Source organism: Sapajus apella, unplaced genomic scaffold (genome assembly GCF_009761245.1).
Source record: "Sapajus apella isolate SASKATOON/1434 unplaced genomic scaffold, GSC_monkey_1.0 scaffold98, whole genome shotgun sequence".
Classification (NCBI taxonomy): Eukaryota; Metazoa; Chordata; class Mammalia; order Primates; family Cebidae; genus Sapajus; species Sapajus apella.
The window spans coordinates 4,443,159-4,587,337 of record NW_022437038.1 but is presented as its reverse complement, the minus strand read 5'-3'; positions in this window follow the sequence as shown (position 1 = coordinate 4,587,337).

Sequence of the window (144,179 nt, the reverse complement as noted above, 5' to 3'; positions counted from 1 at the left end):
CACATCTCCTGGTTGCTTCACACCATGACTCAGTGTTTAGGCAGCACTGAATCAGCATTCGAGAAGATGCTGTTACTGAAAGCTTTGTCCTTGAGCTAAAATGTACAATTAAAGCCCTGACTACTTTGTACTCACTAATTATCTAGTGCGACTTTTTCAATGATATGGACATCAATTAGCTGCAGTGTCTTAAACTAATTTTAAATTAGGTAATTACATTGTATACCCTGCAATTTCTGCTGGGAAACACGTTCTTTACTTCCTGTCTCTAACTGATGGCCGGCTGTTAAATAGCTTCCAAGTTTTCTCTAGAGATGGTAACACATCAGAAATGCATCCTTTATAGGATTTTTTCAGAATGCTCAAGATGAAAGGAACCATGCAAATGGTACTGTTATTGTTTATTATTATTATCAGTGACAACTTTTTTCACAGCAGCATTGCGTTGGTAATTTGGAGTCAAATGACACAATTATAAGATAAACCTCAGGAAACTTTGTTAGATGAATTTTTGCCTTAAAAACTACTTGCATTACTTTAATGCTTCCCAAGTTCTTACTAAATGCATATGTGTTAGCAGAAAAGAATTTTAAGCTTATCCCGATTTGAGATTTTGTCCAAGTATGAGTGAGGCCAAGGAGAAGAGGAAAAAGTAAACTGAAGTCTATTTTGAAAAACATTAGAAATAATCTTCAAAGTCTTGAGTACTCTAAAGGATAAAATGTACACTAGTGATGAACATAAAAGGTAATGTGGGAATTTCTTTTGTGAGATATCCATGTCTCCTCAATCATGAAAATAAATCCTTTCAGCAGATGTCAGCTATTAGACATTCTGAGTAGATTTCTCCTCCCCAAAAGTTCAAGTGCAAAAAGCCACATTTAATTAGATGCCAAAATTTTAAACCATAAATAGGCACAATCGATTTATTATAACTCAGTTTTTACTGGTCACATATACATTCCAAAAATTTAGGAATATATATAGTATTATGTGTTTGCATATAGAAAATCTGAGTCTATAAATATGAAACATCTGAGTTACTTTGTGTATAGAAATTGTGCTGGTCATATCAGATATTTTGGTAGTTGTCGAGGTTGAAACAACTTCTAGTAAACAAGTTGCACATTAATGGAATCCATGTTATCTCTTTTTAAGTCGCATTATCACAGTAAGTACATAAGATACTCAGAGAGGGGAGGCATTCAAAATTCAGTAAGTCTAATCATCTATCCTCTGAATCTACTGGTCTCAGACAGCACTGTGGGTAGACAGTTCCCCTCTGTGACTCATTCTTTTAAGACTAACACTATAGTCACAAAAGTCCCTAGTTCTCTTAATAATCCTTTGTAGATTTAAAACCCATTTTAAAAAGTATGTCTTGCATGAGATTAGCATGTTTATGCTCTTTTAGTAAAGAGACCATGCCTTATTCATGTTTGTAGCCACTACTCTTTGTAGAGTAGTGCACTACAAGAGCTCTATTAAAAACTGCTGAAAGAAAAACGTAATGTTTTTTTTTTCTTTTTTTAGTCTTTACCATTTCTTGAAATATAACAACTTATATGATTAACTTTATAATAGCATTTCCTTTAATTCTTCCTAAAACTTGTGTCTTTATTATTTCAGAAGCTACCTCTTGTCACTCTGGAATTTTATGCATGCATCTGTGGTCATTCAAGTTATTTATTTGCTTAACAACTATTTATCTACCCCCTCCTGCATATAAGGTCTGTGGAGATACAAACATGAAAAAGCCAGGACCCTAAAAGAGCTTCCTTTCTACTGGAGAAAAATAAAACAGTGAAAAGTCACAAGTTCCCTAATAAACACAGAAAAAGAGAGAAACATGATGTGTGGGAGATGAATTAAGTAGAAAACTCTCCAGCTTATAATTAATTGCAAAATGAAACTTTCTTTTGTTTAGGAGGAATCCCTTTAAAATCTTGTCCTAATGCCATGGATTGGTTTGTCATCTTTTAATCCCTTTGTTAAACTATTTCTGATTCACAAAGCTATTTACTTTTTTAGGTAAACTTGACCTGCTCAGAGAGACTGCCTTATTCAATGGTTACTGTGTGATGTGACGCCAAGTACTGATATGTTAAGTGTTCTTAGGAAAAACTTGTCTCCCCCAAGGTACTGCATAAAAACTTTGTACCACTCACATCACTTATAAAATTACTTTGTAATTCCAAAATTATTCTAAAAAATACCTTATGTATAGACACAGTTACCAGTCAAAACTAAAGATAAATTCCTAATCAAACTTGTTTCTTAAGGACTATCTTTCAGATCACCTTAATTTGGTTTTAAAATAAGTTGTGGAGGGACAGGTCAAGTCATTGGCTAACGTGCTATTTCTGAGCTAATGAGAAATGTCTCTCGTGTTTCCATTTATTCCAAATTATTATGGTAAGAAAAGGGCAAGCACCAGCAATCATTAGTCAATCCAATAAAAGAAATCAAACCTCACTACAACTGAATGACAAGATACTGTTGTCCATTTCTTTCCTGAAATCCATTAACCTCTATTTTATATGAAACCTCTCATAGAATTTATTTTTATCTAAATACACATTTCTTTCATTATCATTTACTTGCACCGCACACTGTATTAAATGTACTCTGCACACATGAAGAAGTTAGGTGGCCCAGAAGTTAAATAGCTATCTGTCGTGTGATAACATAACATCTTTTTGAAAAAGAAAGAGATCATTGATAACATAATATGAGATTCAGGGAGACAGTTTTCTGGAATAATGGATAAAGATTTAGAGTCTCATTCATGAAAGAGAAAAGTGTCTTACTTTAAAGATGATTGAAAGGAAAATACCAGGCCTCAAGTGATATAAACATTTAACTCACTATTCTTTCCCTCCTATCCTCATTTCATGAATATTAAACAAATTAGTCTTTTGTTACTGTAAGAACAAAAACTTGATTGATAGATGAGGAAATATGATCTTTACAGGAGTCCATTAGTTCTTTCCATAATAACACAGCCAAAAATATATTTCTCAGTTTAAATTTTAGGGACGTAATCTCAATACACCAGAGTTAATGCCTGCTGCATAACTATTCAGAAACTATTCTTACTTATGCTTTACCATGCTAAATTGGACATTTTATGGAATAATATATCTTTGAAATACCACAGCAGTCATTCAGTATCTGCTAGTAAGCTATACTAGCATTTTGAGAACAGCACATTTGAAAGTAGTCTCACAGGGACTCCAGAGGGATCTATTTTCTTTTATCTAAAATAGAAATAGAAGTAATGACAACAACTACCACCACAGCAACATGAAAAAGAAATCTCTTTCATACATTAATTCAATTTTGTGTGATTCTAAAACAATGGGTTGAAAAATAAGAACTTCAGCTAATTGCTCATTCTACATGATCACAAATAAGTCAGAAATTTTCCAAGTATTTATTTGACTTACCCCTTTGGAGAAGTGACTATATTGCATTGGCACAATTTGGACAGAGTCTGAACCATAATATGAAACAACAGGGGTCATATAAACTTCTTAGGAGTAAAGCGAAGATGTATTTTGATAACAAAGCACTAACAAGTATTTTATCAACACTATATGGCATTTATGAAACCAAATGATTTATATTTGCAATTCATATGGAGATGAATGTAGTGGAGTTTAGCTTTTGTTCTAATCTCTGGAAAGTTTTATTTTTGTAAGCATGATAGTGTATGCACTTCTCTAGCATGAAGGAATGTATTTGCCCTTAGAAAGACAAACTTCATAGGATTCCAGAATAGATATATTTTATTGCAAATGAGTGTATACAGAAGGGTAAAAAATTACATTTTCAGCTGATTTGGGGGAAAGTTAGGTCAATATCATTTTTCCAACCATATAAAATTTAGTGATATATGCTTTGCATATACTCATGCTGTAATTTAATAGTTTTGGCACTTTTCCCGCATCCATAAGTATGACTCTCAAGGTGAGTTATCACAGTTTGCTGAAAAGAATTGGTCAAAATAGTTCCTAAAATATGTTAGAAACAAATTTATGAAAGAAAAGTAGAAATATTTTTACTGCTTTTGATAAGCACCGTTATTTCATTGGGGGGCTAACTAAAAATTCTTCAGCTTTTTTCCCCTGGAACCTCTCTTACCCATCCAAATACAGTACACACACACATATAAACTTGAACAATGTCAGCCATGAAACTACATCAGGAGAACCATTGCTGGTCTAGAGAGATTATTATGATAATACTAGAGAGTATATAGCCAGTGACCTCTGTCATACCCCCTTGAAGCAGTGTATTGTTCTCATACTAAAAAAAAAAAAGTGGGCTTATGTGGGCTTGGCCATGTGATAAAAGTGCCACAGAGCCACAGAAAACAATAGATTTTAAAATTATGAGTCCCAAAGGAAAAACACCACAAGTCAGTTGACTAGACGACTGGCTTTATTTTTATATGACAGAAGTGACTTATCAGGACCCATTTCATTGCAAGTAACAAGAATCAAATTCAAACTAGGTTAAATCTAAATCAAGAATATGCTTAGTTCATTTAGTTTAGAAGGATATGAGGAAAGCTAAAAATGGATAGAACAACAAAAACCAGGATTTCAGGGACCAAAAACAGAGGAGAGAGAGAGAGAGCAAGAGCAAGAGAGAGAGAGAGAAAGGGAGAGAGTGGTCACATACATATGGTGTATTTTGATTAGCTATGAAGTTTTCATTTTGAAACACCTAACACTGTTCAGTTCAAAAGCAGTGACACTGCATTACAGACCTACTTGAATGTAAATTGCTGATTGGTGATTCTTAGGGTACATTCACGCTGTATCTGTGGGGGAAAGCAAACAAGAACTGGAGACAGAATAGACACTTCTCCATAAGTCAGAGAAACAATGATAGGATTTAGAAAATATTAAGTTGATTAAAGAACATAAAATAATATCTAACAGTAAGCATACTTATGCTACACTTTTCATGATTTACCTTATTTAACCTTCACAATATCCGAATCAATAGAAAGTTGCATTTTACAACTGAGAAAATGAGGGTGTCAAGCAAATTTTGCAAAGCCACATAGTTTATGACTTTCAACCCATCAATCCCACGATCGGGTATATACCCAAAGGGAAAGAAATCATTATATGAAAAAGACACCTGTGGTTGTATGTTTATTACAGTGGTATTCGCAACAGCAAAGATATAGAACCAACTTAAATGTCCATCAATAGAGGATTAAAGAAAATGTTGCATATATATATATACTAAGGAATTTTACTCAGCCATGAAAAAGAATGAAATCATATATTTTGCAGCAACATGAATGGAACGGGAGGCCATTATCCTCAGTGAATTAACTTAGAAACACAAAGCCTAAGGCTGCATGTTCTCCCTTGTAAGTGAGAGCTAAACAATGGGTACACATGGCTATACAGAGTGGAATAGACATTGGAAACTACAAAACATTGGAAGGTGTGAGGAGGATAATTGTTGAAAAATTACCCATTGGGCACAATGTTCACTATTCAAGGGATGGGTTCACTTAAGGCCCAGACTTCACCACTATGCAATATATGCATGTTAGAAACCTGCACTTGAACCACCTAAATATAGAAAAATACATACATAAAGTAAAAAAGTAGCTATTAAATACATTGCTCACTCTGAAAATAAAAATAATAATAATGTAGAGTTGTCTTAGTCAATTATCTGTTACATGACAGAATATCCCAGACTGGGCAAATTATAAACAATAGAAGTTTCCTTGGCTTATGGTTTTCTGGAGGCTGGAACTTCTACCGAAATGGCAATAGCTTTTCATTAGGCTTTTAAATTGCATCATAACATAACTGAAAAACAGAGGGGCATGTAAGGGCATGTCAAAGAGACTGCAAGAGGGAGCTGAGCTTGCTTTCGTAACAACCCGCTCTTGTGAGAATTAACTCACTGCCTTCGTGATGGTATTAATGTATTCATGAGGGCTTCACTCTCATGGCTCGATCATCTCCTAAATACTCATACTCCTAATAGTGTTACATTGGCTATCCAGTTTCCAACACATGAATATTGGGGGCATCCATTCATACCATAGCAAGAGTAATAATGCTATACTGGCTTTTAGCATATAATAATGTTTAATAATGACCTGCAATGTACCATAAAAGTCATACACTTAGACCCTGAAAATACAAATAAGAGAACACCAAAGGCTTTCTGGAAGACAATGATTTCATTATACTGCAAGCTGCATAACTTTACCACAGGTGAAAGATTACTTTCAATTCTGTGAAAGGAAAAGGACAATACAAACAAACATTATCAATATTACCCTTCCCTAGAAGTTCTCTTTTTAAAAAGAAAAGGCAGGCAAGTTGAAGCTTAACTGTAAGAATTTCCTCAAACCATTATTTGGCCTTGAACTTTTATATCTTACACCATGATCTCTTTCTGTAACAAAGTATACACATAAGGGGAAAAAGAGATTCATTATCCTCTTAGCCACACAAACCTGACAAAAGTCCCTGAAAGAATCCTACATAAAACAAGAAAATGGTTATATAAATGAATTATGTAAATAAATATCTACTCTTGTTTCCTGTTCCACAAAGCCTTGCATTGTTGACTGAGGTTCCAGATAAAGAAAAGCAGATTAAAAATCACTTTCCACATGATCATATCTATTGTTCCTAATATAAAACAAATAAGAAAATTACCAACTCATTTAATGAAAATGATCTAGTTTTATTTGTTAGAGAATAAGAACTTATTATTTTTACTCATGGGATATGGCACCTTCTGGCGTTGGCAATTGCCAGATTATGTCAGCACCTGCCAATAGTGGTTAGTGAATTGCGGAAATATCAACAACTTTATGAACATCTGTGATTGCTATCACTTGTCCTAAGACATTACTCCAAACTTCCTCAAATCTATGGCAAAACATTGTAAAATGCATTTAGTGACCTGATTGTTGTCATTCTGAGTTTCTAAATCTGTCTGTTCTGATATCCATAGAGATTCTTTCTTAGTTCCTGGGGACAGATTTTTTTTAAATAAACTTTGTTATAACATTTGTAGATTTACAGAATTATGGGAAAGTTAGTTCAGAGAGTTACTGTATCTCCCACACGCAGATTTTCCTGTAACTAACATCTTATATTAGAATGGTACATTTCTTACAATTAGTGAATCAATTGAATATGTTTATTAACTGAAACCCAACTTTATTCAGATTCCCTTAGTTTTCATCTAATGTCCTTTTTCTGCTCAAGGATCCCATCCAAGATATCACATTATATTTAGTTATCATGTCACCTTAAACTCCCCTTGGCTGCAATAGTGTCTCAGATTGTCCCTGTTTTGGGGACTCTGACAGTTTTGAGGAATAGTTGGAAATTCTGGAGACTATTCATCAATTGCGATTTATCTACTTTTTTTTTTATTAGAATGGGGTCATGCGTTTTTGGTAGGAAAACTACAATGACCATTATATCACATCAGAGATACATACTATCAATGTGAATTATCACTGTTTTTTATAGTTTTATTTTTTTATTGATGCAAAATAGATATACACATTTTGGGGGTATGTGTAATAATTTAACACATCCATATAATCTGTAAGATCATATAACTCGTATATGCCACACCTTAAATATTTGTATTTTCTTCACGCTACAAATGTTCAAATTATCTTTTCTCTAATTATTTTGAAATACACAATAGATAATTCTAAACTATAGTCACCCTACTAAAATATTAAACACTAAGTCTTATATCTTCTATCAAACTGTATTTTTGTACCCACTATAAACCTCTGTTCATCATCCCTGAGACCTTCCCAGGCTCTGGTAACTACCAATCTCCCCCCTATTTTCATGAGATCTACTTTTGTAGCTCTCACATAGAGTGAGAACACGCAATATTTGTCTTTCTGTGCTTGGCTTATTTCACTTAATATAATGACCTCCAGTTTCATTCCAGTAGCTGCAAATGTCAGGATTTCATTTTTTCAAGAGCTGAATACTCCATTGTGCATATATAACAAGTGTTTTGTATCCATTCATCCATCAATTGACATTTATGTTGATTCCATATTTTGTATATAGTGAACAGCACTGCAATAAACATGGGAGTGTAGATATATATCTCTTTAATATATTAATTTTCCCTTTTTTTGGATATATGTTCAGTAATAGAATTGCTGGATCATATGGTAATTCTACTTTTAGTTTTTGAGGAACCTGCATACAGTTTTCCGTAGCATCCGAACTAACTTAACATCCCCAACTGTGTATGAAGGCTTCCCTTTCTCTACATCCTTGCCAGCATTTGTTATCTCAAATTTTTAAATAAGAGTTATTGTATGATTGCATCTCTCTGCCTATTAGTGATGTCAACCATTTTTTAGCATACCTGTTGGCCATTTGAATGCCTTTTTTTTTTGGAAAAATATCTACTTACATCTTTTACCCAAACTTTAACCAGATTTTTTGTTTTGTTTTGTTTTGCTACTGAGTTGGTTGTGCTCCTTATATATTCTGGCTATTAATCACTTGTCTGATGGTGATATGGTTTTGATGTCCCCTCTGTTAGACATAAGAAGAAGATCCTCTTCAAAGGGTTTAGTTTATTTGGTTCCCTTATTCTTTGTTCCCCACTTTCAAGGCTAGACTTCCTTATCCTTTGTGCCTTCCTGCCCTAGTTTCAGTAAACAACTTTCCTGCCAGGTCCACATCTACTACTCATTCTGTAAATTACCCCTCCCACTGCAACAGTGGTGATCTTACAAATGATATGACTGTGTTAAATTATTACATGTACCCCAAAAATGTGTATATCTATTATGCATCAATAAAAAACAAAACTATAAAAAACAGTGATAATTTGCACTGATAGTATGTACACCCCTGTGCTCTGCAAGTCTTCTTTGTTCAGTGTGCTCTCATGGCAACCAGCCCTACACGCAGCACCCTTCTGAAGAAATTTGCCTTGCTGAGAAACCCTTTACTTGATTTCTCGATTTTTTTTGCAACTCTGAGCTTTTATTTGCAATACCCTCCAATACTGATAAGTGTAACAAAAATATTCTTTATTCCTGTGATATTTAATTTTTTAGAATTTCCTTTCTATTTTTTTGTTAGAATTTCCATGTCTCTGCTTACATTACCTATCTGTTCCTACACATTGTCTATTTTTTTATTAGAAGTCCTTAACTTATTGATCATAGCCATTTTAAATTTTATCTGGTATTTCCAACATCTGTGTCATAACTGGATCTTGTTCTAATGATTTCTTTATCTATTCAGACTGTGTTTTTTTCTCATATTTTGATGTTCCTAATAATTTTTTGTTCAAAGTCAGACAGATTATGTTACATAATAGAAGCTAAAATAATTAGGTATCTAGTGTGAGGATATATGTTAATATGGCTAGAAATCAACCTTTCTTAAACATTTGTTGTAGGCTATAGGTTGCAGAGGCTTCAAATTCCTCTAGCATCCTTACTTTTGTCTTCCCTCTTGATATAGTTTGGATTTGTCCCTACCTAAATCTCAAATTAAATTACATCTCACAGAATTCCCACGTGTTGTGGGAGAAACCCAGGGGGAGGTAATTGAATCATGGGGGCCAGTCTTTCCCATGCTAGTCTCATGATAGTGAATAGTTCTTATGAGATCAAATGGATTTATCAGGGGTTTCCACTTTGCTTCATCCTCATTTTCTCTTGCCACCACCATGTAAGAAGTGCCTTTCACCTTCTGTCATGATACTGAGGCCTCTCCAGCCACGTGGAACTGTAAGTCCAATTAAACCTCTTTTTCTCCCAGCCTCAGGCATGTCTTTATCAGTAGCATGAAAATGGACTAATACAGTAAATTGGTACCAGTAGAATGGGGTATTGCTGAAAAGATACCTAAAAATGTGGAAGTGACTTCGGAGCTGGGAACCAGGCAGAGACTGGAACAGTTTGAAGGGCTCAGAAGAAGACAGAAAAATGTGGGAAAGTTTGGAACTACATAAAGACTTGGTGAATCGCTTTGCCTAAAATGCTGATAGCAATATGGACAATAAAATCCAGGCTGAGGGGGTCTCAGATGGAGATGAGGAAGTTGTTGGATACTGGAGGCAAGATGACGTAGCATTTTGCCTCTGCCCTAGACATTTGCGGAACTTTGAACTTGAGAGAGATGATTTAGGATATCTGGCAGAAAAAATTTCTAAGCAGCAAAGCATTCAAGAGGTGATTTAGATGTTGTTAAAGGCATTCAGTTTAAGGGAAGCAGAGCATTAAGGTTTGGAAAATTTGCAGCCTATGTGATAGAAAATAAAAACCCATTTTCTGGAGAGAAATTCAAGCCAACTACAGAAATTTGCATAAGTAGCAAGGATCCTAATGTTAAGTCCCAAGATCATGAGAAAAAATGTCTTAAGGCCATGTCAGGGACCTTTACAGCAGCCCCTGCCATCACAGGCCCAGAGGCCCAGGAGGAAAAAGTGGTTTTGTAGGCCAAGTCCATGGTTCCTATGCTGTGTGAAACTTACAGACTTGGTGCCCTGTGTTCTAGCTGCTCCAGTCAAGGCTAAAGGGGGGCAATGTGTAGCTTGGGCTGTGGCTTCAGAGGGTGAAAGCCCCAAGCCTTGGCAGATTCCACATGGTGTTGAGCCTGCAGATACACAGAAGTCATAGAAACCTTTGCCTAGGTTTCAGAAGACATATGGAAATGCCTTAATGCACAGGCAAAAGTTTGCTACAGGGGCAGGACCCTCATGGAGAACCTCTGCTAGGGAAGTGCAGAAGGCAAATGTGCATTGGAAGCCCCCACACAGAGTCCCTACTGGGCACTGCCTAGCAGAGTTGTGAGAAGAGGGCCATTGTCCTCCAGATCCCAGAATGGTAGATCCATGAACAGCTTGCACTTTACACCTGGAAAAGCCACAGACACTAAATGCCAGCCCAGGAAAAGAGCTGTAATGGAGGCTGTACCCCACAAAGCCACAGGTGTGAAGCTGCCCAGGACCATGGGAACTCACCTTTTGCATCAGTGTGACCTGTATGTGAGATCTGGAGTCAAAGGACAATATTTTGGAGCCTTAAAATTTGACTGTCCTGCTGGATTTTGAACTTGCATGGGCCCTGTAACCCTATTGTTTTGGCCAATTTTTCCCATTTGGAATAGCTGTATTTATCCAATACCTGTACCCCCATTGTATCTAAGAAGTAACTATCTTGATTTTGATTTTACAGGCTCATAAGTGGAAGGGACTTGCTTTGTCTAATATGAGACTTTGGAATGTGGACTTCTGGGTTAATGCTGAAATGAGTTAAGACTTCTGGGGACTGTTGGGAAGGCATAATTGGTTTTGAAATGTGAGCACATGAGATTTGGAGGGGCCAGGGTGAAATGATATGGTTTGGCTGTGTCCCCACCCAAATCTCAACTTGAATTTTCTCTCCCAGGATTCACACATGTTGTAGAAGGGATCCAAGGGAGGTAATTGAATCACAGGGGCCAGTCTTTCCTGCGCTATTCTCCTGATAGTGAATAAGTCTCATGGGATCTAATGGGTTTATCAGGTGGTTCTGCTTTTGCTTCTTTTTCATTTTCTCTTGCCACTGCCATATAAGAAGTGCCTTTTGCCTACTGCCATGATTCTGAGGCCTTCCCAGCATGTGGAACTGTAAGTTCATTTAAACCTCTTTTTCTTTCCAGTCTCAAGCATGTCTTTATCAGCAGCATGAAAATGGACTAATACATCTCTCGGTATTAAATTTTTTTAATTACTCCTCCTCAGAAAGAGTCTGTGTCTTGCAGCCCTTTCAGATATAATCCACTAATATATTGGAGACCTGTTGCAGAGATGAGTAGGGGTGGGAGAGAAAAAGAATTCTATTTTCTTTTAATTAAATTTAAGTCTTTTAGTGGTCCTCTGTCTCAGGCTGTGACCTTCACGGTTGTTTCTTCTACAGCTTTTTTTTTTTTGATTTCTCAGTAGGTAAGACAGGAAGAACTGAGGAGACTCTGATAAGAAGTATACCTTTCTTTATGGCTCTTAGATAACATTCTGATCAAACCATTTCCCCTGGAGGGTAATCCTCTGTTATGAAAGAGGTCTGGGTGTATCTCAAAGGAAAAACTTTTTCCCTGCCAATGCCAGAGCCAAAAGGTGTTATTTCTCACTTATTTACCATGAGAACCTGGTGGGGTTCCTAGAAGTCAAACTCAAAAATGTGCAAGAAATTTATCACTCTCATACTAATGCACAATCATCTTCTAGCAATTCATAAAAATTACCATTTAGGTGATTCTACCAGTTTATGGCTCCAGTGGCTTTTGTTCTAGGTAAACAGATCTTGGCTCTAACTTTCAAAATTCACCTGTCTCTCCATATTTGGGGGTTGTGATTTGCCCTGTGACCTCAGTTCTGTGATATGAGCAAGAAAATTTTTGTCTAGCTTTCCCTTAGTGTAAAGATATGTTAAATCAACTTTAGCTTAAAGCTGCTTCCTTACTTATTTTAAGTTCAGCCTAAAGTTTTTGCTGTGCATCATGAACTATAACAAGAAAAGGCATAAACATACTGTACCATACATTTTGCCATTCACTGAGCTTTAGTCAATCAAGTGAAGTCAACTGTTCAAACTGTGTTCAAATAAGGCAAACACTAACCTGTAATCAATCCAAGTATTTCTGTATCTCACTTCCATCTTCTGGATGCCACTATCCTTTTTCTGTCCGTAAATCTTCCAACATGTGGTGGTGCTGGAGTCACAGAGCTCCAGGAGGTGGTCTGATTAACGAATCACTCATTGCTCAATTAAACTATTTTAAATTTAATTTGGCTGAAGTTTTTCTTTTATCAGATGGTGTCAGAAGTGGGATCCAAAGTAGAGCTTCTAGTGACCCCCAGGAGTGCTGAATGACAAACTCAGGAACCCACCCAGACCCACTGTGTCCATTGATCTCTTGAAGCAGCTGAGGATCATGGAAAGATCTCTCTTAGATTTTGAAGCTCCACAGATTTGTGTTTTGAGCTCTCCAAGTTTCTTTGAGCAAATTTCTGATCCAAATTGGGTTTGAACGTTACCACAGAAACTGGATTGGATTCAGGATTGGACTGTATCTGGTAATAAACTGTCTTTGATCAAGTAAGAGGCCTCTTATATCTGACTGGGTCCAAAACAAATGGATATTAAATGACAATATTGCAGGGGGTGTAAATTTTTGCTATTAAAAATTTGCAGGGATTTTTGTGTTCTACCACTATGTTTAATTGTTTTTGTGTGTTCGGTAGGAAAAAAATCATTGAGGGGACCTGAGAACAAAGCCAATATTTGGGCTAAAAATGGAATTCTTAATTTCTGAAGAACTAAATGTCTTCCAGCTTATACAAGCCTAAATGTTGGATCCTGTAGGCAGCAAAATCTTAAAGAAATGGTGAAATTTTACTCAAGATAACTTATAGTGAAATATTCCAAATGAACAACACTGGACTGATGTGCATTTAAAAATGAGGGTTCCCAAATTAGTCTCATCTAGAGATGTCTATTGATAAGCAAAGCTTCTAAAAATTTTAACATTTTTGTTTAAAGACTTTATGAAAGGCAGATAAAAAAGTTTAAGTAGCTAATTGATTAAAATAAATCTGCTAAGCTTTGGCTTAGTTGTGAATATGATCCAAAGGTAATAGACTGCAGCACCAATTGGCCAACTTTGAGTAAGTAGTGGTGTACATTTTACCTGTGTAAAGGACAGAATTGGATTAGAGGCCCTCCCCTTGGTAAAGTCCCTCTTTCTTAAAAATGGATATTTCACTACAGGATATTAGCTGCCATTCTGTTTGGATTAATCTGCCTTGAACTCCTTGCTGATGGCTATGGGTAACAGGATTATGCAGGTACTCGATCACTCGACATGGGATACCTTTTTCTCCCTACAGTGGATACTTGAAAGCTGATGGGACTACTAGAAAAGATGAATTGCTGTGACTGACAAGCGGCTGCCTGAACTATTGATTCAGTGTTGCTGCAATGGGTGGGTCTTTCTCTGGCTTCCCTGAGCTCCTTGCCTTCCCCACCCTGTTGCAGGTAATGCATTTCTCCCTTCCCTTTCTTCTCTTTCTGTGCAAATCAGTTGTAGGAATTATAAAAATTACTATCTCTTCCGAAGATTTAATTAATGAGAAAAAGGATTCATGAAGCTAATACTAAGCTGTAGCAAATCTGGTGGAATTTGTCCTGTGAATTTCTCTTTCTGCATTGTTCTGTCATAAAAAAGTACCATAAGATAGAATGCAGGCCTAGGTCCCCATAAGCTTGCTTGTTCAAGATGACCCAGCAAGCTGATCAGTAATAAACAAAATGGAATGAGGTTTTCATCTTGTCTTTTTTTATGTCCCTGGGAGTTTGACCTTGTAACTATGTGGCAGTACTTTCTCTTGGTCTCTGCCATCAAGGAAACAGGAATTTGGGGGCTCATGTCATGGTTAACTTTAAAAATTATCTTGAGCTGATAAAAGCCTTTACAAGCTCAAAATTGGCTGTTCTAGATTCCTTCTGGGAAGAGCAATGGAAACTGCTTAGTACTGTGACTTAGCTGCCAAAGGTTAGCTACGGCTAAGGCTTTGTCTTTTCACAGTTGCAACCCAGGTTCAATCTTGGCTTAGAGGGTGAGTATTTTCTAGTTGATATCTGTGTGACCTTTACCATTTATTGATTCTATTTTCCTCCATGTACAATTTCTGGCTTTCCTTCTTGAATTTTCCTTTAGCTTAGAACCTGGGAGGTAACCTTTGGTAAAGTTCAAAAGCCAGAAATATTCGCTGTTTGGCTTGGCTAAACTCAGACAATAAATAAAAGATTTAAAAGGATTTTTATTTAAAAGTGCTATGGCTAAAAGTCAGCTTAATTAAAAGTGGATATTCAAGTTCTAACATCCTGGGACTCCTTGGGAAAATCACAGGAGGTGCCATACGTGCTATTTTTGGAAAAAACTCTGTTTTCCTCATAGAACCCCAGGAATGAAAAGTGGATAGATCTCTCTCAAAATCTAAGGCTCTGTTCTGCTTTGCATTGGGTTATCTGACATTTTTTACTTTTGGGGGTATATCAGAAATTACTTCACATTATGAGAGAACTTCGGCATGTAATAACTAGGTAGGAAATATACCTTTGGAGATAGCTAATGGCTTTATGGGGGAATAATGTCAGTCATGGGGAATACTCAGCTCTTTGCATGTTTGGATCATAGACGCATGCTCTTGGTCACCTAGAAAGTATGGGAATTCCACCACCCCCACTGAGAGATAAGACTCCCATGAGGGATGGGCTAACCACCAAATGGACTGATCCCACTGGGGTGCTTTGCAATGAAATACATGGTGAAAGCATTGCACTGTCTTCTTCCATAGAATTTCTCTTTTTGGGGGGATTCAGGATGTGAGATAAAAATGGGACCCTTAATTTTGGGGATCTCTTTTTGCCTTCCAGTTGTGCCTGTTTATTAGGCCCTAGAAACTGCATGCTTTTCTTCCCCTGTTCCTTGAAGAGCTCCACACTAAAGCCAGTTATACAATTAAAAAACTTTTCAAAACTGGCAAATAAAAAAAGTTTACAACTACTGGATCTTCTGTTTGTCTGTCTATGTATTTATATATGTTGTGTGTGTGATGTTTATATAAAATAGCTCTGATTAATAGGTTTAAAAATAAGTACTTATATCAAATATTTTGTCAGAAAAAATAAAAAATGTAATGCCTTTTAGTTTATTTGACTGTAGTAAGCCTTTCAGTTTATGTGACTGTAGTAAGTAAAAAATAAAAAATGTAATGTCTTTTAGTTTATGTGACTTTAAAACTTTTCTGGAAACAAAAATTTTTAAAGATTAGTAAAATGAAGACATTTGGTCTAATTTAGGCAGGTCAAATATTAGGTTTCCTAAATTATGTAATGGTATTATCTGCTTCTTTGACTGAAAATTTTTCTACTTACCTGCTTTGGAGCCATTAGATTCTAGGTAAGGCCTGGGGACACATGGAGTTAGCCAAGCCCCCTAACTATGCTAGAAATAGTCAAACTATATCTACACTTTTGTCTGGCTCCACACCTAGTACATAATTCTAATCACTTACTTAACTGGTTTTTCACCAAAAATAAAAACTGCTAAAAGTTAACATGTAACATGTAAGTGAAACTATTGAAAAAATAGTTTTATATGCAAGGTGTGTGAAGAAAGTGAAATGTGCTTTTAGTAAAAGATTATAAGAAAGCATGGGAATGTAAATTTTTGCCTAGTTTGGAGGATTAAACCATTGTTTAAAATTAGATAGGATGAAGCTGAAGGTTTGAGAAAGTTGTAGAAGATTTGTGAAAAATTAATCTTGTAAAAAATTCTGTGTGTTAACATATTAGCTGAATTTAAAGGGGTATTATTTATTTGTTTGTTGTCTGTAAATGGAACATTGAAATAAAAGCACAACAAGGTTTTCTTAGAGCATTGATTTGTTCTTAAACAAAAATTTGCAAAGGGTTATTAAAGGTTTATGAGAATCTCACCTTATGGTCAATCTGATTAAGATTAGATAGATTTGTCTATCAGGTTTTATTAAAAATTGAGGTTGATATTAATAGTATACTAGTGCAAGAGTGAAATATGGCTTTCTGCCTTAAACGAGATTTTCATGTAATACTAAAGGATAATGAAAGATTTTTGTTTGTCTTTTGAATAAACTACAGGAAAAAGAAAGGGAAGACAAGAAGAATGTTTGGAAAGTGAAATCATCCCTTCATCAATGAGTAAAGATATTTGCCCTTTCAAAATTTTCGAGTCATCATTTTGGCTAAATGAATGACTTATGGTGACCTGCAATTCTATTTTATGATAGCAAGTGTTTTAAAACTTTAACATATTTGACAGCCTTCCCAAAATGAAATTTCAGCTTTTCTGACCTCTAACTTTGGGGGCTACAGAGGGCCCCCGAAGCATCAAAAACAGAATAAACATCATGATTTGACATGTTTAATTACATGGAAGCATTGTCAAAATAAGAAATAATTGTTAATGTTAACCTTCTTCAGGTTATATTTTAGTGAATGATATTAATATATGTTCCAAAATTGTGTGAGATTTCTAAAATTCTAATGTCTGTGTATATGCTATCAATCATAATTATGATTATTATGTTAAGTTACTGTAGAATACAGAAATAATCAAATTTCCTTGTCAGTTTTGTCTTTAACTATGATTATTCATAGCCATTTCCACAGTTAATGCTTAATATTGATGCAGTTTCTGAAAACTTCACAAGCATGAAAAATTCTAGAAGATAATGTCTTTTAAGGATTCCTGAAGGGATGAAAGGGACTCTGGAAAGTACTCTTGAATACCGGTTTCTGGTAATGTTAAAATCATATCATTTGGATTGAGTAAGAATTCCTGGAACTTTAATGGAGAGACTGATGGGTTTATAAAACTGTTAACCCAAGCAGAACAAAAATTAATTGAACGCCAAGAAAATACTTGGCCATATTTTCATGCTAAATCACCCAATAGTGGAATTGTTGAGATATACAATTTGAACGAACTCCACTGTCTAAGTTAAATGATCAATGATAACCCATCAGTTATCAGTGCAAGGTACCTAAGTTGGAGAAACAACTGGTATTTAAGAGGACATAAGTCCAATGCTAAGCACGGGCTCATGGAGAACCAGGATGGCTGCCTTGTCCTTCCTGAGTCATTAATGCTTTTGTCATTAAAAGTTCTACATTTTGTGACTCATCATCAAAATATAAATGATCCAAATTAAATATATATACATTGGTGTGGTGATTTCTAAATTACTAATATAGTTGGCTACCTGATGGCCATTTAAACATTTATAGAGGTATTTCATTCAATTATCATTTTCAGTGCATGTTTTCTGGTTGTATAACTATTTTCCCATGCAAGAGGGATGTATATGGTAAACCCTAGACCAACCACAAAAATGTAGTAAAAATATTATTAAAGTAATTAAAATAAGGCATTAGAAAATATTCACTTAATGCAAAAGAAAGAAGCAAAATAGGAATAAAGAAACAAAAAAGATATGAGACATCCATAAAGCAAAAGTAAAATGGCAAACATAGATATAACTATATCAATGATAACAATTAATGTTAATGTATTCAATAATTCAAACAAATGCAAAGATTATTAGACTGGATTTTTAAAACAAAAGTCAGCTTTATGTTGTCAATAGAAGACAAACTTCAGAGTCAAAGATACAACTAGATTTAAAGTAAAAAAAGATAGAAAAAGATATATCATTTAAGCTAATCTGTCAGGAATTTATAATTGTAAACATATATGCACCTAATAGAATACCAAAATACATGAAGCAAAATGTTATAGAAATAAATGAATAGACAGTTCAAAAATAATACTTTCCATAATAGATTGGACAACTAGACAGAAGATCAAAAATAGGAAAATAGAAGGATTAAATGACACTATAAAACCAGCTAGACTTAACCACACATGTCTAGATTACTCCACCCAAAAACAACAGTATATACAGTCTTATCAAGTTCACACAGAACATTCTAAAGGATAGACCATATGCTAGGCTATAAAACAAACTTCAATAATATTAAAAGGAATAATATCAAGTATGTTCTTTGACTCTAATGGAATAAAATTAGAAATTCATAACAGAAAAAAATCATAAAATTCACAAATTAAACAATACATTCCTAAAAAATCAATGGGTCAAAGAAGAAATCAGAGGGAAAATCAGAAACTACTTTAAGATGAATAAAAATGAAGACAAAGCATAAACAATTGTAGGATGCACCTAAAGTGAGAAACATGTACTTAGTTTCTATATTAAGAAAGGAGAAAGATTTCAAATTAACAACCTAGCTTTCTATCTTGGGGCACTGGACAAACAAAAACAAACTGAACCTAAAGCTAACGGAAGGAAGGAAATAATAAAGATAAGCGCAGAAAGTAATGAAATAGAAAATGGTAAAACATTCTATTGGGGTGTGTTTATAAGAGTGTTTCCAGAGGAGATTTACCTGTGAATCTAAGTGGACTAAGTGGGGAAGACCTACCCTCAATGCGGGTGGGCACCGTCCAACTGAGGTGCAGCCCAGATGGAACAAAAATAGAGCAAAGGCAAATTGGCCTCTGTCTCTCAGAGCTGGGATACACTCTTCTTCTGCCCTTATACTTCAGAACTCCAAGCTCTCCCGCCTTTAGACACCAGGAAAGTGCACTGTCAACCCCTCAATCCCCACCTCTACCTGCCCCAGGGTCTCAGGCTTTGAACTTTGGCTAAGCCACAGTAGCAGTATCTGAAAGTCTCCAGTTTGTGGACATCCTGTCGTGGGACTACTCATCCTTCATAATCTCATGAGCCAACCCTTCTACTAAATTACTTTTCATCTATCTATCTATCTATCATCTATCTATCTATCTGATTGGTTCTATCTCTCTGAAGAACCTTGACTAATTCATCATACCATTAATATTTTTAAACATAAAACTTAAAGATTTTTGTTTTTGTCTTCAATTTTATAGCTACCAGTGATTATTTGTTCTTAATTCCATATATTTAATTTCAAAATACATGTCCAGTGCTTGTTTACCACAATGTTCACATTCTTGAGATTTTTCTTTCCCTCTCATCTGTAACATCTAACACATCTTAAAGTACCTTTTCAGAATGGGCGCAGGAGTAAGATCTTTTCTAATCTCCTGCACATGTGGAAATACTTTTATTGTATTAATAGTATTCAGGTATATATTAATTTTCTGTGGCTATTGTAACAAATTACCATAAACTTCATGGTTTAAAATAACAAAAATTTATTTCCCATCACTCTGCAGCCTGGGAAACCAAGATCAAGGCACTGACAGATTCAGTGTCTAGTGAGGAACTATTTTCTAGTTAATATTTGGCTCCTTAATGATGTTTTCCCTATGGCAGAAGGAGTGAGCTAGCTTTCTGGGTTCTCTTTTATAAGGTCACTAATATCTTGGAATTAGATGCCATATGATTTCAACATACGAATTTGGGAGAAACACAAACATTCAATCCATAGCAAGCCTGTTGTACACACTGCTTCCCTTTGGAATACAGAGCCCCTTTTGCTTCTCCTAGACTAGTGCTATTCATTATTCACATCTAAGCTTCAATAATATTTCCCTTATGAAATTTTTCTTGGTCTCATACTATTGAATAATATACCTTACCTATATGCACTTAGAACACCTTGAGCTTACATGATCACAGCATGTATAATGATCTTTATAATGATCTACTTTATAATGATCTTCCTTTTACACCAATGAGCAACTTGAAGGAACGAATTACAACTTGTTCATATTATATTATCAAAGCGTAGCATGGTACCCAACATTAGTAGGCAATCAATAAAAATTTGGTGAATTGTAACATCAGAATATGTCAGTTATATACTTTCTTTGAACCACCAAGGATTTGTTTGTTGCCTCTATCTGGGTTCACATACTATCTTGTACTTAACTTTATCATAAAACATCACAATGTATAGTGATTTGACAGTAACAGTAATTAGGACTTATTAGGCATTTACTACGTGTTAGACATGTGCTAAGCAATTTATTTCTATTATAACTTTTATTTTAGTACTCACAATTGTTAGAGTAGACAGTAAGACATGAGTGGGAAAGGAAGGAAGCACTAGAAAATCTCACACCGCAGAGCCCTCACAAAACATGTATGCCAAATATGAGCACAGAGGAGGGAAAATACCTATGAAAGAGGAATGTCCTGAAACATCCTTTAAGATGCCCAGTAATTGGGCATCTTAGAAAACACCCAGTAATTGCTCACTCTGCAGTTAACCTGTCAGAATGTAGCTAGCTTCATGCTGATGACGGGAAAAAGGACAAAGGGAAAACTCTTAAGAGATACACAGGCACAGTAAGTACAGATTTAACTACTATATGACCTTGCAGGGATGGTGATCATGAGTAATTCTGCCATTAGGTAGGATCTGTATTGATCACCAGGCCTGCACATGTGTACCAACTGAGAGTATGGGAGAATTTCACAAGGCAAGGAAAAGGCCAAGAGTTAAGAAAGAAGCAGGAAACTATACAAAGACAAAGGCAGAGACTTAAGACAGAGGCCGTAACTTAAAGAAAAAGTCCAACATAATAAAAGCCACAACTCAGAACTCTCGGGGCTGCTCCCAGACAGGTCAGCCTGTTCCTCACTTTGAGTGTACTCTTATTTCTTTAATAAAACTTGTTTACTTTACTAATTGGTTTCTTGCTTAAATTATTTCTCCCAAGTAAGATAAGAACTGAGGATCTCCACACTTCCCAGTAACATATTGTGGTGCTGTGACTTAGCCTAACCTACAAACGATTCTTCAAGTTAAGTGCCATGGTCATCTCAGACTACCTGGTCAACTACCTCTGCTTCTTGCTGAGCTTTTTTACTAAAGTTCTGAGAAAAATCTCCCACTTCTACTGCTGTTCTTGCCAATTTAAGATGAGGCCTTCCTTTGCTCACGCGCTTTCTTACAAAACTCCAGTACAATTCCCTTTAGCCGCTGTGGCTTTGCTACCTCTAGCTGATTTCTCAGTTCACCCTGCGGTGACAAGAGGAGGTAAGAGGATTTCAAGGTCCACACCGCATAGATCTAAATCTCTGTGAGCCTCCCTGACAGAAGGCTGGTGAAGGTGGCAGGGATTAAGACTAGGCCATACAATAACTGAGGATCTTTATATATCTTAACTAAAAAGGTGATCCTCTGCCCGCTTTTACCACTTCTACTCAATATTGCGCTGGAAGTCCTAGCCAGAGCAATTAGACAAGAGAAAGATATAAAGGGCATCCAAATTGGTAAAGAGGAGGTCGAACTGTCGCTGTTTACCAATGATATAATTGTATGCCTAGGAAACCCTAAAGACTCATCCAAAAAGCTCCTAGATCTGCTGAATGCATTCAGAGAGTCTCAGGATACAAAATCAATGTACACAAATCAGTAGCACTGCTACACACCAACAATGGCTAGGCTGAGAAGCAGATCAAGAACTCAGTCCCTCTTATAACAGCTCTTAAAAAATAAAATACTTAGGAATATACCTAACAAAGGAGTTGAAAAATCTCTACATGGAAAACTACAAAACACTACTGTGGAATTAAATTATCCACAACACAAATAAATGGAAACATATCCTATGCTCATGGATAAGTAGAATCAATATTTTGAAAATAACCATACTTCCAAAAACAATCCAAAAATTCATTGCAATTTCCATCAAAATGCAATCATAATTCTTGATAGAATTAGAAAAGGAAATTGTAAAATTCATATGGAACCAAAGGAGAGCCCACATAGCCAAAGCAAAAAGAATAAATCTGGAGACATCACATTACCTGACTTCAAGCTATACTACAAGGCCATGGATACCAAAACAGCATGGTACTGGTATAAAAATAGGCATCTGAACAAATGGAAAAGAATAGAGAACCCAGAAACAAAGCCAAATACTTACAGCCAACTGATCTTCAGCAAAGGAATCAAACATGTAAAATGGGGAAAGGGCACCCTGTTCAACAAATGGTGCTGGGATAATCGGCAAGCCCCATGTAGAAGAATTTAGCTGGATCCTCATCTCTCACCTTATACAAAAGTCAACACAAGATTGATCAAAGACATAAATCTAAGGCCTGAAGCCATTAAAATTCTAGAAGATAACATTGGCAAAATTCCTCTAAATATTGGCTTAGGCAAAGAGTTCATGACCAAGAACACAAAAGTAAATGCAACAAAAACAAAGATACACATGGGACCTAATTAAACTAAAAAGCTTCTTCACAGCAAAAGAAATAATCAGCAGAGTAAATAGACAACCCACAAAGTGAGAAATAATATTTGCAAGCTACACACCTGACAAAGAACTAATATCCAAACTTTACAAGGAATGTAAACAAATCAGCAAGAAATAAAATAATCTCATGAAAAAGTGGGCCAAAGACATGAATAAACAATTTACAAAAAATATACAAAAGGCCAAGAAACATGAAAAAATTCTCAACACATCACTAATTATTGGGGAAATATATAATGTATATATACATATGCACTATGGAATACTACTCAACCATATAAGGGAACAAAATAATGGCATTTGCAGTAACCTGGATGGAGCTGGAGACCATTATTCTAAGTGAAATAACTCAGGAATGGGAAACCAAACATAATATGTTCTCATTTATAAGTGGGAGCTAAGCTATGAGGATGCAAAGGCTTAAGAATTATATAACGGACTTTGGAGTTTTGGGGGCAAGAATGGGAGGTGAGTGAGGAATAAAATAGTACACATTGGGTACAGTGTACACTGCTTGGTTGATGGATTCATCAAAATTCCAGAAATTATCACTAACAAGTTTTTCCGTGCAACCAAACACCACCTGTTCCCCAAAAACTATTGAAATGAAAATAAATAATAGTATAAAATGGTTATCTCCCAATAATTTCACTGTTACACTTTCCTATCATTGGATTTTACCCTCTTCTCTCCCCTGAGTGGGTGCTAGTAACCCCAGAAAGGAGGAATGCACCCATGGACAGTTAATTCCAAAAATTATTTAGCTTACACCCTGCTGTCTTTGTTCTCCACAAGGTTTCTTTGAATTCCTTCTTTGTGCTTAGTCTCATGGCAGGATCTACTCCTCTGGTACCTGCTGCAGCCACTTAAAGGCATCCCTCATTTATTACCAGGCCTTTCTAGCCTGGCCACCCTTAATGAACACATTATTCTTTAGCTTCTCAAGTGGGCAGTCTGGCTCCTCCAGGTAGCCATCTGTGGTCCCCACCTTCTCTTCCCTCTGTCTCTCTTTACAACTGGAATTCCCTATGAGTCAATGGGATGTTCTTCCTCTGTCTCTTAAGACCATTATTGTCAAACTCTGAAACCATTAAGCATTTTTTGCTTTTTATTAAACAAAACAACAGAAAATGTCCCTAGGCACCCCTTGCCATTTATGTAATTATATCAAAGACTGGAGTCAAGACTCCAGTCCACTTACCCTGGGACCTAGGAATTACCATGCCTTCTCAAGCATCTTTTCTGCATAAACCCTAAGGAACCTCCTCAAAACAGTGTTTCAAGTATTTCATGACTCTTCTAACCATCTACACCTTTTATCTAAATGCCATTATAGACTAAAATAACCCTAGGCTTCTTCTCTTCAAGCTTTGGCAGAGGTACAATTATTGGGATTCTTAAAGGGCCAGGATCATTGAGACTATAAAAGGCAACAAAATTATTCCTATACCAGATACTACTCCACCCCCATGCCTGAAATAGAGGCAAGGAAGATGTCACCAGTAAAATATTAACCAAAAGGGGACTGGGGAAGTCTTTCTGATTAAAAGAGCGAAAGCAGAGACAAAAACAACAGAGCACACAGTAAGAATCAACCAAATCCAGAGCTCCCTAAGTGCAAGGTGAGGGGCATCTCGCCTTCCTTGGTCTGGTGAGGGATGCCTCACCATAATCATTGCAGGAATGGACAGGAAGACACTCTTTCATCCTACAGTTCTCCTTTGTCTTCTCTTTAAAATAGATAACCAGATTTCTATATCCCAGGATTCATCCCTTCTCAGCTATATCCTTAAAAACTGAAGTAAATTCAACCCTTAAACTCTAAAGTGAAAAAACTAATTTTCCTTTACAAAACCAGAGGAAATCTGGCCAGAGAACAAAAGTACAAATTTTAATATCGTCCTTCAGCTGGACCTTTTCTGATGCCATCAGGGCAAATAGTCAGAGGTTCCCTATTTACAAGCCTTCATTAGAGTCTCTGGAAGACTCTAACCTTTGTAAAGCTTGTAAGGCAGACCCCACTGTCCTAACTATGCTTAGCTACCATAAACTAGGGGCAAAATGAAAAACCTATAGCTTTTCTCAAAAGGCTACAGGAAGCCCTTGTTAAGCATACCAACTTAAACTCAGAATCCTCAGAGGGACAACTGTCCTAAAGGACCATTTCTTCACCCAAGTCACCCCAGACAATAGGAGAAAATTGTAAAATTCAGCCTTAAGACCTAGTGCCTCTATGCCAGAAATCCTCAAATTAGCTTCATTGGTGTTTTATAACAGATAAGGATGAGGAAAACAGGGTCAAGAAGAGAGGAAAAACAAAGAGACAGGAGGCAGGCTCAACTACTGGCTACTTTACAAGTCTTCCAGACCCCACCAGGCTGCCCTGAAAATACCCTCCCAGGTAAATGCCATCAGTGCAGAAGACTGGACCACTGAAGAAGGAGCTGCTCAACTGGGAGAAAGCCCCACATGACCTGCCCCCTTTGCCATAAGCTCAGCCACTGGAGGAAGGACTGCCCTAGGAGCCAAAAGACTCCCTGGTTGTATCCCCCATCTAATGATGGCCTTGAGCTGAAGGGGCCCTCCACTACAGCCAGCTCCCAGATCAGACATAATCATTGAAGGAATAGAGCCAAGGGCAACTCTGGAAGTGACAGGTAGGACTATACATACATATATATATATATATATATATATATATATATATACTTACATATATGTATACATATATATACATATATGTATGTGTATATATATATATATTTAAATACAAGAGCCACCAAGTTTGTGCTAACCTTCTTTGGGCAACTTTCCTCCAACTCTAGTTAGGTGATGGGGGAAAATAGTACCCCCCAATACAGATTCATACCCACTTTATATTGCATATGGGATCAATTACTATTCTCCCACCAGACCCTTGCAATGTCTAAATACCCCACACCCCTTTTGGGAAAGAATGTACTTTCTAAGGTGGGTGCCTGCTTAGTATTTACCCAACCTCTGGATTCATCTTTCCCCCTAATGCCCTTATTTCTCCCAGGGAAAGCTGCCTAAACCTATAACCAGTGACTTCAATCTAGCCAGTCCTAACTTAGGTTTTAGAGACACCCCACACATCCATAAAGCCCCAGCAAGAAATCTAACCAAGCTATTCTTGAGGAAGGGCAACTTTTAAAATACATACATAACCTACTCTTTTGCCCCACCCACCACAGAGCTTGTACAACAACATGCAATATAAACCTTAAGCTTTCTAGCAAAAGAGGGTACAAAATTTCCAAAGCTAATACAGAGAATTTCACACCCAGAACTAACTGAATATATATACAAAGAGTACTGCTGGCTTGTGACCCCTTCAACAACCAACAACTCGTATGCCAGCCAGGGTCACAAGTCCTAATTAAAACGTGGAGAGACTGGTCGCTTGGATCTCAACTAACCCCCTTATGGAAGGGCCCTTTTACTGTCTTACTTTTCACCCCAACAGTTATCAAAGTTCCTGACATGTCTAGTTGCATACATCATTCCCGAATAAAACCCTGGGAAGTCTCCAAAGAACAGGAAACAGAACCAACACCCAGTTATTTTTGTGAGCCATTGAAGGACCTAAAGTTTCACTTCAAACAAAAAGATAAGAAAATGGTTTCTCCATCCTCATCTCAGAGTTTTCAGGACCCAAAACATCAAACAGATAATGTTACCTAGGTCCTAAACGAATATGACTTTTGATAATTATTCAACTTGCCTGCTTTAGAGCCATTAAATTCTTGGCAAGCCCTGGGGACATGTGGAGTTAGCTATGCCCTCAGCCATTCTATAAAAAGTCAGACTTACCTATTCCTCTCTAACAATTGAAGGGGAACCTTCTCATTAATTTATCTTTCCCCTGATGTGGCCCTCCTGGACCAACACCAGTCAGTACCTATCCCCCCTGACCTCCAAGTTCACATCTCAAAGGGTGGTCATAGCTTTCCTTCCCTCACTTACAGCTCTGGGATTAAGAACTGGAGTAACTAAAGTGGGAACTGGAATTGCAGGAATTTTAATCTTTCAGCAAATGCACACCACCTTATCCCATGAGCTAGGGCAGGCACTTGAAGAGGCAACCAAAGCCATTTGTTGTGCAATGGCTTGACCAGCAACTTAACTCCCTAGCAGGGATGGGCCTCCAAAACCAACACACCTTAGACATCAGCACCTCAGCCCAGGGAGGAACCTGTGCTATGCTCAAAGAAGAATGTTAACCAGTCAGAAATCATACAAGACAGCATTCAACAGCTACAAGAAAAAGCTAAACATCTACAGGCAGCTTCAGGCCCATTCTCAGGGGCATGGAACATCCTCAGTTGATTCTGACCTCCTCTGGGTCCACTCTCCTTAGTGCTCCTTCTTCTCCTCTTAGGCCTTTGATTCATCAATTTGTTAACTAAATTTATTTCTTCCTGCATTCAGGCTACCAGTCATCAAATAAGATTACAGCAAGGATATCAATGTATTATACTTGGAGGCCCCAACGCCTATGTACACACCTCACCCTTGAATGCAAGAGGTTCCAGGAAAACATGGAGGAGCTCCTGACAGAGAGCACCCAGAGAGCAGGAGAAGGAGACCCTGATGAGTTCTTAATTCCATATCCACAGGAAGTAGTTGCAGAAGACCCATGATACTTCTAGACCCCCAAATTTTTTAGGGTCTCAAACTTTTAAGGGAGGAATTTTGGAGTAGGCAGATAGGCATAAGCAAGAAAGGGAGCCCCAGAAGGAGAACCCTATAGAAAATCTCATGCCCTAGAGACTACCTAAAATGTACATGCTAAATATAAACAGATAGGAAAGGAAATACTTATGCAGAAAGAAACACCCAGAAATGCCCCTTACAATGCTCAGTAGTTGCTCACTCTGCACTTAGACTGACAGAACGTAGCTAGCCACATGTGATGAGAAGGGAAAAAGGACAAAGGGGAAATTCCTAAGAGATACAGAGGCACAATGAGTACAGATTTAACAGCTATATGACCCTCCAGGGGTGGTGGTCATGAGGAACACTACCATTAGGTAGGGTTCGTATTGATCACTGGGCCCACATATACATATCAACAGTAAGCGAGAATCTCACAAACCTGAGCAGGAACTACTACATGGAGACAAAGGCAGAGACTTAAGACAGGGAAGTGGGAAAATATACAAAGACAAAGACAGAGACTTAAGAAAGAGGAGGGAACTTAAAGAAACAGTCCAACATAATAAAAACCATAACGCAATGCAGAACTCTTGGGTCTGCTCCCAGCCAGGTCAGCCCAGTCCTCTCTTGGAGTATATTCTTATTTCCTTAACAGAACTTTTGCTTATTTTATTAATTGGTCTCTTGGCTGAATTCTTTCTCCTAAGTAAAACAAGAAACAAGGACCCTCATGCTTCCTGGTAAGATAATAATCCTGTAAGTTAGTATATTATTTTCCCCATTTTAAGATTATGAAATGGGCACAAAGAGGTTAAGCATATTGTTCAAAGTAACAGAGTTAGCAAACAGAGAAGCTTTTAACACAGACAGTTTGACTCCATATGTCATTCTATTAAACCAGTATGCTATACTTCTGTCGTGTTTGCTTCTCTCTCTAACACCAAATTAAAAGAAAATTCTCAGAGAAAGATATTGTATCTTCTTCCTATTGCCAAGCATGTTATTGTAGGTACTATAAGCTCTTGGTCCCTTGAAGGTTTGTTAAAGTCAATGACATGAGGCAGATTGATTAATAGGAGAAAAGGCATACAGAAGTATGTAATGCATTCACACAGTAGCTTCAGACTAAAGACTCAACTTCCCAATGACATACAGAAACTTACCTAGTATCACAAGGCCACAGTAAAGAATGCAGATTCAGAGCATGGCCAGGAACAACTTACATTGGTAAATCAGGTTTAATGGCAACATAGGTTGAAAGAAATAAAGGAAGAAGCTTGGCTAGCAAAGGTGACCTTAATATGTAGGTGAAGCCTCTCTCAAAGAGAATAGATGGTAAATATTTCTTTCCAGACATTTAAAGGTGTTGGGCTCAATCTCTTCTGGATTTTGGAAAACGTCTTCTAAAAAGGAGAGGGAAATGGCTGCATTAATGGAGATTCTCTACAGATGCAAATTTTCCCCACTCACAACAGCTTTGCAAGACCACTTCTGTCAGGGTGACCAAGCAGAAGCCATTTCAAGATATGTCAGATATATTTTGGAGTAAAATATTTCAATTTCATTCATTGTATAATGCATCATAACTGCTTAATAAATATTTTCTCTATGAATAAATGAATAACATGAAGTTCAAATTAATGCTCCGTGAATTCAAATATTTTATGTCAAAAAATGACAATATAACCTATAACATATATTTTCTTCACAGAATTTTGAAAAATATCTATGTATTGATATTCACCATTAAAAATATGCCTCAGATATGCAGCATAGGCGCCTAAGAGATATTAAAATGTTTATTTCCATATATTATATAAAGAATATTTAATAATTCTACATATATTTTGATAGAATTCATTAGCAATGAGCCAAAACCTTTCAAAATAATTTGAATTCTGAAAAATTGATTCAGTTAGACTATCTATTTTTTGGAATTGGATTTTTCTAATCTTGGATATATTTGTATGCTCATCATAAATTTTCAAACATGCTCCTGCCAGCTCATCATGTTAAGGGTCTAACACTCAGGTGAATAAGACCTTCACCTTCAAAAATAAAATGTTCTTCTAAGGTCGGTGCTATTTGATTCTTTAACCTACTTCACAGAACATTATTAACTCAACAGTAGCCTACTTCTTGTGTCTTTCCGGTTATCACCCCTCACCAAAGATAACCATTACCCAACTTTTAATGCCATAAAATACTTCTGTTAGATGTTTGTCAAATTTTATAGAAACGTAATCTTGCAGTACTTATTCCTTGTGTTCAGCATCTTTTGGTAAATATGATTTCTGCAATTCATCCTTAGTTTTTCAGGTAGTAATGATTTTTTCCATTTTGTATTACTATGCAATAAAACCTTATATGAACACACTATCCATTTTGCTGTTGATAAATATGTGGATTGTTTTTAGTTTGGGGCCATTCTGTGCAAAGTGACTAAACACATACTTCTATGTGTATTCTGGTGAACATATGCACTCATTTTTTTCTTGGCAATGTACCTAGGAATAGAAATTGTTGGATTATATGATCAACATATACTCAGCTTTAACCAATATTACAAACTTTTTTCCAAAATGTTTGTACCTATTTAAAGTTTCATCAACAGTGTATGAAAGTTGCAATTGTTCCATATTCTTTTCAGCACATAGCGGTTTTAGTTATTTAGAAGTATTCATTGTAGTGAATGTGTACTAGTAACTCACTGTGGTTTTCATTTGCATTGTCCTGTTGATCTTTTATATGTGTATTGTCCACTTGAATATCCTTTTTTTTTTGGTTGGGGAGGAAGAAGCTATTTAAGTCTTTTGCCTATTCTATTTCTCTTGAGTCCCCTTCTACTTTACTTATTGCTCTGGATGCATGTCCTTTGTTGTACAAAAAACTTATAATTTCTTTTCTCACTCTATTGCTTTCCTTTCACTCTTTTATGTCTTCTGATGAAAAGGTATTTTTAATTTTAATGTGGTCTAATTTATGCTTTATTTTCTTCATGGACATTACTCTTTGTATACTGGTTTAGGAAATGTTATCTGACTCCAAGCTTTCAAAGGTTTCTTTCTTAAAAATTAGTCTTACCTTGTATGTTTATGTCACAATACATTTTGAATTGATATATTTATATAGTGAGAGGGAGAGCTCAAGGTTTCATTTAGATATCCAGTTAATCCTGCACTCTTTATTAAAAGATGTTTTCTTTCTGCCACTGAATTTAGTGGAGATTTGATCATGTGACTCTATTTCTGAACTCTCTGTTATGTTCCATTGTTCTATTAGTCTACTTATGCACAATTTATAGTATCATAATTACTGTAGCTTTAAAATAAATATCTGAATATTTGTTGGTATAAGCCTGGTAATATAAATCCTCTAGCTTTGTTCTTGTTCTTTAAGATTGTCTTGGCTATTCTTGTCTACTCTATTCTAACTCCTTACAAATTTCAAAATGAGCTAGTCAAATTACATGCAAACATACATACACATAAACTGGCTGATTTTTTGAGGGGGTTGCATAATCCTACAGATAAATTTGAGGAAAACTGACATATTTATAATATTGAGTTTTCCAAGTCATTAGCCTGGTTTGTCCTTTTATTTTACATTCTTTAGGTTTTCCTTAATTACTCAGAGGTGCTTTTGAGTTTTCTGTTTAATTTATGTTGTTTTGAATGTGGTCTTATTTTTTAGACTTTTTAAAAAGATTTTATCTTTCACATTAGTTTTAATCAGTTTTACTGTAACGTGTCTATGCGTGGCTTATTTTCACATTATTCTGCCTGAGGTGCATCACAATTCGGTTTAATGTATTTTGTTCACTTGGGAAAATTTAAAGCTAGTCTTTTGCTGTCTATTTTCTTGGAGATATTCATAATAATAATTTTAAAGTCAAAGTCTGAGAGCTAAACAGCTGGATTCCAAGTGGGTGTTTTTCTGTTGTCCAGATTCTTCTACTGATGTTTATTTTTGTTATGCTGGTTAATTTTTTATTGAGTGTTAAGTATTTTCTATGAAAAATTATGGAAGCTCTCAATTCCATTATCTTTCTCGAGAGAAGATTAACTGTATCTCTTATCCAGGCTGCAAAGATGCAAGTCACCTGTTTCTAGTCCTGGAGTGAAATGATCTAAGACTTGTTTGCAGTCTCTATAAATTCGACTCCTATTTTGCCTCCAGTCTTAGACTTTAAAACTTCATGGTTTAAATAAGAGCCTGTAGAGTCTCCCAGCTATGCTACTTCATAAGGGATTCTGAACTCCAAATTTTTGCTCCCTGGTTATGAAACTGCAAAAAAAAACACTTCACTTTGCTCTTCAGCTGTTTTCGGCTCAGTTTCTGACCATCTTGCTCTATGCAGCTTAGTGAGAAAAGGCCTTGAGGAAAAAAATGGCATCAAGTATTTAACTGAAGTATTTGTGCTTTCCTTCTCTTTAGAATCTTATCCCCTCATGTTATGATTCCTTGGAATACCAGAAGTGCAATATCTGTCCTGCCATTCTATGAGATTAACTAAAGCTATCCTGGCTTCTCTGCCTCTTTCTTGGGACTAACAGTCAGCAAATGGACCAAGGGGAAAAACAGTAGATAAAAACTTGGGTTTAGTTCAATTACCTTTCCTTCTCTTTTGGATCTGGACCTTCAAATTCTATTTGTCTTTGAAACTATCCTGAGACCTTCAAAATAGATCTTGAATTTTAACCAGATTTTCTCTTTGTTATTATCAGGAGCATTGGTTTGCTGCAAGCTACTATATCAAAGTCGATAACATGTATTTCTCTTTAAATTAATTCTAGTATGTGAGAATATCATGGGTTAAAAATTTCACAAAGCAATCTTAGAATACTTGCAGTATTTATAATGTACTGTCGCAAAGAAAAGCTCAATAAAATGCAAAAGCAAAAAACAGATTATTTTACTTTTTTCAACTTCAGGGAATCAACTAGAAAATAATCAAAATACTAGACTAAAACACAGGAGATGATTTAAATATTTTTTAAAAAAAACTGTTCTAATTAACGTGCTTTAAGAATAAATCTAAACTGATATACAGAAAACTTAGATATAAAGAAAGTATGGAATCATTGACTTTCAAAGTCTTAGTCTTAAAGTGGTTGCAAGAGGAATATGTATAAACTTAATTGCTTTTATTGAAAACAAGTCACATAAAAATATATTAATTGCAAATTTATCTTGAGACAAGAAAACAATAAAATAATGTGAAATAAATATAAAAATACAAAAATTATGACAGAAAAAATAGAATACTTAATAAATGCATAAAACAGTTTCTTAGAAATAAGAATACAACGAACAGATATTTGGAAATTCTCACCAAGAAACAAATACAAAAAAATTATATGTCATACCTATACATATAAAAGAGAAACTATTCTCAAGACATAAATGAGTTTTGCAAATAAATTTGTATATCATGGTGAAATAAGCCATCTTCTAGGAAATTAAAATTGAAAAAAATTGTCTCAGTAGAGGAGATAATATTAAGAACTTAATGACCAAAGAAAAAGCTTAAAAGTGAGTGAAATCTATATTCCCCCAAGGCCACAGATGAAATTTTGGAAATTGAAATTTACTATACTTGAGGGAAAAAGATAAGAGGATAAACTGGAAGCAGGAGAGGTTAAGCAACATAACCAATGTCACACAGCTGGAACCTAATGGAGCCTTTAAAAGAAAAACTTCTCTAGTGCATAAAAGCTGGAATAACGTTGATATTAAATCAAAAATATTTAAAAAATTAAAGAGTATATACTGATTTCACATATGACCATAGATGCCAAAATAACTAAAATATTAGCAAAATAGTTTCAGAAAAGTCGTCAAGAATATATTATGAACAAGCTAAGAAAAATACTAATATTGCAATGGTGGTTTAATTGCAGGAAAAATATAATTGATAGGTTAAAGAAAAATTTATATGACCATCTAAACTAATGCTAACAAAACAATAAAATGGAAAACAAAAACAATTTCTAACAGAAAAAAGAAAATAATTAAAACGTATATGTAGCCTAGAAAAAAAGGATATGTTTTCATTGTAATAGATAGCTATCAAAAATAGGAATCAACATTTTATTTTCTTGTGTAACACTGAAGACAATCCATGTAAAGGCAGAAACAACACAAGGATGCCTGATAACACAAGTATTATTCAACGTGGATGTAGAATTCCTAACAAATAAGCACAAATACACCAATACAGCACAAATAAGAAAAAGATGTAAATACAGGAAGAAAAGAACAATTATTAACTATGGCTTATTTGATTTTCTACTTACAATAAGTAATAGAATAAAAATTTAAATCTTTAGAACAAATAAGAAAATTTACAAAGTGTCTGTATAAAAAGATTAATGCATAAGAACCATTATTGTTTTTATATAACAACTTTAGCCAATTAAAAAAGGGAAAAATGATGTCACCCCCATAACAACTTTTTAAAAAGTAAAAATAAACATAAGATCTGAGACCTATAAGAAAATAGTACAAACTTTACTGAGAGGCATAAGAAGTCTGAATAAATGGATAGAAGTACCATCTTCTAGAAAAAAAAAAAAAAACAGTATCTTTGAGTCAATTCTCCCCGAGGTACTCTATAGATTTAATGCAAAAATTTAATCAACATCTTAATGAGATTTAGGTGATTCTAAAGTTTATCTAGATGATCAAATGCATACTAACTGTGAATTTTGTAATAATAATTAAAAAAAACTATTACAGAGGCATTCTTCTGCCAGTTTTCAAATCCACTCTAAAATTTTAGTGATTAAAATAATGTAATACCAGTTCACGTCAAGACGTATAGTCCTAAAGAAAAGAATTTAGACTCCAGACAGGCCCATCTGTATATAGGCATGTGTCTCTGTGTTTGTATTCTTATAGAAAATAAGGCAGCATTTAAAATAACTGTTGAAAACAGACAATTCGATAAATTATGTTGACAAAATTGGAAATTTATTTATAAAACAGTAAATGTGCATCGCACCCCTATTTCACATCATACATAAAAGTAAAATCTAGATGAACTGGTGATTAAAAAATTAAAAATAAAATAAAACTCAGGAGGAATAACTTCAAGAGCTCTATTGTACATTATCGTGACCATAGTTAATAACAACATAATGTTTACTTGAAGATTGCTGAGAGTAGAATTTAAGAGTTCTCACCACAACAAAAAAAGATAAGGCTGAGTGCCGTGGCTCATGCCTGAAATCCCAGCCCTTGAGAGGCTGAGGCGGAGGGATCACTGGAGGCCGGAAGTTTGAGACCAACCCTGACAACAAGAGAGAACCTATAATCCCAGCTACTCAGGAGACTGAGGTGTGAGGATCACTTGAGCTAGGGAGGTCAAGTCTGCAGTGAGCTGTGACTGTACCACTGCACTCCAGCCTATGTGACAGCAAGACACTGTCTCAAGAAAATAAAAGAAAATGATAAGAATGAGATGTGATGCATATGTTAAATAGTGTGATTTAGCCATTCCACAATGCATACATTTTTCAAAACATCATGTTGCACATATATATTTATACAATATTTACTTGGCAATTAAAAAATAAAAATAATGTTGGGATAGGAAAGACCTTACTAAGAAAGAAACAAAATCCAGAAACCCAATAATGAAAGACTAACAGAAATAATTATGTAAGAAGGTAAAATATCTGTATTACAAAAGACAACATGACAGAAATGCAAAATAACAGACAGAAGAAAGACCACCCTAGGGGTTTGAGAGAGATCATTTAGAGAAGTAAAGTATTAGAATTCAAAATATATAAAGAATTCCACATTCATATTTTAAAAATCAAATATCCAATTAGAAATGTGACCAAAGTATATAATATTACTGACAATGCACAGAGTAGAAATGGGAAAATTCAATAACTACTTGAAAAAATTTATTCAACCTCACCAGTTGTCAAAATGCAAATTAAGAAAAAAATAAAATACCATTTCTCTTTCAACAAATTGGGAAAAAACAACAAAAAAAGAGTGATATCAATAATATCTAATTAGTAAGAGTTTTAAAGAATCAACATTCTCATATACCCTTGACAGTGCAAAATAGTACTGCCCATTATTTATAGGGCAATTTGACAGTGTGTATCAAAATTGTAAATACATGCTCCTGGAAGAATAAAAATCCATTATTTTCTCCCTAGACAAATAGTATGAAGAAGGATGGGTATTGTTAATAAACTGAAGCATGCAGGACTTTTTGAAAGTTTACTTTTAAAATAATAGGAGAGTTCTTTAAAATGTTGGAAACAAAGCAGAGTTTGGAAAGTATGGCTGAAGAAATCAAAATATCTCTAAACAAAAAACAGGAAGAATTAAATTTTTCTTGCTTCTGAGAAACAGGATTGCGGAATGAGAAATCAGCTACAGAAAAGATGGGGAAGGGGAAGAAAACCCTTGCTTCTTGGCACAGTGATGAAAGGACTTTTAAAAGTGGCAAGAGAGTGGGGCGATTTCTCAAGGATCTAGAAATAGAAATTCCATTTGACCTAGCAATCCCACTATTGGGTATATACCCAAAGAACTATAAATCGTACTACTATAAAGACACATGCACACGTTTGTTCATTGCAGCCCTGTGTACAATAGCAAAGACATGGAACCAACCCAAATGTCCATCAATGATAGACTGGACAAGAAAATGTGGTACATATACAGCATGGAATACTGCATAGCCATAAAAAAAAAAAAAAAAGAGTTCGTGTCCTTTGTAGGGACTTGGATGAATCTGGAAACCATCATTCTCAGCAAACTGACCCAAGAACAGAAAGCCAAGCACTGTATGTTCTCACTCATAGGTGGGTGTTGAACAACAAGAACACGTGGACTCAGGGAGAGGAGCATCACACGCAGGGGACAGTTGTGGGGGGTAGGGGAGAGATAGTGTGGGGTGGGGAGGGAGGGAAGTGTGGGGAGGGATAACATGGGGAGAAATGCCAGATATAGTATGCACCTAAAGTAAAATAAATAAATTTTTTTAAAAAGTGGGAATTATTATAGTAAGTTTTGGGTATTTTGTGTTTCTTAAATGCCAAACCTATTGTAACTCCTCAAATCTTGAATAAAGTTATCTTTATCTCTCTCTCTCTCTCTCTCTCTCTCTCTCTCACACACACACACACACACACACACATATACAATCATGTACATACCGTTCTTGAAAGGACATACCTCTCTTATTTGTTAATTATATATGACAGGGAAAGACCAAACATTGGCTATAGCCAACATTAGACATAAAGGTCTACCAATCCTCAACAGTTCTATAAATAACAAACCAAAAATCCAATAAGCAGAATTTGAAAGAGGAAGTGTCTTATTTGAGTGGTTTTTTAAATATAAAACTGACAGAGAAAAGCAGAGTTCTACATTTGGTAAAATGTGGTACAGGGTAGGGACCCCATCTGATGGATGGCAAGATTATTTACAAACTAACTCACAGGAAACAAGAGCTGAGAAGCAGTGATGTCCAGGAGAGACTGAGATTCCTACAAATTTCCAAGGATTAGAGGTGGAATAAATCTTATCTACTTATCTAGATATAAAAAGCAAGATGAACCCAGTTGATATTTGTTCATACTCTTCAAAAACTGTGTTCCAAGTCCCAGGGTCTATCCTAAAGGAAATGTTAGCATAAACATCCAAAGATTCATGAACAAAGATGCTTGTTGCAGCATTATTTGTGTTCAAAAATTTGGACATTAACTATATGCACATCAATAAGCATGGTTAAAGGATAAGAAAAATATGCACCAAGTATGAAAGGTAGTCATGATTTATGACTAAATGATTCAAGTTCATTGCAGAAAAATATATTGTATATATAACCTAATTTTTGTAGAAAAGCATGTCCTAATGTATTTTTGAGTGTATTTGTGTAGATGCATTTTAAGTAAATGTGAGTACATATATATTTATGTGTGTGTACACTGTGTGTATATGTCCTTTTACACAAATACGAAAAAAAAAAAGCATACCTAATCACAGTATAATGGTGATTGAGAAAAGCAATGTTTTTGGTTCTTCCTCTACTTTTCACATTACTTGAAGTTTTGCAATTATGTATTACTTTCTTATTGTCTTTCTACTCCACTAGAATGCACTCTCCTAAAGCCAGGGAGTTTGAATATCTTACTTTTAGTATCTTGAAGAATGACACAAAGTAAATTACTTAGTAAATATTTACTGACTGCATGAATTGTCAGAGAGGTAGAGATTGGCCAAGGGACTAGTTTCTCAGATACCAGGGAAAGTGAGGTCTTTCAAGAAGGGGAGAGTGGTCAAATGCTACTGAGAACTTAAGAAAGATGTGTTGCATGTGTCCATTAGAAAGAAATTGGAAAGCATCATTAGAAGTAGTTCATGAATAGAAATGAGGGGCATAATTGAAAGTTGTGAAAAAATTTGTACGACATATTATTATCTTGAAGCATGCTTTTTTTTGAGCATGTTTTTCCATAGAGAGAAACGCTTAATTCCTCCTAGAGAAGCTACATAGCATGGTGGTTAAAAGTGTGGACTATAGAGCAAACTGACTGGGTCCAAATTCTTCTCTGTACCGAGTGAATAACCTTCAACTATCTGTGCCTCAGTTTTAACTATATAAAATAAGGATAATAATAGTATTTCAAGATTTGTTTGAGTATAAAATGCTTTATTATATGTTTAGCACATAACGCAGTGCTTGTTATATTGTGAAAGTTCAATACTTGTTAGCTATTATTAAAAAAGAAGAAAGGGAGGATGCAAGGAAGGAAATAAGGAAGAGAAAAGAACATTGATGAGCTATTAAACAATTTTCAGTGACTTAATATATGTGTAATTGGAGTCCCAGAAAGAAAGATGGGAGTAGAAAGAGGGAACACATACATTACTAATATTAGGAATAAAAGTGGTGACGTTCCCACTGACTCTAAAGATACTAAAAGAACAACTTGGCCTGGTGCAGTGTGACTCACACCTGTAATCTCAGCACTTTGGGAAGCTGAGGCAGGAAGACTGCTTGAGCCCAGGAGTTCAAGCCCAGCCTGGGCAACATAGGGAGACCCCATCTCTACAAAAAATTTAAAAATTAACTGGGCGTGTTATTGCACACCTTTGTTTCCAGCTACTCAGGAGGCTAGGTAAGAGGATCACTTGAGCCAAAGAGTTTAAGGCTACACTGAGCCATGTTGCACCACTGCACTCCAGCCTGAGTGACATAACAAGGCCATGTCTCAAAAATAATTAACTAAATAAACATAACAACTCTATGCCAATAAATTTGACAACTTTGATGAAATGAAAACATAATTGAAAGACATGAATTAACAAAGCTCACTCAAAAATAGATGCCCTGAATAGCACTATATCTATTAAAGAAATAGAGTTTGTTTTTAAAAGCTTTCAGAGTTAGTGAAACTAATTCTAAACCCCTCTAACCACTAATTATGAAAGCTAGGAGTCATTTTAGACCTGTTCTTCTTTCACATTACTAATATTTAATCCCCAAGTCATTTATCTTGATTTCAACTATGAAATAAATCTTGAAATAGTCTTCTCCTTTCCACCACCCATTACCACTGCTTTATTCCAGGCACTAAAAATCTTTTGCTTGAAGTATTACAACAGACTGGTAGTTGCTTTCCAGAATAAAATCTATAGCCTGCACTTTCCAAGAGGAAATACTGTACAAATTCCAGTTCCTCCATATTAACCACATGATAAAATCTAACTTCTTATCGTTTTATGTATGATTGTTGGTGATCTGCCTTACCTCTGTCCCTCCTCATTTCTCATTCTACGTTATAGCAACATGAAACCAGATATAATTCCTCAAACACCGTGCTCTGTCATATCTCTATACAGTTGCATATGCTTTTCTCTTGCTTGTTTTTTTTTTTCATTTCAATACCTTTTGTGGTATAAGTGGTTTTTTGTCGCATGAATGAATTTTATGATGATGAATTGAGATTTTAGTGTACCCATCACCCAAGCAGTGTACATTGTACCTAATGTGTAGATTTTATCCCTAGCTCCCCTCCAAACCTCCCCCTTCTGTGTCTTTAAAGTCCATTATATCACTCTGCATATCTTTGCATACTCATAGCTTAGCTCCCAGTTGTAAGTGAGAACATAGAGTTTTTGGTTTTCCATTCCTGTATTGCCTCACTTAAAATAATGGCCTCCAGCTCCATCTGAGTTGTTCTCTTGCTTTCCTTTTGGGACTCTCTGGTGCAAACTAGCCATTCTCAAGAACTCTGTTTCACCAAAAGTTGACAGGTTTCTTAAAGTTTAGTTGTAACATAAAATCTGTAACTATATGAATGAATTGTTTGTACTCTGTTACATTAACACCATTGATATATCTTACACTTTCAATGAATCTTTTACTCTTACATAATTTTTATCATCAGATATTATTTCAAAATATTCATTTACTAAGTTATACATACCTTACAAATATTGACACATTTCATTATATTATACCAAAATTCACCTTTATTATTATCACCACTGACATCATCAGAAAACTCTTTAAGTATTAGGAAGCTGTCAATCTCATGGTGCTATAACAAGTTTTCCAAAATTCTACTATTAGCTTGAAATATTCAACATTATTTTTGACAACAAATATTTTCCTTGAGGTAACAGGTTCACTTCATTCATTTTTGAGAAAATACCTGCCAAATATCCAAGTCTGAATAGCAATAGTTTATCTATTAGTCATCCTTTCAAGTAAAAATGATGTTCCATGAAAAAGTGGTCCATTGATCTCATACCTTAACTGACTGCACAAGTGCTTTTCCTTGAGACAGCCTTAATACTTCCCTAAGTACAAGTGCTTTATGTGCACTTCCATTTCATCAAAGAGACTATTGAGAAAACACGTACACAAGTGCCAAGCTTCAATACAATTTAAAAATTTCTGTTTTATAGAGAGCATTCTTAAGTGAAACTGGCTTTATTTTTTAACCCCAAGGGCATTGCATTGAAGAATATAATCACTAATGGTACCACTTTGTTTCTTGTCAAAGTCTCTGTAGTTTTCCCCATCATTGCTTTTGCAACATCAATGTGAAGTCCAACACAGTGAAAAAGGTCACTATTTTAGGGTTATTACAAAAAGAGTGTTAACTTGATGAAGTCCCTGAAGGAAACTTGTATACCACATGATACGGTTTGGCTGTGTCTCCATCCAAATCTCATCTTGTAGTTCCCATGATCTTCACATGTTGTGGAAGGGACAAGATGGAGATAATCAAATCATGGGGGCAGTTTCCCCCATCCTGTTCTTGTGATAGTAAGTTACTTCTCACCAGACCTGATAGTTTTACAAGGGGCTCTTCTCTACCTTCACTCTGCACTTCTTGCTCCTGCCAGATGAAGGACATGACTGCTTTCCCTTCTGCCATGATTTTAACTTTCCTAAGACTTCCCAAGCCATGCTGAACTGTAAGTCAAATAAACCTCTTTCCTTTATAAATTACCCAGTCTCAGGTATGTCTTTATTAGCAGTATGAGAATGGACTAATATACCACACTTTGTGAATCTCTGAGACAGAAAACAATAATGGTAAAATATGTGGCATGCCAGTTCTACAACAATTAACATTTGGGGAACTTTCCAAAGAGCTAAGATTTATTGAGTGCTTACATTCTAGGAATTATACTAACCACTAAGGATATATTAGTCTACAAAACAGAAATCTCCAAAAAATATGTAGCTAATATTTATCCTTATCCTGATAGAGCTTACATACTAATGGGAATGAGTTAGTTGAGAAAAAAAAAGGGTTGTATGAATTTGAACTGTACAGTAACTTAAGACAAATGGTTGGAGAAATTTTCCCCACCATGACTCTTATTTGGGATTCAAACAAACAATAAATTCACTAAATCTTTTAATTCATTGGAAGTCAGTAATACTTGTTTTACATAATTAGCCACAAGTGAACAGCTGTGAATATTTTCAAACTGTTTTGTGTTCATGTCTATATCCATTGTAGCCTTTCAGGTATAGATTTCAGGATGCAATATTGTTTCCATTTTAGTTTCTTCCTTTTTACTTTTCATTATTTTCTTGAAACTGGGAGAATTGCTTCTAACTGAAGATTAACTGGAGGCAGAGGGATTACAGATACAAGTGAGCCATCAGCCTCACCAGAGTCCAAAATGGTAAAGGTTCTGTAGAACTTGCTGATAACCTGAGGCCATGAATATCTCTCATTGTCACCTGGGGCTGTTTGTCAGTGTCACTCTCTTCTCTCCACAGCTAAAGTCTTTTTCAGATTCAGTTATAGTCATGAACACAGGCTCTACTAACTTCTCTATCCTCTGCTGTCAAAATCTAAGAAAATGACATCTACAAATAAAAACTTGCATGTGATTTTAGCTGAGGGTTTGGAAAGATTCATTAGCAAGAAAAAGCTTCAAATAGAACACAGTACCACTGAGTTGATAACACTCTCTCTTTTGAATTACATTAAACCCTTTGAAGTAATTCAATTAAACTCTATGGGACTCTGCTTTCTCATCTAACAAAGTAGGGCCATAAATACTTCCAACAAATATCACAGTTTTAAATTAGAAAAATATGCTGGAGAGTATGTTACACATATGGAATTTTTTAACGTTTCAAAATAATAATCACTAGAAAAAAGAAGCATTGTAAAGTTGAGTGTTTCTAGAAATAGCCATCACTCTTAGAAGTATATGTTGATCTTTAAATAACAATAAAGATGTCTTTCCATTTAAAGTCCTCTTTTATTATCTATTCTCCCAATGAGAGAAAGAATAAATTTTACTCATGGTTAGAGAATTTTAAAAAGTATTTTTAATCTTTCCCTAAGTGAAAGAAGCACTTCTATTTTCACCTTTATCCTTTCTTCCATAATCATTCATAATCAGGAAGTAAGAAATGCTCTAGAAATACAGAACTTTCTTCCGGAACACAGAAAAATCATGTTCTTTTGTGGTTCTATATTTTTGTATGCTTTGTATTCCCTGACTATAATTCATTTTTACCTCTTTTTTTCTGAATGATTTCTACTGATATGTAAAAACTAGCCAAAAGGCTATTTTTTTCTATGATGTCTTTTCTAACACCCAAACATAGAGCTAGTAGAACCTTCTTTCTTTTTTCATTATATTGTGTGCTAATTTTTTTTTACAAATAACTACTAGATAGATATACCATCAGTTATTCCATTTTCTGTAATCTCACTCTAGGATGTGAGGTCATTAAAGGTATTGATCATGTTTTCCTTCTACTCCCTGTACCCAGGGAAGTTCCAGCCACATAACTTAAATAAAAGTGAATGAGGCCAGGTGCAGTAGCTCACGCCTGTAATCCCAGAACTTGGGAGGCCGAGGCAAGTGAATCATTTGAAGTCAGGCATTCAAGATCAGCTTGGCCAACATGGTGAGACCTCTGTCTCTACTAAAAATACAAAAATTAGCCAGGCATGGTGGTGCATGCCTGTAATCCCAGCTACTCAGGAGGCTGAGGCAGGAGAATTGCTTGAACCCAGGAGGTGGAGGTTTCAGTGAGCCAAGATCGCACCACTGCACTCCAACCTGGGTGACAGAGCAAGAATCCATCTCCAAAAAAAAAAAAAGAATGAAACTACCATTCTATCCAACCTTGCTTTGGTTTATAGATATGTGGCAAATGGGGACAGCCCTATGTTATTTCTATTCTGACTTGTCACTGTCTATGTGATCTCTATGTGACTTTCATGTAGATCCATTTCATTCCTAACTCTCTGCTTGTTTGGGCACTCCAGGTAATATCTTAAATGTGCCTCAGACATTCCTATCTATAGCATTATTTAAATACAGTATAATTTTGTATTTAAAACAATATAAATATCAAGTCACTCATGTAAAATGAAAGCTGACCTTCTTTGAACTGACAAAATCCACATAAAAAGCTGAGCATGGAGAAAGAAGTTGTTTGTGTTTATTTTCTTGTTGCTGTTGTTGTTTTAAATATTCTCCAAGAAGGTTTCAAGTATACGCATTTCCTCCCAACTTTTAATGATATATATTTGAATTCCTTACATCCTTTCTCTATTTCTTGACAATAGAAAAAATATCTTGAGTTATTTAAAATTCATAGCACATTATTCCTACTATTTTAGTGAAAGAAAAAGGAAAACACAAAACAAATACAAAATCTTTAATAATGGCTTGCTGACTACAGAATTATTTCCAATATTCCTGGATTCTTGTCCTCAGCAAGGTCCCTAACACTCTAAGGCAGAAGTGAGCTAACATTTTTCTTTAAAGGGGCAGATAGTAAACAGTGTAGGCTTTGTAGGCCAAAAGGTGATATTGAGGATATTACGAATATATTCATAGAAAAAAGGAAAAATATACTTCCCTATAATTTTTATTGAAATAATTAAAAATAAAATAATAATCAAGAACTTCTTTTGTCATACAAGCCTACTAATAAAAAGAATGAAATTCTTTTCTGGGAGTAGAGGCAACAACTCACTTAATTGGGATTCAAAGTTCCCTATTATTAAAAGTAATTGCAAATTTTATATGTTAATGCTAATCTGTAATGAGACTTTACATATTTCATCTTTGAAAGTGTCTTTTCACACAGATAGATGATACATGTGATATTCAAAATGCTGATAACTGCATTACTGTGATTTATAGTAGCTGTGAGAAATGGTAAGCGTGTCATATACAATCTGTCACAACTACTGAACTCTGCCGTTGTAGCACAAAATCATCCATTGAAAATGAATGAATGAGTATGGCTATGTTCCAATAAAACTTTATTTATGGTGCTCAAATTTGAATTTCACAGAATTTTCACATGTCACAAAATATACTTCTTTTGATTTTTTCAACAATTTAAAACAATGTATGAGCTATTCTTAGTCCATGGATTAAACATAAACTTGTGGAAGGCTGGATTTGGTCCACAGACTGTGGCTTGCTGTCCCTACCTCTATGGTATGCCCCTGTATTACAGCCATGATTACAGTTGACTTGGGGGGGTTGGTGGCAGAGTGTTCAGGGGTGAGAAAAGGTAAAAGGGATAAAAAGGGGATCTAGCCTGGCCCTTTTTACTGGACCCTCTCTTAACTGCCCTATTTTTATACTTCTGTTCCCAAATTCCCATTCTCCTTCTCTTATTCTGTAATCCCCAGACTGGCTATATTTACCATTCTGCAGTATAATGAACATGCTATTGCTGTCTAATAGGCAAATTACCATCTGTGGTCCTGTATTTCTACAGGAAATTCGATGAGAAGAACGGAATTGTTTTGAGGAAGGGGAGATAATAGTCACTTACTTGTGGTTCAAAGTTAGTATTCCCTAGCATTAAAGTTGATCACAATTTTTTTTGTTAATGCTGACTTATGATAAAATTTTATGTATTTCTAAGCTAAAAAAGAAAAAGTTAAAAGGTGGTTAACCTGTGAGACAATTAAATAAATTTTAGAGATGTACATATACTGCTAAATATTTTAGGTCTAATTATTATGAAGCACAATATAAGAAGTCATACTAAAGCAGAAAGAGAATATACTTGGTAGTCACATAATGCTGGTTGTAAATATCATTTCTGTCTCTTACTAATTAAATAACCTCAGGTAAGTTATTTAATCTCTTTATAAGCCTTATGTATTTATATTTGAATCCTCAAAAAGTAGGCATAATTATCTTGAGTTTATAGATGAGCAAAGTGGGTAACATACAGTCCCATAACTGATACTCAAAAAGAACAATTTTAATATTTATAAATAATGTGCATCATTAAATGTGATACATTAAATTTTTACTGATTATTGTTTGATAATAACAGCAGGTTAATTATGCATAACATTATTCTCCTAGAATTCCCTTTCATCCAACTCCTACGTATCCTGCACTGTCTTTCAGTAATTTATTCAGACTGCCATCTTCTCTATAAAGACTTTCAGATACCCTCAGACAAAACCAATGTCTCTCTCTTCTGAAATATCAACAGTTTGTGCTTTTTAAAGTATGTATTTTCCATTTTCAATTATACCTACAATTATTCACATTATTCACATGCTTGGAATCATAGAACTTTGGAACTGGAAGGAACATAGGATGCTATCTCACCCATTGTCCTTATGTTACATGAGTGTTACATGGGGAAAGAGCTTCTCAAGGTTGAAATGAATTATCAAGAGTCACATAGAACTTTTAAGACAACTCATGATTTTTAACTCTGAATTTAATAATTTTTCACTACATAATTTATATTCCATTTGCTAATTTTCTTCTATCTCCCTTGTCTTCACTCTGATCAGTCAACCAGCCTTACTTGTTGTCTTCATCTATTTAGTGTTGCTATAAAGGAATCACAAAGTTTGAGTAATTCATAAAGAAAAGAGATTTATTTAGCTCAGAGTTCTGCTGGCTGAAAGGTTCAAGATTGGGCATCTGGTGAGGGCCTCAGGATATGAGTACTCATGGCAGAAAGCAACAGGAGACAGCAGCTACAGAGATGACATGATAAGAGAGGAAGCAGAAGAAAGAGGAGGTGGTTCCAGGATCTTTTTAACAACTAGCTCTCCTGGAAACTAATAAAGTGAGAACCCACTCACCACCACCCCTGTGAGAGGGTGTGATGGTTAATATTAAATGTCAACTTCATTGCATTGAAGGATGAAAAGTATTGATCCTGGTTGTGTCTGTGAGAGTGTTGCCAAAGGAGATTAACATTTGAGTCAGTGCACTGGGAGAAACAGACTCACCCTCAATGTGGGTTGGCATCATCCAATCAACTGCCACTGTGGCTAGAATAAAGCAGGCAGAAGAAGGTGGGAGAAGCTGACTTGCTGAGTCTTGTAGGCTTCATCTTTCTCCCTTGCCAGGATGCTTCCTGTCCTCCAATATCAGACTCCAAGTTCTTCAACTTTTGGACTCTTAGATTTACCCCAGTGGTTAGCCAGGGGCTCTCACGCCTTTGGCCATGGACTGAAGGCTGAAAAGTTGGCTTCCCTATCTTTGAGGTTTTGGCACTCGGAATGGCTTTCTTGCCCCTCAGATTGCAGATTACCTACTGTGGGACTTGATATTTTGATCATATGAGTCAATTATCCTAATAAACTTCCCTTCATACATACATATATCCTATTAGTCCTGTCCCTTTAGAGAACCCTGACTAATCCTGACCCACAACCAACATCATACTGAATTGGGAGAAGCTTGAAACCTTCCCCTTGAAAGCCAGAATAAGACAAGGATGTCATCTCTTAACATTCCTCTTCAACATAGCACTGGAAGTCCTGGCCAGGGCAATAAAACAAGAATAAAAAAATAAAGGGCATCTAAATGGAAAGACAGGAAGTCAAAATTCCTCTTTGCAAACATGATCCTATATCTAGAAAACCTCATAGTCTTAGCCTAAAAGCTTCAAAAGCTGATAAGCAACTTCAGCAAAGTCTCAGGATACAAAATCAGTGGCAAAAATCATTAGCATTCCTATACACAAACAACAGTCAAGCTGAGAGCCAAATCTCAAATAAGATTATATCCCATTCACAGTTGCCACAAAAAGAATAAAATACCTAGGAATACAGCTAAGTAGGGAGGTGAAAAATGGCTACAAGAAGATCTACAAACCATGGCTCTAAGAAATCAGAGATGACAAAAATAAATGGAAAAGCATTCCATGCTCATGGATAGAAAGAATCAATATCATAAAAATGGCTATACTACTGAAAGCAATTTATAGAGTCAATGCTATTCGTATTAAACTACCATTGAGATTCTTCACAGAACTAGAGAAAAATATTTTAAAATTCACACAGAACTAAAAAAGTCCAAATAGCCAAGGCAATCCTGAGGAAAAAGAACAAAGCTGAAGACATCTCACTACACAACTTCAAAGCTATACTACAGGGCTACAGTAACCAAAACAGCATGGTTACAGGTATGTATACAGACACATAAACCAATGGAACAGAACAGACAACCCAAAAATAAGACTGCACAGCTGTAACTATCTAATCTTTGACAAACCAGACAAAAACATGCAATGGGGAAAGGGTTCCCTATTCGATACATGGTGATGGGACCACTGGCTAGCCATATGCAGAAGATTGAAACTGAACCCATTCCTTATACCACATACATAAATTAACTTAAGATGGATTAACGACTTAAATGTAAAACACAAAAATATAAAAACCCTGGAAGACAACCTAGGCAATTACCATTCAGGACATATGAATGGGCAAAGATTTCATGTTGAAGACATGAAAAGCAATTGCAACAAATGCAAAAATTGACAAGTAGGATCTAATTAAACTACACAGTTTCTGCACAGCAAAAGAAACTTTTATCAGAGTGAACAGACAACCTAGAAAATGGGAGACATTTTTTTCAAACTAAGCATGTGACAAAGGTCTGATATCCAGCATCTATAAGAAACTCAAAAAAAAAAAATGACTCCATTAAAAAGTGGTCAAAGGACATCAATAGATATTTTTTAAAATATTTTTAAAAGAAGACATACATGTGGCCAATAATCATATAAATAAAAGCTCAAGCTCAACATCACTGATCATAAAAGAAATGCAAATCAAAACCACAATGAGATACCGTCTCACACCAGTCATAATGGCTATTATTAAAAAGTCAAAAAGTAGCAGATGCTAGCAAAGTATTGAATAAAAGGGAGCACTTATACACTGTTGATGGCAGTGTAAATTAGTTCAACCATTGTGGAAGACAGTGCACAATTCCTCAGAAACCTAAGACAGAAATATCATTTAATCCGGCAATTTCACTACTGGGTATGTACACAAAGGAATACACATCATTGTCTTATGAAGACACACACAGGTATGTTAATTGCAGTACTACTCACAATAATAAATACACAGAATCAACCTGAATGCCCATCAATGGTAGACTAAATAAAGCAAATGTGGTATATATATACCATAGAATACTATACAGTCATAAAAAATAATAAGATCATGTGCTTTGCAGGGACACAGATGGAGCTGGAGGCCATTATCCTTAGCAAACTAATGCAGAAACAGAAAATTAAATACCACATGTTCTCACTTATAATTGTGAACTAAATGATGAGAACACATGGACACATAAAAGGGAACAGCATATAGTTGGGCCTTTCAGAGGGTGGATGTTTGAAGGAGGGAGACGATCAGGAAAAATAAACTAATTGGTACTATGCCTAACACCTGAGTGATAAAATAATCAGTTCAACGAACTGCCATGACAGAAGTTTACCTATACAACAAATCTGCACATGTACCCTTCAACTTAAAATAGAAGTGAAAAAAGAAAAAGAAAAAAGAAACTCAACCTTAATCTTCTGTGATTCAAATATATTGCATTCTTCACACAGATATCCTAACATTGTTTAATTTGCTGTCTAAATTTGTGTGTATCTGTCTGTCTGTCTGTCTCTCCCTTACTGTGTGTGTGTACAGAGAGAACAAAATCAAAAAAAATATCTAATATGTATACTGGAAGAAAACACATATTTACGTCTGTGATAGCAGGGAGTAAAGCAAGTCAAGAAAAAGTGAATTAATATAGCACCTACAATTTATTATGGAACGTTAACAAAAGTAGAACCTGGGGAAAGGTCCTGAGAACTGATTACACTGAACAGTAAAGAAATAAACAGATGCACATATTACCAGTCCTATGTATAAACAAGAGGAATAAACTTAGCTTTGAGATTCAAGAAATAGGAGTTTGCTGTAATATTTTATTCTTTCCCCAATAGGAATACAAAGTTATCTATAATTAGAATTACAGGTATTTGGATTTCTTATTAAATATACATGTATATGATTTAATAAATGGTAGCTCAAATAAAAATCTAAGAGGCAATATGTGAATTTCACTTTTTTATGTCAAAGTGTTCAGCTAGTCTTATGCATCTATCTGTAAGGGCGTAAGAGGGGACAGATTTACACTGTTGCCTTAAACATCTAAAACTCAAGAAAAATATTTAAACAGTTGTTCTCAGACATTGCACAAGAAACAGTGCAGAACAGTTATTGATGTAAAAAAATTTTTAAACATGGTAGATTTTATGACTGTCCCAACTAAATATCTGGAGAAAGTTTCTAAGCTGTAGTGCAGGATGGGAGTACTCAAACAGAACTTAAAGTTCTCTATGAAGTGAGCCGAAGTTTAGCATTCACAGAAAATAGGGCAGGTAGAAATCATGAATTAGAGTATAATAGAGGAGAGAAGTCCCCAGAAAGAGAATTTCATAAATATCTACAGATGTTTTCTCTTAAGTTTTTGGCCATATATTGATCTACAGTATGTGCAAAGAGTCACCCAAAATGATTCTATTAGTCCATTCTTATACTGCTGTAAAGATACTACCTGAGACTGGGTAATTTATAAAAGAAAGAGGTTTAATTGACTCACAGTTCCACATGGCTGGGGAGGCCTCAGGAAACTTACAACCATGGTGGAAGGCAAAGTTGAAGCAAGGACATTCTTCACATTGTGGCAGGAGAGAGAACTGCAAGCAGAGGAAAATGCCAGATGATTACAAAACCATCAGATCTCGTGAGGACTCACTCGCTATCCCCAGAACAGCATAGGAAAAACTGCCCCCACGATCCAATCACCTCCCTTCCTCCTAACATGGGGATTACAGGTCCCTCCCTTGGCACATGGGGATTGTAATTTGAGATGAGATTTGGGTGGGGACACAGAGCCAAACCAAATTAAGGATCAACCAAAAAAAAACCCTGGAGCTTATATAAGGCAGGGAATAATTCACATTCCATTAAGTCAAAGTGGCAAGACTATATAAAACCTAGCGAATTGGCTGGGCATGGTGGCTCATGTCTATAATTCCACTTTTTGAGGCTGAAGTGAGAGGGTCACTTGAAGCCAGGACTTTGAGATCAGCCTAAGTAACATAGAAAGCTCCCATCTCTATTTTAGAAAAAAGTAAAACCTAGAGAATATAATGGAGTACTCAGAAGGGTTCCTATCTCAGGAGTGGGGCTGAAGTAGCTCTAAGCTGAAGGCTATTATGGACTCACTTAATAAAACATAAAAGGAAGACATGAAAGGATAAAAGTGTTTCCAAACCACTTACCTGTATCCTAGAATAAAGTTTAAAAATGTAAAGAAACATTAAAATGTTGAGCACCAATGTTGTAAAACTAACGTACAATGTCAAGGATCCAATCAAAAATTAGTAGGTATGCAAAGAAATAGGAATATATTACCCTTAAAAACAATCAATAAAAGAAAAACCTCAAAAATGACACAGATATTTAGCAGAAAAGGACATTAAAATATAACTCACGTGATAGGTGCACCAAAACTCAGAAATCACTGCTAAAGAACTTATTCATGTAATGAAATACCACCTGTTCCACAAAAACCTACTGAAATAAAAACTTTATATATATATATATATATATATATATATATAGAGAGAGAGAGAGAGAGAGAGAGAGAAATAAAAATTAAAATGTTGATATATCATAGAAGTAGAAAATAGAATTGTGGTCATTAGAGGCTGGGAAGAGAGGGGAAGGAAGATGGGGAGAGTTTGGTTAACAGATAAGTTAACAGTTTGGTTTACAGCTGGATAGGCGAAATGAGTTCTGGTGTTCCACAGCACTGTATGGCGAATGTGGTTGTCTATAATTTACTTGTATTTTCAAAAAGTTACAGAGGATTTTCAATGTTCACAGCACAAAGAAATAATAAATGTTTAAAGTGATAGATAGGCTAATCACAAAAAAACAAAACAAAACAGAAAACTCCTGCAATTCAACAATAAGGAGATACGCAATCCAATTAAAAAGATATGAACAGACACTTCACCATAGAAAATATTCATATGACAAATACACATATTAGTAAATGTTCAACATCTTTTGTCATTAAGGAAATCAAAATCACAAGGTGATACTACTACACAACCACTAGAATGTAAAAAATTTAGATGTCTAGCCATACCAAGTGTTGGTGGGGATATGTAGCAACTGGGCCTCCCATATATTGATGATGATAATTTACAATGCTACAACCACATTATAAAACAAAATGTATTAGTTTTCTAGGAATGCCATAACAAATGGTCACAAATTTGGTAGTTTAAAAAGGAAATGCACATACAGAAACATTCTCTCACAATTCTGGAGACCAGAAGTCTGAAATCAAGATGTCAGCAACCACAGCTCTTGATTTAATGGCTGCAGGGGAAAACCTTTACTTATCTCCTCTAGATTCTGGTGGCTACCAGCATTATTGGCTTGTAGCAGCATAACCCAAACTTTTGCCTCTGTGTTCACATGGTCCTCTCCTCTGTGTCTGTCTTCTCCTCTTCTGTCTCTTACAAAAATACTTGTCATTGGATTTAGGGATTGTCTGTGTAATCTAAGATGATCCTGAAGGGGAGAAAATATGTTTTGTTTTGTTTTGTTTTGTTTTGTTTTGTTTTGTTTTTGCAACCCTAATAAGCTCATAGTTGGACAGATTTCCTATTAACAAATGGCACATGAATAGAAAAGCATGCAATTTTAGATACACACACAGTGCACATCATGCAGAAGAAATCTCAATTCAAAAGCATCTTTGGAAAGTAACTCCTAGTGGTGGGTGAGGGGTCTTGCTTAAACAGTATTTTAACAAAGGACAATATATCTTGGCATAGTGACAAGACAAAGCTTCAGGCTTACAAAGGTGAGAGAACTATAGGAAGGTAGTAGAGTTTGCTCCCAGATTCCTCTGGCCGAGCTGGCACTATTTCTGAGCTGATACAAGCCCAGTGACTTCTCTAGTAAAGATAGAATTTATATCCTGCCTTTGCATCCTCATAGCTTAGCTCCCACATATGAGTGAGAACATAGGATGTTTAGTTTTCCATTCCTGAGTTACTTCATTTAGAAAAATAGTACCCAACTCCATCCAGGTTGCTGTGAATGCTATTATTTCATTCCTTTTAATGACTGAGTAATATTCCATGGTATATATCTAGGCAGGAAGGAGGGGCAGAACCCCCCCCTTCATCTTTTTCATAGGAGTTTTTATAGCCTGCCATATGTAAAAAGCAGCAACTCAGACTGCCCTTTCTATAACTGCTTCTCCCCAGTTGCCTTTAATTTAAAAATATTTATTTGATGGGGCATTTTCATAGGGACTTTTTTTTTTTTTTTTTTTTTTGCAAAATACAGTCACATTCACAGATTCCAGAGGTTAGGATGTGAACACATTTTTTGGGGAGCTACCAAGCAACTCACTACACATAGATTGGCAGTTTCTCTAAAAAGTTAAATGTATACTTGTCCAGTAATCCAGCCATTCTACTCCTAGGTCTTCTAAAGAGAAAACACATATCTGCATAAACACTTATATATGAGTATTCATAGCAGCCTCATTCAGAGTAGCAAAACAAACAAGAAAAAGAAATAACCCAACTGTCCATCAATATGTGAATGGATAAACAAGTTGTGGTACATTCATGTAGTTGAATATTACTCAGCAGCTAAAGCAACAACTTTAATTATGTTAAGTAACAGAAGTCAGAGAAGAAAGAGTACATAAAACATATAAAGTCATTCATTTGAAATTCCAGAGAATTTCTACTACTCTATCATGACAAAAGGCAGATCAGTTAAGGGGAGCAAGGAGAGAAAGATTACAAAGAGGCATGAGGCAAGAGGCATTTTTTTCTCCCTATCACTCTTGGGTGTGATATATTTGTACATCATCTTGATTGTAATAATGATTTCATGGATGGTATACATAAGTCAAAACTTATCAAATGTATAATTTTAATACTTGAAGTTTATTTTATATACCTCAATAAGTCTATAAACATGAAAAAATGTTTAATTAAAAGTTTCAACTATAACTTTTGACTATTGTAGTCAAGCTATTCTCTCAGGCTATGAATGAAGGGGATGGTGTGTGTTGATTTGGTCTTTCCATTAAGGAATATCTCTTCTTCTTTTCATCTCTCAGAGTCAGTCAGACATATGTTTCTCAGTAATTAGAGCCTTGGCCTCACTCAATTCTCTGAAATTCTATTCTTCTCGAGTTGGATTCCCTTTCAATACTGAATATACGGACTATTTAATTGATGTCTACTTTCTTCAAGGCCGCCCCTCTAAATAAGTTAAATGGGAAGCTACCAGGTTGGTGAGATTTGAGGGCAACGCCTTTAGCTCCTGCTCACAAATATCTTTGCTTTTAAACTTTGTCTTTTCTTCCTTCTTGCTTTGAAATTCATAGTATTCTAAATACTCACAGTTAGGCAACACAAGCTAGAGCATATGCTTCAAAAGATCACTGTTAAAATGCATCTGATGTGCCTAATTCCCTTAGGGGGATCCATTAGCATACGATAGTTAATTAAATTAGCCAACTTCCATCTTGGAAAGCTTACGGAATTTCCTTTTGAGTGAATGAAGTATAGTATTAAAAAGTTTCAGGGAGAGCTGGCACAGGAATGACAAATAAAGGTGGACATAGTGGTGGGTAGGGGAAGGCCTTCGGAGTGTAGATGGATCACTCAAATGCTGGGTCTCTAGTTCATTTGGAAAGGGAGAGGTTAGTGCTGAATGGAAATTGTGCTGTATTCATAAATTTGCTTACAGCCAATCTTGATAATGTTTTTTCATTTCATTTAAGAGAGAGCTGAAGAAAGAAATAGCAGAAAGTAGACCTATCTCAGAGTGCCAGCAGCAGTGAGAGTTGCTTGACATCATCTAATACCAAATGTTTTTTTCTGTGTATCTCCAGAACCTACCACTAATCACCAGCTCTTCTGCTACCATTCTTTTCTAAGATACCATCGTCTCTCCCTTGGGTTGTTACAATACCTTCCCAACTATTCTTACTAATTTCACCACTGTCTACCATTAGCAGATTGTCAGTGTGGGTAGAAAAACTGAAAAATAATCTTAAAACAATCACTCTCAGGTTTTTTTCTGCCTATGCTTCAGAGTAATTGTTTTAAAATACAGGTCTAACTATGTCACTGCTCCCTCAATCCATTCAATGACTTCTCATTTCAATCACAATTAAGATCATTACTATAGTCTATAACAAGAGATGGCAAACTATGGTCATGGGACAAATCTGAGCCGTACTTTGTTTTAGCATGGCCCACAAGCTCAAATGTTTTTTTTTTTTAGTTTTGAAAAGGTTGGAAACAAAAACAAAAGAATAATATCTTGTGACATGTAAAAATTATATAAAAATCAAATTTCAGGGCTAGATATGGTGGCTCATGCCTATAATCTCAGCACTTTGGGAGGCCAAGGAGGTTGGATCCTTGGAACTCAGTAGTTCAAGACCAGACTGAGCGACATGACAAAACCCCATTTATACAAAAAATACAAAAGTTAGCTGGTCCTGGTGGCATGCAGTTGTAGTCACAGCTACTTAGGAGGCTGAGGCTGGAGGATCACCTGAGTCCGGGAAGCCGTGTTGCAGTAAGCCAGGACTGCACCACTGCATTCCAGTCTGGGTGACAGAGTGAGATCCTGTCTCAAAAAATTTTTTAAAAATTAAATCAAATTCCAATGTCCATAAATAAAGTTTTATTGCCACCCTCATTTATTTGTGCATTTCCTATGGCTGCTTTTGTACTATAGTTGCAGTTTTCAGTGATTGTAACAGAAATCACATGTAGTGCTTTCATTGTTTTATACTCCTACTTAGTACATTACAAATCACAGTGATGCAGTGGTAACTTGCGTGTATTTCTGATGTCACATGCTCTACCACGCATACATTTTGTATTTATTTTTATTACCACTGAACATCCATTATGCTGAAGTAAAATATTTTTTAAAAAATTTTGAATATCATTCTTTTAAGCCACAATTAAGAATGGATTATTTTGTTGTGTTAGATGACAAAGTGTCATTTTTATTTGTCAATGACAATAGAGATGTGCTAAAAGAACACAGTTATATTGATATAACTGATTAAGTTTTTATCCAATTATTCCCAACTCAGAGCAAAGCAACGATGATAAAAAAAATTAAAGGGAAATATTTTTTCACAGTTTTTGTCACAAAAATAAAAAATGAAAATGAGACTCCTACCAAAGTAAGTTTCTGAGTGCTCATGTGGTATTCAAAGCAAGGAAAGCCATTTACTTATAGTAAATAAACTATACTTGATTACAGCCTTTCAATAAAAAGAGTTGCTTTAAAAATTTTGGACATTGGTTACTATCAATAATCAATGAAAAAAGAAAGCAAAAAAATTTAATGTGTTTTTTCCCTGGGCTTTGATGCACCAAAAAATGTTACTAACATTTCTCAGTGATTTATTTTAGAAAGAAATACCGAGTTTAAAGTGGCTGAAAGACTAACCCATATAAATAGTGTGCATGGAACAGGCAAGAAGTTGAGAAAGTAATCATTTAGTATGACCTGAAGTGGAATCCACTAAGATGTGATATAATTGATGGTGGTAAAAACATGCATTGAGCAGACAAAGAATTAGCTGAACAAATTTTTAAAGCTCATGAAATTACAAAGTGTTTAAAGATTCATTGTATTATTCAACAGAAGGTACATTGTGAAAAACATTTAAATCTATCATGTATTATTGAATCAGTGTCAGTGGTAAATTCCAATCACTTTTATGTACTGAACCATTGTCAGAATTAAAAGCTGAATACCCTGACTAGTTCTACTAGACAGCAAGTGGTTAGATGATTTGGCAGTCATATACTTATGAGTTTTTTGAGCTCTGGGTTAACAGTGAAATTTGTCCAAATGAGAAAACCACTATTTCAACCACTAGTTTATAACACTGAAAAGCTTTGGGAGTTAGCTTTTGCTACACACTTGATACTGTTTCTTAATGTATTCAACCTATAATTACAAGGCAAAGAACCACTTATATTTGAAAGTTATACTATGTAGGCTGGGTGAGGTGGCTTACGCCTGTAATCCCAGAACTTTGGGAGGCTGAGGCAGGTGGATCACCTGAGACCAGGAGTTTCAGACCAGCCTGGCCAGCATGGTGAAATCCTGTCTCTATTAATAATACATAAATTAGCCAGGCATGGTAGCAGGTGTCTGTAATCCCAACTACTCGAGAAGTTGTGGCAGGAGAATTACTTGAATCTGGAAATCAGAGGTTGCAGTGTGCTGAGATCATACCACTGTACTCCAGCCTGAGCTACAGAGTGAAACTGTTTCCAAAAAAAAAAAAAAGTTACACTGTGGTAACCTTTTTGATGACAACTAACAACTGAGTTTTATCAATAAAAAATGGTGGAAATTTATCTGTTTTCTCTTTTGTTATGTGAGTACCTATATAATATCCTAAATTTTGTCATTTGGGGCACAAAGCCTAAATTATTTGCTGCCTGTCCTCTTTACAGAAAAAGTTTTCCAATGTCTTGTCTATAAGGTTTTAAATAGTCTGATATCTCTCTACCTCCATGAGCTCATCTCTAGTTACTCTCTCTCTCACTTAATTTACTCTAACAGATCTGGCTTCCTTGTTTTTGTTCTTTTGGCCTAGAACACTCATTCTCCAGCTATGAACATAGGTGCTCTCTTAACTTCTCTCTGGTTTTGCTCAACGTTCACCTCAATGACACCTTTCCAGGCCAATCCATGTAAAATTGCAACAACATCACCACCTTCTACCCAGCACCTCCCTGTTCTTTGTTCTTTATAGCATTTAGCACGTGACATACTATATTGTCTATTTTCTTGTTAGTTTATTCTCTGTTTATATTCACTAGAAAATAAACTCCACAAGATAGGAATATTTTATTCCTGTTTTATTCACATAGTAAACTGTCAATAAATATTTGTTTAACATATGCAATTTCCTAGATTCTTATGTTTTAAAAAATAAATGCAATCACTCATAAATATGCATGTCTTGCATTCATTATCTACAGTATTTTCAACCCACCCTCTTTGCTCAAAATCACTATTTTTTTTCTTTTCTATTAACCATACAGTTACTGTTCACATATGGAAGGCACATGGCACACACTAGCATTAGAGATAATAATGCTGTATTTTTCTATTTTGTAATAACATGTTAATAATAATAGTTAACATTTCAGGTTTTAGGATATACCACACACTGCAGTGAATACTTGTAGTGAACATCTGTTTTTTTGTTGCTTACTACTATACTTTTTTCTTCTAGCAAAAAAACAAGAGAGAGAGAGAGAGAGAGAAAGAAAAAAACAAAAAGACTTTTTCTTTCTTTTTTTCTTTTGGGAGCTAGCTCTCTCATATTCATACTATTTTTGTGATCTTCAACTTCTGTTGCACCTTCTTTTCATTTCATTTCCTGGCTACAAACAGGAGGCTCTGTTTTTTATAATAGCAAGTTTCCCAGGTATTTCTAAGATTAGAGTTTAGAATCATTGTGCCACACAATTATCACAGATGCAACAATTACGAGGCCCTCTCTATTCTTCCAAAATCATGTGTACCTGATCCAGCCTGGCCAATTACAGTATTCAACACCCTGGGAAACAATGTTGGTCTATAGTCTAAGTGATCAGAGTATTTTATAGGGATAGATACGGATTCACAGAGGGATAAGCCATGGTTTTTTTTGTTCTGAAAATATGGGCGACTTCCTAAAGCTGTCACAGGCCACACATTTCACAATATGGCATGAATCTGACTAGAATATAAAAAACAAAAGAAAAGAGAGAGAGGGATCCTAATAACATTATTTAAAATATTAGATTCAATCGATCCTGCAGTAATTTTGACCTTTGCTTCCCATTTGAGTCACTTGAATCAATATAATACCTTTTTTTTGCTTACTTTTGTTTAAGAGTCTGTGATTTGCAAAGAAGAATTCTCAACATCATGGCAAAACCATTTATACACGTTATCTTATTTGAACTCCACATGAGCTCTGTCAAATATATGAAATCATGTTCTTTACTTTTTAGATGAGGAAACTGAACTTCAGAGTAATTAGATAACATGTGTAAGGTTATATCATGAGTACACAGCATAGGTGGCATTCAAACCCATATTCTGCACTATACTTAATACATTTAAATTATTTTATCACATCTACTTTTAGCTGACTTCAGGTCATCATTCTGCCCAGTTTTGACAAGAGAGTTGATGTTCAATTTTTACACCCAGATTGTCCTTTTTGTGTGAAAAAAAAAAAAAAATCCTGGAGCCTCAGTAATGTCCACAGGTGTCACATAAGGACATTCCTAACTGTCAAACACTGTTTTTTGTTGTTGTTGCTCTTGTTAGTTTGTTTGTTTGTTTTACCTCAAACCAGCCTTTTTGAAAAACATTGCATTCCGTAGAAGGAAAGTCCATTTTCATGCATACAGGGCCACATAAAAACCTACAATGTGGAACACTACATTGTCAGTACGAGGTATACAATTTTATTTGGGGATCTAAAAATCAAAACAATTGAATTAATGGACATAGAGAGTAGAAAAACGGTTACTTGAGGCTGGAAGTATAGTGGGCAGGTGGCTAGGAGAGGTGAGTATATTTAATGGGTACAAAAAAAGTAGAAAGAATAAGATCTACTATTTGATAGTATAACAGGGTGACTATATTCAATAATAACTGTACATTTTAAAATAACTTAAACAGTATAATTGGATTGTTTGCAACTCAATGAAAAAATGCTTGAGGTATGGATACCCCATTGTTCATGATGTGCTTATTTCACTTTTCATGCTTGTATGAATACATCTCATGTACTCCACAAATGTATATACCTACTATGTGTACATAAAATGTGTTCCCTCCATTGAAATTGGAGAAAATGCTATTCCTCTGGAGGTGATAACAGAGAAGATTTTTTTAAAAGTTATCCACAATAAAAGTAATTATGGAAAACATTCTCTGTAGACATAAGCCCTTTTAAATTGGTGTTTATCAAATATCACATAGCAGTGAGTGCTCAATCAACTACTATCCTTTTAAACTTTAAAGGGTAGGTCTTATCATGATAGCTAACCCTAGGGCAACAACTGTCACAAGATGTTATGAAAATGCACTGGAAGGCCAAAGGATAAATTTAGGATTTAATGTTTAAAATGTTTTGTCATGTAATTTTTTGCTATATATAGTAAGGTATTTTTTCTAGAGGAATATAAGTCAACTATTTTAGGGTAAACAGCACCTAGAAGTGGTTCTGGAAGTGACTCTGGGAAAAGGAGGGTAGGGCGTATGGGAGACAGTGGTGTCTCGGGAAACGGTGCTCCGGTATCCTCACATTCCTGCAGATATACTCTTTTTCTGATCCCCTGAGGCAAGCACCACATCTCTCACTTTCCCCAAGTTTAGTGTCTCCTGCTTCCTTCCTTCTCCCAGCCAGGCCAGGAAAAACTGGAAAGGGAGACTTATACAAGCTCCAACAGTCAGGGTCAGGATTACCACCTCTTAGTTGATGTTACAGCAGGCTTCCAGCCAACTTTTCATTCCCCCAGTCTGTCTTCATTTCTGCTCCCTGAGACAGAATTAATTAATGAGATACAGAGGGCAGAGAGGGAAGAGTAGAAAGGGAGCCATTTGCCTGTCCGCCCTATTTCCCCACCCTGTGATATTGTGCTATAATAAAAATATATGTATTTTAGTCTTGTCCTATTTCCAAGTATGCATTTTCTAAAACGCTTGGAATCTCTGAAGTGATAAGGGCATTTTAGTATGCTAGTGAAATGACTAATGGCTGGAGCTCCTGCAAAAATTCAAAATGGGGGTTTGGTTGCCAGGAGAAACAGATAGGTGATTTGAGGGTTAAAACTTTTGGCCCCAACCCCTCATTTCCAGGGAGGAGAGAGAGGCTGAGGTTAAGTTGATCACCAGTTGCCAATGATTTAATCAATCATGTCTACCTAATGAAGCTTCTATAAAAACTCAAATGGACAGAGAGCTCAGGGACCTTCCCAACTGATGAACACATGGGGGTTCTGGGAGTGTGACCACCACAGAGAGGGCATGGGAGCTCTGTGCCCCCTCCCACATACCTTGTATAAACCAAAGATAAAATTCTAATCCCAGAAACCATCCGAACAGACACACCTCCTCTTGGTGAAGGGCATTCCAAAGTTAACCTGAAAAACTAGTTCAGGCCATAATGGAAAGGGGGAGTCTGATATGTCTCATTATACCCTCCTCCCTTTTAAAATTCAGGTTCAGCTGGCCAGCATTAATATCAACACAGTCCTAATAGATAAACAGACTGATAAAACAGACTAAGTCTTATAAGAAACATTTACAATCTATTATCTCTGAAGTCAGCTATTTAGAGGCTTTAGCTGCATGATAAAACCTTGGTTTCCACAATTGATATGTTACTGTATCCCAGACATTCCTTTTTTTTCCTATTGATTCTAGATCTTTAGATCATAACTCTTTCAACCAGTTGCCAATTAGAAAACTTTTGAATCCTCCTACAATCTGGAAGTCCCTGCTACCAGTTGCCCCACCTTTCCAGAACAAACCAATATATATCTTACATTTATTGATGTTTTATGACTCCCTAAAATGTGTAAAACCAAGATGTAGTCTAGCCATCTTGAGCACATTTTCTCAGGATCACCTGAGAGCTGTGTCATGGGCCACTCGTCACTACATTTGGCTCAGAATAAATCTTTTCAAAGATTCTACAGAATCTTGTTTAATTTCTATGTATTTGTATACTTTATAAAATTCCTCTCATTAGTTTCTAGTTTTATTCCATTGTGGTCAGAGAAGATGCTTGATATTGTTTCAATTTTTTGAATATTTTAAGATTTGTTTTATGACATGACATATGGTCTATCCTTGAGAATGATTTATGTTCTGCAAAAAAAAGAATGTGTATTCTGCACCTCGTGGATGAAATGTTATGTGAATATCTATTAGATTCATTTGGTCTATAGTGCAGATTAAGTCTGATGATTCTTTGTTGAATTTCTGTCTGAAAGGTTTGTTCACTTCTGAAACTGGAGTGTTGAAGTTCCCAGCTATTATTTTATTAGAGTTGTTCTCTCTCTTCAACTCTAATAATATTTGCTTTATTCATCTGGATGGTCCAGTGTTCGGTTCATACATATTTTAAAATGTTATATTCTTTTACTGAATGAACTATCATTATATAGTGAAATTTTTTGTTTCTCCTTATAGTTTTTGTCTTTAAATCTATTTTGTTTCATGTAAGTACAGAAAATCCTGCTTTTTTAGTTTCCATTGGCATAGAATATCTTTTTCCATCCCTTTATTTTTAATGTATGTATGTCTTTATAGGAGAAGTGTGTTTCTTGTAAGCAACAGGTCAATGGGTCTTTTTATTTCATCCATTCAGCCACTCTATGTCTTTTTATTAGAGAGTTTGGTCAATTTACATTCAATATTATTATTGATAAGTAAGTACCCCTGTTTTTTTTTTTTTAAATGTTTACTGGTTGTTTTGTGGTCTTTTCTTCTTTCTTTCCTTCCTGTCTTCTTCTAGTTAAGATAATTTTCTCTGGAGATATGATTCAGATTCTTGCTTTTTATTTTTTGTGTATCCATTGTATGCCCTTGGTTTGAGGTTACCATGAGGCTTGAAAAGCCTATCACATAATCAGTTGTTTTACCCTGATAACAACTTAAAACTGTTTGCATAAACATACAAACAAGCACAAAGAACACTAATGAAATCCCTACATTTTCACTTAGTCCTCTCACTTTTTAACTTCATTGTTTATATTTATATCTTATTGTACTATGTCTTGAAAAAATGTTTTAGTTATTTTTTATTGGGTTATCATTTAGTCTTTCTACCTAGGATAATAGTTTACACACCACAGTTACACTGTTATGATATTCTCTGTCTCTTTGTGTGTTTACTATTACCAGTAAGTTTTATAATTTCAAGTGATTACTTATTACTCATTAATACCCTTTTATTTGTGATTGAAATACTCCCTTCAGCATTTACTGTAGGACAGGGCTAGGATTGATGAAGTCTCTCAATTTTTGTTTGTCTGCGGAAGTATTTATTTCTCCTTCATGTTTGAAGGATATTTTTTGCTGGATATACTATTCTAGGGTAAAAGGTTTTCTTCTTCACACTATATATATATATATATATATATAGTGGAAACCCTACAAACTCTCATGACTTGTAGGGTTTCCACTAAAATGTTTCCTGCCAAACTTATTGGTGCTCCCTTGTGTATTATTATTATTATTATTATTATTTTGCTGCTTTTAGAATTCATTATTTTTTATTTTTGGGCATTTGATCATTAAATGCTTTGAGGTAGTCTTTTTTGGTTAAAATATGCTTGGTGTTTGGGAACCTTCTCCTACTTGGATAGTGATATCTTTCTCTAGGTTTGGAAAGCTCTCTGTTATTATCCCTTTGAATAAACTTTCTACCACTATCTTTTTCTCTACCTCCTATTTAAGGCTAATAACTCTTAGATTTTCATACAAGATCTAGAAAACTCTTGGAGGCTGTTTCCTAGATCTTGTATGTGTGCTTCATCGTTTTTATTTATTTTCTTTTGTCTGCTCTGACTGTGTATTTCCTTCTGCTTAATCAATGCTGCCATTAAAAGACTCTAATGCATTCTTCAGTATGCCAATTATGTTTTTCAGCTCTAGAATTTCTGCTTACTTTTAATTATTTCAATCTCTTGGTTAATTTCATCTGATAGAATTCTGCATTCCCTCTCTATGTTATCTTGAATTTCTTTGAGTTTTCTCAGCACAGCTATTTTGAATTCATTGTCTGAAAGGTCACATATATCCATTTCTCCAGAATTGTTACCCAGTTTCTTACTTCATTCATTTGCTGAGGTCATGTTTCTTTTGATGCCTGTTGATGTTTTTCAGTGTCTGGGTGTTGAAGATTTAGGTATTTATTGTAGTCTTCACTGTTTGGGCTTATTTGTCCCATCCTTCTTGGGAAGGTTTCCAGATATGTTAAAGGACTTGGATGTTTTGATCTGAGCTGTTTCTGCTTTAGGGGAACCACCAATCCCAATAACACTGTGATTCTTGCAGACTCATATACTGCCTTGATATCTTGGGCAAGATCTGGCAGAATTCTTTGGATTACCAGGTAGAGAGTCTTGCTCTCTTCTCCTACTTTCTTTCAAATATAGAGTCTCTCTGTTCTGAGCTACCCAAAGTTCTAGATAGAGTAACAGAAGTTTTCCTGTAACCACCACAACTATGACTGTACTGAGTCAGACCTGAAGCCAGCACAACATTGGGTCACATCCAAGGCCTGCTGTAACTACTCCCTGGCTGCTGTCTGTGTGCACTCAAGGCCCTTGTGCTCTACAACCAGTTGGAAACAAAGGTAGCCAGGCCTGTATCCTTCACTTCAGGGCATCTAGGTCCCTTAGGTCCTGGGTATTTCCAGAAGTGTTGAGAGTCAAAGACTAGAATTACAAACCTTAGGAGTCTATCTGATATTCTATTCTATTGTGGCTGAGCTGTCACTCAAATCACAACACACAATTCTTTCCACTCTTCCTTCCTCTTTCCAAGGGCAGAAGAGCCTCACACTATAGCTATCACCACAGCTGGCCATAAAAAGTACTGTCAGACTACCACTGATAAGCCCTTAGGACCCAAGGTCTTTTAAGTCAGCTTATGGTGAATGTTGCCTTGCCTGGGACTTTCCCTTCATGACAGTGGGCTCCCATCTGGCCCACTGTATGTCAATAAATGCCATTCAAGAGTCACATCCTGAAATTGGGGATCTCAAGAGCCTGTTTGGTGCTCTACTCTCCTGTGGCGGCATTGGTACCTGAAGCCAGCAACTCTCACAGGCTCACCAAAGCCTTTTATGTAGTTCCTGGGTATCGCTACTGATTATTTGGGGCTCAAGAGCTCTTCAGTTAGCAGGTGATGAATCCTGGAAGGACTGAGTCCTCTCCTTCAAGGCAATAGTTTCTCTTCTGGCCCAGGGTGTGTCCAAGAATGTCCCACCTGGGAGCTAGGTCCTCGAACAGGTGTCTCAAGACTGATGGATAGCCTATCCTGCTGTGACCGAGCTGGTATCCAAGATGCAGGACAAAAAGTCCTCCTCACTCTTTTTTGTCCTCTCTTCAAGTGGAAGGAAGAGGTGTCTTTTGTAGCTATGACCTGTACAGCCTGAGTTTAGGGGAGGGGTGATGCCAGCACTTCTTCGGCTGCCCCAGCTGGTGTCCCAGTATGATGCATGCCCTCCTAGTTCACTGCTTCTTGGCTTAGTTCAGCCCTAGAACTCACCTAAAAATTGCAGCCCTTATGGCCTAAACTGCTTTTCAAATTTACTTAGACATGGAGACTACTTTGTCTCTCAGTGGCAAGGTTTGTGGGCCCTTAAGTTTAAACCACTGGGATCAGTAATTCCCCTCTGTCTAGAGTTGGTTTAAATCCTCCCTATGTGGCTGGGCATCAGCTGAGGCTGGTCTGGTTTATCTTTCCGCTCTAATACAATAGCAATGAGTTCAAAGCTTTACAATTGCTGTGTTCTTTCTCCCCCAGCACCCAGAGATACTCCCCACACCAGGCCGCCAGTGGTAGGAGTAGGGGAGGGGTGGTTCAGTGATTCAAGATTGTTTTTATTTCTATCTATTCAGTGCCTCTTTCAGTAATATAAAGTTAAAATCAGGTACTATGAGGACTTACCTGATTTTTTGTTAAGTTTTTTTGTTTGTTTGTTTTTGTTTTTGTAGACAGTTGTTAACCTGGTATTCTTGTGGTGATGATCAGTGGAACTTTATTTTCTGCCATCTTGTTCCACCTTCAACCAACGTGGTGTTTGTGGGACTGAGCCCTTAACCTGTGAGATCTGATATTCTCTCTAGCTACATAGCGTCAGAATTGAGCTTAATTGGAGGACACCCAGCTAGTGCTGGATAACTGGTCGGTGTGGGGAAAAACCCCACACATTTTGGTGTCCAGAAGTACTGATTGGTGAGAGGGTAGCAGAAGAGAATAATCCAAGTTGTGCCCTATCCACAACCCTAAGCTATAACCATATGCTATTCCTAAACTGTAGTCCTGACAATTGCCTTCAGTACCTGAAGGCCTTGTCCCCCTTACCTTTTTTCTCTGCTCTTAAAAAAAATAAAAAAATAAAAAGTCCACCATTTTGATTATAATTTCCTTTTTTCTTCAGTATAGGCCAATTGCGTATCAAATATAACTAAGTCACATTATGAAAAGACAAGTGCTGCTATTAAAATGATTTCATCAGGGTTAACAAATGGCATTGTTATAGAATTCTGTGCTAAGTAGGGTCAAAACAAAATACAAATTGTGCAGCAAATTACTTTTAACAGTAGTGGACAAAAAATCTGGACAATTAAACTATAACAATGAAACTTCTTTTTTGGGTAACGTTTTATATAATATTTAAAATCATCATAATTATTTATAGCCTAATAAGTTAAGGAATCCAGAGGATAGTCCTTACAATGAGTGCTACAAAGCAGGCAATCTACCTTGACTTACCTTACCAGAATCTATTTGCGGTATGGAAATGTGCTAATTGTTCTGTTTCCCCACTTAACTCTTCCTCAATAGCCTATACCAAAGTATACCTCTGCTTGGCAAACTACCAATAAAGAAAACAGAATGCATGCATTATTGATGAGGTTGCTTCTGAATGAAATATCAAGGTGCATATATGTATATACATACCCTACCTTTACCTGTAAAGATGGCACGGTTTTAATGAAAAAGGAAAAGCTGGTATGATTATCTGTAGAGTTATATTATCCTAAATTTAATTACAACATAAATTGGAAGAATGAATATTAACTCCAGAGGGCACAGTGAAGAAGGAATCTGTTTTCATATCCTTGGTTTCTGTTTGAGTTGTTATTCTAGTGGAGAAGAGACAATCCGAAGTGAACAAAGACTTGAACATAGTTCATTTACTTTTAGGTATTCCACAATATCATTAGCTTTTGAGTAATCAGCAAATTTTCTGTCTTGTGGTCTGCCATAGTCTGAAGAAGAATTGCTGTATAGAGCATAGTAAATATCCCCTCTTTGTTTCTTTCAGGAATGCTTATCAGAGTTTGCTAGATAATAAAGTATTAATGGGGAAAAAAAACTTAAACCCTATAAAATATTTTAAAGAGGTTTATTCGGAAACAGTTTGAGTAACCATGGCCTGGGGAAGAGTCTCAGGAGGTCCAGAGAATGTATGCCTGAGGTGGGCAGGTTACAGTTTCTTTTCATACATTTGAGGAAGGCAGGAATTACAGGCAAAGCCATAAATCAATACATGGAAGCTATATGTTGGCACAGCCCCAAAAAAGGTGGGACATCTTCAAGAGGGGGTTTTCAGGTCATAGGTGAATTTAAAGATTTTTCTGATTAGCAATTGGTTGGAAGAGTTAAACTTTGTCTAAAGATTTGAAGTCGGTAGAAAGAAATACTTAAGATAAAGGGGGGTCTTGAAGGCCAAGATTCTCGTGATACAGATGAAGCCTCATAGGTAGTAACCTTCAGAGAGAATAAATGCTAAAGGTCTCTTTTTAGACTTTAAAAGGTGTCAAACTCTTAATCTCTATAGATCCAGGAAAGGCTTAGAAATGGAGGGCCTGGCTACATTATGAAGGTTCTCTACAGATACAAATTTCCCCCACAAAAGACAGCTTTGCAGGGCCATTTCAAACATGTCAAAGAAACATTTTGAGATAAAATATTTTTATTTCCTTCCAGGTCTACTATCTATCTGTGATGCTATACCAGAGTCAGGTTGGAAAGCCACGTTATACCAGGTTAATTAAAAAACAAATTTAACAAGATTTTATGGTTTCTCTGGGTTCTCCTTGGCCAAGAGGATATTCATTTGGGTAGGCCAGGTCTCCCTAATGGCTGAATAGGCAGACCTCCATCATAACTGTCTCAGCACTGACTGAGTGGTTAGGTTAGATACTAAAAGCTGAAAGAGCCAGTTCCCTGTACAAAGGCTGGGATGTAACAAAAGCCCAGCGAGAGTTTTACCTAGGCCTTTCCTGGGCCTTGATGCATGACAAGATAATGAAGGAATTCTTAACAGGACCCGTTTAGGATTAAACAAGTTTTATTGGGTGTCTGAAGAAACTCCTCAGGCCTCCACGAATAAGTTTATTGGGAGTCTGAAGGAACTACCCAAACCTCCATGATTTAGTAGGAGACAAGATAAGGGTAATCACCCCAGCACCTGCACTCATTTAGATTAAGTAAATGTACTGAGGCTCCAGAGGAAGGTCTTCAGAACTCAGGCCTTAGTTATAGATTAGAATAAGTTAATCACTTATGTCTTTAGATAGATGCACACTTACACATAGACATATAGCTTAGAAGGTATATAAGGTCTGGAAAACTTTGCAATTTTGAGTTGGTCTGGCTATAATTTCCAATCCTTCTTTCTGTACCCTGTTACAGAAATAAAAACTCTCGTCTTTCCCAGTTGATCTGCATCTCGTTATCAGGCCAAAAAAATAAGCAGCTCGCCCCGTGGTTTCGTCTGGAAACACATTCAGTTGGTTTGGAGGCTTAGCAAGCTGAACATCTGCTAGCAATTCATTTTGTGTACTGTTCACAAACCAGGGTTCAAATGAAGATACTAAGAGGACACCAGAGGAACAGGGTTATTATTTTTTTTTTGTTTAGGAGGTGTGCCATATGCACCTATTTGTTTTGTTTTCTCCTAGGTCCACAAATTATGTCAACACAAGAAAGAGAATTTTGTTCAACAGTTGAATAGTTGAAAGAGTTGGTGTGACGTGGACACATATCACTAAGTACGTGGAAAATATTAATAACATTGTGACTCTAATAAAATCCTTTGAGAACCTTGCTAGTATAAGGCAATTGTTTGGTCACAAGTGTTAGCAAAATCTCTCAAAAGACAGGGTTTGACAAAAATGATGTTTTATCTTTCAGTAGTATGAAGTAGATACTGGTACTATCTATAACATGCTCAGAAGATCTCAAAGGAGTATGGCAGGGCCTTCAAGCATAAGTTCCTCTGCAGCTCTGGATAACTTGGATGAATTGTTTTAAGTCTCAAGCAAGGAACATGACTATGACTAAAAGAAAAGGAGCTTAACACAGAAACATCAAGGTTACATGAAATTTAGTAGAATGATTCTTACATTTTTTGATCATTACTGTAATACAAATCCAAAAATGCCTAAATGAGAGCCTTCTAGATGACAGACAGCCTAACAGTAAGAAACTTCTTGTCATGTTACTCCTGACGAACATGAACAATTCACCACAGAAATAACTTGGCTCATCACTAGCAGTTTACTCTGATAGGCAACCTCGTCTTTGATTCAAAATGTTTTGAAAGTCAAAGATCACTGCTGTCATGCATCAAGGATGCATTGGTCTTTTAAATCTGATTGAACTTTAAATTAGCCATGGGGACCTATAGCATAGGAAAAATTTCAATCTGTACACACATTACTTCAAATAGTTAATATATGCATTGTCCCGTCCCAGAGTCAAATACCCTAGAGAACAATTAGCATTTTTGACACATATTGAAACATTTTGAAGTTTTTTTTCTCATATAACTTGAAATGTGGGGTATGCATCCCATAGGGCTTTAACGATATCGTCGTTTTCTATTAATCAATGTTGCATTGCTAAATTACAATGTTTAATACTGGGAAAATTTACCATAATATTTAGCATTGTTTATAATTAATAGTTGATCATTGCTGTACGAACTTTAAATATTTGTTCTCCAAGAATTTACAGAATATGGACCACTCCGACAATACCTTACGAATTAAGGAAAGTTATATACTTGGTGAATTTTCTTACATACATCAGACATAATACCACAATTCAAATTCGATTTAACATACTTTGCTATATGCTTATTTACAAATAAACATTTGACTAAGTGCTATAGTAGGATGCCATAATGAACAAAATACATTCTCAGTTCTCAAAGACATATAGTTTAGTCAGGAAAACAAGATATGCTCACAGATGACTTCTTCACTACAAACACATTCATGTACAGATATATTCTCTAGCATCCAATTGGCTTCAAACACAAATATTACTTGACACTCTTCAATTGCTCGATTTTACCTTCATGGCAAAAATGAATACTTTTTTGCAAGACCATTTACCTGACTCCTGCCTGCCCCTCCAACCTCATTTTTTTATTAACCCCTCTCCATCATCTCTATAATCCAATCATAATAACAAATTAATTGATCGACACTGTTATCTTGTTCTGATTGTTATTTTTATGTTAGTTTTTAATTAAACAAACAAGAAATAAACATGCTCTCTTGGTAAAATAATTACAAGTATTTTATAATTACAAATATTACAAGTATGGCTAAAACACTGTCTGAACTGGTCTCAAATGGTCTATCCTGTCCCCCAGTGGTAATCACTGTATCAATTAAGTATATGTCCTTCCAGATGTTTAATACATTTACACGTATAATGTTGCTTTGTTTTGTGTTTTAATCTGTTGAGGATCATATTTTACACAGCCTCTGTGATTTATTTAATTCAACAAATACCTCAGAGATTTTACTATATCAGTGAAATAATATAGCATTTCCATAGCATGAATTAATAGTTTTAATCTCTTTATTTATTATGTCTCTTCTTAATGCTTCAGATATTTATTTGGATTTCTCTTCCTTTTTTAAAATTACATGTAACAAGAGTTAGTTTACTTTTTTGTCCTTGCAATTTAGCTAGTATATGTTTTATTGATCAAATCAATATTTTGTTTTTTATAATTTCTGCACCTGTCTTTAATTAATTTCTTTCTTTAACAGAATTTACTTTGTGATCCTTTTAGCTTCCTGAATCAAAAGGAGTTTTTAAAATTTATTTTTTTGTTTTTCTTATCTAATACATTCATTTAAAGTATACCTATGTATATATATTCCTCTAAGTCTCCTTTTGGTCACATCCCAGCAGTTTGATATGAGGTGTCATTAAGTTCTAAATAAATTATAATATTAATTGCTATTTCCTTTTTAACCCAAGATGTATTCCACTGTGTGCTTTTAAATTTTTAAGTGTATAGGGTTTATGTTTGTTTTGTCTTACTACATTTTGATTATTGCTTTCTAATTTTATTTCATAGTAGTAAGCATACTGTGTCCTATAAGATTTTGATTTTTTAATTTGTTTCGAGTTTTTTTCTTGAAGCTTAGCATATGGTCATTTTTTGAAAATATTTGAGAATAATTTGTATTCTTCTTTTGCAGTACAAATACCTGTGTTTGTAATATATGTATATTAAACTTAGTTTGTTAATTATAAAATTCAAATCCTCTAAATTCTTTCTCACTTTTCTAATACACTTTGTCTGTAAACTTAGTGAAATACTTTATCACTATGATTGCAGATTTACCCATTTCTTGAAATTCTATCAGTTTTTGTTTATGTTTTTTGAAACTACATAATTAGGTAATAAACTTTCATGACTTTTATATTTGTGATGGATTATTCTTTTTCAGTATGAAATATTCTCTGTGGCTTTTTGATACCTTTTGCTTCAAATTCTGGTTTTCTGATAATGTCATACCTGTATTTCTTACAGTCTCTGTTGCAACTACAAATGGTTACCAGCTTACAGCGGTTCAACTTGCAATGTTTCGACTTTATAATGGTGCAACACGGATACATGCTCAGTAGAAACTACACTTCTAGTAGCCATGAAGCATTCTGTTTTTTAATTCCAGTACAGTATTCAATAAATTACATGAGCTATTCAACACCTTATTAGAAAATATCCTTTGTTTTAGATGAATGTGCCCAACCATTTGCAAATGTAAGTATTCTGAACATGTTAAGTTAGGCTAGACTAAGCCATCATGTTTGTAATGTTAGATACATTGAATGCATTTTGGCCTTACGATATTTTCAATTTACTATAGGTTTATTTGAAATGTAACCTCATTGTAAGGTGAGGAGCATCTATACTCAACTGTATTGCTATAGTATGAAAGCACCCATAGACAATATATAAACAAATAAGCATAACTGTGTTCTAATACAATTTCATTCACAGGTAGCTGGTTGGATTTGGCCTGTGGGCCATAGTTTGCTAACCCCTGCTTCAGGTGATACTGCCACAATCTAAGAACTTAGTTGCTACAATTTTGACTAAGTATTTTGTTTTCTTAAAGCAGAAAGATGCAGATTATTATGTGTTCTAAATAGATAGTAGCTTTCACAACTTTCCAAGCATTTCATAGCATTACACTTGTTAAAATATCTGAGAGGAAGGTACTAGATTTATAAAGGTATAAACTCACAGGAAGAGAGAGAAAATGGCCGTAAAGCTGCACAAGGAGTTAGTAGGAGAGGCAAAATCATAAACACCATCCACTCAAGGTGAGACTGAACTTCCTAAGCAGCAACTTTGTTAGCAGTTACATGTACTTGCATTAGAGGCCCTGAAATAACCACTTTTCAAAAGACCTGACTTGCATTATTATCTGGTATACAGTAGAGACACCAAACAGGAAAATAAAAAAATAAAAAAAATTTTAAAATTGAGAAGTGTTTCTTTTTCGCATTTATTTTCCTCTAACATGTTTTGACTATATTTAATTTAATAATTACTGTTTTTTTCTTTGGCTTACACTCTTATGTAGGCAAAAATAAAACACCAAAGGGATTGTGAAAGCAGTAATAGACATGTCATCTGCATTTTTTTCTCAATTACCTTAGAAAGTCATTAAATTGCTCTTAATTTCCTCTTGAAACACACATGTGTAAACATTAATTTCCCAGGCAGATTAACCAAAAAAAAAAAAAAAAAACATTGAACAAACAGCAAAACAGAAGCAGAATATTTGTGACCACTGTTTTGGAAACAATTGAGCAAGAAAATTTAAAAGTAAACCTTGTACTAGAGTTGTGAAATTGAATGGATATCAAGAATGCCATGCCCTTTGTCGTTATGAACAAAAGGTCAGGCCTATTTGATCAGAATATGTTATTTTAGAGAAACAATTGTATAAAAGTGTTTTTCCTCTTCTCTAATTCTGCTCAGAAGAACCAAAGAATTTTCTGCTCTTAGTTTCGACTGTGAGTTTTATAAGTTGTTTTTCAGAATGCCACTCTCTACATTATTTGAAGAAAAGCTTCGAAGTATTTTAATTATAGAGTTCTATGGTTGACTCTAAATTTCCAAGTAAGTAAGTGTTGCGTCACTGATTTGGGGTGCCATCTTTTGCTTCTAGACTACTTTTAGAAATTCAAATAAATGAACAGAATATTCTCACTTCAAAGAGAAATAAAACTGTTTTGAAAGACAGCCTTTGAATGTAATCTTTTTCAAAAAGAGCCTATTTAGAGAAAATGGAATCCAAAAATGTCAACATCCATATTCTTCCTGAGAATATGTTTTCTTTTTGACAACAGCACTGATAAACTAAGAGTACTTTTTAAAACAAACACACTTTATTTGGCTATAGAAAAAGTAGTAGAAAATTTATGGTGCCAATACTCATAATTTCATCAAAAAGAAATACATTTCACGTATTTGATATGAGCAACTGCCTAAACCCACACAATGTATATGAGAAGATTTAAATTCACTTAAAAAAAATCATAGGATGTATGTATGTGTGCGTGTATGTTTCCAATGAATCTATTCAAACCTGAAAGAATGATTTCTTGCTACAATGTTGATCAATTTTAAAAGTTGAAATATACAGAAAAATACGTTCTAACACTATATAATTGATTTTGCCTTTCCATTTTTATAGATTACTATAAATACCCTTTGATCTAAAAGAAAATAGTCTTCCTCACTGGGAGCACAAAAGGCATTTAATATGACAAAGATTTTTTAAATAATAGTTTAAATAAAAACATTGTGGATAATAATACTTGCATTCCTACAGACTAGGAAAAGATAAATACTACTGTCACTGTTAGTTAAATAAGGGTGAGGCAGAAATTTCAAGAAGGATGTTCATCTGTCAGGGATTTCTGGTAGCCATTTTCAATAATACATGCAGTTTTGCTTCAGGGGTTCACACCAATAAGACTTAATGAGACAAAAAGGTTGCGTAAAACCCTGAAGAAAAAAATGCATGTATTATTTAAAACACTTTTTATTTTATAATTTTGCCCATAATTCTCATAACAGTTTTAACATTTATTTTTTAGAAAAGAATGCAATCACAAGTAAAGATAATGTTCTTAGGTAGACTTAATGCTGTTACTTTTATTGATATATTTTTATGTCTATGTAATTCATTTTCTTCCAAAAAACATTTTTTATTATACCTTCTCAATTAAAATTTTTAATCGCATTGAATAAGCACTACAGATGGTCATATAAATTAAATGATCACATTACCCAACTTACAACACAGGTTCCTTATATTTCTCTAAGTTGCCTGACAAATTTTTATTTTTAAAATGTAAATATTTAACGTTAAACTTATAAGAGTAAAATGATTAGAAATAAGCTCATCTTTCTATACTATTCCACTTTTAACCAAATCAAAACATTCAAACCTAATGATAACTGTGTTTTAGTCCTGAAAATATCTTAAAAATATACTCAAAGAAGGGAAAATAGTTGATTTTCTGCTTATGTTTTTATTTTAAAAAATTGGCATAATACACTTTCTTTTTTACTTTACTTGATCTTTTGTGTTTCTAATGTGAAGATCTACCAGGCATAAATGAGCTGGTTCATAGGTTCCTACAGTTCCAACAACTCAAACGGAATAATTCCTAATGACCAGATCTCTTAAGATAATGTAATAAAGAAGATAAAGTAGGGTAAACATTAAGGAGGGTCTTATTTTTCTTTTAACAACATACTTATATAGGTATCAATCAATATTAAGATCAGAAAAATGTACATTTTGATAACTAATTCTGTGACAGTTGGAAATCTGACTGTGGTTAAGAGAGGTCAAACTAGGAGAAGTTTAGGTAAAAGTGTAGCATATGGAAAATAAGATTCAAACAACAAAATAATATTAGGGTTTGGTGACTTTCAGAATGAGTACATGGGATCATGAATTCAAAGGAAGGTTTGAGATCTGAAAATTGGGCCAGCATGAAAAGCACAGAACAAATTAATAAGTAGTGGGAATTCAGGCAGACAACAGCATTATTTTTTTTTCTTTAAGTATTTTGGAAGCACCTGTGGGCAACAAATTCATTGACAGGAGATTTAATCACTGGAGAGCTCATATTCCAGGCAGTAAAGCCAGTGTTTGGGATTACTGAAGTACAGTGTCTGAACTAAAGCATCAAAGTTAAAAGAAGACAAGGAGTAAGATTCATGAGTCTCATTATTCCCTTTCCCTTCTCAATTTAAACACCCCACTTACACACACACACACGCATGCACATACACAAAAACCTCTGTACAGTCTGGAGTCTGAGGTGTGGCAGATCCTAAAAAACAGTAAGGCAGGAATAAGTAAGAATTATAGACAGCGATGATTATTAGTTGTTTTAAAGGTATCTAACCTTTTTTTCCAAAGGGAGAATATGAGGCTCAGAAAAGTCACTCAACTGTCCAACATCACTGAGGCTGGTTCTTCCCATAAAACAAAACTATTGGGAAGATTACGTATGGGATAACAAATGAAGATTCATAAGTATTAGGTGTTCCCAATTTGCATTCTCCCGTTCCATAAAACCATCCCTAGTTTTCCTACAAAGAAGTACTGTAGGAACTTAATATATGTCTAGGAAAACAGAAAATCATGTATATTGTCACTTTTTGTCTCTTTTTATTTTCAATTATATCACATTTGGGGAGGAAGAACTTTCTAGGAGAAGTAAGGTTTGTCTAACCTCTGGAGTGTTGCAGCAGGCAGAATAATGTCTAGAAAAACATAAGGCTGCAGACTAAGTTAACTCCCTCTGCTAATGCAGCGGTAGGGAATATGATTATAAAATATAAATCACATAGCATGGATTTTCAAGGTCATTTGCGATGAGCAGAATCACAGTTGTGAAGTCTGTGTATCATAACAGACTTTGCTGTGGAGTACAAAACTAATGTGTACCATATATACTGTATGTCCAGATGATGTCAAATTAATTATAATTTCAGTTACTGTCATATTTGAAGACAGGATTGTATTATTCCATCCTCACTCTCACTATCCGGTATTAGAAATCACTCTAAAATCAAGCTGTAATGTAACCGGCATTGGATTCTTCTCGAACAAAATGCAACCAATAATGATAAATTTATGTAGAGCCATTATTCTCCAGAGAGCCAAAGAACTCTTCAATGGGGAAAAAAAGGGAGGGATGGTGTTCATGACAATATGATAAGGTATTCTGGCATCCCTAGAGTGTAACTTTGGCTGATATACAGGTGTCAGAACAACACATCTTAATGGTGTGTGCTAATGGAAGAAACATGATGAATGCCCTTGAGCAGTGGAAGGAAGAGAAGCAGCAGCAGAGCCTGGGGACAGATGGTGCTGATTTATTACTTTGAAATGTCAGAGGGTAAGTGCTTTCTGCATATTGAGTTAGAGGTAATGCAGAGGTAATGTTTGAGATTATTGTTTTGGGCTTGATATTTTGATACTGAATTTGAATCAAAATCTCATTTCTTAAGCACCCTTATTGACAAAAGAGATGGCTAGATTTGAAAAGGCCTGACATCTTTTGGAATATGCTCAGGAAAATAATGTACTGGCTCCATGGCTCATGAATGTATTTGAAATGAATACAGGGCATTTTTTTCATTGTCTTCATTTCCTGTGACAATTAGACTGTGATTCAAAGTGGCATAACCAAAATTCATTGTAACCAAAGCAGCTACCGTCTTGTGGTTTGACAATGAGATTAAATCTAAAAGAGAATATTGTGGATAGAACATCCACCAACCACAAACATTTTCTTGGCTTTTACTTTACCAATCAGCTTTGTTTTATGTGGATCTGGTCTCAGAGAAATAACTACCACAGAATGATTCTGACCACTTCATTACATAGATACCACTTAAGATAATAGATGTCTTAAATTGTTTGATAGATTATTCACCCGAGTTACATTTTTGAGACTTCCAAGTTAAAGTGAGTTTATGTAAACTGTTTACTGATTGACTTTAAGATAGAAAAGAACCCTTTTTTTTTATCATCTGTATCCTAGTATCTAAGAAGGGTGCAAGATTCTACACCGCACTATATTTGATCACATTTTAAACTAAGCATTTTCACTGCTGAACTCCAAACTGATATGTACACTGTTAGAGATGTGTTTAGTTTTGTAAACTGTACAACATTCTATAATTTTTCTTTTCATTCCACTATTTATTAAGACATTTTCATTGATATTTACAGTTTTCAAAAACAAGTAGAAAGAATGATATTGTCTACTGCATGAAATTATCAGATTGAGAAGACTGAAATGCTATTCTCAGCTTCTCCACCTGCCTCATTTATCCCACTAAAGTTCTTCACCTATAAAAAAAAAAAAAGTAATCATTTACCCTTATTGTACATATATGAATAGTTTGTGGAATGTTTACAAAGAACACTGATCTCAGAATAAAATATCTTTACAAATAAGAGGGTAGCTAATATTTGGATATATAACACATTTGTATAGCAGTTTAAAGTCTTGACACTTATATTTTAAATGTTTGATAGATAGTTACGTGTAACAATCCTGTAAGATAGTCAGCATCTGTATCGACTCCATTTTTTTTGTAGATGAGATAACTGAGATTAAAAGGGAATAAGTAATTGGTTTATGGTAATTCAGGTAGAAAGTGGAGACGGCTGGATAATACGTGTGTCCTCCAAGACAAGTGCTAATTATCCCTATACCACTCTGTTTCTTTCTTTTTTTTTTTTTTTTTTTTTTGAGACAGAGTCTTGCTCTGTCGCCAGGCATCAGGCTGGAGTGCAGTGGGCAGTGGCACAATCTCAGCTCACTGCAACCTCTGCCTCCTGGGTTCAAGCAATTCTCCTGCCTTGGCCTCCTGAGTAGCTGGGACTACAGGCGCATGCCACCACGCCCAGCTAACTTCTGTATTTTTAGTAGAGACAGGGTTTCACCATGTTGGCCAGGATGGTCTCGATCTCTTAACCTCTTGATCCACCCACCTCAGCCTCCCAAAGTGCTGGGATTATAGGCGTGAGCTACCACGCCCGGCCCACTCTGTTTGATTTTATGCACAACAGATATATGTGTGAGATCATCATACATGTTTATGGTGGACAATGATACATGTTTAGTCTTCTATTTTAGAGAGAAAAGGTGATGAACAGAATGTAAGCTGTGCAGACAATATAGGTGCTTAGTAAATATTTGTTGAAAATGAAAGCAATTAACATAGAGGACATTTTGGCTATCTAGAAACTTAAACAGGAGACAAATTTGGGGCATTTGTTGAGCATCTACTAAATACCAGTCCCTTACTAAATGTAAGGTATTTCACACATATTCTCAGATTATGTTGCCCTGTCTAGCTACTTTGAAGGAATTTTAATTAATTTTCAGTAATGAGTGACAAGCTAGCAATAACACTAAAATATACAATATTGTGAGGAAACATAGAAAGAAAAGGAATGGCACCATCCATCTTCCAACAGAGTCAAGGAAAATAAATACATCAGAAACACGATTTAATATCATGCTATAGACAGACAAGAAAAAAGCAAGAGAGCCAACCACTCAACATGCCACTCAACATGCTTAGGGCTGACTACTAGAGGGGCAGAAAAGCAAAGATCAAAAAAGCTGCCTTAGTTTCACATGCTGTTGACTGATCAACTAATGCAGGGGCATTTGTGGATATGACTACTATGCAATCCATATTTACTCTACAGAAATTTGATAACAACTAATTAGGGTGTTAGACTTCAAAAGATGATTTGAAGGATATAGAAGAATCTCACTCCCTGGGGATTTCTAAACAGTACTTTTCTACCTGTCTATATAATGCCACCACAGTATTTCTACATTTTCTACCAGTAACTATCATAGGATTCTCACTACCTTCCCATCAATACCCTGTGTTGTTTCCCTGCCAAACCTCTTCTGAATTTCTGTTTATAGGCCACTTCATTTTCTGAAACAGTACTAACAAATCCAGCCAAAACCAGTGTACTTTTTCAAATACAGTGTAAATTAAGCACTTTTTTTTTGAGATGGGGTCTTGCTCTGTTGCCTAGGCTGGAGTGCAGTGGCACAATCTTGGCTCACTGCAGCCTCTGCCTCCCGGTTTCAAACGATTCACCCACCTCAGCCTCCCAAGTAGTTGGGATTATAGGCACCTGCCACCATACTCAGCTAATTTTTGCATTTTTGGTAGAGATGGGGTTTCACCATGTTGGCCAGGGTAGTACTTCTTTTGTTAATATTAGCTTTCCTGATTTCGTTGAAATTATGTCAGCAAAAAAAATTTACATGCTTGGTCATTATAGGCATCTTCACCAAGGAAAGCACAGGGTAATGATCACAACCGGCTAAAAATTAGAAAATTAATTAATCAAACTTTCACAGACAGATTTGTTCTCAAAGTTAATTATTTAATTACAATGATTTTTCATTTATTGAGTAGATATCAGGTATATTCAGTAAGCCTAGTTTTCCAGCAAGAAATGTAAGCTTAGAAAAGAGAAGGAAAAAATATGATTTTATAGGACTATGAAAATATTCCATGCTTATTGTGAGAAATTCGGAAATACCAAAATGTGTAGGAAGGTAGCATAAAACTCTCTGTAATTTCATTACTCAGAAATGAGTGTTGTTAACATTTTTCTCTAAATGAAAAAAAAGAGCTCTTATTCTCTGAATACACACACAGGTACATACACATACATGGTAGCAGTGATGAGTGACAGGCCAGCAATAGCCAATAACAATAATTTTATAACCTCAAAAATGTTAGGATATTAGAATTATAAAAGAGAGATAATAAATAGGTTTAATATTTTTAATCCAATAAAATAAAGAACTGAAAGTAAAATGGTCACAATTAAAATGTTCTATGTACTTTCACTGTTTGGGAGGAAGATAAATATATCGATTAACTTTAGATTTTGATAATATAAGTAAAATGTTCTAGGTTGGCCAGCAAAATTGAGTAGCCATATGCCTCGCAGGTCCTCTCTCTTCCAACTAAAATAATGCTGAGCATAAATAGCAAACAAGAAGAGGAAATCTCTGAAAGATGTAAAGAAGGTGGGCTGCCTAAGGTCATCAAAATATAAGGAAGGGCATTGTGTTGAGTTCCCTGGGTATCCATAGTACTTCTCATATATCCCGGATGGAGTTCTGCAGAAGCCCCCATCTGCATCTACCAACAGACACAAAGAAAAGTTCCAAGAAAATCTTTTCCCTCCAAGCCAAAGAAACAAGAAATGATGGCCTAATAGAAAAACATTTTGGCTGTACCTACCCTACTCAAGTCAAACACCAATAGAAACCACCACTTCCATCTCCCAATACCACTGTAGTCTCAGCAGGCCTTGTGGTGAGTTGATCTTCATCCCCTAACCCTGCTGAAGCAGGCAGTATGCTCCCATTCCCCAGCAGGGTGGTGTAGGTGGAGCCTAGCAAGGACCTAATCTTCCCTACTGTGCCTGATAGAAACAGGTGGTTCTTCAATTCCCTTTGCAGGTGGTATTGGTAGGTTAAACAGGGAAATGATCTTTTATGCCCTTGTCAGGGGAACAAGATAGTGCTCCCAATCCTCCTCAGTGTCTGTGGGGTCTAATTGTGAGCTATGGCTCCAGTGCTACCCAGCACAGAGACTCATCAAAGTAGTGAAAGTGAATGCAAGTAATACTTCACTCTTTCTCCCTTCCCATAGGTCAGTGAAATCCACTGGAGAGCTGAGCCTTCACACCCAACCAACAGCAACAAGATTGAACAAGGAAGTGTAAAGCAGAGCTACTTGACACTCCATCTGTTCCCCAGTCTTCAGTGGGGTCCAATTCCAAAATGAACTTCTACCTCTACCCTGCATCAACAAGATGGAACAATCATAGTAGATTGGCTTGATGACTCTCTGCTCTGCCCTTTCCCTCGTGTTGGGGAGGGAATCAATGGGGATCCAAGCCTCCACTCCAACTAGCATCAAATCATTGGGGGTTGTGAGAGGTACAGCTACTTGGCGTTCTGTTTTCCTCAACTCTCCTCCAGTAGTGTCATCAGGGTCCAGCAAGGAGCTGAGATTCTGCTAGCCATTCTGCAGCAGCAAAGTAGTGTGAACTAGCTCTCTTCTTCCCCACTCCCTGATGTCAGTGTGATCCAGTGGAGAACTGATTTGCTATATCCACTTGGAGGCAATAAGGTGATGTGAGCCAATGCCCCACTTTTCTGACAAGCTGTTATCAGAGTCTAGGTGAGAGTTGAATTTTCATCCCACCTATCTACAATGAGAAGTGTGAGTTAGTGCCCCACTTTTGCCCAGTGGTCCAAAAATAAAGGTGAACATACACATACAATCATCTTTTACACTAGGCCTCAACAGGAGGACTGCCTGAAAAAAAAAAAAAAAAAAAAGAAAAAGAAGAAGGAGGAGGAGGAGGAGGAGGAGGAGAAGAAAGAAAATTAAGTATAGGAAACAGAGACTTTTAACACAATATACAGAATGTCTAAGATTATAGCTAAAATTATTTGTCATACTAAGAACCAGAAAAATTTACAATATAACCTATAAAAGGCAATAAACAACAACATAAATCAGATATTGAAATTATCTTAGGAGTATTTTAAAGTAGCCATTGTGGAACTGCTTCAACAAGCAATTATAAATTTTCTTAAAATAAATGAAACAGTACTCTCGGTAAAAAATCTAAGCTATTAAATAACAAATTTAAACTATACAACTGAAAAAGGGAATATTGAAATAAAATGTCAATGAATGGGTTCAATAGTAGAGTAAAAATGACACTGGATAGAATTAGTTGTCTTAAAGAAAAAAACATTAGAATTTACCCAATCTGAATGACAAAAAGAATAAAGAAAATAAATGAACAGTGCCTCAGCTGAGACATAAACAAAAGAAGTGGCTGGGTGCGGTGGCTCATGCCTGTAACCCCAGCACTTTGGGAGGCCAAGACGGGCAGGTCATTTGAGGTCAGGAGTTTGAGACCAGGCTGACTAACATGGTGAAACCCTATCTCTATTAAAATACAAAAATTAGCCAGGCATGGTAGCAGGTGTCTGTAATCCCAGCTATTCAGGAGGCTGAGGAAGGAGAATTGCTTGAACCCAGGAGTTGGAGGTTGCAGTGAGCCGAGATCGTGCCACTGCACTCCAGCCTGGGTGACAGAGTGAGACTCTATCTCAAAAAAATAAAATAAAATGAAGTAACATTCATGTCATCAGAGTCTAATGAGAGAAGAGAAAGTGCCGAACTGAACAAATATTTTTAAAAATAATGGCTGAAAACTTTCAAAATTTGGCAAAAGACATAAGCCTAGAGATTCAAAAAGTTAAGCGAAACACTAAAGGATAAATCCAAAGAAATCACTGTCAACACAAATCATAATCATATTTCTGAAAAATAAAGGCAAAGAAAAATATTGAAAGCAGCTAGAGAGAAATAATGCATACCTATAGGGGAACATGAATTTGAATGAGAGGAGATATTTTGTCTGAAACCATGAAAGCTATCATGAAATAACACTATTTTTCAAGTATTGAATGAAAAGACCTTTCAATTGCAGATCCGATATTTAGTAAAACTATGATACAGGAATGAAGGGACAATTAAAACATTGCCAGATTAAGGAAAGCAAAGAGAATTTGTTGCTAGCAGATTTGCTCATAAAGAATGGCAAAAGGAAGTTCTCTAAACAGAAAATAAGTGAAAACAAAAGAACGGCCAGACTTTCAGAAGAGAAATAAAAGCATTGGATTGGCTAAAAACAAGGATAAATAGAACAGATTAACCTTTTTTATGAGTTTCTTACATCATATTTGATGGGTATAGCTAAAATTTTATCTGACATGCTGCTCAATACATGTAGGGGAAATACTTAAGAAAACTGCAGTCATATGTTGCTTAACAACAGGGATGCATTCTGAGACATGCCTCATTTCTCAATTGCATCGTTGTGGAAACCTCATAGAAGGTATTTACACAAACCTAGATGATATAGCTTACGGCACACGTAGGCTATATGGTATAGTCTATTGCTCCTAGGCCGAAAACCTGTAGCATGTTGCTGTACTGAATGCCATAGGCAATCATAATACAACAGTATTAGTGTATCTAGACATATCTGAATATAGAAAAGGTACAGTATAATTATGATATAAAAGATTTAAAAAATGGTCCTCCTATATAGGGGTACTTATCATGAATGGAGCTTGCAGGACTGGAAGTTGCTCTGGGTGAGTCAGTTAGTGAGTGGTGAGTGAATATCAAGGCCTAGGACATTACCATACATTCCTGTAGAGTTTATCATCACCGTGTACTTAGACTACACTGAATATATTTTTAAATTTTTTTCTTCAATAATAACCGTAGTTCACTATAAATTTTTACTTTATAAATTTTTAAATTTTTTAACTCTTTTGTAATAACACTTAGCTTAAAACACCAGCACATTGTACAGCAGAACAAAAGTATTTTCTTCATGTCCTTATTCTATAACTTTTTTCCATTTCTAAAATTTTTAGTTTTCTATTTTATTTTTAAATCATTTTTGTTAAAAACTAAGGCACAAACACATTAGCCTAGGGCTGTGTGGGGTCAGGTCATCAATATCACCATCTTCTACCTCCATATCTTGTCCTGCTGGAAGATCTTCAGGGCCAATACCAGGCAAGGAAATGTCATCTTCTATGATAACAATGCCTTCTTCAGGAAAACCACCTGTAGGGCCTGGCTGAGGGTGTTTTATGTTAATTTCTTTTTATAAGTAGAGGGAGTATACTCCAAATACAAAAATCATAGCATACTCAATACTGGGTGATAGGAATTTTTCTGTTTCTTTATAATCTTATGAAATCTCCGTAGTATATGTGATCTGTCATTAACCATAACATCATTAAATTTGATAAAGTAGGCTTTAGAACAAAGAAAATTACTAGAGAAAACAGGGACTGAATGATAAAAGGGTCAGTTAATCAAGAAACATAATATCCTAAATGTGTGTGCACCAAGCAACAGAGCCTGAAAACACATGAAGCAAAACCTGATAGAGCTAAAAGGAGAAAAGAACAAATCTACAGTTACAGGTGGGGACTTTAACATCATTGATAGAACTACCAGATTAAGGTTTTTTTTTTTTTTTTTTTTCCAATCCTTGATGTATTTAAGTTTTTCTGCTATGTTGCTAGGTATTATTTACTTCCATTTAACACGTTCAATATGCTGCATGCTTTTTTTTTTTTTTTTTTTTTTGAGATGGAGTCGCTCTGTCACCCAGTCTGGAGTACAGTGGCACAGTTGTGGCTCACAGCAACCTCTGCCTCCTGGGTTCAAGTGATTCTCCTGCTCAGCCTCCCAAGTAGCTGAGACTACAGGTGCGTGCCAACACACCCAGTCAATTTTCCTATCTTTAGTAGTGACGGGATTTCACCATGTTGTCCAGGATGTTCTCGAACTCCTGACCTCAAGGGATCCTCCCCCTCAGCCTCTCAAAGTTCTGGGATTACAGGCACAAGCCACTGTGCCCAGCCAATATGTTGTATACTCTTAATGTGAAGAGGCATGTGTTGTAGAAAGTTGTAGAAATTTTGGCATATTTCCTTCCTTTCACCACTCCCTCAGTTTTCTCCCTCTGGTATTCTCATTCAGCATGTATGGATGGAGGCTCTCCATCTATTCTCCATTTTTTTTCTAAACTCACATTTGTTTTAAAAAGTCTCTTAATTCGTGTTGTGTTCTTGGTGAATTCCTTAGTGCTAACTGGCAATTTATTATTTTATTTCCACAGTTCTTTACAAGCTAAAGGCCATCCCATCTACTGAAATTCTCAAATTGATGACTATGTATACATACATGTGTATATAAGTATATATATTTCTAGACTTCTAATTATATGTTCTTTATCATGTGCATAAAGATATTTTCAGATATGCAATGATTTTAAATAGATATTCACTAAGCATTCTTCTTGGAAAAGTCACTTATTCTGTTATTTTATCTACAAAGAAAGCAATCAATGTCAAATCATTATAAGAAGTTAAAATAAGGCTAATAATAAACATTAAAAGAAGCTGGCCGAGCACACTGGCTCAGGCCTATAATCTCAGCACTTTGGTAGTCCAAGGTGGGCAGATCACTGGAGGTCAGGAGTTTGAAACCAGTGTAGCCAACATGGTGAAACACCGTCTCTACTAAAAATATAAAAATTAGCCAGGTATGGTGGCACACTCCTGCAATCCCAGCTACTTGGAAGTCTGAGGCAGGATGATCACTTGAACCTGGGAGGTGGAGGTTACAGTGAGCCGAGATTGTGCCACTGCACTCAGGCCTGGGCGATAGAGTGCAACTTTGTCTCCACAAAAAAAGAAAAAAAAAGAGGTTATACAGAGGTAAGTCTAAATGAATATAATAAATTTTGATGGAAATATTAACAATCTTAAAACAAATATTACATTTAAAATATTTTTGGAAGACATAGGAGAAAAAAAGATCCAAGGAAATAGATTTGTACAACACACAAAAGCCTGATAAAATATTATCTTCAAATGAGTCTTCCTTAAAGTTCCAGCATCAATTGACATATTACTTTCTGCTTTATTTCTTAATATTTAGAGGATTTTCTAAGTAAGTTTCATTGAACTAGATACCCAGCTCAAAAATATGAACTTCAGTGGCAGTCATTTACTGTTATAACTTCTTTTTTTTTTTTAGACAGAGTCTTGCTCTGTTGCCCAGGCCGGAGTGCAGTGGTGTGATCTCGGCTCACTGCAACCTCTGTCTCCTGAGCTCAAGCAATTCTCCTGCCTCAGCCTCCCAGGTAGCTGGAATTAAAGGTGTGCACCACCATATCCAGCCAACTTTTTTTTTTTTTTTTTTTTGTATTTTTAGTAGAGATGGGTTTTCACCATGTTGGCCAGGCTGGTCTCAAACTCCTGACCTAAGCAATTGACCTGTCTTGGTCTTCCAAAGTGCTGGCTTTTGAAAGTAAGCCACTGCAGCTGGCCTATAACTTCATTTCTTCCTCTTTGAAGTCTTTCCATCCATCAAAATTTCTACTTTTCAAGTAGAAATTATATTGGAAAAAGTCACTTCTTAAAAATCATTTAGCATTAGTACATATATAGCACTGTAGCTCATGAATGCTACGTTGATGAAAATTGGATATGAGAGTGGCAAAAGAATTAGTCTCTGACATGAGAGAAGAAATGATCAGCAAAGACAGATTTCCCATCTGTGTCCAATGTCTCAAGGATACCACTTAAAATGTGTTAAAAGTATGGCTCTGCAATAATATGTGGGTCCTACATGAAGTTTTCAGTAGAAATAAGAGAAAATTGATACGACAACACTAATTGATATAATTCAATATATTCTAAATATTATCTGAGTGACCTGAGGATAAAAAAGCATACTCTTGATGGGTGATCAAAATAAAAACTACCTTTTATGTCTTTCTTGGTTCTTTTGCATATACATAGCATGCGTCCTAAGAGGAAGAGGAAATAAAGTAGTTGCATCCTAATCTAAGTACTGTATCTGTCATTTGTACAAATCACATGAAGGCACAATCTTGAAAATTTTCTAGAAAATACATGTATCTTGAGTCTTTCAAATGGATACACTTGAGTCATAGAGTTTTGGTCAGCTGTACTTGGTTGACTATTGAGACACTGTAATTAAAGAAAAATGTAAAATTTGTCAAAATACAACATTTGAAGTAAATGATGTCACCTCACTATAAAGAACTCAACATTCATTCAACACAAATATATATTAAACCATACATATTAAACAATTATACATGGTGTTTCATAGGCACTTGAGAATTTGTGTCATGAAAGAGAGAAGTGCTACTGGCCTTTCTGGAACTTATATTCTCTTGAGAAAGACTATTAAAACTACTTCCAAAATTAATTACAATTTAACCAATATTCTAGAGGAGTACAAGATGTTTACAGATGTTATGGCAGGAAAACCTACCTTAGATTGGGATTTGAAAAAGGGAAAGAGAGACAAAAAATTTCCAACAGAGGGAATAACATGTGGGAAGCTCCAGAGGTGGGGAGGAACAGAATTCATTGCAGTCTATATGGTTATAATTCAGAGTGAAAGGAGAGTAATGTAAAACGGTATAAGAGCCCTACTAAGGGTTTTAGTCTTCATTCTAAGAGGAAAGGGGAGCAAATGTAGTTTTCTAAGAAAGATAATAGCAGGATCAAAATGTATTTTTAAAAGACCATTTTGAACAGAAAGAAATAACTATTTAGAGTATTTCAGCAGTTTAGGTAAGTAATCATGGTAGCTAGATCTAAGGGGCGGGGTAGAAAAAGGCAGACATTTGAGACATTTAAGAGATATTTTAGATGTAAAGTTATCAGGACTTTTAAGATTAATCAGCTGTGGGGTGTGAGTGAAAAGAGAAAACTCAAGGATGATTCCCAGGTTTTTTGCTTATATTATTGAATATTCTTATATATAAACCTTTGAGCGAGGGCAGTTTGAGAAAGCTATTGTTCAGTTTTGCCCATATCAAAGTTGAATGGTTTATAATATATACAAGTGAAAACGCTAAAAAGAGTATATACGAGCCTGAAATTTTAATGTGAATTTTCATCGTGGCCTATGTTTAAATGTATTCAATTTTCAGTTAAATTATGCAAGCAAGAAATGTTGTCACCATTAAACAAATATTATGCCACTGTAACTCCAATTGTCTTTAAAGATCTTTTTAACGAGTAACTTGCAAAGATTGCCACAAGAATATGTTTACAACATTCCTGTTAATCCAAACTTCTTGAATTAACAAGTTATACATAGGAAACAGTCGCCTAAGAATTAACAGGCTAAAAACTAAAAGGCAAGAGAGTAAGTGTTCATATATCACCTTATCTACTGCTGACTTTCCAATATATATATTTTTTTCATTTCTGGTTTGTCCCTTTACCAGCTGCTAAATTTTGAGAGGACCACAAGATCTAAAAATATCCTTCCCCACAGTCAAAGCACTTTAACATTCATCTTATTTGAAGAAAATGAATTAAGAGAGAAGCGTCCCACTCATGGACACATATTTTTGAAGCTAATCAATCTCTGGACTCATAATCATTGAGTAGAAATCAAAGCCCTGTTGAACAAAACAAATTTTACAGATGTTGATGAGAGAATATGTAGCTTTTCTATACATTTTCAAAGGCAAATATGTTACTTCTTTCATACGCCTAAAATAGGTAGCACAGCCTATCTTAGAATGCCAGCAGTAGTGCTGCAAACACACACAGACTGTGGGAAAGTCATATGAATCACATTTGTGCATAACAAGCTGGCAAACTGTGACACACAAAGGCAAGAACGTGCTTGCTGAGTGTTCACTTTACTTGGTACTGTACTTCACAAAATGTTTTTCTAACACTCTTGATTCTTTGATTGCTGATGCAGCATCCTCCAGGCCTTCAAAAAACGATTTGCAGTTAAAATGAGGAAGATATATTTTCAGAAAAAAATGAACACTTGGTGTTATGTTTTTCCATTTCCAAGAAGTAGCATTAAGAGGAGCTGAAGCGGGTGGAGGCAGAGGGTTGCCGAGATTCTGGAGGGCTGGGAATACCACTTAGTATGAGGTAGAATTAAGTTTTGCTTCCCAAATGGTTCTTGTTTCTGAGATCATTTTTTTATGATAAAAAGAGAACATTTGAATAGAAAATCTTAACCTTAAAATGCTTGAATGGAATATCAATTTCGTCAATATAATTTTAAATAGCTGATATTTTGTGTTGCTGTTCACCCTCAGATCATTCTTTTGTATGCTCTGTTAGAAGGCTCATTTGATATATAGTTTTCTAATTAGAAAAGCACAGGTAAGAAATATTGTTATGAAGACTAGCTGTATTATATTTATTTCCTGATAAAAATCCAAACAAAAGGAGAGGACGGAGCTAATTAACACTGACTTGGGTTCCCACAGTCGTCAATACATTTGAGGAAAGGAAAATATGAATGCTTCCAGTCCTTTGATCACCATAGGAACATCATCCTCCTTCCATAATTACCCTGCCTTTCACCTCCCACTCCCCCATCTCCTACACATAGGGTCTGTGCCGCAGGTCTCTGGGGAAACAAAATACAGCTCCTTCCCATGTAAAAGGTTGGTAGCCTGCACATTTCTTCCAACAAAAGGCCTACTGCACCAGCCTGGTGCTTCTTTCAATTCTCATAGTCCTCAGATTGATTCTTTCAAATCTCTTCAACAGAAACAGGGAGAAAGAGACAAGAAAGAAACTGGGATAGTTTTACATTTGCTAATGTGGTTTCACCAAACAGGAAATTTGCTCAAACATTGTCTCACCAATAGTGAACTTGACTTGCATCTACATACAGAAATTCTCATATTCAGGAGAGTTGATCCCTAACAGGATCCTAAAACATACTTGCCTTGGCCAACAAGCATTTGGAAGAGGATAGTTTAGAATGTTATTTTAGGGAGTACTGCATTTTAAACATTATTCTCAGCTAGGAAGATCTCAAAGTAGAGAATGGAAGTGTTTTTCTGGCAGTTAGAATGGAATCAGTTTTTACTATCTCTCTCTCACTCTTACTCACATTAGCCTCTGCACTTGCTCTAACCTGGAGACACACTCACGCCCCAGGGCCTTGGCATTACTATTCCGGTGCCTCAGAAGTTCTTCCCCACTTGTTCCTTCTCTCGTTCTTCTCTTGCCTCTTCTCAAGTGTCAATTTATTAAAGACACCTTCTCTGGCCTCCCTGTTGAAATTGCAGACATCTCCCTCCCTCAGTCCTAACTCTTGTTTCCTAGTTTATTTTTCTTCATAACACTTATCATTATATATCATATTTGATTGTTTTTATTTTTCTTGGGCCAATAGATTATTTTTATTTATTGGTATATACGCATACCTAGAAGAGTCAAAATCAAATATTTGTCAAATAAATAAAGCAGTGAATGAGTGAACCAGTAGGTGAATGAGTAAATGAATATTGGGCATAAAGAGCACTAAACTGCTACTCTGAGTACCCTGTACAAATAAAAAGGATCAGATTTTTCCACAAATGACTCACTATCAACCTCTGCTTAATTCTACTTTGACCTATAGGTAGCATCACATATTTTGTGTAAGGCAATAATTGAATTCTTTCTTTGACTTCTTATTTGTCAATGACATCATGAATGCTAAAGTCTTTCCAAACGTGTGCTGCTAAGTTAGCTAGGCGTTGAAATGCTGATGGATTTAGCTAGCTCTGATGGGAGTTATTGTGTTGCTTCCTATCACCACTACACATTAATGGGTCTCTTGCCATTCTTTTTTGGTGCCATTAGATTTGCTGTCTACCATTGCAGACAGCTCTGGAGCAGATGTTTCTGAAGTATCGTTGATAACAGTGTCACAAAGATTGTGCAGAGTCAAAGGCCAACAAGCTTGACTGATGAGGAAGAGGTTTGGGCAGCTGATACATTGCCTCAGTGAGGGAGATTTTATACATCCTATGGCTCAACAGCTACTGAAAGCAGCCAGGCATTTTTAAACAAAAACCATAGCTGTGTAGCAATACCTGGTCTCTTGGTTTTTACCACGTTGACATCATTCATCTTTCTCCAATTTAGCTATCTTTGCATTATGTAGCCCCACAGCTGCTAAATTTGTGTCCTCCTACATTCTTTTTATTAAAGTTGCCTCTCAGCAACTGTGGTTTATAGTGCTGGAATCTGACTTACAGTATCACATGACGAGGCTGCTTTTGCCATTCTATCTGCTCTCAAGTCAGATTACTAGAAAACATTTTAAATAGAGCACACTTAGCTTCTCAAAATAATCAAACCCCTGCCACCACCACTACCACCACAAAAATCTATTACACCACTATGAAATACTCAGTGTTGTCATTTTGTAGTTATAACTATTTCTGAGGTGTATCAACATACTTCTGATTTCATATAATCATACTTTATGTGGAACATTAGAGATTATCCGTTTCAATCTTTTTTTCAGACAAGTAAATTAGTGTCCCCAAAAGATAAGTTTTTGTGCAAGATCACAAAGCATTTAACTACCTACATGAATATAGCTTACATTAGAGCCTGTGCAAACCTGGTTCCTGACCCCTGTTATCTAAAAACTGCATGTGTTGATACCAAAAGATAAAAAGACATGTAACATTTATCTTCATAATTCTAATTTAGTTTGCTGTTCTAAAATATACTTATAAAAATCTTCAATTAGGAAACTTCATTCAGCCAGTCACTATGTATTATGCATCTGCATTGTGCTGAGGACTACACTGGGGTGCTGGGGACATGAAAGTGATCAAAAGAGACATAATCCCTGCCATCACCAGAGCTTACAATATACTGGGCTAAACAAATGGGTAAGCAAATATAATTACAGTAAGGTATAGTAAGTGGTAATACAGGAGAAATATAGCAAGCTTTGGAAACATAGAAGAGCAGTGCATCACCTAGAGTGTGATGGCAATGAGGGTCAGGAAGAGCTCTCTAGAAGAAGTAATTTTAAATTGAGATATGAACAATGAGTAGGAGTTAGCTGGGTAAAATGTGTGTGGACGCTGCTGCATGCAGCAGCAGAGAAGCTCATGAGTGAAGGCTTTGAGGTGAGACAGTGCATGACATGTGAACAGATGGAAAGGAAGCTCAGAATGGCTGAAAAATAGAGTGCCAGCAGAATAAGGCAAGAGACGTAGCTCAAGAAATACAATTGATCTGATAAATTTCACAAAGGAGCTATGATTGTATCCTAAGACCAATGAAGACATTTTTCAAACGGGGAGTCGCATGATAAATGTCTGGTTAAATAACAGGACTCTATAAAAAATGAGAATGGATTCAAGAGGGTAAAACTGGAGTCAGGGAGAGTAGTTAAGACACTTGTGCAGTAATCTGGGCAAGAATGCTTGTGGCCTGAACTAAGGTAGTGGTACTGGAGATAGTGACAAATGGATGAGGTCAACAGGAGTTTCGGCTGATAGATCTAACAGGGCTTGGATACTGTTTTGATGTGTTGGAAGAAGAAATGGAGAAACTATATATGACTACCAGCTTTCAAGCTTAATAAACTTGGTGGATAATGGTGTCATTCACTGAGATAGGGAATGCAGAAGAGCAGATTTGACTGTGGAATGCAAAGAAATCAGTGTTACACATGATATGCTAAAGGTGCTTTGAAGATACCCATGTAAAGCTGTACAACGGGCCATCAGATATACATGTTCAAAGGTCGGGGAAGCAATTTGGGTTGGAGATGTGGATTTGAGAGTCATTAGAACATGCATATTAATTGCAGCAATGAAAGAAGATGATTTTACTACTAATTTATATTCTCTCACAAGACAAATAATCAAGAAAATAATAGACCATTAACATTCAAGCAATGAACAGAGAAAGAGGATACAGGTAAAGGCTCTGAGAATGAATAAACAGAAGTTTAAGACATTCATTGTCTTGGAAAGCAAAGAAAGAACATTTTTCAGGAAGCACTGGTCAAAAAATAAACCCCATATGATGCTGAGCAACCAAGTGAAGTAAACATTTTAAAATATCTGTCTGATTTAGCAACAGGTTATTAGCCTATTTAAGAAGAGTCATTTTAGTGATACAATGGAGTATAAGGCTGATTTGTGTTCATTCATTCATTTATGCAACAGATATATTCATTGAGATTCTGTCTGTAGCCTGGCATTGTGTTGATGTTACAGATGCAATGTTAAGTACAAACATTATCCTCATTTTCATGAAACCTGCAATCGAATGATCAAGATAGATATCAATAAAATCGTCATGTTAATAATTATTAACTTGCACCTCTGACAAGGGAAATTGTCATGTATGAGTACATACATAGTAAGGGGCTGTGACCTGGAAGGGTTTTTTTGTGGCAATACCATATGAAATAAATGTAGCATATGTAGAAATAAACAAGATATCAGAGAGTGAGGATACCGGGGTAAATAGGGTTCTGGGTTGAAGAGAGAGCATCTACAAAGACCTGAGACAGAAAAAAAACTGCTTGTCCATGGAATTAAAAGAATGGCAGTGTGTCTGGGGTATAGGGAATAAGGGGGAGCTGGTAAGAAACAGGTCTAAGAGAAGTGGGACGGGGCTAACTCAGTCAGGGTCTTGTTTATTAAGCTAAAGATTTGGTTATTATCTGAAAAGCAGTGGGAAGCCATTGAAGGGGCTTAAGTGTGTGCATCTGTCTTGGGAGAGGGGAGGAGGAAGGGCTAATATAATCAGGCTTGCAATTGAAAAGTTTACTCTGTTGGTAGAAAGAATTCAAAGAGAGGTGGAGTTGGCGAAAGCAGGCTTGTTAGGATCCAGGACTGCAGTGGTCCAAGCAAGAAATAACAACCGTTTGAACTAAAACAGTAGAAAAGGAAAGAAGTAAAGTGACTAAAGATTTATTTAGATGATAAAATTGATGATTCATTCTCATTGATTAAATATGGGCATGAGGCAGAAAGAGGTATCAAAAACAAACAGAAATTTTCCCAAGGTTCTGTTTAGCACAGTTAAGACAACTGTATCATACCTCCTAAAATTTTGAGCCAAGAAATTGGGGAGTGTCTTAGTCTGTTTTCTGTTGCAATAGCAGAATACCACTGACTGAGCAATTCAAAAAGAACATCAGTTTGTTTGGCTCACTTTTTTGGAGGCTGGGACATCAAAGAGCACGGCACCAGAATCCGGTGAGAGCCATCCCATGGCAGAAGGCACTATGTGGCAAGATGGTGTGAGATCCAGAAAGGAAAGAAAAAGGGTAGCAAACAGCCATAGTAACTATCCCACACTCATGGATAATGGCATTAATCCATTCATGAGAGCACAGCTCTCCGAATCACCTCTTAAAGGCCTCACCTGTTAATGCCATCACAATAGCAAATTTCAACATGAGTTTTAGAAAGAATATTCAAATCATAGCAAGGAAAGAAGAGGGGGTGGACGTGAGTTAATGTAGTTTTTTTCTACTTATTTTTTTTCAGACTGTAAAGATTTAAATATGATGAAATATTGAGGGGAGGGACCTAGAGAAAGGGAAGAAAAGTTTGCATACAGGAAAGAAGACTAATCAAAGTACATGTTCTCTGAAAATGCAGAAGGAGGTAGACTCTAGAGCATTTAGAAAAGAAGGAAAGAACAAGTTGGGATACAGGAAAGTTATAGAGCTGATGACAGGGTGATGAGGATATAACCTTCTGATGGCTGATATTTTTTCTGTGTACTCCTTTGCTAAATGGCATATGATGGTGTTGAAGTTTGTCATGGCAGTATGTATATTAATGAAAAGTAAAAAAAAAAAACAATAGAAGTGTTTACTATAGGGGATTGGTAAAATAAATTATGATACATGTCCATACTGTTCTAGTATGTAGGATTCAAAAATTATCCTATAATAAGGATAGTTATAGAAGAGTATATTATTTTAGATCAAGGAAAACTATTCATTGTACATATATACACATATATACATACATACACACAAACACACACACATATATATATATAGAGAGAGAGGTTTGTTTCTTGGAGACAGGGTTTCACTCTAACATTGGGGTGCAGTAGCATAATAACAGCTCACTGTGTCCTCAACCTCCTGGTCTCAAGTAGTCCTTCCGCCTCAGTCTCCCAGGTACTGGGACTATAGGCATGTGCCTGTGTAGAGGGAGACTTGCTTTGTTGCCCAGGCTGGTCTTGAGCTCCTGGGCTTAAGCAATCCTCCTACCTCAGCCTCCCAAAGTGCTAGGATTATAAGCACGAGCCACTGCACCCGGCCCTCATTATATATTTTAAGTAAAAATAATAGTTTACCAAACAGCATGCATGATACACTCACAATTAACAAAAATAAACATTGAATATATGTAAAGTAGAAAAGACTAGAAAAATGTACACCAAAATATTAATTGCACGTATTATATACACATATATTGTATATATGCATATATGTATCTATACATATATGTATGAATAGAAAGACTAGAGGTGATTTACATGTTCATTTTTGCAATTTTATGGATTTTACCAATTTTCTAAGTAAATATGAATAGATGTATACATATTTATATCATTAGAAATATTTTATAAATTAAAATAAGCCATTTTATTCAATAATAATTTATTGTATTATCAAGTTTTATATGTTTTTAATAGTTCATTTCAAATTTCCGTGCTGTAACCGCAGCACCTAGCTCACTATAGATGTTCCATATTTGTTGGTAACATAATATAACCTAAAGCTTTCATTTTATTTTAAAATAATAGCGTAACATTCCACAGTTCAGTATAGATAGTGTAAAGAAATTGTTGTAGAATTATGCTTTCATTGAAAAAGCAGGAGGCCGAATCATGTGTTAATAAAAGTAGGTATGACTGTTGTAAGCTCTTAGTGTGTCCCTGACACTATTAGCATTTAACACTATGATTAGTGATATTAGTACTTTCTCAAAGAATTCCTAATATAATTAGCATTTATGGATGAGAAAAATGAAGCCTTGAGAGGTCATTGGGTCAAAACTGTTCACTCAGCAGTGACAGAGTTAGGTTTGAAACCCAGGTCTGTCTGACTCTAGAGGCATTGTGCTACACTAGACAGTGATGAAAAGAACTAACCAGCTTCTGCCGGGCTGCCGCAGAAAACTAAACCTATGCTGGCAAATAGCACCATTTTAATTGAAACAAAACATCAAAAGAACTAATAAAAGAAAAATATCTACTTTTTATTAATAGCTAAGAACCATTTATTAAACAAAAGATATTTAGACAGTTTTTCTGGCAGGAAAATTAATACTGCCAATGCTGCAGAAACAATCCCAAGCCCTGTTTCATTCATTAAATAGTTAAAACGGTTTTCAAAGGGCAAAAATAAAATCAGGTGAAAATTGAAAATGACACAAATGATACTTTTTTTGTAGAAAAAGCTTTTAACAACTGTGGATTTGGTCTAAGGGTATCTGCTAATTGTGCTGCTAATTCAACCATTACCATCACTAGCTTTTATTCATATGTAGGCTCAGAAACACCAAGCAAGCTGGAAATGATGTTGTTTTCTACATGTAAGCAAAGCCCTAAACCCATTTCCTTAATCCATCTCCTCCTTATACTTCCAAAAGACATTTACCCTGTGCTTGTTTTTAGGACTGCCAAGTAAGACGTTATACTGATGGAATTTGATTAAGTGATGGCAACTACAAGTTGATAAAGTGAAACAGTAATCTTTATCATCAAGATATTTGTAAGAGTGTTGTTTTAACTAACGCTGCGGGTTTTTTTATTTTTTTCAGTATCTTCTACAGCCTCTCTCCCACATCAACTAAAGAACCAAATAAGTATAAAGAACAAAGAAGTAAATGCATATTTCAGTAGCAAGAGGCAACAGATATCTCCTTGCTGGTAGATATTCCTTAGCTGGTAGTATTTGGGAGGGTATGTTTGTTTGTTTTAACTTATTTGTTTTATTTTTTCCTGAATCCATTAAAAGTAGTTATAAAAATATTTCACATCTTTCTCTTTTCAACCTATAAGCTGAAAGGATTTAAAAATTGAATTCATCCATAAAACCCCTATAAAAGCAGAAAAATGAAAGCTAATATCTATCATATTAAAACAGAATTCATGCAGTAATTAAGATGTAGTTTCATGAATGACAGTTTCTATTTTAATGACACATCAAACTACACTGTATTTTAACTCTGATAGTGAATTAATTAATTAGAATTATTTATTTAATACATAGGGCATTTAAAATGTGACCATCGTGGTTGATTGCTGGATATCTGAGGGAGGATATAACACTGTTGTATCTGAATTCTTTCAACACACAGTAGAAATGGATTACTATCACCCCTTGCCTTAGCATGAATTTTCCCTGTAAGCAGAGGCTGAGATTGAGACAAAGGCTTATGGAGGTAGTTTATTCTCAGAGGCAGGACTAAAGGACAAAGAAAGCAAAACAGGGAAGGAGAGAGAGCCCATATAAAGTGATGCGGAGAAATAGAAAAATCTCTGCTCTGATTATAAGCTGATCCCTTTGCTCTGCTCCAGAGAGACTAACTCACTGTTTCTCAGTCCCTTCATTCAGTCAGCACTTCAGAGACTAGGGCTAAATGGCCTGAAATGGGCAACATCACAAAGAGAAACAAGTTAGCTGTGTTCTGGTGCTTTTGTGTGTTTTCCCTGAAAACCCTCTCCATGCCCCATGTTCAGGGAAGGATTTCCTTTGTTTCCCTTTTTCAACTCCTTGAATAGAGTACCCATTACCTTGCAGTTTGAGTGTTGGAAATTTTTTGAAAATTTGACAGTGTGTTTCCTAGCATTACATGGCAAGTGCTTGATCTTGAAAAGATCCTCCAAGGAGTCTTATGAAAAATGCATCTCAGAATCATCTAAGAAAAAAGAGAAAGGGATAAACACCCTTCATGATTCAGGAGTTGGTGTACGATGCATCAATTCTTTCATACAATTGGGTTGTGCAAGCTTAGGTGTGAACAGGTTTCAATGGGTACGTCATGCTTCAGCATCAGAGAAGCTCTGGAGTAGGAAGCACAGAACTCAAGGTGCTGGCCCAAGGCAAGGCCCTGTCAGGCTACACCTGTAAGAAACTGAGAGCACCTATTCATGTGTGAACTGGTCACTCTGGTAGGTTGCTGGCATGAGAGGTGGAGCTGAGAGGATTTGAAGTGATGTGCAGGAGGTGTATGTCTGCATATGCCTTGCTGGGTTGGGTTCTCACCTTCCTAGCTTTGTGGGAAGGGACACCTGACCTTCATAATTTTTCTCCCACCACTATGTGGATCACTTTTTCTGACTTCACTTGTATGACTTTTGTGAGCTTATTCAACCCGCCTCTCCTTCCAAACGGAAGATGACTGTAGTAGTTGCTGTAATAGTTGCCCTCAGATCCCCTTTGCCACTCTCTCATTCCTTTGATTACTGGCTACTAACAGCTCAGAGCAGCTCCGTTTTCTGAAGAATTATGCTAGGAAAGGAGTTTCATCACCCAAGAAGATGTGCACCCCCCACCACCAACCCAGATGACATCCTGCAGCCAATGACTGACTAACCAACTGATTCATAGCTCTCTTCAAGGCCATACTTATTCTATGGTGAAATTCCTGCAGTAGTGTTCTGATAAACTGACACTTAAAAAGTCCTGATTTGTAGTTCTTTGTTTTCCTATTCTCACAGTCTGTTCATTCAACACAGCACTTTTAACACCAGATGTGCGGGGGGATGGGGGTCCCCACACATCAGGCAGTTCTGTAGCAGACATTAGCCCAGTGTCCTCTAATCCAATTCAATTCTGACACTGTTGACCTGGAGATAATGTCAGATACCACAAGTTAAGGTCTCAGTCTCATAAGACTGCCCTTCACCTAAGGCGCCAATCACAAATCCCAGGTTGTGACCTGTACCTCTCACCAACTGGCTTTAAATTGGGGTTCCCATGACCACTTTCTGGGGTTTGATTAATTTGTTAGAGTGCCTCACAAAGCTTAGATAAATACTTTATGTTTAATCACTTATTATAAGGATTGATCCAAAGCATAGAAATGAACAGTCAAATAGAAGAGATGCATAGGTGAGCTATAGGAGAAGGGACTTCGCACTTCCATGCCCTCTCCAGGCATGCTACTCTCCAGGAACCTCCACATTGAGCCATCTAGAATTTCCCAAACCCTGTCATTTTGGGCTTTATAGAGGCTTCTTTACATAGCCACAATTGATTACATCATTGGCCACTGGTGATCAACTCAATTTTCAGCCCTCTCTCCTCCCTAGAAGTCAGGGAGTAGGGCTGAAGTTCTGACCCTTTAATCACATTAGAGCCTGGCAACTGGCTCCCACGCTGAGGGTATCCAGGAGCCCATAAAAAATTGCGTCATTAGTACAAAAGATGGTCTTATCACCTTAAAAGTTCCAAGAGATTTAGGAGCTCTGTGTCAGATGCTGCTATCACTCAGCAAATTTAAAAAGTCTTAGGAGCTCTGTACCAGGACAGGGTTGGGTGCGGGACAGACACCAAAATGTATATCTTATAATATCACAATATCTCAGTAGTTTTTCTTGATTTCTGTGGTGTAAATTCTCCCGTTAAGGCTCATGTCATTCTACCAGTCTGACACTACTAAACACAGAGTTGGGAAGAAATGTGTACAATCTACTCTTACAAGCCTGTCCCAGAACACTGCTCACTTCACTCCAGAGCTTCCTGTGGGAGCCAGGTAAAGCTAGGTTCCAAGTGAAACCACATTATTTTTTCCTAGTAACCTTCCCTGCCCTAGCCTGATTCACTCACTCCCCTATAGACTCCTTCTGAGAAGAAGAAGTCTGTAGTGGCTATAATTCATAGTCCTGAGATATTGCCACTGTTCTTCTTTACTGAGAGCCTCAATGAAGCACTTAATTTTTGCTATAGATTCTGCTTCTAGGGAACCCAATCTAAGACAATGACAAAGAGAATCAACTGCTGCTCTCATCTTTGGCTGTCCATCTACCACACCTCTAGGCACATAGTGTTCCATTAACCATGTCTGTAGAACTCTCTGGATTAGGTCCCCTGGCTACCACCTCAATCCTTCCTCTTATTATAATTGTGTCCACTTTGCTTCTAATGACTAAGCACAACAACCTCACGTCTATTATTTCAGGATCCCATAATCCCACATTGTTTTTAGGGAACTGAGTTCTATAGTCACACTCTTACCATAAGTCCTTGCCTCCAGAGGACAGCCACCACTATACTTCTTGATGATTATAGCACCTTTCTCACCAACACATTCCTTATCACTTTTGTAAATGGGCTGTCTTCCAGACCTTACTGGAGGAACATAGACACTGCTACATTTTCTGGTCACACATAATAAACCCATTCGATCATGCCCATTTCAATAAGCATTTTGATCCCTTCTTACACTGTCTTCCATGGCAGTTCTGAAGTTTCTACTTTATTTACTTTGGGCCAACACTTCGTTCAAACTTCCAAGTGTCATCCTAGCAGCACATCAGCACTATCGTCTAGGGACATTGCCAGGGTGTTTAAAATATGTATTGCAAAAGAATACATACCTATTGATACATTCTCACTTATTTAACTATATGTTTTCTTACCCCAATCCCACCTGATCTATCACCTTCAGAATCCAGTCTCATATACACTGTCTCAGATGCTGCTCGTACATATTTGCTCAGTTCTTAATCTCTTTGGCCTACTTCTTTTCCTACCTTACCATATCAAACACTTTCCCATCCAGGTTATGTGTGGCGTGGCTGTAAGTATTGGTTTAGCAGCCAAGAGGGGAGCTGAGGATAAAACGTGAGGAGGCACAGGTTTTCTTGCAAGAGAGGCATCTACATTATTTTCAAGCAAGATGAGAGTAGTAGCCTTTAACAGGGAGGAGTATATTGCAGATTATATCTGCCAGCCCAGAGTATTCAGAAAAATCAGAGAATTCAAAATGTTTAAAAACATCTTTATTACGATATAATTCACATACCACACAATTTACCCATTTAAAGTGCAAAACTCAATTTCTTAGTATGCGTACTCGCAGATGTGTGCAACCATCACCAAAGTCTAATTTTGAATATCTTCATCAATTATTAAAAAATTCACACCCTTTAGCTATCACCTCCCTATTTCTGTGAATAGAGACTGGGCCATATTATATGTGTTTTTGTGCATGTCTGGCTTCTTCCACTTAGTATAATATTTTCAAGGTTCATTTATGGGTTGTAGAATTCAAGGGTATCAACCAAATATCCCTATTCACATTTCAGACCTTCTCTCCTTCTCAACCGGGGCCTTTTCCTTGGTGTAATAAAATTGACAGAAGTGGGAACATAATCCTTCTCTGGGCCTGCACTGTCCTTATAATTAAGTCCTGGGCCTGATCTTCTGGTTGCAGAAAATAAAAGTATTTTTAAATGTGTCCAAGGTCCTCTTACTTTCACACTTTGCTTTAAATTGGTAATTAATCACCCTCAGCTTTTCATTGTTTCTCCAATGCATCTACATACTCAGCAATAGCCAGCCATTGTCCATTTTCCTTATCACGACTTATCATTACTACTTGTCCTGAACCTCTCAAATTCCTGCGATATAGCCATTGCCAGTGCATTCCCTTCCACCCCGAGAATTTTAACAATTGCCTTTCTATAACATACCGAAGGCTATCCATCTTCCAACTACCATCAGTGACAGTGTTCTCATTTCCAGACAGCTGATGAGTGGTCCAACTCCAATATTTCATTTTAAAGATCCCTTCCTCAGAGCACACCTAGGACCAACTATTTTAGGTCAGGGTCTCTGTGAAACACACCCTAAAATGGATATTTGCACATAAAAATTTATTGATTGCTCTCTGAAACAATATCTATGAAGGAGTGAAAGAAGCAGGATTGGGCAAAGGAATAATTTCAACTGCAAAGAAGTAGCAACAAAGGCCTCATCTAATCCCACAGGGATCATTGGAACTGAGATGACTCCTCAGACTTCTAAAATGACCAATCATTGGATTTGGGCTGCTTTGATGTAGAGGCATAAAGTTGGCCAAAGCAGCTGTCTTCAATGGAGGGCAGTGCCCAGGAAGAGGCTCAGTTATTCAAGCTTTCGGCAGAAAATACCCCCAGAAGCTAGGAAAATGAAGGCCCTCATCCTAAATGAAAGTCTGGAGCAATACATCATCGCATCCACTGCAAGGTGATAACCCAAAACTTGTCACTGCCAAAGACTGTCATGCCTCCAAAATCTCGGTTTCACCTTCCTGTTTTTCCAACCATCATATTCTAGTTTTCAAACCTCATGCCCTAAAATACCTGGGCTTCAATAATCTTTGAACTGAGTATTTCTAATCCATTGATCCTACTATATTTGTTTTATTCCCCACTTCCTTGAATTCCTCTCCCCTTACCTATCTTAATTCCCTGATCAATCAATATAATCATTGACTTGCACATAATATAGGGTAATACTCCCTGTCCCCTCTCATACCCTTATCCTCTTTTGGCAAAGTATAACTCTACCTATATTCAACTGCTATGGACTAAATTGCGTTTCTTCCAAAATTCATATGTTAAAGCCCTAACCCCAATGTGACTGTATTTGGAGATAGGGTCTTTGGAATTAATTAAGGTTAAAATGAGGTCATAAAGGTAGGGCCTTAATTCAGTAAAACTGGTGGCCTTATTAGAAGAGAAAGAGAGAGAGAGAGAGAGAGAGAGAGAAATCCCACTCAGAGAAAAGGCTACGTGAGGACAGAGTGGCTATCTACAAGCCAGGAAGTGGCTACCTACATCACCAAAACCATATCTGTCCACCTAGTGATATCTACAACCACATTCTTTACCTTCCTACTTGCTACCTCAAATAAAATATCCGTGTTGCTATCTAAAGCTCATCCTTCCTTTTGTGTAGCAGATCCTATCCCCTCTCTATTACTCAAGGGCATCTTTCCAACAGTTTCTTTCACATCACTAATTGTTTCCTCTCTCCTGGATTGTGCCATCAGTAAACACACATGCCATTATTTCTCCCATCATTAAAACAAACAAAAAATATTTTAGTCCTCATCTCCCCCACTAATTAATGGTTCATTTATTTGCTCTCCTTTTCAGTAGAACTATTTGAAGAGTTGTTTGCACACTGCTGTTTCCAATTTATCTCCTCCCATTCTCTTAAACCCACTCTATTTCAGCTTTCATTCCCTGCTACTCCACTGAAACTGCTGTTTTCAAGGTCATCAGTGACTTCTGTGTTATTAAGTGCTGAATTTCCATTCTTCAGTCTAGTTAATACAACACAGCAGTTCTCAAACTGGGATGATTTTGCTCACCAAGTGTCATTTAGCAATGTGCGGAGACACTTTTGGCTGTCACAAATTGGCAATGAGGAAAATCCTACTTGGAGAGACAAACCCTACTGGCATCTCGAAAGTGGTGTCCAGAGATGCTGCTAAAACTCCTACAATGAATATATAGGATAGCACCCTCTTCCCCCAACTATCAAACAAATAATTATACAGCCCAAAATGTTGATCATGCTAAGAATGAGATGCCCTAACCAACATCATCGGGCACACTTAATAGATTTGCTGTGGTTGGTTTTCAGGATACCACACTTTCCTGATGTCCCTCCTACCTGACTGGGTACTCCTCAGTATCTGTTGTTAATTTCTCCTCTTCTCCCTAACCTTCTAATGTTGGACTGTCTCAAACTTGATTTTGAATTTTTCCTTCCCTATCTATACTCACTCCCTAGGTAGACTCCTCTGTTCTCATGGATTTAAATGCCACCTCTATGCTGTTCACTTCCAAAGTTGTACGTTTGTCAGTCCTTTCTTCAGGTTACTGTACTGGTTTCTGTACAGACTTCTGTGCTGATTTCCATACAACTGCCTACTCACACCTCCACTTGAAACCTAATAGGCATTTCAAAACATAATAATGTCTACCATGAAACTTCATACCTTCCTTAACAAGCCTGCTCCTTTCAGTCTTCTCTTTCTTAGAAAATGGAAACTCCATTCTTCTAGTGGCTTAGGCCCTAAAACATGGAGTCATCTGTGACTTCTCTTTTTCTCTCACATCTTAAAGGCAATCTTTCATCTAGTCTATCTTTACAATATATTCAAGATCTGACAACTTTTTGCTATCTCTCCTTTGGCTTCCCTGTTCCAAGCCATCATCATCTCTCACCTGAGTAACTGAAATATTGTCCTAACCTGTTTCTCCGATTCCACTCTTTTGCCTACCACATTCTATTCTTACATAGAAGCTAAAGTGATCTTTCAAAAGACATCTGACCCAAACCCTCTAATGGCTCTCTATTTTGCTTAGTATAAAAATCAAAGTCCCTATGATGACTTACAAGGTCCTATATGCACTGGCCACTGTTTACCTCTCTAACCTTACCACCTGCCACTCTCTCCCTCAGTCACCTTTCTCCAGCTGCACTGATCTCCTGCTATTCATAAAATCTATCAGGCATATTTCTACACTAAGGCCTTGATAACGCAGTGCTCTCGTAAGATGGCCATAGTCTTGCTACCCAGTTCCCTTCAAGTCTTTGATCAAATATCACTTTTTCAATGAAGCCTACTCAAATCACCCCATTTACAATTGCAAATAATACCCACAGCATATATAGCTCTTATTGCACTTTTGTCTTTTTCCCAATGTCATTATCATCTTCTAACATACTATGTCATTTACATATTACTTATTGTCTATTATCTTCTCCTCCCCTCTCCCTACCCCAGAGCAGCGATTATTGTCTGTTTTGCTTTCTGACATATCTCAAGTGCCTAGAAGAATACCTAGTACTTATTATATACCCCCAAAATGTCTGTTGAATGAATCAATTCTGACTAGCAGAAGATTTGGTGCCAGTTTCTGCCACTATCTTTACAATACATTAACATTTAGGGGCAGTGGGAAAACTCCATTTTTTTTTCTATGTCTTTTACAGGAATTGTGAGGAAAAGTTCAAAAAGTCTGTATTTTAAGCCATAATACAGCTTTCTCTTATACATGATAACTTTAGGTACAAACTTTGCTGTTCTTCAATTTGTATATATCTTCATTCTTCTTTGTCCAATGCTGCTGCTTAGACATTTTATAGAAGCATCAAAACATTATATTCATTTTGCAGCTTATCATACAGAGAACACTAATTGCATTCTGTGTTAGCCCATTTTCATACTGATATAAAGAACTACTTAGTACTGTGTATTTTATGAATAAAAGACGTTTAGCTAACTTACAGTTCTATAGGCTGTACAGGAAGCATGGCTGGGAGGCCTCAGGAAACTTAGAATCATGGCAAAAGGAAAAGAGGAAGCAAGCACATCTTTACCATGGCAGAGTGGTGGGGGGGGGTGGAGAGAGAAGGGAGGTGTGCCACACACTTTTAAATCATCAGATCTCATGAGACATGAGAACTCAGTCACTATCTTGAGAACCGTAAGGGCGAGGTCCGCCTCCATGATCCAATCACCTCCCACAGGCCCCTCCTCCAATTTGACATGATTCGGGCAGTGACACAAACCCAAACCCTATCAGTTCATTTGCATATCTAATTAGTTTTGAAGCAGCACATTGGTACTCTTCCTACTACACCTCTCCCACCCTCATCCTCTACCACATTTTTTTTTTTTTGAGAAGAAATTGGCTTTCTGTACCAAAAGTTTCTTTTCAATGTGCTCTTCCCTTTTTCTTTAACCAGACTATAGAAAAACCTTTGGTTGTTCTCTTACATTGAGAACAAAAGAAAATCTTGGAAAGCACATTCTATGACTCTAGGTACTGAGCAATTCCCATAGATAGTTTCATTTGCATCTTGGGAGAAGGCAATTAAATCCATTCTTCTTTTTTTTTGTATCATCTTTCCTTCTTCTGAATGCTTATTTTTCATCAAACAGCAGAGATAATTCACTTAGTTACCTAGCAAACTCAGCATTTTATTTTCAACCTGACTCATTTCCAGATACTTTTGTAGGTACCAACTCTCTTGTGTGCTTTTAGGCTTTTCTCTTTCACACATTTAAATAAAAACTCAATGCCACATAGTAAATTTTAAACAATGATACAAAATCATTTCTTCCAAATGCATAGCCCAACTAGGTCTGTAAACCGAAGAACTGAAAACTAAATGACTTATTGAGGCCTTATGATAAAGCCAAGCATAGAGTAGGTATCCGACACTTGGAATGGCACCACAGGTCTCATAGACCTATGTGCAAAGAACATTTGTACTTTCTGCCACCCTATGCTTTGAAGCTGTAAATATCTTTCTGGACCATTTGATTAGGCTCATTTTTATGTTTGCCTTTCTTTGTGCTGGGAAATTATTAAAATCAAATATATTCTGGAGATGCAGGTTTTGTATTATGTTAAACTCTGAATTTTAGTAATTTATGATGTGATGTAAGTTTTCTTTGTATTGTCAGAAAGGAATGTAGAGTTTGTGTTCTAAATTTCTTCTTAACTGTCTTGATACACATAGAAGCCATATGCAAACTTTACGTATTTGCAGTGATGTGACTATGATCTGCAATTCACCAGGCCTGGGCCAGTGTTAGTTTATTGTAGTCACTACTCTTGTCTTAATACATTAGTTAGTACTAAGTGATTCTGTTGGCCATTGCCAACAATACTTTCCCTCCCTCTCATTCCTCCAACCTGAATCCAGATTACTTGGGTTTAGAATTGGCAGTTGAAAACCAGTTTATTCATATACTGGTGTATTTTGCTAATAATAATTAAAAATTTAGCTTGATAATCAGTTGCAGAAATATGTGGGTGGGAAAGACAGAAAAATAGTCAAGGAAACTAGAGGATCACTGGGACTTGGTGACACATTTAAAGTGGGTGGTAGTCAGTGCTTCCTGAGTTACTGGGCCATCAAGATGCGTCATGTTTACAAACAAACAGTGGGATAATGGCAAACTCACAATTTATTTCTCCCACTGCAATATAAACCAGATAGAACAAATTTTAATTGTTACATTCCTGACCTCCCTCTAGGTATTTAATGGTCACTTTTCAGGCATTTTGTTAATAGCTAACTTGCTGCCTCCTTATAAGCTGGCTTTGATTAAGAGAACTTCTGAATACTTAGAATTGAAAGGGAGTTTAGAAATCATTTTGTCCTGGTGGCCTGGCGTGGTGGCTCACGCCTGTAATCACAGCACTTTGGGAGGCCCAGTTGGGCAGATCACCAGATCAGGAGATGGAGACCATCTAGCTAACAAGGTGAAACCCGATCTGTACTAAAAAAAAAAAAAAAAAAAAAATAGTCGGCCATGGTGGCCCACGCCTGTAGTCCCAGCTACTTGGGAGGTTGAGGCAGAAGAATCGCTTGAACCCGGGAGGCAGAGCTTGCAGTGAGCCGAGAACATGCCACTGCACTCCAGCCTGGGTGACAGAGCAAGACTCCATCTCAGAAAAAATTTAAAAAAGAAAAGAAATTATTTGTCCATTGCTCGGATTTATACTAATAGAAAACTAAGGTCCAGAGACTTGAAGAACTTTTCCAATCCATCCATAAATTTGGAGACAGACTAAACTAAAGTTTCTGAACTGCCACTACTATGTTTTTTTTTCTATACCACATTGCCTAACCTAGGAATTATTGATAATTATGTCTTCTTTTTCAAAAATTCTAAATACATTACCAGCTACCCTTGCATATATTTGAGCTATGATATTCAGTCACGTGCAAGATCACTTTAAAATATCACCACAATGTTACAGGATTGATTATAATCATGAGTGGGGTTTGCTGACATTTTCCAAACATGGGGCAAATTTTCTTACTAAACAGTAACCATAGAACATTTTCTCCCTTGCTAAGATTTATTACACATTAATCTGAGAATTTAAAAGGCTATTAAAATAATGGTGCTTGATAGTAAGGAATTTGTACGTGTTCTTCCTAAGCAGTCCACATAAATATCTGCTGTATATTGCTAAAGAAACATTCACAAGACTTCTCATAAGTGAAATCAACTGACCTTAGTAGCTTGAAGGCTCCATCAGGGAACACACCAAAGTGCAAAGAGTACCACACTGCTGTACCACATTACACAGATAGCTGACTTGCTTGTCACCAGTTAGAGCAATAGCCCTGACTTTCTGTAATGCACTCTGCATATTCTTCTTCCACATTGCAATTAATACTTGCAAGAAAGCAAGATGAAGATGAGAAAAATACCAGTAAATCACATTTTATCAGCTTTCAATTTTTGTTTGTCATTGACTGCTTTGTCCCTCCCATCCCTCACAGCTTGCCAGGACTGCATTTGCAATAACGCTCATAGTCACTTCTTTCTATGTTTTTCTGATTGATTGACAAGCTGTAGAGCAGCACATTTTTCTGCTCTACCATTTTCCCAGTGGGCGGTACTGCACAATAGCGATGAAGAACAGTAATGGCACTGCATCAAAAGTCACTAAAATATAAATATGACATGAACTTCTTCATTGCATGAAGCTGAATCCCTTTATCCATTTACTTACATCACTTTTGTATGTAGCAGTGAGTGGAAATGTTAACCCTCTGCTTTCCAAACCCACTCAAAGAGAATTTGACTCTAAATGCTCTTTGGAGACACACACTTTTACGTAAGTGTATTCTAGGACTTTAAGCACAGCCACTCTTTATATTTATGCAGCCTCCTTTCTAAGCACTTCCTATCAGAGAAGATTTAAAGCAGATGGAAATTATTCAATGTAGTTATGAATTGAATGCTCATAAGCTAGCTGCTCTTCAAAATGCTGAGAACACCTGGGCCATCGAAATTGCTGAAGTAGACAATGGCATTTATACTGAGATTACAGCAGCATCTTATTCTAAATGGTATTTTTGTCTTTAGAGTGCAACAAAGATGCCAGCTCTTCTCAGTGTTTAATTGGCTTTCTCCCTTAACTTTAATTAAACTCACCCTAAGCCTGCAAAACCCCAAGGCTGGCTGCTTAAGGGTGTGAAGCCCCAGTGTTTCCAGCTTTGAATATAGTGTGATAAAGAATCAATTGTACTGTTTGATTAACTGAGTATGCAAAGATTTTACATTTTTAGACAGTTACACAATCAACAGCTTTCTGAAAATTGCTCCATTGTAGATGAAAAGAAATCATTTTTGTAAATCTCCAACAGAATTTTAGAAAATATTTAACCTGCAACGCTATAATGTATATGTTCACTGCTCGGCAATGTGCCATTTATATTATGTTCAATTATAAAGCCTCATTATTTACCATTATAAAATTATCTTAGTATCATTTACATCATTTAAAGAGAATATCAGCTTTGGCATTTGTTTCATTTAGTGGTGTGACAAAGATCATGGTCTTAAGCATTCTGGACATAACCCAATTCCCATCTGCTTACTCAGTCCTTCATTGGAAGGACGTTTGAATTGACTGAGTCAGTTGTACCTGAACAGTGAGAGAGTCTTCTGTCTTTTCTGGGATGAGTCAGCCCTCCGTTTTAATATTGTACCTGTACCTAGGGATTGGACAATAGAAACACATATCCTTACAGCAGGTATCAAAGTTATATGGTGCTGGAAGCCATCTCCACCAGGAAACACAAATTAAATACTGAGTCAGAAAAAGAAAACAGAATAGGAAGGCCGGGCTCGGAGGCTCAAGCCTGTAATCCCAGCACTTTGGGAGGCCGAGGCGGGTGGATCACGAGGTCAAGAGATCGAGACCATCCTGGTCAACATGGTGAAACCCCGTCTCTACTAAAAATACAAAAACATTAGCTGGGCATGGTGGTGCGTGCCTGTAATCCCAGCTACTCAGGAGGCTGAGGCAGGAGAATTGCCTGAACCCAGGAGGCGGAGGTTGTGGTGAGCCGAGATCGCGCCATTGCACTCCAGCCTGGGTAACAAGAGTGAAACTCCGTCTCAAAAAAAAAAAAGAATAAGAACCTATCTAAAGTAATCCCACACTACCTACATACAAGTGATTGAAACTCTAAAATGGCATTTCAGAAATAGGGATTTCCTGGCTGCATGTTTTGCTTTGTTTTTTAAATAAAAGTCCATTTCTTTAGGATTTAATATGTGCCAAGCACTCTCCTAAACACTTTATACATATTAGCTAATTTAATTTTTATATCAACCCTATAAAGTAAAAAATACGATTATCTCTACCATTTTGACACAGAAACTGAGGCACAAAGAAGTAAAGTAATATGCCTTAAGTCACAAAGGTAGGAAAGATAGGTCCAGAAAGAAAACCACCTTTGCAGTTTGACGCCAAAGCCCCTGTTTTTAACCACTATATTAGTGAGACGAGTTAGCAGCTAAACAAATCTTGGTATATTGACTTACAGCAAAGGGCAAAAGATTGCCATTAGGCTTAATGACCCTGAAGATTCAGAAGCTATTCTAGAAACATGATTAGTAATGTTTTAATAGCCCAATTAGAATTCAAGTAAACGTCCCCAGAAGCTTTATAGGCTGATGACTGCGTTAGTGCTCTCATTATGGACTGTTCTCCCAAGAACACGACTGGGAAGAATCACCACTAAGTCTAAATTGAAGACTAGGTTCATCTGGCCAAAAATAAATTTCGATAATTTATTCATTTAGCAACTATTTATTTGGCTACTCACTATGTGCCAGGTATTGAGCTGAGCAATATGATTTGCATTCCTCTCATCCGAAAGGACTATGTCAACCACTAGATGTTAGGGAAAGTTGAAACACTGCAGCAAAACAGGAAGAAAACAATACAATTGTATTAGAGGCTGGAAACGGTAGGAGAGAGGGAAGGATAGGGAGAAATTGGCTAATGGACACAAAATTACAGCCAGATAGGAGGAATGAGTTCTGACATTCTGCAGCACTGTAGGATGAAGATGGTTAACTACTATTTATTGTGTATGTTCCAAAAGCTAAAAGAGAGGATTTTGAATGTTCCCAGCTCAAAGAAATAATAAAGCTGGAGATGATGTATATGCTAATTACTCTGATTTGGTCATTATACATTAGATATACTTATTTAAATAATCATTACACATTGTATACATAAATATGTATAATTATTACATGTCAACTAAAAACAAAAGAAAAAAAAACATGACATGCGATACGAAGTGTTAGGTTCCATCTGGGTTATAAAAGGATAGAACCTGGTGGCTGTGTTCACGGAGCTCTTATTCTAGGTAAGGAGATAAGAGACCCGTGAAAAACTAATTAGTTGAATAACCTTCTTGTTTTTTGGGGGTTTTTTTTTGAGGCAGAGTCTCACTCTGTCACCCAGGGTGGAATGCAGTGGCATGATCTCAGATCACTGCAACCTCCAACTCCTGGGTTCAAGTGATTCTCCTACCTCAGCATCCCCAGAAGCTGCAATTACAAATGTATGCCACCACACCTGGCTAATTTTCTATTTTTAGTAGAGACAGGGTCTCAGCATGTTGACGATGCTGGTCTTAAACTCCTATCCTCAAATGATCCACCCGCCTCGGCCTCCCAAAGTGCTGTAATTACAATCTTGAGCCACCACTCCCGGCCTAATATTCTGATAATGTCAAAAACCTATGTACTTTTGAGGTCAGGAGTTCAAGACCAGTCTGGCCAACACAGTGAAACCCCGTCTCCACTAAAAATACAAAAAATTAGCCAGGTTTGGTGGTGTGCATCCGTAATCCCAGCTACTTGCCATTTCATTCCAGCCCAGGCAACAGTGAGAGATGCAGAAAGATTTTTAAATGTTAATTTACATGAAAAAAAAAAAAAAAAAACTGGGAATCTTGTGAAAATGCAGGTTCTGATCTGTAGTTTCTAACAAACTCCCTCATGGTCCTGATATGCTAATCTACCAATCACACCTGGAGTAACAAAGGGCTAAAAAGATTGGAAAAATGTTTGTAGAAAAAGATGGGCTTGAGCTGGACCTTGAAGGGTGTCACATACGCATCAGTGAAGAAATTGGAGAGAGCAATGGCAGTGGCACGGGGGAAATGTGTCAGATTCGATCAAAGAAATTCTGTTGCCAAATACTAGGAGATAGATAGTGGTGGAATAATTGGTCACAACTAGACTTTGGGAGGAGAAAGGGATGCATTTCAGACTCAGAAATTTGAGCATAGAGAAATGAGGGTTAATATCGATATAATTAATCACAAAAGTTTCTACTTAATTTCGGTATCTGAGTCTCAACTTATTTCCTTGAGAATTGGTTTGAATTTATTTGCCACCTTAAAGCGTTACATTCTTACTTGATGAAATGTGCAAACTGCAAGATAGGCAGATACTAATTTTGCAAGAATTTTAGTAAGATTGATCCATCATTATATTGTTTAAACAACCATGTTAATTTTCAGTGTAGAGATACTAGCCCACTGAAGATGATTTGAGGAACTAATCTATTTATAATGCTTCATTGATATATTCCCTAAAATTTCTAAAAGCAATATTTTGGTTTTTTTTAGTTCTAGCCCTCTGCTTCAAATGAGACTCCAGCTGCTATGGATAAAATTATTTACTGAGAAGGAATTACACAAAGAAAGCTTTAAAAATAATAAAAACATAAGTAAGATAATGTGAATGATTGACTGTCACCATATGTGAGAGGCCAGCCTGAATCTTGTTCAAAGTGTTAGTGATGATTAGAATTCAAGGAAACTCATTGAACATTTTGATTTTATTACTCTTAAAAATAAAATGGATGAGCTAGTACCTATGTGATGATAAAATATATCATTGGTTCATTGAAAATGAGTCAATTTAATATTTTTAACAGAAATTTACTCTTCACATTTCATCTATGGTTTTGGCCTTAAAGGCATAGCTTTACAATATTTTTGAAACTCAGGATATTTTGCTGTCATCTATCATTAAAATGGTAAAAATTCCACAGATGATAGTTCCCCCTTGTCCCTGCAATCTAGAGACAAGTAGCACTGTACAGTGTTGGATTTTTTTTCCTTGTATACAATGAATAACCATTCCTATCATGCAGAGAAGCTAGAGGGTCTCAATACCTTCTCTTTGTCAGAAAAATTGTAGATTTTGTGAAAAGTCAATATGAAACACAAACTCCTGTGGCTGTCCTTGGATTCAGAAGTCAGATCACATCAGCTCGTAAATGAACAAGAACTACCCCATCAGACAGTGGAAACACTAAAGAAAAGCAGAAATAAAACTTTCCAACATTACAAACATGGGTAAGTCCTAGCTTTCCAACATTGCAAAGATAGGCAAGTCCTAGCTTTATAACAACAATAACAACCTTAGCAAAGAAATGCTCATTTTTTTTTTTTTTTTTTTTTTTGAGACGGAGTTTCACTCATGTTACCCAGGCTGGAGTGCAATGGCGCGATCTCGGCTCACCGCAACCTCCGCCTCCTGGGTTCAGGCAATTCTCCTGCCTCAGCCTCCTGAGTAGCTGGGATTACAGGCACGCGCCACCATGCCCAGCTAATTTTTTCTGTATTTTTAGTGTAGACGGGGTTTCACCATGTTGACCAGGATGGTCTCGATCTCTTGACCTCGTGCTCCACCCGCCTCGGCCTCCCAAAGTGCTGGGATTACAGGCTTGAGCCACCGCGCCCGGCCTTAGAAATGCTCATTTTATAATTGTATGCGTGTTTGTGATATAAACATTTCTCAGAAAATTACTCCAAATTATCAGATTTATAGTACTGAGTAGGTGCTAACCAAAGAGGCAAACCTACATGAGGTCAAACGTCATCAAAAATGCAAATTACAAGAAAAACTTCAAAACTGTAGAATTCTTGTTGTCTATTTACAACATTATAGATTGTTATTTAAACATAATGCCAACCTTTGCTTTTTTGTTCACAAGTCTCAAATGAAAAAGACACTCTGGGAAACATTAAGTTAGTCACTACTGTGGTTTGAAATGAAATTATTATTCTCCTGATCTTAATAGAACTAGTTGGTCTGTCTTGATTTCTGTGGTCCTTACAAAAATTTAGTCTGCATTTAAGAATACAAGGGCCTTCAAGAAATGTCCACCTGAATTTATTTTCTATATATATCCAACTGCTGAGTTTCCATGAAAATTATAATCATTTTTCACTGTATCTAGAAGAAATTCAAAATTTTCCAGGTTCACGTTATTAGGAAGAGCTTTTCTTCATATTAATAGTATTTTAATTTGTATTATTAGAATAGAGTGTGTGACACAAGGTGAGAGGTATGAAATTCTAGATTTAGAGATTGGGAAAACATTGGCCATCTTTTTGACCATCTGAACCAGGAATATGTTTGTACTATGTTCGAAGTGTACACCAGAATTTTAAGCATTAGACAAGTTGGAGTAACAATAACCAGACTTATCTTCCTGTTTAAAACAACCAGGTATCCACATAAAATATGTATGAGATATTTACTAAGTTCTTAAGATACTTGACATCAGACAACAAATGAGAGTGATCCCTAAAAGACAGTAAATGGGCAAAGTGAGCCCAAGGATTGTACCAGCTTGATGGCTTGAAGGAGTTTCCAGGCCATGGTATAGAGAGTGGAAAACCTCGCTGTCTGAGCATGGCAGACAACCTGAGTTCAGAATATGGAACTAGCTAGAACAGAACAGCCTGAGTTTGTAGGAGACAGTACTGAACAGGCGATAGGACTGCACAGAGAGAAAATATCAAAGATCCACAGTAGGTTCCACAGGAATATTCGGCAGACTACTGATCAGTTCATGTATGTGAAAAGAAACTATGTGAAAAGAAACTATTTGAGGAGAGGGTAAAAAAAAGTACACACACACACACACACACACACACACACATACAAAAAGATTAGAGGGAACAATATCCAGCATTCTCATAAGGTCACAGGTAATACCTGATCACACCAGCTAGGTTGGCATTCCTCATATTTCATAGGTAGAATACTCAGAAGGGCATTGCCCCAGTAATAAGGATTAATTAGTCTGAGACTAATCATGGCTTTGGTCCTCCCCAACAAATTCTAGAAGCAAGAACAAGAAGGATTAAACTATTTCCAGTTCACTGTATCACAAAATATAGTTAGAAATGCTTATAGGAATACAAAGCTATCCTGCATCCAATAAGTTAAAATTCACGAAGTCTGACACCCAATCAAAAATTATCACACATGGAAAGAAGCAGCAAAATATAACCTATAATGAGAACAAGCCACCAATCAAAACTGGCTGAGAACTGACATAGATATTACAATTAGAAGATAACAATATTAAAAGTTATCATAAATGTATTCTATATGTTCAAAACATGATTTAGAGACAAGAAAGATATAAAAATAATAAATCAAACTTCTAGAGATAACAACAGTAGCATCTGCTACAAAAATGCACTGGATAAAATTTACAGCAGATTAGACATTGTGGAAAAAAAGATTAGTAAACTTGAAGATATAACAATAAAAACTATCCAAAATCAAATACAGAGATTAAAAATGTCAAAAAAAATCACTAAAAATCTCTGGCATCTGCAACAAGTTCCAGATAACTCAAATACCTATAATTGGAGTCACCAAGGTGGAAGGCAAAAAGCATTTTGAAGAAATAATAATCAAGTATTTTCCTAATTTGATGAAAATTATAAACCCAAAGACCCAAAAATGTTAAACAAATTTAAAACATAAAAAAATAAAGAAAATTATTCCAAGGCATATTGTAAATTTCTGAAAGTAAAAATAAAGAGAAAATCTTTAAAGGAGACAAAGAAAAAAGACATTATATACAGAAGATCTGGTGAGGTTATATTTACCATCAGAAACTATGTAATTGAGAAGGCAGTGAAGCATAATCTTTAATGTAATAGAAAATATGTTTTTAAAATATTTAATGTATTTATTTATTTACTTTTAGACATGAGGTCTCACTATGTTGCCCAGGAAGGCCTCAAACTCCTGGGCCCAAGCACTCTTGCCTTGGCCTCCCAAGTAAGTCATACTAAAGGTACTCACCACCATGCCAGGCTTCATTTTCTAAATGTTTTTTTAAAAAAGTTTTTTAATAAAGGTAAAACTAAAAAGTTTTCAAACATACAAAAGCTTAAAGAATCCATCATCAAGACTCACAATACAAAAAATGTTAATAGAAATCCTTTATACAGAAGGAAAATAATACCAAATGAAAATATGGATCTCTACAACGCAATGAAGAGCACTCGAAATAGTAATGATTTGGGTAGTTACCTAAGCTTTTTTTCTTATTAGTTAAATTCATTTAAAGTATAATTAATACTTATCAAAAATATTGATAATATAATTTGATATTGACAACATTTCTAAAATATATAACAACAATCTCATAAAGCCTGGGCAGGGAGATATGGGAATATTTAAGTTTCTTAAACTATACATAAAGTGGCATAATACAACTTGAAGGTAGACTGTGTTAAGTCATATACATATATGTGTGTGTGTGTGTGTGTGTGTGTGTGTGTGTATATATGTATATATAATAAACCCTAATACAATCACTAAAAAAAAAACAAAAACAAAGCTATATAGCTAACAGGCCACATAGGAGAAAAAATGAATAATTTAAAATAGTGAATTAATATAAAAGAAAACCGAGAAAGAGGAAAAGTAGAAAAAATAACAGACAACAGGTAGGACAAATAGAAAAATAATGGCAAGATGAAAAAGCCCAGGTCCAGATGGGTACACAGCCAAATTTTACTAGACATAAAAAGAGGAGCTGGTACCATTCCTTCTGGAACAATTTCAAACAATACAAAAAGAGGGAATCTTTCCCAAATCATTTTATGAGACCGAAATCATCCTGATAACAAAACCCAGCAGAGACTCAACAAGTAAAGAAAACTTCAGGCCAATATCCATGATGAACATAGACGCAAAAATCTTCAATAAAATAATGGCAAACCGATTGCAAAAGCACATCAAAAAGCTTATCTACCATGATCAAGTAGGATTCATCCCAGGAATGCAAGGCTGGTTCAACATATGCAAGTCTATAAATGTAATTCACCACATAAACAGAACCAAAGACAAAAACCACATGATTATTTCAATTGATGCAGAGAAGGCCTTGACAAAATTCAACAGTCCTTTATGCTAAAAACCCTCAATAAACTAGGCATTGATGGAACGTATCTCAAAATAATAAAAGCTATTTAGGACAAACCAACAGCCAATATAATACTGAATGGGCAAAAACTAGAAGCATTCCCTTCGAAATCTGGCACTAGACAAGGATGCTCCCTCTCACCACTCCTATTCAATATAGTATTGGAAGTTCTAGCCAGAGCAATCAGGCAAGAAAAAGAAATAAAGTGTACTCAAATAGGAAAGGAGGACATCAAATTGTCTCTATTTGCAGACGACATGATTGTATATCTAGAAGACCCCATCGTCTCAGCCCCAAATCTCCTGAAACTGATAAGCAACTTCAGCAAAGTCTCAGGATATAAAATCAATGTGCAAAAATGACAAACATTCCTATACATCAATAACAGGCTTAAAGAAAGCCAAATCAAGAACGAACTGCCATTCACAATTGCTACAAAGAGAATAAAATACCTAGGAATCCAACTAACAAGGAACGTAAAGGACCTCTTCAAGGAGAACTACAAACCACTGCTCAATGAAATAGGAGAGGACACAAACAGATGGAGAAGCATTCCATGTTCATGGTTAGGAAGAATCAATATTGTGAAAATGGCCATACTGCCCAAAGTAATTTACAGATTCAACACTATCCCCATCAAGCTACCAATGACCTTCTTCACCAAACTGGAAAAAACCACCTTAAACTTCATATGGAACCAAAAGAGAGCCCACATAGCCAAGTCAATTCTAAGTAAAAAGAACAAAGCGGGAGGCATCACACTACCGAACTTCAAATTATACTACAAGGCTACAGTAATCAAAACAGCACAGTACTGGTACCAAAACAGAGCTATAGACCAATGGAACAGAATAGAGGCCTCGGAGGCAACACAACACATCTACAATCATCCGATCTTTGACAAAACTGACAAAAGCAAGCAATGGGGAAAGGAGTCCCTGTTTAATAAATGGTGTTGGGAAAGCTGGCTAGCCATGTGCAGAAAACAGAAACTGGACCCCTTCCTGACACCTTACACTAAAATTAACTCCAGATGGATTAAAGACTTAAACATAAGACCTAACATCATAAAAACCCTAGAAGAAAATCTAGGCAAAAACATTCAGGACATAGGCATAGGCAAGGACTTCATGACCAAAACACCAAAAGCATTGACAACAAAAGCCAAAATAGACAAATGGGACCTAATCAAACTCACAGCTTCTGCACGGCAAAAGAAACAGTCATTAGAGTGAATTGGCAACCAACAGAATGGGAAAAAATTTTTGCCATCTACCCATCTGACAAAGGGCTAATATCCAGAATTTACAAAGAACTAAAACAGATTTACAAGAAAAAAGCAAACAAGCCCATTCAAAAGTGGGTAAAGGATATGAACAGACACTTTACAAAAGAAGACATACATGAGGCCAACAAACGTATGAAAAAATGCTCATCATCACTGGTCATTAGAGAAATGCAAATCAAAACTACATTGAGATACCATCTCACGCCAGTTAGAATGGGGATCATTAAAAAATCGGGAGACAACAGATGATGGAGATGATGTGGAGAAATAGGAACACTTTTACACTGTTGGTGGGAGTATAAATTAGTTCAACCATTGTGGAAGACAGTGTGGCAATTCCTCAAGGACCTAGAAATAGAAATTCCATTTGACCCAGCAATCCCATTACCGGGAATATATCCAAAGGATTATAAACCATTCTACTATAAGGACACATGCACACAAATGTTCATTGAAGCACAGTTTACAATAGCAAAGACCTGGAACCAACCCAAATGCCCATCAATGATAGACTGGACAGGGAAAATGTGGCACATATACACCATGGAATATTATGCAGCCATCAAAATCGATGAGTTCGTGTCCTTTGTAGGGACATGGATGAACCTGGAAACCATCATTCTCAGCAAACTGACACAAGAACAGAAAATCAAACACCACATGTTCTCACTCATAGGTGGGTGTTGAACAATGAGAACACATGGACAAAGGTAGGGGAGCATCATACACTGGGGTCTGTCGGGGGGGAAATAGGGCAGGGACAGCGGGGGTTGGGGAACTGGGGAGAGATAGCATGGGGAGAAATGCCAGACGTAGGTGATGGGGAGGAAGGCAGCAAATCACACTGCCATGTGTGTACCTATGCAACAATCTTGCATGTTCTTTACATGTAACCCAAAAAACCTAAAATGCAATTAAAAAAAATGTAAGAGACATAAGGTACCAAGTGAAAACATGTAAAATACATGTTATTAAATGATCAGAGAGAGTAGAGTTTATGAAATAGAATTAGTATCAGAAGTCATATAAGTTCTGAATATTTTCTAAGATTATGAAAAACATCAAGCCACAAACTCAAAATTTTTAAATTATCCCTTGGATACATAATACATATTTTTAGAGCATATTTAAGTACATTACAGTAAAGCGCATACTATCATATCAATGTTTGTATCCCACTCAAATTCATGTATTGACACCTAAACCACCCCCCCCAAAAAAAAGAAAGAAAACATCTTTACACTGAAAAATAATCCATCTGAGATGAGAATACCAGCCAAACTTACTAGGTTAGATGTTAGGGGCAGTTTCTCTTTCTATGAATATTTGGTGAGAATGTACCAAATGTCTGGAACCCAGAAAAATCAAGAAAATAATAATGAGAAGTAGACAATGGAGAGGCCCCATTTTGTCATTTTAGCAATTCTGTAAGGAACTATTTATTAGTGTTATTATTTGAGACAGAATCTCACTCCATCACCCAGGCTAGAGTGCAGTGGTATAAAGCAGGCTCACTGCAACCTCTGCCTCCTCAGTTCAAGCAATTCTCCTGCCTCAGCCTCTCAAGTAGCTGGGATTACTGGGGCTAATTTTTGTATTTTTAGTAGGGACAGGGTTTTACTATGTTGGTCAGGCTGATCTGAAACTCCTGACCTCAGGTGATCCACCCACCTCAACCTCCCAAAGTGCTGGGATCATAGGCATGAGGCACCGTGCCCCATCCACCTTAAGGAATTATTAATAAGACTGTTCAAGAAGCTAAGCTTCCAGTAGTCAGGTAAGCATCAGTCAATCAGTATGTCCAGTTCATCTGTAAGCCTCTTTTTCTAGGGTAGTTTGTGGCTGTTAACTGTGTCTCACTTTAACCTGTAACTTGTGGGAGATCTGCTGTTTGATGAGCTTGTAGAGAAGACAATAAAAGAAAACCAAAAAAAGAAAAAGAAAAAAGAAAAATAATAGCAAGATGAAAGCTTTATATCTAATTATATCAATAATAATATGAAACGTAAATGGTATAAACCAGTGGTCCCCAACCTTTTTGGCATCAGGGTATGGCTTCATGGAGGGCAATGTTTTCATGGAGGGCAATGTTTCCATGGATGGGGGGTGGGGAAGGAATGGTTTCAGGATGAAACTGTTTCACCTCAGATAATCAGGCATTAGATTCTCATAAGGAGCACGTAACCTAGATCCTTCCCATGCACACTTCACAATAGGGTTCATACGCCTAATGCTGCCACTGATCTCACAGGAGGTGGAGCTCAGGCAGTAAAGCTTGCTCATTGGCTGCTCACTTCCTGCTGTGAGGCCTGGTTCTTAACAGGCCACAGACTGGATGTTGGATACCCCTGGTCTAAATACACCAACTTATGAGCAGATTTTATCAGACTGGAGAAAAAAGCATGATCCAACTATATGCTACTTATAAGAAGCATACTTGAATATAAAAGGCACAAATAGATTAAAAGTAAAAGGATGGGCTAATATATACTACGGTAACACAAACAAAAAAATGCTGACTTGCTCTATTAATATCAGACAAAGTATATTTCAGAATAAATAATATTGCCGGCTATAAAGATCATGTCCTAATGATAAAGGAGTCAATTTAGCAGGAGGATATAACAACAGTAAATGCTTGTACACCTAATAACGGAGTTTCAAAATACAAGGAACAAAAACTCAGAGCTTTTTACTGAAAATTTAAATATTCTTTTTGAAGTCTGCATGTATAATACTAAATATAAACAAATCTGTTTTATAATTACCAGATAATTGAAAAAAAAAAACCTCATAGAATTGCAAGGAGAAATAGAAAAAACAAAATTATAATCAAGAGATTTCAATACCACACTGTTATAGACTGAATGCATGTGCCTTCCCAAAATTTATATGTTGAAATCCTAACCTCCAATATGATAGTATTCCAGTGTGATGGAATACTGCTACTACACTACTACTAAAATAATAAAACTTAATATTTATTACGTACTTATGTTCTTTGTACTATTCTTGGTGCTTTCCATACATTATAACTTTTAACTCTGCACTATAATCTTATAAGGTAGACACCATCAATTTTCCCCTTTTACAGGGCCTTTGTGAGGTAAATAGGTCATAAAGGTGGAGCTCTGATGAATGGAATTTAGTGCACTTATAAAAGGGTCCCCAGAGAGCTCTCTCACTCACTTTCTGTCATGTAAGGAAAAAAGGAGAAATCAGCTGTCCAAAACCTGGAAGATGGCCTTTGCCAGAACCCAATCATGCTGGTCCCCTGATTTCAGACTTTTAGCCTCCAGAACTCTGAGAAATAAATTTATGTTGTTTGTTGTTTATAAGCCACCTACTCTATGGTATTTTGTTATAGCAGCCTGCCCTAAGACATATGCTCTCAAAAACTGATAAGAACAAAGAGACAGAAAATTAGCAAGAATACAAAAGACTTGAACAACAGCACTATGAAGCAACATGGTATTTGACATTTATAAACAGCATGTCCAACAAACAATAGCACGATACACATACTTCTCAAGCTCACATGGATCATTCACCAAGGCAGATTATATTCTGGGACTTAAAACAGGTCTCGACAAATTTAAAAGTATTCAAGACATGCAAAGTATATTCTGTGACCTCAGTGGAATTAAATTAGAATAACAAATATCTTCAGAAAAAAATACTCAAATACTTGAAAACTAAATAAGACCCTCTAAAAAAAACCGCTTAGATCAAAATAGAAATAACAAGGGAAACTATAAAGTGTCTAAAATTAAATGAAAATGAAGCTATAACATATCATAATTTGTTAATTACAACTAAAGCAGCATTTTAAAAAGAATATTAAAGAAAAAATGAAAAGTCTCGAATCTACTATTCAGCTTTTATCCAAAAAAAAGAACATGAAACTAGAAGTGTATAAGAAAATAGAAATAGTAAATATCAGAATAGAAAGCCATAAACTGTGTTCTAGTTCTAGACAAACAATATTGTATGTCAATGAATTCAAATGCTGCTTTGTTAGGAAGATAAAAAATATCGATAGACTTCTAGAAAAATTATTTGGAATACTTTATAACAATGAAGTGAAACTGTGGCATTAACATCAGAGATTAATAAGTGTACGCCTAAATTAATAAGAGATCCCCTAACCTGTGTAGTGGACTCATCTGCAAAGAAATGTCCATTTGTAACAGAAAACAAAAATCACTAACTTTAAAAATATCTAATGTACGAGTTTAAGTATATTTTGTTTTTAATGTATATGGCAGCCATTAAGATACACTACTTAGAAGTCTTTCAAGAGAAACTGCTGTGAAGTGCCCAGTTAACTGACTGCTTTCAAATGTGTCCTCTTGTGAATGATAAGGCCACACATACTCTCTGGTTCTTCTAGTCAATGATGGAATACGGTAGGGGTACTAGTGAAGATACTTTTCCGCCCAACAGGGGATTTTTGTAGCACACAATCATGGCTCAGGGACCTTCCCTTGCCCATTTATCTGGCAAGGTCTTTTCAAAAGTGGGCTGCAGTCTGTAGCTCTTGCTGCCCAAATGTTTCTTTATGTTGCCTTTCTTCTTTCACAAGTGTCAGATCTGCCTTGTATTCTAAAGGCTCTCCCTGCCTATTCTAGCTTCCTCAACCTTTACCCTTCATAGGTGTTTTCTCCAATTAATTCTTTACTTCTCTGATCCTGACTTGGCATTTGTTTCGTATTGGACTCAAGCTGACACAATCTAGACATTCCTTAAGTGAGAATATTCTTTAACTAAGGAAACACAATATGGTATGCAATGTAAAATAAAAGTGCCACCAGTGTTATTATATATATATTTTATAAAGTTATACAAGTATGCTTATCATTATTGTTACCAATAATAACAGTAGTGAAAGTTAATGTTTATTGTGTACTTGCTATGTTCCATGAACTATTCTTGTTGTTTTTCATATATTCTCTCTTTAACTCTCCATTATAATCATATGAGGTAGACACCAGTAATCTCTCCTTTTTATATATGATGAAATGTGTTTGGAGAAATTAAGCAATTTGCCCATGTTGGTACGAGCAGTAAACTGTCAAACTAGGTTACGAACCCAGGCAACCTTCTACTAGAGCCCACAGTTACATTATTATACCATTAAGCCTCAGTTGGCTTCCTCAACTCCATGGCATTAATAAGATTCAGATATTGGCCAGGCAGTATAGGTTATTAATTCCCATGCTGACTCTCAATCCCAAGTATGGTCTGGCCCAATCCAGGACTGTGCAGAGTAAAACGTGTCACTGTGCTCACCAACTGCCCTCAAAGAATCTCAGGATCCTAAAAGACCAAAATCATTACCCTCTAATATCAAGGGAAGACAACACCTTTGAAACATGGTTCAAAAGAACAGATGAACCCTCCCTTTGGAATCTTGCCTAAGGGAAAGAGTAAGAATTCGGGATACTTTTGTGTACAAAAAGAAAGATGATTAGAATAACTTCTGCCTTATTACTCAAATTATAAATGTTCAGATCAATTACTTTTAAAAATATCAAGGAAATTTGATGAGTTTAAATTAACTTTTTGAAACTTCTCTGAAGGTAATGACTAAAATTTTGTAGAATTCTGACACTCATGTTGATCCAAAAAGTTGGTTGGTTCCTGGGAGCCATACATTGGTCAACATCAGTCTAACAGGGAAATATTCCTGTTGATATGTTTAGTAAGACATGATACTTTTATGTATACAAATGCCACTGTGTTTAGTAGAAGCGAAATGAAAGGTACCAGAACAAAATTACTCTGGTTTTGGCATATTCTCAAATAATACCTAAGGCTCCCTTCTGCATTAAGCAAAGTTTAAAGCAATCTCATCTTAAGAGATAACTGGAAAAAAAAAAAAAAAAACCTTAAACATTTCAAAGAATTGACTTTTGAGTTATTTGTAAATGTATGTAGAATCACAAATGGGATAAGAAGGTGAAGGTGCTGTAAGACATTAGTGTAAATCCGTAACAAGGATGGGCAAACTTGTTCAGATAAAATTGGAATGAGTAGTCTGAAACCTGCAAATGTTTAACCAAATCAGAACCTCATTAAATGTGGGAACATTTCATTGAATATTTTAGAAGTATGCCTCTCCACATTTCAAGTCTATTTCAAAGCAGGAATAAGAAATAAATAAACTCATTGTGAGAGGGCTAGGACTACTTTTACTTTTACAAATGCTTAAGAAGCTCAATAAATATTAAGTAATAGTAATATCTAGGAAAGTTAGGGCTCTAAGCAGTTCTTGATGAATAAAAATCAGGAAAGAATAACCAATTAAGAAAAAATCAGGGTCGCTCATGGTGGCTCACACCTGTAATCCCAGCATTTTGGGAGGCCAAGATGGGTGGATCACCTGAGGTCAGGAGCTTGAGACCAGCCTGGCCAACATGGCAAAACCCTGTCTCTACTAAAAATTCAAAATTAGCTGGATGTGGTAGCACACAGTTGTCATCCCAGCTACTCGGGAGGCTGAGGCAGGAGAATTACTTGAACCCGGGAGGCAGAGGTTGCAGTGAGCCAAGATCACACCACTGCACTCCAGCCTGCGCAACAAGAAACTCCATCTTAAAAAAAAAAAAAAAAAAAGATAAAATCAGAAGTCATTTTCACTTACATATAAATAGATGTGCTGAATGCTATTCATTGTTATCATAGCTTATAATAAACTGTGCAATTCTGGAACTAATAAACAGGCTGTCTTAAATTTGATTTTTAATTGCTCTGTTCCTCCATTGAAAATAATTTGAGGATTATTAACTTGGAAGAACCGGTTACAGAAATGGAAGGATATAGTAGTATTAACCTACTTCTTGGGTTTGCTGATTATAAACATAATTACAGTAATTAGTTTACATAAACATTCATTTATTACATGACTTTACATGGAGTCAACAATGAACTAAATGTGTGTAGATATAATATCCTCTGTATATTAATTCTATACCATTCATAAAATCATCTCTAAATGTATGTACATTTCTCCAGGCAGCTACACTTGGTTGTTTTCTCCCACTGCTGCTGAGACACATTTGCTATGGTCTGAATGTTCGTGTCCCTCCAAAAGTCCTATGTTGAAACCTAGTCACCAATGTGATGATATTAGCAGGTAAGGCCTCTGGAAAGTGATTCATTCTCTTATAAAAGGGGCCCAGGGAGCTGTCTTGTGTCCTTCTGCCATGTGAGGATGAAGTGAGAAGATACCTTTTATCAACCAGAAAGTAGGCCCTCACCAGGCACTGGATCTGCCAATGCCTTTGTCTTGGACTTCCCAGCTCCAGAATTGTGAGAAATAAATTTACGTTGTTTATAAGCTATCTAGTTTATGATAGTTTGTTATAGCAGTCTAAATTAATACACAATTACTGTGTTAAAATGCACAAAAGAAATTTTACATAAAAGAGTTTCATATGTTTGCCAACAATTTTCCTTGCAATAAAAATTTATCTATTATTAAATTCTTTTGATAACCAAATGTCAATGGTACCATAAATTTGTAAGATGATACACAAAGCACTTTAATGGACACTAAATAGATTTTCTCATCAATGAGTAGGTGGAATAAGTATCTTCTAAGGAAGGAACTGAGACTTTTAATAGACTAGTTGACATAATGTTGTCAATTCAGATATTGTCCAAATAAATGTCCTAAAAAGCTCAGACTAAGAAAATATAAAGTAAATAAAAGTTCATGAAAGTACAATTACAAATAGGATGGCAAATCTGAGAAAACACAGAAAAAACAAGGTACAATAATGAATCCTTTCTTTATAAGCAAAAGTATCATGTGGCTTGTAAAGCATTTGAGTACCTACTACAACACCATTCATATAGCAAGGGCTCAGTAGACCAAAAGCTAAAGGAAGTTTTTCAAAATAAATAGACCATCAACCTTACAGACAATCATGACTTTGTATAAATCCAGCCTGTGTCATTTACTATTTGACACCTAGACACATCACCTGTCAAATCCTATTCTTCATTAGCAAAATGGGGATAATGATAATGGTTATCTTTTAAACGCTTTTTGTTTTGTTTTGTTTTGTTTTACTTTTAAGTTCAGGAGGACAAGTGCAGGTTTGTTACATAGGTAAACTTGTGTCATGAAGGTTTGTTGCATAGATTATTTCATCACCCAGGTATTAAGCATAGTACTCATTAGTCATTTTTTCTGATCCTCTCCCTCTTCCCATCCTTCACCCTCCAGTAGTCCCCAGTGTATGTTGTTCTCCTCTATGAGTCCATGTGTTCTCATCATTTAGCTCTCAATTATAAGTGAGAGCATGAGGTATTTGATTTTCTGTTCTTGCATTCATTTTCTAAGAATAATGACCTCCAGCTCCATCCATGTTGCTGCAAAGGACAAGGTCTCATTCATTTTTATTGCTGCATAGTATCCTATGGTATATGTCTACCACATTTTTTTAATCCAGTCTATCATTGTTGGGCATTTAGTTTGATTCCAGGTCTTTGCTTTTGTGAATGAATAGTATTGCAGTGAACATACATATTCATGTGTCTTTATAACAGAACGATTTCTATTCCTTTGTGTATATATACAGTAATGGGATTGCTGGTTTTAATGGTATTTCTGTCTATAGGCCTTTGAGGGATCACCACATTGTCTTCCACAATGGCTGAACTAACTTACACTCCCACCAACAGTGTATAAGGGTTCCTTTTTCCTACAACCTTACCAGCATCTGTTGGTTTTTGACTTTTTAATAATGTGTGAGATGGTATCTCATTCTGGTTTTAACTTGTATTTCTTTAATGATCAGTGATGTTGAGCTTTTTTTCATATGCTTGTTGGCTGCATGTATGTCTTATTTTGAAAAGTGTCAGTTCAAGTCCTTTGTCTAGTTTTTAATGGGTTTTTCTTTGCACATTTGTTTAAGTTCCTTAAAGATGCTGGATATTAGACCTTTGTTGGATGCATCGTTTGCAAAAATTTTCTCTCATCTGTAGGTTGTTTTAAAGGTTTAAAATTAAATTAATTAAATTAAGTAGCTGTCATTTAGTAAGTGATCAAAAAATGTTAGCTCTTCTTTCCACTTCTTGAAGCTAAATCAGTAACATGCACAAACAGAAGAATCTGTAAATAGTGAACAGTTATAAACAACACAAAAAAGACCTTCATGTATCCAGAATGGATGAAAAAGTTTTCCATACCCTTTGGAATTTTCAGGCAAATATGCAAGCATTATAATATGGTCAGGAGCATTTCCTTTAATATCAAGAAAAATAATGTTAATATTTCAAGAAAAAACAGTTCAAAAATCCTCACATATTTTCTAAGTGAACTATTCAGTTGCCTTTGTTTGAAATGGTCCATAGGTAATTTTGTGTGTGGCTTTATTTTACCATCCATATCAGGCCTTAAAATGAAGTTATTCAAGCTGCATTTTAATATGCAAACATAGCTACTTTTCTCTTTTGACCCATCATGGTCTGTTATCAATAATTACTAGAGCTTGCTTTATTTTGAAAAGTAATAGATCTCCCCATCATATTTAAATACTTATGTATAAGTGTAGAATATAGTTTCTAGGATACTCTTTCTCTATGGTTCTCTCATTCATACAGCAAATATATGTACATGCTATGAATAGTAAACCACGATCTAGATGAGTAAGTATTAAAGATTGTAACATAAAAATATTCCTAGTGGCCCATCAATTTTTTTAAATTTAATTCAATCAACAGCCCAATTTCATTAACTATGTTTATTTTAAATTGAAGAGACATTTGGTTAATCTTAGAAGATCAAAACTAAAATGGTAACCACAGTCAATAAATTTTCAAATTGTGATGATTTGCACTCTATAAAAGTTGTGATTTGTGCCGAAACCTGTAGGGACTATACGTATATTTCATATCAACATATAATTTATTAATTATACAGGGAGTACAGTTTTGAAAAATGATGATCAGTTTGGCAAACAGCGTTCTCTGATAAACAGCCATAAGTTGATTTAAAAATTTTAGGTAAGTTGATGTGATAATGCACTTTTGTTCATTATTTGGTTTTCAAAGAATCACATGACATAACTAACATATCCATACTCACATATTATCTACGCAGAAAAAATAAACATTAACAATTTAATGTCTGGATTAAAAATTTAAAAAATAATAATTCACATACATTTTCTCCAGGCTTTGAGATCTAGCATGGCTGTCAGGCTGGATAAAGAGGATCCCACCCGAACAATTGCTTTTGCTCTTTCCAGCAAGAGGGTCCTTAACATATTCAATCTTGACTTTCACAAGTGATAATATCTGCCTGCTAAAACTCATGGTGAGATGGTCTAGCATGGCTACGCTGGTCTTGTCATGCAAATCCTAGCCTGAAGACTGATTCATTTGGTGGAAAAACTATCTCTTTATCTCTATTTTCTAAATCAGCCAATCGCTTTACCCAATTATCTCAGGTGAGCAGTACTTTACATTGAGTAAAATATGATAATCTTGTTATTCACTTCTAATTTCAGATACATAACAATCAGAAACTAGGTAAGGAAAGGAGAATTAAAATGGAACTTTGAGCTGATAAGTAATAACCACTCAGTAATGAGTTGTTATTTATCTTTTTTAGGATACCAGTTCTCCTCCTTATTTCCTAGACAACTGTTAACTTTGAAAGGTAAATGCTTTTATTCTATTTCCTTCTAAATTTTTGACTGCCTTCTGACTGCCTATCTTTGAGGCATCCCCTCTCTATAATGAAAGGATAAAATTATGTTTTCTCAACTATTAAATTTTCATTGGGTCTGAAAACTGAAAGAGAATCATATCTAGGAATAGAAACTCTTGAGATTTATTTCCAGTATCATTGCTGGTTATGACACTTAAGACAACTCATTTACATTCTTTCATACTCTCATTTACAATGTGCTCATGCACTTGCAGTTTCTGTCACCAAAATACAGGCAGTAAGAGATTTCCAAGTAAAGAAGATAAAAATGGGAAATGCATTATCTCAAGAGACAAACATAGGCATGTAGACAAAGAGACTAGCTCAGGTTTTTGGGTCTCCACACAACAAATCATCCATTCTATAAAAATTCTGAAACTCTCTCAACCACCAAATTGGCCCTCCAGTCCTTGAGCTCATAATGGAAACCAAGAAAAATATGGCAACAATTAACAATAAACATGCTTATTTTCTAAAACCATGAATAAATATACTGACTCAAACATTGAAAAATACTATAATCTCCCTCTCTGTCATGTATACATGTGAGTATGGTTCAAGGGCATTGAATATTTGGCATTTTGCTTTGTGTTCTTCCTCATTGTCCGTGTGCACAGACATCTTATTCTTGTATAGAAAGTGATCAACCAGCCAGATAAATACACTGAGGGTAATAGGCAAATCAGCAAATGAAAAGCAACAAAAGTTATCCCTTGCCGCGTACCAAAATATTGTAATTTTTGTGGCTTAATTGTGTCTCATAACAGCATGTTCATGAACTATATATGTTTGAGTGAAGGAATAAAATAACTCACAATTCAAAGGGGAGGTAAGAAGAGACCCAGATTCTTCCTACTAGATGTACAATTCCATATCCACCTAATGGTTAACATTTTTAGTATTTACCATATGCTAAATGCTTTGTTGATATTATTTCAATTGAGTCTCACAAAATTGTTACTGAGCAGGTATATTTTCATCCTCATTTTACAGTAAAGATAACTGAATCTGAAATACATTAAGTAACTTGCTCAGATAAACCAACAGAATTAGGACCATTTGACTCCACACCCTGTCTTCTTAACCACACTATCATCTCCTTAGCCCTCTGGGCTTTCTGTCCCCATTGTTCCACCTCAGGGGTTTGCAAACTTGCACTTTTAACCACATGGCTTCTGTTGAAACTACTCAACTCTGCTGTTTGTAGAGCAAATCACCTATAACAATACTGAATAAAATGGCCATGGCTGTGTTCCAATTAAACTTTATTTATGGGCACTGAAACTGGGATTTTTGTAGAATTTTCTGTGTAACAAAGCATTATTATTCTCTTAATTTTTCCAATTGTTTAAAAATATTAAAACCATTTTTAGCTCATGGGCCCTATAAAAATAGGCAGTAGGCCAACGGTGCCCAAAGGCAATAGTTTATTGACTCCTAACTTAGCCACTACAGAAGTGGATTTCATAATGTACATCTATAATTATGTGTGTGCTCTACCTGCCCTGAGGCCTCCTTTCTTACACCTTATGGTCAAGGATGCCATTTAGGTTGGCTTTCAAAGACATTTATTTCCTAAAGCTCCTTTTGTGACAAATCTCATCTTCTTTCCGACACACAGCCTTCAGTTTCTTAAATTAACATACTTCCCCCTTCAACTATAGCATCAGAAAGTAGCTCAAACTTTTGAGAATGACCTTTTGAAAGGATTTTTGTGTGCCTTTTTGTGGTAGGATGGGTAGGAATTCTATTAATGGAGTGATCAAGAGGAAAAAAATAGACCCATTATTTCAACTTTGTGCTTCAATGTTTGACATAACCATAATACTTTTTGAGGCTCTTGAATGTCATTAGAATCACAATATGTTGAGCTTAAAATACACCCAATTTTAAGAATGCCACCTACATGTTTCATGGATGATAACTTTGGTTTAATAAACAATCATTTGAACTTAAACTATTTCCATGGTAAAGGCTATGAATAAGAGACATAAATACCACTTGAGAACTGGCTTGTACCATTGTCTCTATCTTTCACTAGCATGAGTATCCATTTATTTTGCCTTTTTAATTTTATTATTTTGAACTGTTTTCTCTTGAGTCCTTTCTTTTTCTCTTCTTCCACTCTCTGCTTTGTAACTTTTCCTCTATTATTACCTACTAAATTCAGCATGGGATCATGGAAGGAGTCCTAAACTTTTACAGTCTTGAAAAGAATATATGTGTCAGTCAGAATATTTCCAATTCTAAGAAACAGAAAGCAAACACAAACTAGCTGAATAAAAGAGGGAGGAGGGGAAGGAGTAGAAGGGGCGGGGGCTGGGGGGGGCATGTTTTTGTGCACAGTGAAATCCAGTTGAAATGATAGCATTAAAACTGTTTCTTTTTCAAACTCGGCTACGGTTCTGCTTATTTCCACTTGTCTTTTTTCCCAGAGCACTTTCTCTATGTGGCAACTGGTTGGTTGCCAGTAGCCTCAAACCCATGTTATTCTTATAGCTCTCAATCCTAGATAAAATGATAGCAATAACTCTTGTAAAGTTCCAGGGTTAGTTCTGATGAGGCTGTATTGGGTCACATGGCTATCGCTGAGCTAATCATTCTGGTCAGAGTCATGAGAAACACTTTTTGGCCAGGTCTGGGCAGTCCTCACCCCACATCCCTGTGGAAGATCAACGTAAATAAAAGCACATACACTCAATGCAGAATTATAATGCATTGAGGCAAGTGTGGCTCTCCAAAGGAAGGTTATATTGAGAAGATTAATACCTGTGCATGATCTATAGTTTGTGAATTACTTCTATTAAAGCAACTATATGACACAAAATTATTCCAGGTTCACTATAAATTTGGGAAATTCTGCATATGCAATGGCGCCAAAATATTTATATCTAAAAAATATACAAGAGGTTACTGTGATTTAGGCCTGTCAGTGGACTATAGGGTTGCCCTGAAAATTCTTTTGCCCTTGGTGAGTATAAGGATCTAACCTTTATTGACGGCTTTCTTAGACTGGGAGATATGTCAAAGATGAGCTATTACCAACCAAAAATCTCTACTTAGAGATTAAGTCTATTTCATATTATCCTGTAAGACTGTTATTATATTAGCATCTGAATTTCATAAATAAAGAAATGAGACTCATAAAGCTAACTAAGTAGTACAGCCAGGATTCAAACTCATTGTTGTTGTTTTTTCTAGGTCTGTTTGACTCCAAATTTGTATTCTTCCCTGCTGCTATGTTATCCTGTAATCCTTAGTGTTAAATGGGGAATTGGCTCCTATGGATGAGTCCTTATAGCATTTACAGACACATATGACATGTGTGTTACAGAATAACTCCCACAAATACATTTCTGTCACATATTTGGAGAGTAATGTAGATGCTTCACCAGGACGGGTATTTATGATTTAAAGGCTAGAAAGTTTTCGGGGTGTGGGTTCCTGTAATCTACCCACAATGTTCCCTTTCTCCTATGTAGGAAATGTTTTCTGAGAAAGTATGAATAATCAAAATCTTATACAACAACATCTTGCCAGATCTTTATTCTAATCAGATGAGAAGTATATGGTAATACACTATTTACACTATACATCAATTTTTTTTTTTTTTTTTTTTGAGATGGAGTCTCACTCTGTTGCCCAGCTATAGTACAGTGGCATGATCTCAGCTCACAGCAACCTCCACCTCCCGAGTTCAAGCAATTCTCCTGCCTCGGCCTCCAGAGTAGCTGGGGCTATAGGTGCATGCCACCACACCCAGGTAATTTTTTGTATTTTTAGTAGAGACAGGGTTTCACCATGTTAGCCAGGATGGTATATATCTCCTGACCTCGTGATCTGCCTGCCTCGGCCTCCCAAAGTGCTGGGATTACAGGTATGGGGAACTGTGCCGGGTCCTATTTATACTATACAACAATTCTATCTTCATATTTAGTTAACTTCAACTCAGCTATTAGAATATTTTCTCATGGATCACCAAAAAAGCACTGTACAGAAGTAAGATTATTGAGAAAGCAGAATATCCTAAAAATCTCTTTCTTGCCCTTAAAACTGGCAGCATTTTAAAAGCATGATTTTTTAGTTTAGGCTTGTACAAATGGTATTCTTAAACCAGCAGAAAGTTCCCTTTTAGGGTCTTCTTGCAGTCTGTTATATTCTTATAATTATATTCTTAAGAATATAATTTTATTTATAGATAGTATAAACCTCTATATAAAAATATTTAAAATCATTTAAAAACTATTAGAACAAATAAGTTCGGTAAGGTTGCAAGATACAAAATCATTATACAGAAAAAATTGCATTCCCATGAACTAGCAATAAACAATCCAAAAATGAAATAAAGAAAACAATTCTAACATCATCAAAAATAACAAAATAATTAGGAGTAAATCACACAAAAAAAGATACAGGACTTTGACACCCCAAATAACAAAACATCATTGAAAAACATAAAAGAAGAACTAAATTAATAAAAAGACATCCCCTGTTTATGGATTAGAAAAGACTGTTAACAAACCAATACTTTCTAAATTAATCTACAGATTCAATGCAATCTCTATCAAAATCTCAGCTGCGGGGTTTTTTTTTACAGAAATTGATAAAGTTATCTTAAAATTTATATGGAAAGGAAAAAGACACAGAAGACCAAAACAATCTTGGAGAGCTCACGTGTCCTGATTTCAAAGCATACTACAAGGCTATAGTAATCATGACTGTGTGGTATCGGCATTAAGAATAGACATATAAATGAATGGAATAGAATCAGAAATTTAGATATAAACCCCAATATTTAGGACTAATTGATTTTCAACAAAATTGCCGATACAATTTAATGGAAAAAGAATAGTATTTTCAACAAATGGTGCTGAACAACTGGATATCCATATGCCAAAGTATTGAGGTGGACCCCTATTTCATACTTCATAAAGAATTAATTCAAAGTAGATCAATTACATTAGTGTGAGAGTTAAATCCATACAATTCTTAGAAGAAAACATACCTATGAATATTTTTCACCTTGGATAATTAATAGCTTCTTATGACACCAAAAGCACAAGCATCAAAGGAGAAAAGCAGACAAATTGAACTTCAGCAAAAATCTTTTAAAAGCTTTTCTGCATCAAATAATTGAGAGGACAACCCTTCAAAAATGGGAGAAAATATTCACAGTACCTGATAAGGTAATTGTATCCAGAATATAAAAACTTACAACTCAATAACATAAAGCCAACTATGGAAGTTTTAAAATGGGAAATGAGCTAAATAGACATTTCTCCAAATAAGATATACAAATGATCAGTAAACACATGAAAAGATGCTCAATATCGTTAGTCATCAGAGAAGTGTAAATCAAAATTACAAGGAGAGACTACATTACATCAACTAGAATGGCTACAATAAAGATGATAATAACAAATGTTGGTGAGAATGTGATGAAATTAGAATCATCTTACAATGCTTTTATTGGAATGTAAACTGGCACAGAGGCTTTGGAAAATCGTTTAGCAATTTCTCTAAGCTAAAACATATAGTTACCATAGGACTCAGAAATTCCCCACCTGGGTATACACTCAAAAGAAATAACAACATACATCCTGGCCAGGCATGGTGGCTCATGCCTGTAATCCCAACACTTTGGGAGGCCAAGGCAGGAGTATCACTTGAGACCAGGAGTGCAAGACCAGCCTGGGCAATATAGAAGGCTCAATCTCTACAAAATAAAAATCGACTTTTAAAAATAATTGAAATAATTCATCCACATAAAAGCATGTACACAAATGTGTATAGCAGTATTATTTATTATAGCCAAAAAGTAGAAAGAATCCAAATGTTCATTAATGTGTTAATGGATCAAGAAAAAGTGGGCTATTCATACAAAAGAATATTATTTTTTAATAAAAAGGAATGAAGTATTGATACATCCTAGAACAAAGATGACCTTCGAAATACTGTGTTATTGAAAAAGGCCAGTCACAAAAGGTCACATAATATATAATTAAATTTATATGAAATGTATACAATAGGCAAACCCATAAAACAGAAAGTAGAATAGTAGTTGCCTAGGATAAAAAGAGAGCAAGGTTACATGAAAATCCATAGTAACTGCTAATAGGTAAAGGATTTCTTTGGGGAGTATTGAAAGTGTTCTAAATTGATTTAGTGATGCTTATACATGCTGCGTGCATACACTAAAAACTTGAAATGTGTGACATATATGGTATGTGAAACATATCTCTATAAAGCTGTTATTTTTTAACATGTAATCATAACTAACTTGCATAAGTCATTTTTGAGTTATTTTGAACTAAACATTTTTAGCACTCTGATATCTCATTTAATTCAATGTACATTTATTGAGTACCTCTGTCACAGGGGATACAAAAATAAATAAGGCCTAGTATTTACTCACAGGGTAATTTTAATCTAAGAGTGAGACAGGAGAATCAAATAAATAATATAAGACAAGCTAATATAAGACAATAAGTGGCATATTAATAAGGTCACACTAGCTGCTTTAACAAACTCCCAAATTTCAATAACTTCACACATTTATTTCTGTTCATACTATAATCCAATGCAAGTTTCAGCCTTCTGTACAATTATTCAGACACTCCAGTACCTTTCTCTTTGTAGCTCCAACATTCTCTAGGTCCCCAGAGTCATCTGTATCTACCTGATAAAAGGTAAAAGAGAACAAGCAGAGAAGGCCTACCTGTTTTACTCCTTCCATTTGCAAAAACTAGTCCCAAGGCCCCAGCTAGATATGAAAGCAGTTAGAAAATACAGTTTCCAGCTAGACAGCCACTCCCAAGTGATAATTGTCTGCAAATGACAAAGTTTAATCCTACTGAAACTAAAAGCGGTAATTACTGGTTTATATAACTGAAATTTATGAGTTTGAAGCCATCTCATTTGACTATTTTTGCTTTTGTTGTCTCTACTTTCAGAGTCATAGCCAATAAATCATTGTCCAAACCAGTGGTACGGAACTTTTTCCCAAAGTTTTCTTCTAGTCGTTTTACTGTTTTAGGTCTTCTATTTAAGTCTCTAACCCATTTTGAGTTGATTGTGGTATAAAGTACAAGACTAGGTTCCAACTGTATTCTTCTGCATGTGGATATCCAGTTTTCCCAACACCATTTATTAAAGAAACTATTCTTTCCCCATTGTGTATTCTTGACACACAAAAAATTTAGAAACTATACATCTGATAAGGGGTTAACATCCAAATTATATAAGGAACTCAAACAACTCAATAACAAGAAAATAAATAATTATATTTTAAAAATGGGCAGAGAACATGAACAGACATTTCTTGAAAGAATATACATAAATAGCAATAGATTCATGAGAAATGCTCAGAATCAATAATCAAAATGTAAATAAAACCACAATGAAATATCCCCCACACCTGTTAGAATGGCTTTTAACAAAGAGATGAAAGATAACCATTGGCAAGGAAGTAGAGAAAAATGAACTCTTGTACATTGTTGATAGGAATATAACTTAATACAGCCATTGGGAAAACAGTATATAGGTTCCTCAAAAAAACTCAAAATAGAACTACCATGTGGTCCAGTAATCCCACTTTTGGATGTATATCTAAAGGAATAAAATCAGTATGTTAAAGGAATATTTGTACACTAACGTTCATTGCAGCGTTATTCACAATAACCAAAATATAGAATCAACTTAAGTGTCCATTAACAGATAAACAGATTTAAAAAATAATATATATATACACAATGGAATAGTCTTCAGCCTTAAAAGAAGAGAAAATTCTGTCATTTGCTACAACATAGGTGAATCTGGAGGACATTACGCTAAGTGAAGTAAGCCATACCCAGAAAGACAAATACCACATGATCTCGCCTATACTTGTTAATCAAAGGGTAGAAAGTTTCAGATAGACAGGAGGAATGAGTTTTGAGATTTATTGCACAGCAGGGCACGTATAGTCAATAGTAACATGTTATATATTTCAAAATAACTAAGAGTACATTTCAAATGTCTCACCATAAAAATGATAGGTATGCAAGATGGATACATTCATCTAAGTATTCCACATTGTATACATATATCAAAATATCACACTGTACCTGATAAATGTATACAATTATAATTTCTCAATTAAAAATAATAACAAGTATTCTACCTAATAGTTATCTCCAAAGTGGAGTATATAACATGATCCTTTGGGGTATGAGAAGAAAAAGATTTTGCTTATAATTAACAGGATGTCATTTATATACTTGATTTAAAAAAAAGACCAATATATGGTGACATATGTTCAATACATATATGGTGAGTGACACAGAAAGTATTTTGTATTATGCAGAGGTTCTTTAATTACCTTGTGGCGAAGTACTTAAAGGAGTTCTAGAACTTAAAGATGCATTAGGCATTTTTCTTTTACTAAAAGATAAGTGTTTCAAGTGTGCTGACCTTTACTCTGATGACAAAAGGCTCTCAGTAATGTGTTACTTAAAATGTACTTTAAAAAAGAATAAATACCCCATCTACTTTCAAAGGAAAAGTGATATTTTAAAAATAATAGAGAGGACATCTCATTTTCAAAAGAAACTCACTATGGAAAGATCATTTTTAAAAAGAGTATTTGAAAATATTTCTAACATTATGTGATTCTATTGCAGGAACTATGTGTGCCACCTATAATAACAAGCAAAAGACTTATATCTGGACCCTTTAAAAACGAAAATGCAATGCAAATAAATGACAGAAGACATCCACAATTCACAGAAAAAGAAAAACAAAGAGTTCTTACTATGTGAAAAAAACACTCACTCTGACACCTAAGGAATTATAGTTAAAACTATACGGAGGTAGCATTTTTCACATACACTGACGATAAAGTTTGTTAGCTTAGTGTAAAAAAATAGTCATTCTCTTAAATTGCTGGTAAGTGTGCAAAATGTTTAAACCACCATGGAGAGGGATTTGGCAATATCTAGAAAAATTCTGTGGTTTTAGTTTTTGATTCAGCAATTCAACTTCTAGGAATCTATCTCATAGATAAAACTCCCAAAAGAATGAAACATATGCACTAGTTTATTCACTGCAGCATGATCTGTAAAAAAAATTTTGAAAGAACTTAGATTTGAAAATCTAAGTTGTTTTGTAAAAAAAATTTGAAACAACTTAGGAAACAGACACTTTTCAAAAGAAGACATTTATGTAGCCAACAAACATGAAAAATAGCTCATCATCACTGGTCATTAGAGAAATCCAAATCAAAACCACATTGAGATACCACCTCATGCCAGTTAGAATGGCGATCATTAAAAAATCAGGAGACAACAGACGCTGCAGAGGATGTGGAGAAAAAGGAATGCTCTTACCCTGTTGGTGGGAGTGTAAATTAGTTCAACCATTGTGGAAGACAGTGTGGCAATTCCTCAAGTATGTAGAAATACTATTTGACCCAGCAATCCCGTTACTGGGTATATACCTAAAGGATTACAGATCATTCTGTTATAAAGACACATGCGCATGTATGTTTATTGCGGCACTGTTCACAATAGCAAAGACTCAGAACCAATCCAAATGTCCATCAGTGAAAGACTGGATAAAGAAAATGTGGCACATATATACCATGGAATACTATGCAGCCATAAAAAAGGATGAGTTCATGTTCTTTGCAGGCTCATGCATAAAACTGGAAACCATCAATCTCAGCAAGAACAGAAAACTGACACAAGAACAGAAAACCAAGCACTGCATGTTCTCACTCATAAGTGGGTATTGAACAATGAGACATGGACAGAGGGAGGGGAACATCATGCACCAGGGCCTGGGGGATGGAGGGCAAGGGGAGGAATAGCAGGGAGTGGGGGGATTGGGAAGGGATAGCATTAGGAGAAATACCTAATGTAGATGATGGGGCGGCGGATGCAGCAAACCACCACCATGGCACGTGTATACCTATGTAACAAACCTGCACAGTCTGCACATGTACCCCAGAACTTAAAGTAGGGGTAAAAAAAAAAAAAGAAATAGGCATTCTCTTGAATTGCTGGTAAGGGTGCAGAATGTTTAAACCCCCATGGAGAGGCATTTGGCAATATCTACAAAAATTATGTGGTTTTAGTTTTTGATCTTGCAATTCAACTTGTAGGAATCTATCTCATAGATACAACTCCAGAAGAAAGAAACATATGCACTAGTTTATTCGCTGCAGCATGATTTGTAAAAAAAAAAAAAAAAACGAAACAATTTAGATATTCACTCATAAGGCACTTGTCCTATAAACTATGATGCAGTGAAACAGTGAGGAACACGCAACATTTTTTAAAACTGAGAATGATTTGTTTATTTTTGCAAAAAGAAATACAGGAAGGATGGAAGGACTAACTAGAAACATCATAAACTAATGAAATGGAGGATAGGTGGAGGGAGCATATTTTTTCTGAGTATATCTTTTTATATCATGTTAACTTTATTTTATTGAGACGGGGTCTCACTCTGTCATCCAGGCTGGAGTGCAGTGGCATGATCTCAGCTCACAGCAACCCCCGCCTCCCAGGTACAACTGATTCTCGGCCCTCAGCCTCCCAAGTAGCTGGAGCTACAGATGCATGCCACCATGCCCGCTAATTTTTTGTATTTTTCATAGAGACAGGGTTTCACCATGTTGGCCAGGCTGGTCTTGAACTCCTGGCCTCAAGTGATCTGCCCACCTTTGCCTCCCAAAGTGCTGGGATTATAGGTGTGAGTCACCATGCCTGGCCTCTTGTTAACTTTTAAACTATGCAAATGCTGTAATTTTCTTTTAAAAATAAAGTTAAATTAAAAAGTATAAAACATACAGTTTTCAACACAAATAGAAACACATGAGCATAAATATATATGAAACACAATCATATAGAGAAAATAATTATTAAAAATAATTTTAACACAATACCTGTGCATCCTCAATTAGATAGAGTAAAAAGACAAGAATAGCTGCAAAGAAAACTCAGTAGGTTTGTTTTTATTTTTAATATTGATTGTAATTTTGAAACTAATTAGGACATATTGTAGGATAATGTAAATAAGTGTACATGTATATATACATGTGGTTAGGCACCAATATTTTCAGAGTAATGCAAAGAGATATAATTTTTAAAATGATGAAATTCTGTCATTTGTGGCAACATGGATGAGTTTGGAGGAGGTTATGTGAAGTGAAATAAGTCAACCACAGAAAGACAAATGCCACATGTTCTCACCCATATGTGGAAGTTAGAAAAATTGATCTTACAGACGAAGAGAGTAGAATAGTGGTTACTAGAAGTAGAGACGGGTAGGGGAGAGGTGGGGATAGCTAAAGGCCAGTTAACACATACGAAAGTACAGCTAAAGAGAAGGGATACGTTCTAGTGTTCTATAGCACTATGGGGTTACTGACTAGAGTTAACAACAATTTTTGGTATATTTTCAACTAATTATAAGAATGGATTTTGAATGTTCCCAACACAAAGAAACAATAAATGTTTGAGGTGATAGATATACTAGTTACTCTGACTTGAGTATTATACATTGTATATATGTATTGAGATATCACACTGTACCCCATAAATATGTCAAATTATTATATGTCAATTAAAAATAATAATAAAAGCTACTGGGCGCAGTGGCTCACGCCTGTAACCCCAGCACTTTGAGAGGCCAAGGTGGGTGGATCACCTGAGGTCAGGAGTTCAAGACCAGTCTGACAAACATGGAGAAAGCCCGTCTCTACTAAAAACACGAAATTAGCCTGGCATGGTGGCGCAAGCCTGTAATCCCAGCTACTTGGAAGGCTGAGGCAGGAGAATTGCTTGAACCTGGGAGGTGGAGGTTGCAGTGAGCAGAGATCACGCCATGGCACTCCAACCTGGGGAACAAGAGCAAAACTCTGTCTCAAAAAAGAAAGAAAAAAGAAAAAAAAGAAAAGAAAAGAAACTTAAAAAATAATAATAAAAGAAGCAAATAAAAACCCCACCATAATAGAACCCAATTATAATAAATACATGCAAGTAGACTAACTTTATATTCAGCAAACAAATGATATGCTATTCACTTGAAACAAAATATTGAGAAGGATGAATAGTAGAAAGTACTCCATAAATCATAATATCATGTTAAGTGTATATATTTGGTGATTGGATAATGCAACTGGCTCCAATGTTACTGTGTTGGAGGGTAACAATGATCTCCTGAAATTTATATCTGTTGTCTATTTTCTAAAGTTTAATGTACTATTTCAACATAAAAACAAACATTTTGATTTAAAAGTGGTAAAACATTTAACAAGAGAAAAAAATGAGATAGAAGTAATGAATAAATTACAAAACCTCTGCAACTTAAAAAAATAACTGAAAGCCACTATGCAAAACTGTACAAATCTTCCTAAAAAAATTAAAATTAGGATCACCATATGATCCAGCAATTCTACTTCTGGGTATGTATCCAAAAGGACTGAAAGCAGGACCTTGAAGAGATATTCGTACGCCTGAGTTCATTGCAGCATTATTCACAAATAGCCAAGAGGTAGAAGCAACGCAAATGTCCATTAATAAATGAATAAACAAAACGAGGTATATACATACAATGGAATATTATTCATTCTTAAAAAGGAAAAAAATTTGGTCACATGCTACAACATGGATAAACCTTGAGGACATGCTGAGCAAAATAAGCCAATCAAAAAAGGGTAAACACTATATAATTCTACTTATTTGAGATATCTAACATAGTCAAAATCTTGGAAACTGAAGGTAAAATGGTGGTTTCCAGGGGTTGGTGGGGAGGGGAAAGCAGGAGTTTTATGGGTATAGACTTTCAGTTTTGCAAGTTGAAAGTACTAGAGATCTGTTTCACAACATTATGAAAATGTATGTTTAAAAATGATTGGGATGGTACATTTTATCATGTGTATTTTTACCACAATTAAAAATAAAAAGATGACAGTATCAAGAGGAACTTATAATTTTAAAAAGCATTTTTCTTAGTTCTGAGTATTTATAGTCCTAGAAGTAAGCAATGACACTCAAGAAGCATGATGTCCCCCACTGGACACATTTGAAACAATCTGAGTGGGAGCTTCCTCAAGCTGGATCCCGTACCCTTGTGAGGTGATATGTCTCTATTTGTCTTCAAGCATCTCCTGGTGATTTCTCAAACAAGATGTTTTAGTCTCACCTTCCACTTTCCCTGCCCCAGGCATGGAGAAAGGTAGAGAGAACGCTTCTTTGCAGAACACCATTTAATAACTTAAATGTATAATAAATGAGAAATTTAGAAAACCGCTGTTTTGTAACCTCCAAAGTAATCATTGATCCAGGTAATGATTATTAATGAATGCTAAAGCAGTTAAGTGAAAAGTTGTTGTGGTAAGAATATTGACCCTGTGGAACTACGCCTAGGGGAAAATGCATTTATGGGGGAGGGGGGTCTGGAGGTCACCACCTTAAGGAAATGATCAAGCGTACTGTTACTAGCATCGGAGCAGCCAAAGCTGGTGTGCCTATCAATATAATGCAAATTGAATTAAATGATATCGCCTTTCAAAATTCCTGCTCAAACATTTAATCTTAATTTAATGAAGCTTCTAGAGGCCTTACTTGTAGTTCATAAGAAATACATGGGATTCGTAAAAAGTTAAACAATACCAGGAGGAAACAGTAAGACAAACCCAGAATCCAGGACATTCTACAGGACAACAATCTTAGACTAAAAAGTAGTCGATGTCATGAAAAATAAAAGGGATGAAAGGCAGGTATTCTTTTCTGAGAGGCTAATAAAACAAAAACAAAAATGTAATATGTGAACCTACATTGCCCATTGGTTCAAAAAAAAGCTAGAAAAGACATTCTTGGGACAATTGTAATATTTTTCACATGGACTATATTTTAGGTAATATTAGGGAATTACTGTCATTTTCTTAGGTACCATATATATAGAAGTTATATAACAGAATGTCTTTATTAGTAGTAGATAGAAGCGAATATGACAAGAGAAAATACTATGATACAATTTACTTCTAAATTATTTAAAACAAAAACTAATATATCAACCTAATTTAACCAAAACCTTTACAAAATTGGTGGCTGGAACAAAGAATTGAGCATCAGTATTTAATAAATGCACCCAACAGTATGCTCTTTTCATTTGATTCTATATATTTTTGTGAAGTAGGTTTTCTGACTATATTAACCATTAACACCAGGTATCGACATATACTGAATTTAGAACCAGACCATTAACTCATTGCATCACAAACTATCAAACCAAGAACTTAAAAGTAATTAACCACATCCAGCAACATTGCTCTCACTAAAATATAATCTATATGTAACATTTATAATAACATATTGGTGAGAACAAAAAAGTTTTTCAACTGTTAAAATAGAGAATATTTTCAGGCATTTTTATTTCCACCTTATCTCTTTTCATTTCTACTTTGGTAGTGTACATTAGGATGTATGTTGACTGCTATTACACTAGTCCATGTACATTCCTGAGAATCATCCTAATAAAAACTCATCTGATTTATTCATGATTTGTGGTTTCATTAAAGGTTTTTGACTGACTTGAGTGGTGAAATATGAGTCAACGTGGAAGGAAAACTTAGCCCTTTATATGAACACATCTTGAAGCATACGCATTTTTGAGAAAGAAACTGCATCAGTTTCCTAGGGCTGCTGTAAATAGCACCACAAACTGGGTGGTTTAAGGCAACAAAAACATATTCTCTCACAGTTCCGGAGGTTAGAAGTCTGAAACAGTGTCAGCAGGAATGGTTTTCTCTGAGAGAAGCTCTGTTCCATGCCTCTCTCCTAGCTTCTGGTGATGGCTGGCAATCCTTGGCATTCCTTGGCTTGTAGGTGCACCCCTCAAATTTTGCCTCTGTTATCACATAGCACTCTTTTTTTTTTTTTTTTTAAGACAGAGTCTCGCTCTATCTCCAGGTGCCAGGTTGGAGTGCAGTGGCACAGTCTCGGCTCGCTGCACCCTCTGTTTCCTCGGTTCAAGCAATTCTCCTGCCTCAACCTCCCGAGTAGCTGGGACTACAGGAGCGCACCACCATGCCCAGCTAATTTTTGTATTTTTAGTTGAGACAGGGTTTCACCACGTTGGTTAGGATGGTCTCGATCTCTTGACCTCATGATCCACCCGCTCGGCCTCCCAAAGTGCCGGGATTACAGGTGTGAGCCACTGCGCCCGGCTGCATAGCACTCTTCTTATGCGTCTATGTCTTCTCATAAGCACACCAGTCATACCGGTTTTAAGGACCACCTACCCCAGTATGACCTCATCTTAACTAGTTACCTATGCGACAAACCTGTTTTCAAATAAGGTCACAATCTGAGGTATGAGGGATTAGAAGTTCAACATATCTTTTTGTGGCACACAATTCAACCCATAATAGATCCATAATTGATGCGTTCTTCAAATTGTTCTGTGTGGTAATTCTCTGTCTTAGTCTTTTCTTCCATTATTTATGCATTCACACATTTGGTGGAGAAGAATCAGGGGAGAAAGAGAAAAAAAAAATCCCAGCTTCAATATGTCTGAAGACATATTTATTTCGTGTTGTCATTCATTATATAGTATTGAACTAGAAATAATTATCTTGAGACTGCTAGACTTGTGATTATGTCTTATCATGAAATAGATTTTCTTTTTTCCAAATAACAGAAATTAGGACTGTGAATTCTATCCTTGCAGTTTCCTAATCCATGTCATAAAGCATGACTCTTTTTTATTAAATTTTCCCTGGTCTTTAAATTCTCAGCTTCACCTTTTAGCACTATTATAATTCTCATTCTCCTCAAGTTATCAAATCCAACATGTACAATGTCTCTTTAAAATGACTTTTCTGAAGATTATTACCTTCAAAGCCTGATTTATCTTCCCTTAAACGATGGGTCCTATTTCCTTTGACATGG